The 144,179-nt window shown below is 36.0% G+C and overlaps 4 protein-coding genes and 2 pseudogenes across 5 annotated transcripts; 4 read left to right on the top strand and 2 right to left on the bottom strand.

The window, feature by feature from the left end:
* Nucleotides 1-34,002: 34,002 nt before the first annotated feature.
* On the top strand, nt 34,003-36,374 carry LOC124846828 (cytochrome b561 and DOMON domain-containing protein At4g12980-like). The gene is made up of 3 exons (XM_047324191.2): nt 34,003-34,817; nt 35,561-35,815; nt 35,888-36,374. The coding sequence occupies exons 1-3, from the start codon at nt 34,182-34,184 to the stop codon at nt 36,143-36,145; spliced, it is 1,149 nt and encodes a 382-aa protein (XP_047180147.1). The 5' UTR covers nt 34,003-34,181; the 3' UTR covers nt 36,146-36,374.
* Nucleotides 36,375-52,304: 15,930 nt separating this feature from the next.
* LOC124846827 (ras-related protein RABA5b-like) lies at nt 52,305-55,507 on the bottom strand. The gene is made up of 2 exons (XM_047324190.2): nt 55,043-55,507; nt 52,305-52,793 (listed from the first exon to the last, which is right to left on the bottom strand). The coding sequence occupies exons 1-2, from the start codon at nt 55,374-55,376 to the stop codon at nt 52,486-52,488; spliced, it is 642 nt and encodes a 213-aa protein (XP_047180146.1). The 5' UTR covers nt 55,377-55,507; the 3' UTR covers nt 52,305-52,485.
* Nucleotides 55,508-60,208: 4,701 nt separating this feature from the next.
* On the bottom strand, nt 60,209-95,382 carry LOC124846829 (FAD/NAD(P)-binding oxidoreductase family protein). 2 transcript variants are annotated; one of them, XM_088115497.1, is made up of 10 exons: nt 95,172-95,382; nt 94,915-95,035; nt 92,027-92,126; nt 76,820-76,963; nt 69,722-69,780; nt 62,761-62,828; nt 62,629-62,680; nt 61,837-62,010; nt 61,134-61,733; nt 60,209-60,647 (listed from the first exon to the last, which is right to left on the bottom strand). In XM_088115497.1, exons 2-10 carry the CDS (start codon nt 95,017-95,019, stop codon nt 60,432-60,434), a joined length of 1,518 nt encoding a protein of 505 aa, XP_087971623.1. In that variant the 5' UTR covers nt 95,020-95,035; nt 95,172-95,382; the 3' UTR covers nt 60,209-60,431. The 2 variants fall into 2 exon arrangements, with proteins under 2 accessions (XP_087971623.1, XP_087971622.1); XM_088115496.1 differs by having other exon boundaries at nt 94,915-95,023; nt 95,172-95,381.
* A 19,171-nt stretch (nt 95,383-114,553) lies between these two features.
* Nucleotides 114,554-116,333, top strand: LOC148197542 (sugar transport protein 10 pseudogene; annotated as a pseudogene).
* Nucleotides 116,334-120,872: 4,539 nt separating this feature from the next.
* On the top strand, nt 120,873-122,652 carry LOC148197541 (sugar transport protein 10-like). Its single transcript, XM_088115560.1, has 3 exons — nt 120,873-121,331; nt 121,452-122,075; nt 122,197-122,652. The coding sequence occupies exons 1-3, from the start codon at nt 120,873-120,875 to the stop codon at nt 122,650-122,652; spliced, it is 1,539 nt and encodes a 512-aa protein (XP_087971686.1).
* Nucleotides 122,653-127,191: 4,539 nt separating this feature from the next.
* On the top strand, nt 127,192-128,971 carry LOC124825317 (sugar transport protein 10 pseudogene; annotated as a pseudogene).
* The last annotated feature ends 15,208 nt before the right edge of the window (nt 128,972-144,179 follow it).

The following is a 144,179-nucleotide window of genomic DNA, read 5'->3' as shown; positions in this document are numbered from 1 at the left end:
AAGTTTCCCCTTCTTGGCATAATAATCAAATTGATAAAGCACCTCACTCATAAATTACTATTACTCTAAAAATCCATAACATGTATATATAGCTTAGTACAACAAACAATATGATAATAATTATCCTTGTATAGCTTTAGATAAATTTTTCCAACGCCAATTTCATTGCTAATGTATTAGCCACATGTTTTTTCTTTTAAGAATGTAGTCTCTCCATTACCATGACATGAAATATGTGACTAAGTGATTTAGATACACCAGACACTAGAATACTGATATTGAATGAGATGTTCCGGCAAATGAAAGGAAGATAACAGTTCAGAAATCATACTAACATATGTATATATCCTTTAAAAAATTGAAAAAACAGTAGCAGAAATTCACTCACAAGTGGAAAAATAGTTTTTCTGTAGGAATTTTGTGGGACCGAGACACTAACCTTTCTGACGTGACTTTACCGCTCGCTCTCCTGCAATATAGACCGTACGCTCGTCCTTCGATGGGTCGCTCGTGCTCCTTCGATTCGCAACGATCACTCTCATTCATCAAAGGAGGAGGTACCTACAAAAGGCACTCCAACGCTCAAGTTAGGTGTGTGTTGAAAATGTTGTAATAATGTTAGATTATTGCAAAAGAAAACGTTGGATTCCAACGTTCAAAACTTTAATATTGCCAACAACGTTTAAATTCATTTTATTAAGTGCTCCAACGGTAAAATATTTAATGGCTTTTATTGTCTTTTATTGATTTTATTTTTTCCTAGCTCTATAAATAGAGTTTTTCCCCGCTCTATAAATATAGTTTTTCCCCCATTCCAAAAACACACCAAAAGTCAGTCTTTTCTGATTCTCCTTTCTTCTTTTCTTCTCCTAAAATTATTCTGGGTTTATTTTATACTCTTTTTAGAGATCCTTGTTAGTTCTGAGATCCTCAGAGATATTTTGGGAAGTTCCTGTTGTATCTTGGGGGACTTGCGCAATACACCGCGGATAAGTCCTTAAGGACAGTGAATCTATACGCCTCAGGAAATATTGTTCGTGATTATGTCAGCTTTTATACAACAATCTTAAGGACTTATGGCTGACATCAACAACTCAATCCCGGATGATCAAAACTATGTTTTCAGAACTCAGACGGTATTTGCGAAACCCATAACTTCCGAAGGCTGCCAAGGTGCCTGCAGCAGCAATGGCTTCTGATAGCATTTGTAAGGATCGCGGATGAAGACGAAGAAGATGAGGTACTTGAGTAAATTTTCGTATATTTTACCTACAAAGAGAAAAACACAACCAGGTATTTTCTCGTTTACCAATCTTAAATATTTTAAAATTTTGGGGGTGCAGGTAATTTTACTTAATTACTCGAAAAATAAATTTTGGCTTTTCACCTAATGATATTGATAGTATTCTAAATTTAAAAATGGTGATTGTGTCATTATATGTTTGTATGTGGATGACATTTTAAAGTTTGGTATACATAATGAGATTGTCTCTAAAACTAAATTGTTTATAGGATCAAAATTTGAAATGAAAGACATGGGTGAAGCCAATGTGATTTTAGGTATTATAATCATAAGGAAGGGAGATAATATATTACTATCCCAAGAACAATATATTGAGAAACTTCTTAAGAAGTTTAGGTTTTATAACCTCAAACCAGTGAGTATCCCTTATGATGTTAATTCTAAGTTAATGAAAAATAAAGGAGAATCATTATCTCAGCCTTAGTATGCCCAGATAATTGGGAGCTTAATACATTGATGAGTTTTTCTAGACCTGATATTGCTTATGCAGTAGGTAGATTGAGTAGGTACACTCAATATCCAAATCAAGAACATTGGCATGCACTTTCCAGGCTTATAAGATACATAAGAGGTTCAATGGATTACGTCATTGAATATAGTGGATTTCCCGTTGTACTAGAAGGGTACAATGATATTAACTAGATCTTTGATTCAGATGAGACAAAATCCACTAGTGGTTATGAATTCACACTTGGGGGTGGTGCGATTACATGGAGATTAGCCAGACAAACAATTAAGATCAACAATGAAATATGAGTTTGTCGCTCTTGAGATGGCTGATAGTGAGGCTGAGTGGTTGAAAAACTTCTTAGCAAACATTCCACTAGGAATGAAACCAATCCCATTGGTGTCAATACACTGTGATTGCTAATCGGCAATAGCTATAGTTAAAAACAAGAATTACAATGGAAAGAATAGAGACACAATTTGGTGAAGCAGCTGCTAAAGAGTGAAACTATTTCCATTGATTATGTGAAGTCAGAACAAAATCTAGCAGATCCTCTGAAAAAACTCATAGGAAGACAAATAATATTAGAAACATCGAGGATAATGAGACTTAAGTCACTTGCAAACAAACAAGTGATGGTAACCCAACCTTTGTGATTGGAGATCCCGTGAATAAGGTTCATATGGGTAAAAACAAGTCACTTGTTAGTTCTGATAACACTAAATTGATTTTAATCAATTATGTTCATTCCTATGGTGTGTGTGTGTGAAAGTGCTAGAGACTGCATTATTGAGAGGCTAAACTTTGTTATTAAAATTCTATGGTGAAAGAATTTTAGTTTAAACAAAGTTTTTAATGATTTTCATATCCCTTATGGATGGTGTACGATTTGTAGCATATACTTGATGAAATCACCTATATGAGTGTCGAATGGGGCCGCTTGCATGAGATCTTGGCATGATCTCTAGAGCACTCATGAATACCGGGCACGCGCATGACCTAGTAAGCGCAACACATCGATAACAACAAGGATTGTGAGGGTGTATTGTGATTGATAAACCTCTAACACACGTCAAGTGTCTTTTGGTTCATATAGCTTGCTATACCAACTACACTATGTGTTAAGTATTTCAATCTAAGACTGGTTCATATAGCTTGTTATACCAGGTCTGATGCATTACATCCTATGAGACCCAGAATAAAAATTTCTTATCTGTCTTTTAGTATTTGAACTATTTGAGTCAAAGACCTTTTATTTTAACTTTCTTTTGCAATAAGTGGGGGATTGTTGTAATAATGTTAGATTATTGCAAAAGAAAAACGTTGGATTGCAACGTTCAAAACTTTAATTGCCAACAACTTTTAAATTCATTTTATTAAGTGCTCCAACCGTAAAATATTTAATGGCTTTTATTGTCTTTTATTGATTTTATTTTTTTCCTAGCTCTATAAATAAAGAGTTTTTCCCCATTCCAAAAACACACCAAAAGTCAGTCTTTTCTGATTCTCCTTTCATCTTTTCTTCTCCTAAAATTATTATGGGTTTATTTTATACTTTTTTTAGAGATCCTTGCTAGTTCTGAGATCCTTAGAGATATTCTGGGAAGTTCCTGTTGTATCCTAGGGGACTTGGGCAATACACCACGGATAAGTCCTTAAGGACACTGAATCTACACGCCTCAGAAAATATTGTTTGTGATTATGTCAGCTTTTATACAACAGAAAGAGCTTATACTCATAATAGAATATTCAGTAAGTTGTTATCACTATTGAGTATTTGGATCTTGTAGAGCGTGAGTAGAATGTGAATGGAACATATCTTTTAGCTTTGGCCCTGTATTTATAGGTTATCACAAGCCTAATAAAATATAAATAGACTTATCTTAAAATCTAGTCGGTTGCTCATAAACAACTTTATGAATATCTTTAATCAGATATCTTTGATTATTTTATCCTCTACTGGATTATTAGCCCAATAACTTAAATGTTGGCCCAATTATAACCCAACATCATTTAACATGGTCTGACTTGGTTGACCAGTGTTGTCCTGGTTGACGAGCATTTGTCCTGGTTTGACCTTGTTGACGAGCGTTGTTGTTGACGAGTGCTGCTACAGTAGATAGACCGATCGTTCTTGGATGCTAACCGTTCGACCTATATCATACTATACAAATTGCAAAACCTCCACATAACTCGCCGAAATCACATCAACAAATCGTCGGAATCTCACGAGCTTGGGTCGGAACCACACTCGGCCATGCCGAAAATAAACGGTGTGTCCAACGGAGAGAATGCGAAGGGCACAACAATGATGAGAATGAAGCCCTATTCTCTCACAAAATCCCCTAAACCCAACGTGCCGGAAACAAACACACTCTCTGCCAAAGGAAACTCGCAGGCCACAACGCTAATGAGGACCTAAACCTTCTCTCTCACATGACCCCTAATGAAACGAAGAATGGGAAATTGTTACATTCCTTTGACTCGGTGCAGGGTACATTTTTTAAAATAATGATAAAGGGTAATTTTAAAAGTAAAACTATTTTTGAAATTAATTAGTTTATATGTTTTTGTCAAAATCTTCAATCTCTCGTCTCTCTTGTCTTTTCTAGTGTTCTCTCGTCTTCATACACCTCTAGTCGCAAAATTATTAGAAGAAAGAATCATCTTAAGGGCATGTACACTTAATAGAGTCATTATGTGACCAAGCAAGAGGTCCATTTGGAAGAGGCTGAGGCTGAGGGTGATACTAATACAAACCTGCATAAAAAAGGGGTTAGGTTGTAGGTATTTTTCTTCTTTTTCTTTTATAAGAACCATAAATGTAGAGTAGAGAGAACCTTTTATTGTGTATTATTTTTACCATCATCTTTAATCATGAGCAGAGTGGTTCTGCTTTTGGATCTAAGTTCTCGAAATAGAGATTGTTTTTACAAGAGGTTTTCTTAAGTAGAGTTAAAGGTGAATTTAGTAAATGGAACAAGACTTTAATTTTGAAAGTGCAGTCTGAGTTGTTTCTTTTATTAGTTTGAATTTGAAATTCTTTCACGAATGTATATTTTGTTTTACTTATTAACTATGTAATTTTTTTGTACTTTAAATGGTGTATCAGTATTAAATTTGTTGATTTGAACCTTGATATGAACTTCTAGTTTTGCATATACTAGTTTTGGATAGGAGAAAAGTGAAAATTTTGGAAATAAAAGAGTGAAAAGTGAATATATATATATATATATATATATATATATGATGTAGAAACAGTACATGTTAATCTCGGTTTAAAGTTTGGAAAATAATTGTGTGTATTATATAAAGAATTTCAACAAACTAAATAAAGAAGAAGAAAATTGTTGCCTAAAGTCAAAAATTTTATGTATTATAATAATTTTTTGACAACAGATTATGTGTCACTATTTCATTGGTCCATATATTTAAAATTAACTAACCAAAACTACTAGATAAATTATTGTAAAAGAAGTTGTTAAAATGACATTTCCCTTTTCAAATTATAGTCGTTAAACCCACTTATGGAGATGGAGGGACGTTTAAAAAAGTTGAGGCCGGAAAAAATTCAAAATAGCTTGAGCCTATCATGCCACCCACTATCGAACCATCAATAAATATTTATTTTCATTGTTCTAAATGTCCAATTTTCAGTGTGAAGTGACATACTAAAGATATAACCAAATTATAATATATAAAGTGAATGCAAATTTCACCTTATAATGTAGTTTTGTGAGATTGAATTAGATCTAAAATTCACTTTCTAAGAGTTCCCCCCTTAAGGACTTTGAGAGTATGTTATCTAGATGCATCTTAGTCAAAGGAACCTTTTCTAAAATAAAATAGCAGTCCACTTAAATATTGTTCGGTCCATTTGACTATATTATACATTAAAATCTTTAATCTTCCTTTTAGATGTTAAAAAATGTGGAAAACTAATCACTCCAGCAACTTGATTTAGTGATTTTAAACTTGTTGAAACTTTGAATTGGCTCAAATCCAAACTGTTACTCAAAAACACCTTGCCACGTCCTAATTTTGACTCACAATTTAAGGTTTAGTATACTATTCTGCACTCAAACCATTATATCACTAATTGAACTCTGCTAGCAACTTTTAAACATTATTTTAGACTTGCTCAAACTGTCACACATCATAGAAACTTCTAGCATTCGAAATCTGACTTTGGTTATGGCCAAAAATGTGGAAAAATCACTCCATCACACCACAAAACCTGAGTTTAAAAGATTCAATGGACTAGGCAATGTTAAAAGTTACTATAGAATGTGTAACTACACAAGACCAAGCTAGAAAACAACAGCTAGGTGGAGTTAAACTTGAATTAAACTCACACACAACTCAAACAGCACAGTGCAAAGCTGAAATCTGAATTGCTTATTCAATGCTGGTGCAATATCAAGCTTCTATTTCAGTGTACATTTCTTGGTTCTACTGCTTAAGACAAGTTTGTTTGATGATTTTACGTATTTTTGAAGTGATAGCAACTCCTAATAATTACAAAATTGAAAATTGACTATTTGAGTTGCTTGAAATCTGATTTCAACCACTGTCACTGTTTTTCCATCAAGCTTTTTCATCGTGCTTGCTTTCTTTGACTATGTCTTAGGTACTTATAATCTTCTAGCTTGATTATCTTCAGTTAGTTGTAGTGCATTAGGCCTTCCTAGAGTCCTTGGTGCTGCTATCCCCTTTTTCATTCTTTCAAATCTGATTTATGCTGTTTTTGGTGCATTTTGTTGCATATTTGACTATAACAAGAGTGATTTGTTGAATCTTGCTGTCTTTATGCATTTCTAATGTTTGAGCAAGTTTAAATTGCCATTTCAAAGTTGTTTGCACTGTTCATTTGGTCATTTTCAGCCTAAATGCATAAAAATGATATGGACCGTTTGATCCTTTCATTCTAGCAACTAATGTCAGACAGGTTTATTATGTGTCATATCCACCATTCCACAAGAAGAAGAAGAAGAAGAAGAAGATCATGATGACGATGATTGAATGTTGGACATCTATTGTAGCAAATTGAACTATCATTTCAATAGAGTTATGTAAAATACCATCTTCTTCTTGTATACCGCCTTCTGAGACTGTCACACCATCTGTTTATCCATATTCAGCTGGTGATGGTGAAGGTGTTGACCTGCCCCTCCATGATCGACCATGGATTGAGCCGTATGGTAAAGGGTAAGATTTTAATCCCTTTTTTAACCATTTTGATGTTTAAAGATTGCCTTAATTCAAATGACTTTTATTATGCAGGTTTATTCCATCCAGGGTTGCTTCCCAGGCCATCACACGATCAATTAAGCAACAATTTTTAAGTCCATGGCCTACTTGGGAAGCAATACCTGATGACGACAAAAAGTCATTCTAGCAACGTTTTCAGGTGAATAATCCATTAAACTAATTGTCATTCTTATTTTAGTATGTTCATTAATCAATGTTTGTTTTGTTTAATGTTACAGATGAAGGTGTAGTGGAAACATGAACATGAAACACAGATACAAAGAAATTTCTACATGAAAGCATCTCATCGGCTGTCAAAGATGTTTAGGGATGCCCGCAATGCAGGAGAGCGCCCTTACTAGCTGGGCGAGCACATTTGGAACTCTTTACTGGCTCATTGGAATTCAGTAGAGTTTTGCAATAAGTGTTCCAAAGCCCAGAAGAACAGAGCTTCTGAAAAGGGTGACACCCTGCATACTGGTGGGTCGATCACGATTCATGAGCATGCCTCTCGTATGGTAAAGTTTCATTACTTTTCTGTTTCTTTCGTATATAACTTATGTATTTTCTATTTCATATGTACACTTCTAACTCTAAATTATGTTACAGGCACAAGCTCTGGGACGGGCAATCCATGTTGATGAGGTCTTTGCACAGACTCATGTTCGGAAGGGCACTAATGAATTCGTTAATGAAAGATCTCGGAAGACTCATGTAAGCAAATAACACTATTACTATTAGTAATTTTTCATTTATGTTATTCTATCATTCCTTAACATTGCTTTTAATGTTTGAACAGGAAGAATTTTCTACGAGACTTTCACAGGTTAGATCTGAACATGGGTCAGCTCCTATACCGGATGATATGAATAATGCAGAAGACGACATTCGTAGGACATAGTGCTGGGTCGACATCGTTGGTGGGAAGAAAAAGGGACAAGTGTATGCTGCAGGACAACTTGCTACAAACTATACAGCATCGAGAGGCCATTGTCCGCCTTATAATGCTGACGAGGCCGTTGTCCGTTGTCCGCCACTACTGCTGACCAACCTTCTTCTTCCACCACTACTGCTAATGAGGCCGTTGTCCGCCTCACGCAGGCACTAGAGCAACGTGACCAGGAAATCACTTATATGAGAGCAGAGTTTAGAAAATTTAAGGCCCTGATCATGAGAGTGTTGCCTGAAACTTCACAGGATCAGTTCATTATCCCTCCGACCTAACCACGACCCTCCCCGACACTCGCCGTCCCTCAACAGCCCACATCAGTCCAACCCACACCAGTCCAGCCATCTATAGAGGAGCAGGATGATGAAGATCATTCTGATGATAACTATGTAGATTATTAGTTTTATTTTGTTATTAGTAGTTATAGAAACATTTGGATATTAGAACATTTGGAGTTTAAATCATTTAGATGTTAGATCAATTGGATGATTTGGATGTTAGAACATTATGTTAGATTGTTTTATGTTTCATTTATAAACACATGTTCTATGGATGATTGGATGATTTAGATGTTATATTGTTTTTCTGATCAATGATTGCATGATTGAGATGCACATCATGCAAGTATGTATGTGGTTGGAAAATGTTATGCAGGTCTGTTTATGTTGTGAACAATTTATACAGATTTGTTTGGTTTGATAAGAAATACAATTGTGCCTGAGATTTGCCTGGAACTTACTGAAGGCTTATGCCTTCGGTAATTACCAAAGGCTTATTCCCTTCGGTAATTACCGAGGACCAAAGCCCGTCGGTAAATGTTAGCGGCAAGAAATTTACCGATGGTCTCTTGACCGTCGCTAAGCCATCGGTAAATAGTCATTATCGAAGGCTTCTGGCTGTTACCGAAGGATTGTAGCTGTCAACACTCAATTTTGTCCGGGTTGTAAAAATTCTATTGGTTATTTATTATTTTCCTTTTATTTTATTTTACCTTTTTGTTTTATTCTATTTTTATGCTTTTAATTCAATTTCTATTTTAGTTCTTATTTTCAATGTGTTTTAATAGAGTTAATTAATCAAAATAATTAAAAAAAATTATTAATTAAAAAAATTGAAAAATAATATTAAAAATAGTTGATTGAAAAATAAAATAAAATTGAGATAAAAAAATAATAATAAAAAAAAATAATAAAAAATAAAAAATAGAAAACGTGGAAAAGGGGATATGGGAGACGTGTCTGGAAAGAGGGGGACAAGGTGGAAGGGAATATTTTTCAAAGATTTCTGGAAGGAGGAGACCAGGTGGTTACGGGAATTTTGCTGAGATTTTTTAGAAAGAGAAAAGGGAGAGACCAGGTGGTGGGGGAAGATTTTTTTCGAAGAAGGCAGAAAGATTTTGGGGAAAAGGAGAGGAGAGAAATCGGAGACGAGGTGGTGAGGAGGGATTTTTCCAGATTTTTGGAGAGAAAAAAGAGAGGTTTTGACACAGCTCTGTTCTTCATCTTGGAGGATCCATCGCAGAGGAGTTTTTTTCACCATTTTCGCATCTGCAAAGAGAGACAGAAGTCAGCCGGAGAAGAGCACTCAGTGGAAGCACGATATTGATCAAAGCACGTAGATCTTCGAGAGGTAAGTAATGCTGTTTAGAGAGTTATTTGGCTGCCTTTACACAGATCTCTGTTGAATTTGCTATTTGCGTATTTCTCTGCATTACTGTATATGTTCACTGTTGCATCGCCTTACTCTTCATTCACCAAACACCTCACGACGAGCTTATCATCTTTATCCCCTCATGGTACTGACTCCCCTCTGCTTATCACCCCCATCCACATCCATCCTACACCTCATGACCACGGTCCATCATCTTCATCCCTCTCCTCTTCATTTCCATCTCCAACACCTTATACCACGGCCTGACCTCAAACTCCTTGACCCCCTCACCTTTAACCATCCCAACCTCACTGCCTAGCCTCCACTAGGCTCCCATCATCATCTCGCCAACCCATTTTTACGTATGATCTTCCTAGAGTTAGTAGATATCTCACACAGAGCGCTACGAAGAGTCATCCCAGGGAGTGCGTTTTCGTCATTCACGAGTGCGTTTTCGTCATTCACGAGAAGGGAAAGAGAGAGTTGAACGCCGCAACCGGCGGTAGCTCCGGTTGAGTGTGGTGTCGCTGGCGACGTCGAGACTAATAGAAGGTGGTGGCGCGGTGGCTGGTTCGAAGGCATAGTAGTGCATATGCGAAGGAGGTGGGGAAGCAGAGCTTGGCCGCTGTTAATGGCGCTACGATGTTGAGTTCCGGCGGCCTGGGCTGTGAGGGAGGTGGCCGAAGAGGTAGACGGAGATGCAGCGCGGGGAGGTAAACCCGTCCCTGGGTTGGCGTTTTCGAAGCGAGGAGTTCAGGTTGTCACCGGCGAGGCCAAGTCGTGGTCTTGGCAGAGGTGGCGGTGGCTGGTTCCAGCCGAGGTGGCGGCAGCGTGCCTCCCAGATTTAGGGCTTTCCTGGTCAGAGAGAAAGAAACTTGGGTCTCTGGAGAGTGTGTGAGATAAGAGAGGGAGCTTACGGGAGGGTGTTGGATCTGAGTGAGTGAGGAATGAGAGCGGGAAGGTAGAACCCCTAGGAAATTCTAGGTTAGAAACCATTCAATTGGGCCAGGCCCAAAATTGAGCGTACGTCCAGGAACCTTTGGCTTTTTTCGAGCGTTCGTCATCCAACCTCATTTTCCCAATGAACGCTCGTCCATAACGAGCGTTCGTCATCCAACCTCATTTTCCCAACGAACGCTCGTCCATAACGAGCGTTCGCCATCCAGCCACATCTTCCCAACGAACGCTCGTCCAAAACGAGCGCTCGTCATTCGGGCTCCTCTTCCCACATCTTCCCAACGAACGCTTGTCCATAACGAGCGTTCGTCATCCAGCCTCATCATCCCAACGAACGCTCGTCCATAACGAGCGTTCGTCATCCAGCCCATATCTTCCCAACGAACGCTCGACAATAACGAGCGTTCATCATCCAGCCTCATCTTCCCAACGAACGCTCGTCCCAAACGAGCGCTCGTCATTCGGTCTCCACTTCCCACATCTTCCCAACGAACGCTCGTCAGTAACGAGCGTTCGTCATCCAGTCAATATCTTCACAACGAATGCTCGTCAATAACGAGCGTTCGTCATCCAGCCTCATCTTCCCAACGAACGCTCGTCCAAAACGAGCGCTCATCATTCGGTCTCCACTTCTCACATCTTCCCAACGAACGCTCGTCCATAACGAGCGTTCGTCATCCCGCCTCATCATCCCAACGAACGCTCGTCCATAACGAGTGTGCGCCATCCAACCTCATTTTCCTAACGAACGCTCGTCCCAAACGAGCGCTCGTCATTTGGCCTCCACTCACCTCATCTACCCAACGAACGCTCGTCCCCAGCGAGCGCTCGTAGACTAGCCTCCTCTTCTCAGCGTCCGTTCGTCACATCATCCAATGAACGCTCGTCATCTACCTTCCTGTACTCAACGTACATTCGTCGTATCACCCAACGAACGCTCGTCATTCAGTCTATTTTTCTCAACATACGTTCGTCAACTCTCCCCAACGAGCGCTCGTGACTCTGAGTCTTTTCCCAACGTACGTTCGGCCTTTACCACGGACCGTTCGTTATCCAAGCTTTTCGGCTGACCGTTAGACATCATTTTATTTTTATTTTGGTACCCCCATTTTTATTATTATTTAATTATTCATTTGCCTTTTTATTTATCTTATTTCATTTCATTTTTATTTTATTACTTTATTTTATCCACTTATTTCAAAATATATATATAATAATTTTACTTATATACACATATAAAATAGAAAATTACAAGAAAAGTTTTAAAGGTTTAAAGCGCACGTGTGACCGCTCGCGTCGTCCTTGTGCTAAAAACATTTTCTTCTTCTCTTAAATAAAATTTCAAAAATACGTTTTAAAGGTTTAAGCACACGTGTGACCGCTCGCGTCGTCCTTGTGCTAAAAACCTCTTCTTCTTCCTTAAATAAATTTACAAAAATATGTTTTAAAGGTTTAAGCACACGTGTGACCGCTCGCGTCGTCCTTGTGCTAAAAACCTTTTTCTTCTTCCTTAAATAAATTTACATAAAAAATACGTTTTGAAGGTTAAGTACACGTGTGACCGTTCGCGTCGTCCTTGTGCTAAAAACCTTTTTCTTCTTTTCTTAAATAAAATTTCAAAAATACGTTTAAAGGTTGAACACTCGTGTGATCGTTCGCATCGTCCTAGTGTTCAATACTTTTCTCTCTTATTTACGTAATATTAAACGAGGGTATGAGTGCTCGTGCGATCGTCCGCATCAGCCTAGCACTCAATGCTCTCAAGTCATCCTAAATAAGTATATAACGGTATGAGTGCTCGTGTGATCGTTCGCATCGGCCTAGTGCTTAATATCGTTATCTCTCTTTTCAAAAATAATAAAAAATATATAAATATCATTTTAAGGGTATGAGTACTCGTGCGACCGTTCGCGTTGGCCTAGTACTCATTACCTTCTTTTTCTCAAAAATATTAAAAAACATAAAATCTCCAAAAATTAAAAACATCTGCTTTTCCAAACAACAAACAGTCTTTCAAGCTAGAACTACGTAACCCTGATTTCTCATTTTGAATGAGAATACGTAGGAGCAAGGTCAATCCTTGTCGGGCCCAAAAAACTAAAAAATATGTTTTGTTTATTTAGAATTTTATTTTAGGGGATAATTAAACATTTTAAAAAACCACATTATATTCGTGCATTTAGTTAAAGGCACTGTCTTAGGGCAGGCGTTGTGGGGTGCTAACACCTTCCCCACGCGTAACCGACTCCCGAACCCAATCTTTGGTTTTCGTGGACCGTGCTTTATCGTTTTGAGGTTTTTCCATAGCTTTCCATAATAAACTATGGTGGCGACTCCAAATCTCTTTTTAAAACCCGTTTCTTTTTGGATCATCGTCCCGTCGCGATTCCGGTTGCGACAGTAGCCTTCCGTAATGCCTTTTGTTTTGTAGTAAATTTGAGTTTCAAACCACCAATTTCAAGTTATTTTTTTATGCAGACTTAAGATGAAGCCACTGTTTTGATTAATTTTCATTCAAATTCCTTTTTGAATTGTAGAGAAAGTTGGTTCATTGTTTTGATTAATTTTCAACAACCAATGCCAAAGAGAGTCATCCCTTAATGCCAAAGGGAATATCTGTCCTTTTTCAACAACCAATGCCAAAGGGAGTCACCACTATCTTTTCAACAACCAATGCCAAAGAGAGTCATCCCCTTTTCAACAACCAATGCCAAAGGGAATATCCCTCCCTTTTAACAACCAATGCCAAAAGGAACCCACTGTCAAACAATTGGCCGGATCCAATGGTGAATGACTTCACAACGATGAAAACAGCAGTGTAGATTTTATGTTATGCGAGAATCGAAATTGAGAGGTCACTTTTTCAAACATTAGACATTGGATCCCCTTCCCCGAACGTCAATAAGCTACAAAAGTACCCCAAAAGTAGCGCCATAATGGATTCTTTTAAAAATTAGACGTCGATGGTGGAGGGGGGCCGATGTCAAATGTCATTGTCATGTCAAGTCTCGGACTTGCTTGATAATTACATTTTTCATAATCATTTTGATTATCATGTCAAGTCTCGAATTTGCTTGATAATTAAAAAAATTAAGTTAAAAAAAGTGTAGGTTTCTTGTAAGGAGGTGTGAATCTGTGTAATTATTTTTTCATCTTAATTTTTCTCAATCATATCAATCATGTCAAAATTCATAAAAAAAAATAAAAAACTCTTCAAAACCACAAAAATAATTTTATCTTCCATTTATTTCATATGTAGCTTATTGTCAGGTTCACGTCCCAAAAAATCCAAAATTTTCCATAATCATTTTCAAATGTATTTTCCAAACAAATTTCCAAGTCATTTTCAAATAGTTTTAAAAAGAATCACGTACCCCTGATTTCTCATATGAGAATACATAGGAGCAATGTCAATCCTTGTCGGGCTTCCTAAAAATAAAATAAAAATATTTTTCTTTTATTTGTATTGTCTTGCATTGTTATTTTTGGGGAAAATAACCATTTTGAAAACCACATCAACTTTGCACATTTGATTAAAGGTACTGTCTTAGGGAAGACGCTGTATGGTGTTAATACCTTTCTTACACGTAACCGACTCCCGAACTCAAAACTCTGATTTGGTAGACCATGTCTTACTTTTATGGTTTTTTCGTAGCTTTCTAGAATAAATTATGGTGGCGACTCTAAACTCATGATTTTCAAACTTCTTTAAGTTTTTCTTTCCCTTTTCTCATTGAGCATGTATATTATCGTTTTTTTAATATTTGAAATAATTCTATGTGTGTCTTTCTATTTTAAATAATTGCATGTGTGTATTTTTCTTATTGCATGAGTATATTTCTGTTTATAATTGTTGAATATTAAACCCTAGGGTAGAAGACATGTTATATATCTACCTTGGATTTTTCTGGTTAGAATTTGAATGTGAAATGTACTAGGCTTATGCAGAAAATGTTACACAACTAAACCCTTTTGGCATTACAAAATCAATGGTGCTGAGTTTCAACAGATCATATGATGCATGCAACATGTAATGTAATCGAAATGCATCTTTTAGAGCAACCATGTTGGGGTTCTTGGATTGAAAGGTGTATCTTTGAAGAATGCATGAATGGAAGCTTCAATCTTCTAAAACTCATACATTCGCAACTCAACCATTCCCTCTTTCCTTTTTGGAGAATACCAAGCAACAACCTTTCCAGACTCAAATGACTTCAAGGAGTAACTCAGGCTGCAAATGAAATCCTCTACCGCCAAACCATTTTCCACTGCAATTCGGGAATCTGCTCGGAAAACAACTGGCCCTGCAACCTACAAAGTGGACAGATAAACAATTTTATTTTATTTTCCTACATATATCTTTATCACAGTTATAAGGTTATCAGGTACAGTATGCTGCTGATCTGGAATATAATAGTTGCTGAACCTACTCAGTCCAAAATACTGAAATACTCAGATCCTGATATACTCGGAGCAAACGTAAGCATAGGAACTTAACGTCTTCGTTTTTAAAACCGGATACTAAACAGAAATTCACCTCTTAACATGAGGACAAAGTAAGCATTTATGCAAAAAATAAGCTATATCATGAGCTAAAATTAGGTGATGCACAAGTTAAAAGTAAAAATTTAAGCAAATTATATAAAAGAGCCTTTATAATTAGTTTATGTATACATTAATTTTAGATTATAAAAAAGTGAATTCAACTTTTTCTTCCTTTTATCTCTTTATGGAGAACTTTATTCAGACATTAAACAAACATACATTGCAGTTAAAACTTGTTCTTGATACAAAGACATCCAACCTAACAACATACACAGGAAGATAGTTTGCTTTTATCAGCAGAGAAAAAAATTCACCTGTTGTTGAAAGATTAAATTTAGCCTGGGCAAAGCTGGTAGTTGTTCACCAACATCAGCCCTGGAACCATTCAGAATCTTCTTTGCAGATGCTGAAGCTGAAGAAATATCCAGACGAGCATCTACTCTGGTCAAGTCCCCATATTTTTTTGTGAATTTTCCACGCTGAAAGGAGTAACCAACTGAGCCACTTGGATCTTTAGCAGATGGATTTGTCAACTCAATTGCTCCATGTGAATGAACATTCTTAACTATAAATGGACCAGACCACTTAGACTTCAGCTTCCCAGGAAAAAGCTTTAAGCGTGAGTTGAACAATAACACCCGCTGTCCTGGATGAAAAACCTTCTTTACCAGCTTCCTGTCATGATAAAGTTTTACCTTTTCTTTGTAATTCCTAGAGGAATCATAAGCATGCAACCGCATCTCTTCAAGCTCAAGAATTTGCCTTCTTCTCCTATCATGAGTGTCAAATGGATCAAAATTTAAGAACTTCAAAGGCCACAAAGCTCGATGTTCCATCTCCACTAGTAGATGACATGTTTTTCCATACACTAACTGAAAAGGAGATAGCCCTATAGTTGTCTTCATTGTCGTCCTGTATACCCAAAGAGCATCATCTAGCTTTTGAGACCAATCCTTCCTTGATGAAACAACTGTTTTCTCCATAATCCTCTTTATTTCCCTGTTAGATACCTCTGCTTGTCCATTTGTCTGTGGATGATAAGGTGCAGCCACCTTATGTTTCACGCCATAGTGCTTGAGTACCTTTGCAAGCTGAGAGTTGCAAAAATGAGATCCTCCATCACTAATGAGTATCCTGGGAGTTCCAAACCTGACAAAAATTTGTCTTTTAAAAATTTAATTACAATGGCCCACCTCCTCACAAAATACATCATTCTCTTTAGGCCATTGATTCTTCCATCTGCCCTTGCTTCCAACGCCTTCATTCTTCCTCCCAATACTAGACCGTTTGGTTCCGGCAGTTTTCTCACGTTCGGTTCCCGCCGTGCTCTACCGTTCGACTCGGGCAGTCCTCTCTCTTTAGGTCCCGTCCGTTCTCTCACGGTCGGATCTAGAAGTCTGCTATCGTCCGGTTCCTGTAGTCCTCTCATGTTTACTTCCGGTAGTCCTAGACCGTTTGGTTCCGGCAATTCTCTCACATTCAGTTCTGGTCGTAATTTTACGTTCAGCTCTGTCAGTCCTCTATCGTTCGGTTCCAGAAGTTCTTTCCCGTTCGGAGTTTGGACGTATTCTTCCACGGTCCCCGACTGCTTACTGGCCGCCACCCCTTCAACGGTTGTGCCCCTGTTCCGTTCTCCAAATCGCCACACCACTGCCCCCTTCAGACCTTCCCACGAACGATTCTTAGCTTTCTCCTTCCAAACTCTGAACCAATATCCAGCACTTCCCTCCATACTGATGTAGGCTAGGTGCACCTTCTCTTCCTCGGACACTCCCTGTATTTCAAAGAATTTCTCAACTCTGTTGATCCAATTCAATGGATCAATGCCTTCAAAAACTGGTAACTCTACCCTTTGTCTCCAATTGGGTTGCTCCTCCTGGCATCCACCCTCTCTCTCGTTGACAGACCCCTGGCTTCCATCCGAATTTCCACCTAGATGTTGGGCTCGCCCTCCCATCATCCTCTTCAGTTCTTGGATTGCCTCCTCCAATCCCCCCATGGATATCCCTATGGTCTCCAGTTTCACTTCGACTGTAGTCATTCTTTCCTCCATGATATCTTTTACTCCTCTCAATCACTATCCGGCTGGCCTCTCACTCCTCTTTGTCGATCCGACAGGTCGGACCAATTGTTACGTACCTGAGTACGAAACTTAACCAGAACAACCTCTCACACACTCAAAGTAAGCAAAATAATAATGAAAGAATGGAATTGAACTAAAGAATTTCTTTTATTGATGGTAATATCTGAATAAACAAAGATAAACAATAATTGGGAGCATAATGTCCTTCAATTACTTTGGGAGCATAACCTCCCTCACAAGATGGTAGCCGCCTGTCAAAAACTCAATAATCAAAAGCATACATTTAACCCTAGACCTCTCTCTTTATTTATACTAATTATTTCCTAAATAAAATATGTCCCTAGAATAAAATATTTCCCTATAATAAAATATTTCTCTAGAATAAAATCTTTCCTAGAATAAAATATAAATATTGTTCTAAATAAAATCTTTCCCTATAATAAAATATGAATATTGTTCTAAATAAAATATTTCCCTAAGATATATTCTTATTTACTATAATTATTTCTAAATATTTCTCGCCTATCCTAACTGTTGTCCCAGTTAGGATAGTCACTCTTCAACCGATCGGGTCTAGCTCCTGTTCGGCTTTGGTTCCCCTGCACCCTATCGTTCGACTCCAGCTCTTCAACACCTTCTAACGTTCGACTAGACCTCTGCACGCCTTCCACCGTTCGGCTATCGATCGGCCTTTACGGTCAATACCATTCGGGCTCACTTCCCTCCTACCTTTCTTCTCCTTCTCCTTCTCATATACTTTCCAAACCTTATTATTACCCATACCTTATACCGTAACATTACCGTTCGGCGTCACTTCCCTCCTACCTTCCTTCTCCTTCTCATATACTTTCCAAACCTTATTATTACCCGTACCTTATATCGTAACATTACCGTTCAGCATGCCTAACACCCCATAGAAGGCCTCAGTGCACTTGGACCCGAGGCAATACCTATCTTGCCATAACCATCTCCTCGCGCTCGCCCTCATATAACCCTCTCCTCTTCCAACAGCGTCGCCTGCTTCTCTTCCTCCCCAAACCCTAACGACTCCCACCTTTCGCCGTCGCGGCAATGGTGTCTCCTCCACCTTCGCTTCCTCCGCCTCCTCCATATCCCTCAAAACCCCCTCATCATTCGCCCACAACTACCGGATCGCCATCGCCCTAATTCCATCCGCCTTATTCCTCGACCTCGGTGGTACCCTCGTCGTCGCCATCTTTGACGCCCTCAGCCTCAAGCCCGCCGCCTTATTTGTCGTGTGGTTCTCTCTTATCTTCGCCCAGCTCGCCTTCTTCCTCTCCGCCCCCTCCTCCCTACTCGCCGCCTTCAACTCCTCCGTCGTCGTGGCTGGCATCGCCTCTTTCCTCTACGCCACACCACCTTTCTCCTCGGTGTTTGGTCCTCTCTCCAGTTCAAGTTGCTCCTACTCAAAATCCCTTCCATCGCCGTTGCCCTCGAGCGCCTGCTCTTCGCGTGCCTCCTCGTCTCCGCCGCGACGGAGGGCTTCGTTTGGGGATTTTTGCTCTATACCCATCCCCAATTTTCTGGCCCCTCCATGCTACCCCAGCTCTCGCTCCAAGACATTGCTTTATACAAATCGCTCCATGCTACCCCAGTTCGTCTAGAGAGAAGTATGAGATTTGTAGAGAGAAGGAGGAGAAATGAGCAACTCAGAATGTTGAAGAAGAAGGGTGCATGTAGAAAAAGTGACACGAAGTTTGAAATTTTGATTTTTATATCACCGTCAAAACCGGTCGTCCACTCTGCATCTCACACCTATCTTCCACTTTCTGAATTTCAGAAACCCTTGCACCTACACATGTCTTCCACTAACTTGGGGTTTTAAGAGTTCTGACAATATATAGTCAACTGTTAAGTTTACATAAAAAAGAAAGATAATGAGAAAAAACCTTAGGAGAAAAAAAAAATTCATTAAATTATATCAACTCAATTATTATTCAATCTATTATAAATCTAAATAATTTATCATGTTTTCTAGAACAAGATCTTGAATTTTTATAAATTCAAACAATTAGATTAAAATTTAATATAATAGTTTCTAAAAAAATAACTTGAATATGTATAAATTAGTTTGATATTGATTTTAAAACTTAAGTTTTGTTTTGTCAAAATTGTTGTAAATTTAAAATTAAATATAAAAAATATGTGGGTTAAATATGTTTTTAGTCCCTAAACTATTGGACGTTTATGGTTTTCGTCCCTCTTTCAAAGTAAGGTACAATTTGGTCCTCATTCTTTTCGAAACGTTCGTTTTAGTCCTCGGAACTTTGGTTTTAGTCCTCATTTTCCATTATTGATGACTTTACATGTAAATGAATTTTTTTTTTAAGTTTGTCAATATGTAAACATTCTTATGCAATGTTGTATAAAAGTTGACGAAAATCACAAAGAGTATCTTCTGAGACATGTAGTTTCACTATTTTTAAAAATTTATCCGCGGTGTATTATGCAAGTCTCTCAGTAATTTCTTTGAAAAATTTGATGTAAAATGTGCATTCTTAAATGGTGAAATCAAAGAAGAAGTGTATATAGAACAACCTTCAAGTTTTGAATGTTCAATCAATCCTAAACATGTCTTCAAACTTAGCAAAGCTTATATGGATTGAAACAAGCTCCTAGTTCTTGGTATGAATGTTTGAGCTCCTTCCTCATCCAAAACGATTTTACAAGAGGAAAGGTAAACACTATATTGTTTTAAAAATACTTCAACTATGATTTCATCATTGTACAAATATATGTTAAGGCATTATTTTCGGTGCTACTCACAGAGATCTTTGCTTAGATTTTTCTAAGATGATGCAGAATGAGTTTGAAATGAGCATGATGGGTCAACTAAAGTTTCATAGGAGGAAACCTCTTCTCCTAAACAAGTAAGAAGAAAGGAACAATTATTCTTTCAATAGCCAAAGTAGAATACATATCAGCACCCAGTTGTTGCTCACAATTGTTATGGATCAAGAAGACTACGGCGTCTATGAGAGTAAAATTCCTATCTTTGGTGATAATAAAGTTATTTATTTATCTAAAAATCCTATTCTACATTTGAGAGCTTAACTTAATAAACATCACTTCATTCATGATTATGTCCAGAAAAATATATTGATTTACAGTACATAAATACTGAAGATCAACTTGGTGATGTTTACACAAAACCTTTAGTCAAAGAAAGATTTAAATATTTGAAAAATCTTTTAGGCATGAAACTTGTTGAGTGAATGTTATATTTCAATGCATATAGTACTCACATATTGCATCTAGATCAAAACATCATAAGACATATCGTCTAGAGATGTCATAATCCATTGTATGGTCTATGACACATCGTTTGAAGACACCTCACACTGGATGCATAATTGTGTTTAGTACTGAGCTCAACTAAATGACCCTTTTGAGGATCGTCTAGATTAAAGAAGATTTCAAATCTTTGTCACCTCTACCTAATTGCACAAAGTCAATAATTGTGATTTGATTGCATTTATGACTCTTCGATCATCGTTTCCCCAAAACAATCATTACTCTCAACAAGTAACCGCCCTTTTCACTACATAAAACCAAAACAATTTCTTCAATCTCTCGAAATCCTTTCCAAAGATTTCTGATGGAAACTAATCCCAGCTGGAAACGTGCAGACAGAGGCTCCAGACCAGAAGAAACCAGTAGTGAATGATGGTGTAGCGGATTGATGAAATGATGCAGTGTTTGAGGTGTGTTAATGGAGGAAAGGTGTATGGGTGAAGCCTCACAGCTCAAAGGGTCTTCCTACAGAGGAAGGAAGCTTGAGGAAAGGAGAAGAAGTAGTAAATCAAAGGTGACTTAAGAGCACAAAAGCTGGAAAGCAAATTCTGCAGCATATCATTAAGCTCAAAAGTGTCTACAAAAGGGGGAAGAGGTCTCCTATTTATAGGAAGATAAGAGCCTCAAATCTGAAATGAAATTCAATCCAAAAGCAAATGAAATTAAAGAAAAAGGTGCCAATTTTCTTCAGCTTCAAATATGCCTCATTCCAACTCAGCAGCACACGTGAAACAACACCAATTCTGTAATGCTGGGCTGGCTAGGTTATTGGCTGAGCTTTTTGATAGCTTTGGCAGCAAGCTTCTCCCTCCAAGTCTCTCTTTTCACGTGATCAAAATGCTATGCTGGCAGCTGCTCCCTCCAATTTTATTAAGCCTACAAAGCAAAGAAAAATGTGCTTTTAATTATGGGAAGAAGGATTAATGTAAATTACCTTCCATAGAAGCAAAATGGTAGGTGATCCTTCTTCCTCTTGAATCCTCTTTGCCATGGCTCTAGTAAGAGGTCCAATCTGTGTCTTAGATGGTCTTCCATCAGACCCTCCCTCTTGAAAATGATCTGTCCTCAGATCTGCTTCAACCTGTTGATCATTCCCTGTGAAAGGAATTAAGTCACAGATGTTAAAAGTATGACTGACACCATAACTCTCAGGGAGATCTAAGATGTATGCATTATCATTTATCCTTTTGACCACCTTGAATGGACCATCTCCTCTTGGACTAAGTTTGGACTTCCTTTGAGAGGGAAATCTTTCCTTTCTCAAATGAAGCCAAACTAGGTCTCCGTTTTCAAAAACTATTTTCTTTCTTCCTTTGTTGTTGTATTCTGCATATTTTTGAGTTTGTTTTTCAATTTGGATTTTTACTTTCTCATGTAACTTCTTGATGAACTCCGCTTTAGAAGCACCTTCTTTATGAAGAAAAGAAGATGATTCTGGAAGAGGTAGTAAATCAAGAGGTGTGATAGGGTTAAAACCATAAACAACCTCAAAAGGAGAAAGATTAGTAGTCTTGTCGACTACTCTATTATAAGCAAATTCAATATGAGGTAGATGTTCATCCCAAGATTTGTTATTACCTCTTAATATTACCCTTAATAATGTAGATAAAGATCTATTTACTACTTCAGTTTGCCCATCAGTTTGTGGGTGACATGTAGTAGAAAATAGAAGTGTAGTTCCAAGCTTTTCCCATAAAGTTTTCCAAAAATGGCTTAGGAACTTCACATCTCTATCAGACACTATAGTTTTAGGTAAGTGATGACAAATTTAAGAACACCGAAAAACGGCACAAACTTGTTTAACAATCGGCAAGTGTGACCGAATCGTTTCAAGTAATAAACTCGGTAAGACCAAGTATCGTTCTCCCAAAGGACTCACGGCCTAGTTTAGTTATGTGATTCGTTGATTATTTAAGACTTAAGAACGAAATAAGTGAAGTTTAATATGCAAAACAGAAAATAAACATGTATGCATGAATGTGATCAATGGCTAAAACAAAATACAAACACTTCAATGGAATATATGGATGAGTATGTTGTTGGGGTTATCAATTTCATCTTATCCACTCTCATATCCTTTAGGAATTCAACATTCTTTTCATCATTGTTAATGCCACTCTCTAAATTACCTTGCAAAAAGGCCTATCCCCAATTACGAGTTCATACGATTTCTAGCATTCCTAATAATTAGTTCTTTTAGTGCAGGAGCTTAACGGCAACCCATATACTATTGGGAGAAATTCCCCGGATATAGACTTCCCCGTACGTTCCCGTATCGACAAAATCAATAATCATGCATTGAATGAGTTAAACAAAGCAAGCATTGAGCAAAGAGGAAAAACCCTAACTAATGATGAAAGAAAGCATGTATCTCAAATAAGATGTTTAAACACAAATTCCATATATGAGAGTTTCACAAGACTACATTGATTCCCCAACAACAATACAAGGTTTAGTTCACCATATTCATGGTGAAACTAGATGAATAATAATGAAAGAATGAAAGAGATAAAAAACCCGAGAAAGAGAAGAGGAGAGCTGTCACCATCTCCCAATCTACCCCCAAGGGGTGAAAGAGAGAGTGTTTGCTTCGTTTCTGCCAAAGATACACCTAGGACGTCCTAAAGCTTATATACTATTCTAAAATTACAGAAAATTTAGGCCCAAGCCCATAAGTGTGCCGCTCAGCGGTAAAGTACCGCTCAACGGTAAGTGCGTGAGTTGGTTTCTTCCCCTCAGCGGCCATTTTGCCCCTCAGCGGATCCCCCGTGAGCTTCTGAGTGCCGCTGAGCGGTAAACTGCCGCTGAGCGGCAGTTGCGGCTTCTCCTTTTGCACTTTTTGATGTCTTTTCTGATTTCATCTCTCTCCTTCTTCACTTCTTTCACCAAATTCACCTTAAAACCTGCACAAAAACACTAAAATCAAGCATAAACCTGTCCAGCTCTCTTATTTCTGAAAATATGAATAAAAGCATGATTTCAAGCTAGTTTCTAAGTGTTAAAGGTTGCTTTTAGTATCAATTTCAAGCATGAAAATAACAGTTTTTCAACTGTTATCAGTAAGCCATGCAATCTCACTATTTCTTTAAAGAAGAGTCTAGAGATATAGCTAGGATCATCTACTTTGTGGCAGGGTATAAAATGAGCCATTTTACTAAAACGATCTACTACAACAAATATAGAATCATACCCCCTTTGAGTTCTTGGCAATCCTAAGACAAAGTCCATGCTTATGTCCTCCCAAGGGGTATTAGCTATAGGAAGAGGTGTATAGAGTCCATGAGGCATAATTTTGGACTTAGCTTGTAAACAAGCTATACATTTAGAACAATGCCTTTGAACATCTATTCTCATGTGTGGCCAATAAAATTTACTTTTCAAAATGTTTAGAGTTTTATCAACTCCATGATGGCCCATGAGTCCTCCTCCATGACTCTCTTTGATAAGAAGTTTTCTAATGGATCCTTGGGGTATACAAAGTTTTCCTTTATTAAAAAGATACCCCTCAGAAAGATAGAATCCATCAAAAGGCTTCTTAAGACATGATGAATAAGTGGATGCAAATGTTTCATCATTTTCATATAACTCTTTTATGTCATCAAATCCTAATATTTGGGATCCTAGGGTTACTAATAATGCATGTCTTCTAGATAAAGCATCCACAACAACATTAGTACTCCCCTTTTTGTGTTTGATGACATAGGGAAATTGCTCAAGGTATTCCACCCACTTTGCATGTCTTTTGTTTAGCTTTGCTTGCCCTTTAATGTTTCTTCAACTACTCTTGGAAGAGAAGGATTCCTCTTCCAAGAGTAGTTGGAATACCAGGGGCTAGCTCAGTTGGTGGAAATATCAGGCGATTGGTACCTTGACCTGGTAAAAGTCTTCTACGCTAACCTATATGTCTCAAATGGTATAATCAGCTCTAGGGTGAAAGGAGTCAATATAAGACTGAATGAAGATGCATAAACATCCATTGCCGGATTCCGACTAGGGGGATATAAGTCTCACTTAGGGATGCGTAGTGAAAACAAACTTGCAATATAGAAGGCTTGTCTAAGGGACCCTAAAATGCCTAGAGACTTTAGATAGACTATGTGCCTTTGTCATAGCATGGATTCTTTTGTCAAGGGGAGTAATCATGCTCTCAAAGGAAGGTTGCAAATAGATTAAACTGTAGCCATTTCTGATCACATGGTAAAGATTACAAAGTAAAACATGGAAAGTCTTCCCTATGCAGTGTTTTAGCTATGTTATGCGCCACTACAATGTTGACCTTACTGTTGAGGTAACAATGGGCTACAATAAAATGTATATGATCTCTAATATTTCCTTTCATCATATGGGCTTAAGAAAAAGTGAAATTGGATGGGCTTTCAAAGATGAACGTCTACCCATGGAAATAGAAGATATTGCACCACTAAATGTGGATGCTTCTAATGCTTCTGATGCTAAACTGACACTTCAACCCAAGATGGATTTTGAGAAGTTTATGGTCAAGCAAATGAAATTTCAATGTTCTAGACTAAGTAAACTTGAAAGTTTTGTAGTTTTCATTCAGAGGAAACTCGAGAAACAAGATTGGGATGATGAGTTTGATGATGAAGATATTTTTGGAGAACATGAACAGGTCTCGGAAGATGAAAGCTATATAAATATTTCTGATTAGATTAGGCTTTAAGCCATTAGGAGCTTCAAAATATCATCAGCAAGAGGCATCCAACATCAATTTAGTTTGTGAGCCAAGACCTCCAAGGAAAAGAATGACTACCGTTGCTTCATCAAAACCATGAGTAGGGGTCTTTCTTAGCAAGCTCTTGTATCTATCCCATGCTTGCCCTAATGTCTCCTCCATGCCTTGCCTGAAAGAAGAGATTTATGGCTTCCCTTTGTTGATTTGGGAAGTATTTGTTCAAGAATTTTGCAACCGCATCTTCCTACTCAGTCAAGCTATTTTCAGCAAAAGAGTTCAACCACAATTTAGCATTGCCTCCCAGTGAGAAAGGAAACAAGTTCAGTCTAATAGCATCGTTTGGCACTCCATTCAGCTTCACAGTATTGTAGATCTCACTAAAAGTGGTCAAATGCTCATATGAACTTTCATGTGACAGTGCATTGAATTGGTTGCTCTTCACTGGATGGATCAACGCATGCTTCATCTCCATACTTGTGGCATTGACCCTCGGGTTTGCAATGCTATTAAAATGGTGAGGGGCAACAATTGTTGCATAATCTGCCAAAGTATGCCTACCACCATTGTTGTCCATGCTTTCCTGATCAGATTGTGAGGCTTGTGAAATTTTCTCTAGAGAAGGTTCTATAGTTAATTTATTTCTTATTGGCCTTCTACTAGTCTCAAGTCCTTCAAGAAGAGGTTAAGAACTTTTGTTGCTCCTAGTCCTGACTGTATCCTACATAAACTAGACACAAAACCCTAGAAAACACTATTAGCACAAAAACAAAAACAAACGACACAAAACACAAATTAAAAATAAGATACAAAATAAAAATAAAAATAAAGTCAAAGTTAATCAAGAATCACACAAATAGAATAGTTTAAACCATGAGTCCCTGGCAACGGCGCCAAAAACTTGTTGATGGATCGACAAGTGTACCAAATCGCATAAGTAATATAAAATGATAAGACCAAGTATCGTGTCCCAAGAGACTCTCGGCACTAGACAATCGTGTGATAACTCGTTTAATTAAGACTTAAAGAAAACGAGATCATTGGTTTCAGATGCAAAGACACAAAATTAAATATGAATGCAGTGTGATCAATAACAGAATAACACAATGATGAATGAATGTTGTTTTTAATATGAGATGAGTATGTTTTTGGGGTTAGATTTCACCAGTTCACTCTCATGTATATAAGAATTCTTCTTCATGCATTAATGTTAACGTCACTCACTAAATCACTTAAACCCGATCCCTCGGCGAAATAAGCTTGTCCTTAATCACTAGTTCATGCAATTCCTAGCATTCCTAGTAATTAAATGTGAAGATCAAAACCTTAAACATGACCAAGACTCATACTCTCATCCGTGAGAAGTATTACTCTTGGGAGTAATTCAACAAGAACCTGAATTGTAAGGAACCTCTCCGCACTCATGCAATTCATAAATCATGCTATAGAATGAATTAAGCAAAGCAAGTGTTGTAACAGATGAATTACTCTAACAATTACTGAAAGAGCATATATTATTAAGAATCAATTCAAATACATGAGAGTTCACAAGGTTACATCATCCCCCAACAACAAATAGAGTTTAGTTCACCATACACATGATGAAACTAGATGAACAATGGAGAAGAATGAGATAGAAAACCCTAAAATTAGAAGATGGAAGCTCCTAAATCCAAATCTGCCTTAAAAGGGTGAAAGGGTGTGTTGTTGTGCTCCTCCTGCCAAAGATACCAAACCTAGGACGTTTGGGTCCTTTAAATAGAGAAAAAACAGAATAGAAACAAGGCCCAAGCCCGTGTTGTTGGTGCTCAAGCGCCCAACTTAGGGCGCTCGGGCGGTGAGCGGTGGTTCCTGGCCCTTAAGCCTCACAAAGGGATGCCCAAGCTTCGTGCCTCTAACGCTCAAGCCCCCAAAAGGGGATTCTAGCAGTAGAGATCCAAGTACTTCGTTTAGTGAAGAAATCACATGAAACACATTACCAATGCAGTTGCATAATCCAAATTATTCTTATATCTCAACAAAGTCAAGACAAGAAAGAAACAAGAAATTAAAAAAAAAATGTTTCTCTAATTCATAAAGATCGAGAAAAAAGATTGCAAACATTAGTTTCAAAGTGTCTTTTTAGCATAACATGAATTAAGAAACAATAAATCAAAAAGAAGTAAAATAGTTTTTTTCTCAAACTCTCCAAATGCAAAAGGATTAAGGAACAGGAAAACATTATCGTAGAAAATTATCATGACGGAAAGTAATTAACAGCAAAGAACTCAGGTAAAGAAAAGCAACTAAGTAAAACATAAAGCATACCGTGCTGCATATTCTGAGAAATGTTTCCCAGGTTGCCGCTGCCTTAAAGTGTGCAGATCACCGCCTGGACAATATTCCATCACCAAACACGAGAATCTGTCAGTCTCAAAATGAGTATACAAAGTTGGTAGAAATGGATGGTCCAGCAACTGCAATATCTCCCTCTCTGTCTGTGCTCTAGTCAGCTTCTTTCTGCTTGCAAGGGATGCCTTATCCATAACTTTCATTGCAAAATAACACCGAGTTCCACTCAGTTCTGAAAGATATACACTTCCAATGTCACCACATCCTAGACGTTTGAGTAATCTAAAATGACTCATGCCCAGAATTCCATCCCGCAATCGGGTCGGCACTCAGCATCAGAAGAAACGGTGAAGTTTCACTGACAAATACCTTTGTCCGTGATGTTTTCCATCATGACTTTGGTAATTTAATGTTGTGATTTATTCTTTAGACTTAATTACTATTTTGAAAACAATGATAGTTTTCACTTTTAAAAAAACGGTTAATTTCGTCTTTTATATATATATATATATATATCATGACATACTTCCTAGACATGGTCAAACACAATCACTAGTAAAAAATGACGTTTTAAACTCGAACATTATGACTCGGTTTTTATGGAACCGAAGTATATCAAAACGCGGTGGCAGTCTCGTAATTTTAAAAGCATTATATGCCTCGGTTGTTAAGCAACCGGTGTCTAAAGAAGATACTGATTCGGTTGCCAGAGTGAACCGAGGCCTAATCCTCACATACCAAAGATACGGCCTCGGTTGGAAGATAGAACCGAGGCATATTGGGCTTCGACTGTGCGGGCCTTAAATCGAGAGCCAGAAAAACTTTTCCCCAATATTCTCCTCCTCTTCCCCTCTTCTCTTCTCTTCCTCTTCTCTTCTCTTCTCCTGCGACCACCTCTTCTTCTCCTCCTCTTCTCCTGCAACGTGCGACGACGGTGGACGCGAGGACGCGACGGCGGCGAGGACGCGGCTGCGGCGCGCACCAAAATTACAAAATTTTCCTTCATTGGTGTGGGACCCACAAGGAATTTTATAAGCGCTAGGTTGTTTGGAAAAAGAAATTAAAAGATCGCATTTAACGAAATTAAGGTTAAAGGTTTTTGGGTTAAATGTTTTTTCTTATTTCTTAAATAAAAATTAGAATTATTTCTTTTTAAAATTTTGATCTAATATAGTATTCTTATCATTAAAACAGTGTGAATTAAATTATTTTAATCAAATTTTATAAAATTTATTTGAATCTTTTTAATTAATATTAAAAAATACCAAAAAGTTAAATATTAATTAAATATAACAAAATTTAATTAAAATAACTAAACTCACATATTTCTAATATTAGGAAACTGAATTTAGTCAAAATTTTAGAGAGAAATTAATTTTAATTTTTACATAAAATTAATAGACTAAAAACATAGTTAATTTAAAAAGTTTACTTGAAAATATATATATATATATATATATATATATATATATATATATATATAACTTTAATATATAAAAGTTAAATCATGTTATAATTTTGTATAAAAAGAAAGTCGTATATATCATCGTCTTTTTACCAAATAGTTGCCATTAAATATGAATATAAAATTACTTAAATTTACTAAATTCAAACAATTTGAGCTAATGAGAAGAATAAAAGTGCGAGGCTAAATAAACGGGGTAATATTTTGTGTAGGTCAAATAAAATTACTTATTTCCACACCTAATGGACCTTGAAAAAAGAAGAATGTCCATAAAAACACAAGTCATTATATAGTGATACTTAAATTATTAAATTTTAAGAATATTTATGCCAATCTTGTTTAATGGTAAAATATGACTACTTTCTTTATTTTTCATTCATTGATAAAAAAATCCTATTAATTAATTTGTTTCCAATTTTTAATAAACTTATACTTTAATTTCATGTCTTAATTATAGAGAAATATTTAATAACGTATTTGCAGAAATTTAAAAAAGAAGTAAGGATATTATATGAAAATTGCCCCCTCATTTAGAATTTGCAAAAATCGTTTTGCTATAAAAATTTAAAAAATGATAAACTTTTTTTAGCCAACAAAATCTTAAAATTAACAATTAAGAAAATAATAAAAGTTAGGTTTAAATACTTCTAATGTTTTTGTGTATATTTGTTTTCTTTGAACTTTTTAATCAATTTTTAAGATGACAGGTTAGCTAATTATAAAGAGTCTTAAATATATTGTAAAATAATTTTTCAACTTTTTTTTTAAAGTCTAAGTTGTTTTCTATATAAGTGTTAAAATAAAGGTACTTAAATTAAAATTTAGATTTCAATGTATATTTTATCATGTTTGTCTCTCGTAATAAATATCATTAACTAACTGTGAGACCCTAGATAATTAACACTGCAACTTAAGTCAAATCAAATTTAAAAGCATTAAAACCTACATGCAGTGCAGTCCACGTCACTACTCAGACAATTAAAACCCACTTACATACTCTCTGCATGCACTGAAAAACGCACACACACACTGACACACTCCTGCCAAGTGTCGTTTTAGAACCTTCGGAAATCTGTAGTGGGAAACAGGTGGCAGTATGAGAGTGCATGACCGTTTGACGTGGGGGAGAAAATGATTTCTCTGAAAACACTTCCTCTCACTCTCTGCATTCACCTTCTTCCTCACGAAACCCAACCCTTCATTTCCTCTGCCTTCTCTCTAGAACCAGACCACCTTCTCTCTATTGTAAATCTCACGTTTCTTCTCCGATCAACTTGCAGCACCATAGGAACGTTCTCCCAGCTGTGAGATTCATTTTGGACCGAACCAATCCCGATTCTGAAAACGGTAAGTCTCCCAACTTAGACGTTCGTTTCTGGATATTCCTGCGAACCCAGATTTAGTTGCATGCAAAGGTAGAAGTTGATATCTTCTACATTTCTTGGTTAGATTTAGTTGAAGAAACTTAAGTGACCGTGGAGTATAGAAGAGCCGTAGTTGAACGAGTTAAAGTTATACTCTTAGGACGTACACTGCTATCCAGGTAAGGGAAGCTTATATGTTTAATTTATACCTGCATGTTGTATGATCTGATTTGGATGTATGAACAGTGTGCTGTTTGAGCTGTTATGAACGATCACTGATATTGTATATGTTTTCTATTGGTTGAAATGCATGTTGATTTGGATACGTATGAAAGTTGTATGATTATAGTATAGTTAGATTTATTAATATAATGAAATCTGTATAGTATGAGAATTTATCTTGGATATGAATTTACTAAGTAAGAATCACATGAGAAAGGTTGAGTTAAATTAATTGAAAAATCTGGATATGATAATTTCCCTATGATAAATTACGTTCGTCATCGTACGGTCTTAGACCGATCGGTTTCCCTGAAAAAGACTTAGAGTAGAATTCTTTCATTTGGGAAGAATTCGGTTTGAGAACGAGCGTCCTCATTTGAAATTCTATGTTTGAGCGTTCGGTTCCGCATAGAGTTGTCGTACGCCTTAAATTAAAGAATACTAAATTAAGTAACGTTCGGTCTTATACCAAACGTTCGTCCTGAATAGCGCTCGGTCTTATACCAAGCGTTCATTCTAAATAGCGCTCGGTCTTATATCAAGCGTTCATTCTAAATAGCGCTCGGCCTTGTACTAAGCGTTCGTCATGATTGATTCTCGGTCATCTACCTAGCGTTCGTCCAAATACTTAATAAATGTATAATGTCGCGTTCGGTCATTGACTGGCAGTCGACCCCTTTTAAACAAAAGGTTCACAATGTAGTTAAGTATTCTTCTTGATGTATCTTTGTCCAAGTGGAGTCAACCCGTCCTCTTAGTACTTAAAATATTCTGAAAATGATCGTATTATTCTGGAGTCTTTCTGATTGTTAATGGGTTCTTCTAAATCTGGTTTTTTTTTTTACGTTCGTCCTCTTCCTTCAGAAAGTTGAACGTTCGTCCTTTTAAGAGAGTGGAACATAGAATGAAAATGTTATAAATATGAAATATTAAGAGGTGTGAACACTATATTAAATGATTATACGATTATGGAAATTGAACGAGCGTTCCAGGGAGGAACGTCTCAGATATGTTAAACATTAAATTTGGTAAAGTATGACTGTGGATAAGTTAGGACTCGCTGTCCATCCTGATGTTCCGTGATACTCATCTTCATGTAGAGGAGGGTAGTCATGTGTGGGAACGGCAGGAGGTCCTTAGTTCATAAGTTAACATGGGCGACGTAAGAACGGACTAACCTCGAGTGGCAGCTGTTTGGTGTATCCCAGTTACTACATCACTCGAGTGCAAGGACGCTTGTAACTACACAGATTCATACAGTCCGGACGGTCGGTCTAACATATATATATATATATATATATATATATATATATATATATATATATATATATATATATATATATATATATATATATATATATATATATATATATATATACATGTCTATATCATGTTATGATTAAGTTACATGATGTATGTGTGAATTGTAACGTTTGATGTATATGTTGATTGCATGAATTAAATTATATATATAAGCTTACCCTTTCGTTTTTCCTTGTGTTGTCAAATTGTCTATGTACGTTCGTCCTGTCTTGCAATGATCATCCGTGTGGATGTGAGCAGAAGGCGAGGCCACTCTAGAGGACGTCATTGAAGAAGAAAATCTTGTCGAGGTGGAAGTCAAGGCCGAGCCTTAGAGAGCATCGTTTAGATTAGGGTTGTAAATTGTTAGATTTAGTTTAGACGTTCGGTTAAATATTTTTGTAAAACCGTTCGTTACCGTTTATCCCTGTTTCTGTTTGCGCTCGTTATTTTTGTATCCAAGCCGTTCAGCTTTTGAACCTTGATCCTTTATTGTAAAGACTGCACGGTTTTACTGTATTAATGTAATTAATTCTGATTATGGTAATTATTTTATTTTGGTAACAATGTTAGCTTATTGAATATGTTAAATTTAAAAGATTTAATTTTATAGTTTTATAATGAAAAACTTTACCTAATTCTTAAATATAAAATTAGTGATGAAAATAATATGAATGCACTTAAGAAAAAGAACTTTTTATCATTTTTATCAATAATCAGCAAAATCGAAATGAGTAATAGAGAAGGAGAGGAGATATCTACACAATATTATATTAATTTATTCTATAAATAGAATCACATGTAGTTATCCAAACCATAGTGAAGTCACACATTGGAACTTTGAAATTCTCTCATTACAATATCCTCCTTCAACACTCCTCCATGGAAAGTGTTTTGAATCATCATGATGAATCTTCTCAAGAGTCTATCACTCCACCATCTTTTTACACTTAGGTCGCAAACATTGATACTCAGTTATCTGATTATCAAGACCAAGACAAAGATGATTAAGTTCTCCCACCTTAAAGAAGAGAAATTTCAAAATACGAGAAAACTACCTCAATACCAAACTCTTGAAGCCTTTGTACAATTCTCTAGTACATCCACTTTGGCATTGTGAAAGTGTTTTATAATAATTTAAAGTTTCAATGACTTGTGCTCAACTCCAAACACTACACATATTTGAAGAAACTCATGGGACTAACATATCAAGGTATAAAGGTTAGTAAAGCAATACTAGTGCTCTTGAAAATTTTAAAATAGTTGTCTAAACAAGGTACCTACATCATAAAAGATAGGTTAAATATCTTTTAACTTAATTTATTTATAAATTTATTATAACATTAAATTTAAAATAAATAAATTGTTGCTTATTTATTTTGACATTAAAAACAAACAAAAGAAGTGTTATTTTTTCATTCTTTTTACTTATTATATTTTAAGTTTTTTTTTCATGTAAAAACCAAGAAACATAAGAAATATTATCTAATTTTATTGTGTAACAACGACACACACGTATGTGTGTGCATATATATATATATATATATATATATATATATATATATATATATATATATATATATATAATCAATTAACATTTGAAATACTAAAAGAATAATATAATTAAAAAATAATTTACACAATAAACGATTTCTAACCTCTAAGTAAACAATTTACGCGGTAATCCAACAATATTATTTATCACAAAGGCGAAATTAGGATTGGTAAAAAAAGGTTTGATTCATAACTAAATATAATAAAAAAACTAAATTATTCAAAAAGTTATTGTACTGATTTAAATTTTAAAAATAAAATCTCTCTCTAGTAAAACCAATCAAACTAAATTCGAATATAATATATGGAATTAAAAGGTATGATATTTCCTAATAATTATTTAAATAATTGAATTTAGATGTCAAATCATGATAAATATAATTCAAGATAATTTAATTTAATTGTCAGAAACATTTTAAAATATAGTTTATTTCTATTAAAACTCGTAAAAAAATGTAAAATATACATGATAAGGATGGAAATATTGGTTGGGGGTGATATACATGACAATGATGGACCTTGATTTGTTGGCGGTTTATCATTCTTCTTCATATTAATGCATTGTTTTGAACATAAAACATAACAGTTTCTTCATTCCCGTGTTCTTCGTTTCTCCTTAATTTCCGACCTTACATTCTTAACATCACCAACTCATCTCCCTCACCAAACATACCAAAACCTACTTGTCTTTACTATCTTTTTCCCTCAAAAACCCACTCTCCCGTCTTTCTCCTCTCACCACCACCAACTCCAATGACTTCTCCGCCTTCTCCTACGCTTCCTCAAATCCTCCTCCTCCTCTTCGTCCTCGCCGTCAGCGCCGCCACGCCCTCCGCCCTCACCTGCACCACGCAGAGGCTCACCGACTCCGCCAACAAGCTTTTCGCCAACTGCCTGGACCTCCCCGTGCTGAACTCCTTCCTCCACTGGACCCATGACGCCGCCAACGCCTCCCTCTCGGTGGCCTTCCAGGCGGCGCCGCCTAACCCAGGCGGGTGGGTCTCCTGGGGGATCAACCCCAACGGGGTTGGCATGGTGGGGGCTCAGGTGCTGGCTGCGTTCAAGGGCGGCAACCGCGGCGCGGTGACCGTGAACACGCTTGACTTGAAGTCATACAGCGGCATTGTTCCGGGGAAACTGTCGTTCGACGTGTGGGATATGAGGGGCGAAGAGGTTGGAGGAGTGATTAGGATCTTCGCGAAGGTTAAGGTTCCGGAGAAGGTGGAGAGTGTCAACCACGTGTGGCAGGTGGGGCCCTCCGTTACCGCGGGTAGAATCGATAGGCATGACTTCCAACCCGCCAATTTGAATTCCAAGGGTATTCTTAGCTTCAGTGGGGAACAGAGCAATGTTGCCCCCGCTGTCGACCCCGTCACCAAGAAGAAAAATGTGAGTTTTTTTGCTTCTTTTTTTCCTGAAAAGAAAATCTTTTTGGGAAAGGAAAAAAGGTGGATGTAATCTGTTTTTGTGTTCTGCTGCTGGTGTTTTGGCATCTTTAATTTTTACTGAGGGGTAGGTTATCATCCCTGACAATGTTTCTTGTGGACAAATGGGTTTTTTCTTTGGTTTAAGAATGTGGGGTTTTTGTTTTAATTACGAGTTTCTGGGATGTCGGAAAACGTTTTTGTTTTTGGAGGGGAGGGGTTGATTTTCTGGATTTGTTGAAGAACAGGTGTCATTTTGGTTTTTGAAATTTCACAAAAAAAGGGGGGGTTTTCTGGTTTTTTTATTGGTTATTGAGATTTCAAGGAAAGAAGGGATTTTTTTTTTCTAATTTCGGAATGGGGGTGTTTTTCTTTTGTTAATTCTTGTTTGGCTAAGAGTGAGTTTTGGGCTATTTTTTTTTGTGATTTTCGGGAAAATAAAGGTATTGTTTTGGTTCTGTTGTGTTTTGACTTGTTTGCATTTTTAATTCAAAAGGGTGTTTGTATGTTGACTTTTTTGGGTGTTGAAGAAAATGTTTTGTTGACGTCTGATTGAAGTTATTGGATGGCTTGATATCTGAAATTTGAAGTGAAATAGTACGTGAAAGCTGAAAAGAAAAGACTTTCACTTGTGTTGGATAGAAATGAAGTAATTTGGTTGAGTTGGATTAAACTTTTGAATGTACATGTGATTTTGTTGAATGACAGATTCATGGAATTCTGAATGCTGTGAGTTGGGGAGTGCTGTTTCCCCTTGGAGTGATCATAGCTAGGTACATGAGAACTTTTCCATCTGCAGATCCAGCTTGGTTCTATCTCCATGTTGGTTGTCAAGTCTCTGCTTATGCCATTGGTGTTGCTGGATGGGGAACTGGTATGAAACTGGGAAGCGAATCAGAAGGGGTTCAGTACAGTGTGCATCGCAATCTTGGAATTGCCCTCTTTTGCTTTGCCACTCTACAGGTAAATCTACTCTTCTACTTCTTAATATATTAATCCAACAAAGATGAAGTTTAACAATGTGAAATTTTGCAGATTTTCGCATTGTTTTTGAGGCCAGTGAAGACTCACAAGTACAGGTATATATGGAACGCATATCACCATAGCATTGGGTACACTGTGGTTATCTTGGGAATCATCAACATATTCAGAGGCTTCAAGATCTTGCATCCTGATGAGAAATGGAAAACTACTTACACTGGAGTGCTTATTGCGCTGGGCGTAGTTGCCTTATTCTTGGAAGTCATCACATGGATTATTGTGTTGAGGAGAAAGTCTAACAAGTCTCCCTAAACTTATCATGGATACAACACTGCACAGACATAGCCCAAGTCAACAAATTTGGACCATATTCTTCGTTATGTGATTCTTCCCTTCACTGCACTTGCACTTGCACTTGCACTTGCTCTTCTTCCTTTTCTTTTCTTATATTTATCACATATCTTTGTATATGCTTTGGTTACAAAGTATAGATTTTTCATTTGGTCTTGAATTACTTTTAATAAAGCTTTTACCGTGTCAATACGCAAAGTATTCTTTGATAGACACCAGACGATAAAAATCAACTGAGTGTGGGGAATTTCATTATCCACCTACACTGCAAACCAAACTTGGCCACAACTATGCTGGTCATGGCTTATAATCCAAATGAAAGATTCCTAAAATGGATATATCTCAGCGTGTGGTTGATGCAACCATTGAAAATGATGTAAACATTAAACGAAAAAACAACTATTTAAAATCTAAATAATTATGTATTTAATGTGGAGCGGTTTTCAATCTTGAGTTACTGTGAGTTGTTTTGTTTTTGTATTTGTAAATCTTAGTTTTCAATTTTGAGTTACTATTGGTAAAGCCAGTACTTATATGATAGTGATTGGTGATTCCCATCATGCATGCATCAGAAAACTCATGTAGCTAATTACACTATTCAAGAGAGTGCTTGCAATAATTTCACATAATTTATTATGAGCGAAAAAGCCACAATTCTACTTCAAATTCTCAACTAGTTCTTGACAACTTTCTTTACGTTGTCCGAAAATATGAAGGTGGAAAGACGTCATTGGCTTAGGCAAGATTCTTTAGGGAACCTTTGATTTGTTAATTGACCGAAAAAAATCACTTTTGTTTAACGCTAAACTTTTGCTTAACGTTATCTACCAAACCATACTTTATCTTAATTTGATTGTATGGTTTCCCTAAAGTTATGGTCCCTCTGGGACAGCAATGTTCACTGCACCCTTATCTCCACAATCGCTACAATCCCAAATCATTCTTTCGCATTCTTTATTCATGCTTTTGTTGCTTTCCCTTTAATCATAACTTTGTTTTATGAGATTCTCATGCCATGCCATGAGATACACAATGCATCATGCATGCATGAGATATATAATGTATGTATGATGCATGTATAAGGATAAATTATCACAGATTTGACGACAATTATGAATAAATTAATTAAAAATTAAAAATAAGAAATTTATAAATTTACAATATATAATTATCTATAAACATTTTCTTATAAATCAGATTGAGATATTAACATGAAAATAAGTCATGAAGACTAAATAAGCATGGAGATTAACCATGCATCGTGATTACTTTTCTATAAGTACTTGATAAAAAAAAAGTTCTTTCTTTTAGATCTTCGCATATTTTAATATCATCTACAAATCTCTTTCGACCCTCTTTTCAAAAACATGACCAGCTACTCTAGAAAATCTAAATTTCAATACAAATCATGGAAATGTTAAAATGATTGTGCATAACTAAAGCTTTACACGTTTCATTATTGTTGTTTAACTTGCTTTTTCTTTTCTTTTCTTTTATTATTTAATTTGGATAACTGGAATAAAATATATTCAAATAAAGATTATGGAGCTTATAAAAAATTTAATTAATTGATAAAGTGAAAGAGATAGGAAAATCCATCTTTGGATTGAATGTCTTTCTTCCTTTGAAGACTTTTTCTGTTTAATTTTTGTCATGAAAATTCATAAAATCTATTACTGTCAAAATTTTCATCTTCTACCTTTTGCTCACGTTCTAAGTGGTTAGAATGTTATTGGACATTTTATTATTCTATTCCACTCGCTATTGGGTTGTAATCGGACCACCCAATTTCTACTATCACGCACGAAATCTTTATACCTCGACTTGAAAGGGGTAGGTTGGAAATCCCACATCGACTAGAGATAAAGCCAAAATATAATATATAAGTGAGGTGCAAACCTTATTTTAGAAGCCGGTTTTGTGGGGTTGAGTTAGGCTTAAATCCACTTTCTAATACACAACATTGAAAATGATTGAATATATATTATTAATTTTATAATTTTTTATTTTCAACTAATTAAATATCATTATATAATCTTCAAATAGTTATTATTATGTCAAAAAATTTATCTCTCTCTTTCATATATAAATATATATTGTGTGTCAATATAATAATATCAATCCTTATCATATGTTCTGATAGAACATATTTAGAAGCCAAGAAAAAGTATGAAGTATAAAGTATGGGTTAAGTGAGGAGGGAGTTTAAAAACATAGCATTGAAAGGGATAGTGGTGGTCGCAGTGATAATGACCTTTGCTTAAGGTACATTATGACCATACATTAACCTTTGTTTTTATTTTAATGGAAAGCCTATGTTTTGGACATTTTTTATGTAACTAAAACTAAAAAAATTTGAATAAAAATATTTTTTCATAACATGTAAGATGTATGATTAATTATCATTTTTTAACATAATAACACAAAAATTATCTAAGAATGAAATAATCATACTTTTATTTAGATTTTAATTATATTAAATAATTTGAGGTTTAATTAAGCTTCAAATCACTTACAAATTTGAATATTTTTCGTTAAGTTTTTATTAATTTTTCTTTTGCTGGATATTCTAAATTTTTATATTTTTGAATTGAATCTATATTAATTAAATTTTGTTTGTCAATTGAGTAACATGTTATATCTGTGCTTACGTGTTAAAATAACGTAGGATTTTGTTATTAATTAAATAATAAGTGATTTTAATTGGTTTAATAGTGTCTATATTAATTATAAGATTTTATATTTAGACAATGACAAACTGATATAATAATCACGTTATTTAATTAACGAAAAAATTAAAATAAAAAATATACAATTTTTTAGTTTCCAATCGATAAAAGAAATGAATAGATACCCAATTAAAAAAACACAAATTTATAGTTTTTTTTTTTAAAAAAACATTGCTATTAACATGAGCCGAATCTCTATTCTTATTGTCCTGGCTTCTCAAATATGTGGATCCATTATAATTTAATCTATAGTCAAACATGTTGTAAATATTATATGTAGCAATTTTTTTACTTTTTTTTAATAGGAGCTGCTTTATTGAATATATATTTAAAATTGTAAATTTATGTTAATAAAATAAGGAAATAATTGTTAAAAGGTGAAAGTATTATTAAATTGGGTAGTGACATCATTACTTCGTCACTGTTTGGTCACCTTTGTTTATGTTTAATATCTAATTGTTGTAACATCAGTATGATTGAGATAGCATGTTTAGACATGACAGTAACTAATTGACCTTCAAATATTCATAATTATAAGAAATAAAAAAAATGGAGATAGTACAAAATGAAACGGTAAAATAAAATAGAAAATATGAATGGAAATGATAAATGATGAAATTATACAACTAATATAACTATATAAGAATTTTGTTAAATATAATGAGTCGAGTCAGGGAAATGTCCTTGAGTTTAAATAATTTTGTACTGTTACCTATGTGGAAGTCTATTGAATTATGTTTTTTTTACGACTGGATCGTAGTTTAATTTATTTTGCTAAACTGGTATTCGTGTAAAATTTGAAAAAGAAAACTGAGTTTAGTTTGACACGGGTTCAGCTTTGGATTCATGAGATTATGTGGTGCTTGAGTCAGAGTCTCTGGAACCAATAAATTTCAAAATAATTTCACTAAATTCTAGACAATTTAGGGTGCAGATTTGGAGTAAAATAAAATTTTCTTGGACCAAGTTCTTTTAGATATAAGTATTAAAGTATAATTTTATTGATATATTATGTTAAATGAAAGTTGAAAGGTATGGTATATTTATTTATATATTTAGAAGACAAACTTTTAGTATTGTTAATATTTATTTAATTAGAAAAAATAGTTCAATTTCCTTTTTTATTGAGATTGGAATGATGCAATTATATTAAAACTAAAAATAATAAAATTAAATGTGAGATCTCATTAAAACGCACCCAAAACCCCATCTGAGTGGACGCTAGGTGTAAGCAAACGGAACGTCTGAAATTCAGAAAGTGGAAGACAGGTATGTGATGCAGATTGGACGAACGTTTTGACGGTAGGAGTAAAACTGAAATTTTCAAAGTTTCGTGTCACTTCTCTACATGCACCATCCATCTTTAACCTTCTGAAATCTCCTCCTTCTCTCTAGAATTATTCATCTTCTCTCTAAGAAACACTCACTTCTCTTCTCCGGTCACCACTCAGGCACCGCTGAAGCACTCCCGGCGTCAAGAGCTTCCAGTTAAACCGTTCGGTTCGTGAAGCTGAGCTGGTAAGTTCTTCTCTTCACTCAGTCGTACGTCTTCCTGGACATGCAAACCAAGTTCTGGTTTCATGTGTGGTTCACTCTTCTCAAATGAGTGGCTCTGATAGTGTTGGTTTTCACTTGGTTTAGTTTGGAGATTGTTGAGCGTTGAGGGTAGAAGGACTTATAGAGGTGAACCATATCTGGAAGAGTTCGATCACATTAGAGGTAAGGGAAACTTATATAATTTGATTGTATGCTAGTTTCTACATTCGTTTTTTTTATGGATGCATGTTTGTTGAGTTGCTGAATGAATATGAAGTATGATTGTTGATATGTTTTGACTGTATGATGTATGAATATTTACTATGATATGGATGTCTGATTTTATGAAAATAAATGTTGAGAAATGAATTGATATAAAGAATTCTAAGTATGAAATTCCCTATGAAAGTGTACGTTTGTCACTGAATGGTCCTTGATCGTTCGTTTTTTTTTTCTAGTGGACTCGGTTGGAATTAGATTCTTTCATTTGGGAAGAATCCTAGTTGAGGACGAGCGTCTTCGTTTTGTAAAACTTATACATGAGCGTTCGGCCAAGGGTAGCCGTTCTTTGGTATTTGGTTATAAAGTCAAGTATATCTATATGTATTTGTATATTTCGGTTGCTCTTAAACACTACTTAAAATGGTATCTATTACATTTATCAATCCTTTTCTCTATAAGTTTAGTAGTGCTTGGTCTTATACCAAGTGCTCGTACTAAGCAAGTGCTTGGTCTTACACCAGGCACTCGTTCTAGTTTCCGTAAGCTATCTTTATAATAAGAGCGTTCGTCCAAACCCAATAGGGTTCGCTTGCTATGGTGTTCAGTCTTTGACTAGCATTTTGATTTTCTTGATGTTCAACTCCTTCAAAAGCTAAGTATATATTGATGTTCGGTCTCTTCACCGGATCCAATTAAGTACCATTATTTGATGTTCCACATTGTCGGTCTCAATTGGTTTCAGCCTAGAGTTTTAGTATTCGGCCTAGGCTGGTTTAGGTTCGGTTTAACTCTCGTGAGTCAGTTCATTCAATTGGCTCACCTAGTAAATAACGTTTAGTTCTATGCGTACTCGAGAAATATTATGGTAATCAGTTTTTCTATAACTCGATATTCACTCCCTCGGGTTTGATACGTTTTTGGAACTGGAGACCTTTGGTCTCACTCCAAGTGTTCGATCTTGTTCAAGGTTAAAGTTCAGCGTTCGACATTTTGATATCTTAAGAGATATTTATTCAAATTGATCTCATTGAGGTCTTATTAATGAAAGATGATGAAATATGATATGAATGAAATGAATTGGATTATGAACGAGTAATCTAGGGAGGAATAGCTCATGAATGTATATTGGAAATTGGTAAAGTATGAATGTGGGCATGCTAAGCTGGCGGTTCATCTTGATATTCGTGATTACTCGTTTCTCACGTAGAGAAAGGTAAGTCATGTGTGAGAATGGCAAGAGGTCCTCGTCCTTATGGTTAATTTGGACGGACGGACTAACCTCGGGTGGCAGCTGTTGAGGGTATCCCAGTTACTACATCACCCGGGTGCACGAACGTCGTAGCTACACAGAATTCATACAGTCCGGACAGTCAGAGTCTAGTATTAGGCTTTGCATGTAAAAGTGAATGAGTTATCATGTTTGTATGAATTGTGTGAAATCTATGTTGATGATTGAATTAAATTACATAAGTTTACCCTATTTCCTGTCTTGTCTTTTTGTATGTTCGGTGGTTGTCCTTTTGTTGCAATGATCATCTGTGTGGATGTGAGGAGAAGGAGAAGCTTTGCTGGAAGAGGCGCTGGAAGAAGAAAGTTTGGTCGAGGTTGAAGTTAAGGCCGAACCTTGAGAGCGTTCGGTCTTGAGTTAGCTTTACTTTTGTAAGGCCGTTCGGTACAATTTAATTTGTAACACCGTTCGGTCTAGTAATAGTTAGAGTAGTGTGCAATTTAATTTTCCCGTTATTTTGTAAGGTCTTTCGGCCATAACCGTACGTTCTATCTTTCGTAAGACTGATCTGTAATATTATTAATTTGTGATAATTCTATTATATGGTTTTGATACTGTATTTTTGAGATGTTACACTAAAACTAAGGGACAATATTATTAAGGTTATATTAGTGATAAATTAAGTGTAAAGTATATATAAAATCAGACATAAAATCAGACGTGATTTACGAAATAACTTGTATAAAATGCATCACAGTTATGTTTTATAATATTTTAAAGGTTTAATAGGTTCGGAAGTCCCTATATTTGCGGGTTAGTTTCAATTGGGTCCTCCAATTTTGGAAGTGATCAATTGACTCCCTGTTTTGATAGAATTGAATCAATAATGTCCTTGCCGTTAATCTTAGTAAACGACGTTAGTTTTCTAGCGAGGTGGCATGCTGAGGTGGCTTTTAATTAGTACGTGGCACGATGTGTGGAAACCTTCTCCCCTTCCCCTTTCCCGAAACCTTCTCCCGTTTCCTTTCCCCTTCCCCTTCCCCTTCCCCACCAACTCCAACCTCACCTTCTCCTATCTTTGGGAAACTTTCTTCTTGTCCTCCCACACCCACGCCATCTCCCTGTCGCCGCTGCGCCCCTCCTCCGCCCCCTCTACCTCGACGACATGAAAACTGAAAACCAGTTAAAAAAATTGTAATTAGCTCTATGGGACATTTTCTTTAAGCTGATTTATCCTACTGTTGAATGATTGAGAATACTTGACAGTGGATTGAATTGAAGAATAGAAATGAATGTAATTGATTTAGGTCATGTGATTTAATGATGGAAATGATTGAATTTGGTTTGCATTTGATAGAATAGAAAAAGAAGAAATTTAAAAGTGAAAAAAATGTAATATATGTTTAAATAAAAGGGGAGAGGAGAAGAATGTCTCTCTTTCTCTAAAAATAACAACTCAAAATTCCAATCTCTTGAATTTTCTATTCTAGTTGAGTAAATCATCTTTCCCCTTCACTTCACTCCACTTTACTTCCATCTTCCACTGTTTGCAAACTCTCTGTCAAACACTGCCTTTCCTTTTCTCGCTCCCTCTTTCTCTTTCAGTATACTTTTCCCGATTCTCTATTTTTCCCTCCTTCGACTCTGTTTCAACAACCTCACACCCTCTCTGTCTTCACCATATTCACCTATTTGTTGTGGATGCCCCAAGTGGCTTTTCTCAAAGAGGGGACTCAAATTCCAAGCTTTCAAACTCAAATTCCCTCATTGATTTGAAACTCGGTCGATTTGCTGACCATGGAGATGCCATTGATGCGAGGTTTTCCAAAGTTTTGTCTTCTTCTGAGTCATCAACGCCTCCAAAGAGAGAGGGAGGAGAAGGTTTCCACACATCGTGCCACGTGATAATTAAAAGCCACCTCAGCATGTCACCTCGCTAAAAAATTAACGCCGTTTACTAAGATTAACGGCAAGGACATTATTGATTCAATTTTATCAAAACAGGGAGTGAATTGATCACTTCCAAAATTGGAGGACTCAATTGAAACTAACCTGCAAATATAGGGACTTCCGAACCTATTAAACCTATTTTAAAATAAGAATAACTTGATATTGGGTATAATTACAATATTATATATATATATATATATATATATATATATATATATATATATATATATATATATATATATATATATATATATATATATATATATATATATATATATTTCTTCTTTTTTTTTGAAGTTTTGAATATAACTGAATATTATATTATTTTAAATAGGAAGTTAGGAAAAATTATGATAATAATAAGAAGTTAGGGAGAATCTAATTAGAAATTGAGTGGACTATAAAAATATAAAATAAATAAAAAAATAATTTTAACGTTAGAGAATTTATTTATTGTTAAACAAATGGTGGTTTTGATTTTGTAATGGTATTGTATATGTAACTAAATTAATTTTATAGTGATAATTGGATGTATTATTCTATGAGAAATTGAGGAGTTTTGTAGTATAATTAGGATAACATGACAATATGTGTTTGTTTGAAATGGTTGAGACGGTTGTTGTTTGAGTGTGATTTTGAATTGTTGTTATATTGTTTGGGTATGTTTCAGATGGTTGCTTTGTTGTTTGGGTGTGTCTGAATGGTTGATATGTAGTTTAAGTATGTTGTATTTTTTTTGGATGTGCTCATACTGTTTGATTATGTTAACGAGCTTTTTCAATGTTTTTTGAGTTGTTTGCATGATTGTCGTGTTTATGATGTTTCTGAGTTGTTGATGCTAGCCTTGGTATATTGAGACATGCTTGATGTATTGGATGATTGGTTCTGCTTTTGTGGTGGAGTGATGTTGTCTATTCAGTGTGAAGCCAAAAGATATGTTGGTTGTTATGTCTTCTTGTCGTATTTTGTTAATCTAGGGTTGTACCTTTTCTCCTACGAGAGAGTATAAAGGTGAATCTCTTCGTCTGTAAGAGTCAGTAGAAGAGACAAGTCTCTTCGTTTATGATGGGCGGTAGGGAGGACTGAGATTCAAGTGCTTCCCTTTCCTCTTTCTAGGAGGTAGAAAAAGATGAATGTCTCGCTCATAGGGTTTTGACTCGTGTTGAGTATAATAGTGTTCGATGTGAGTAGCATCAAAGTTTTTACTCATAAGTCCTCGAGGAGCAAAGAAGATAGGTTCAAAGCTGCAGCGGAAGATGACTCAAGTCGTCCTGTTCGGTAAACAGGTTTGGTGTGGTGGAGTACAGGAGATGGTTATGGAGATTGTTGGGATTGACATGGTTTGATATAAGAGGACATATGATTGTGGAAATTATTAGAGTTGACATGGTTTGATATAAGATGACATATGTTTGTAGAGATTGTTTGATGTCACTAGTGCAAAAACAATGTATAATGTCACACATTCAACGTCCAACCACTTAATAACCAACGTTAAAATGATCGGTGACATTTTTGTAAATAAATGCAATTATTAGACATAGTTTAGAATTGTAATTCGACGTCAATTTGTTATATTGGGTAAATTTTGTGAAAATGCTTGGGACGAAGGTGAAAATGTATTTACTTTACGTATGATGTCGAATTCCCTAGAATTAGACATCAAAAGGATATAAAACGTCGAATGCCCTAGTGTTAGACGTGATACCCTCTTTTCTGCTCAAACCTTTTTGGAACGAAGTTTGACGATCATCACATGTAATCTTTCTTTCATTTGTTACAAATGCATGTAAATTAACTATTTTATGTATGATTTTCGTTTGTTTTGACCGATTATTATCGTGTTCTTGTCATTCATAGGCACATTCTGTTTTCTCTCTCATAGGTGTAAACACTTTATTTCAAGGAACCCACCTTTTGAGTGTTAGTTTTCGCTTTGAAGAATTTATTTGTTGAACTTGTTTGTTGTTTTTTTTGTTGAACTTGTTTGTTGTTGTTGTTTGGTTGAACCTGTTTGTTGTTGTTGTTTGATTGAACTTGTTTGTTGTCTGTTATTGTTGTTTGTTATTGTTAATGCTATACTACACATTCATACAAAAACTGAAATTTGTTGTTTTTCTGTTTTTTAGGTCTTGTAGAGTTGAAAAAAGATCGCAATTAATTAAAAAAATAAAAATAATTTATTAACGTCAAATATTGACAAAATTCGATGTTAATTTGCTTTACTATGAATGTCGAATTGTTCTATGTTCAACAATGTCTCCGATATGACGTCGATCTTGAATTCGACGTGAAAGACCAACAAACATCGATGTTATATAGTGTTTTTATACTAGTGTGTTAGCATGGTTTATTTATGAGATGAAAGATGTTTTAGAAAATTAATTGACTAGTATAATTTGTCTTTGAGTTGTCTTTGGTTACCATGATAGGATCATAGTATTGACTTGATGTTTGAGAGATATATGTTATATTAATATTTTGATAATTCTTCCTTGTTTATTTGTGTTTATACAATGATCATATAACTCACATTATTGTACACTAATTGTAACGTAGCAGTTGATGAGTAAAAGGATGAAAATGAAATAATTTTATTTTTTTTCTTTAAACAGGTTTTAAACTTTTAGCTTCTGCCGTTTAGAAGAATTTATAACTTATACCAGTTATGAATATTTTAGCATATTAAAAATATCTTTTATTCAATTAAAAAGTAGTCTATCACCAGGACAAACTTTAATTCATTTAAAAAAAATTCTAAATACAATTTTGAGCTCTAATTACTAAGAATGCAACATGTTAAAATAAGCAGGGTTTTATTTCACTAGATGAGAAAACTTTTTTTCAATCTGAGTGACATTTTTAAGTGAGGAATAATGATAAAACAATAATGGTGGGTATTATGGACTTCTCCATGAATATTCTTTTTAAGTGATACCCAACACCTCATTATTGTATAATAAATTGTTCGTTTTTAAGGTAATATTTTCCTATTATGATAGTTAGAATGTAATTAGCTAAGTTTTGGGTATAATAAGGCCATCCTTCTGTATCCTATAAATAGATGTTCCTTCACAGCCAACAAGGATAAACGTGAATTTCATGCAAAAATCATAAGCAACAGAAACATTTTGTGTTGGGTAGTCTTTTTTTACTGTGAAAACGAGCAACATCCAATCTCGAGATCTTACAATGGCCCCTCTCATTATAAATTTTCACAACATTGCCAATGAATGTCACATCATCAAATACAATTTACTTTATATTGTTTTACCTTAAAATATGTTATTATTCATAATCTGTGGTTAAACTTTCCTTCTATTGATTGAACTAAAAATTATCCTTCGAATGCAATGATCATCATCAACACATTATGAAAAAAGAAAAAAATTTCTTTAACAACTCTACCATAACAATATTTTGACATCAGATAACAGTTTTCATTGGTGCATTTAAAATATTTTGTTTAAAAATATATAAAATAGGCGAATCCATTTTCACATGGGACGCGTTTATAAAATTTTATTTATATTATAAGATTATTTTAAAAATAAAATAATCGATTTCATTATTTTAATACACATAATACTCTAATACTCTATTTTCTTAGGTCCTTACAATTTGTTTTTATAAAGTAATTAAAAAAATTAAAAATTTATAAAATTTATAAAATTTTGAAAAATATTTTAAATAAATATATATAAGAAATTTGAATCTTTTTATTCCATTCAAGATGGTTGAATAAAATTGATTTAATCAAAAAAACATAATCAAGTTGGTTTAAGTTCAATGTTCAGCCGAGTTGGTCAAGATAAAAAGGTCAAGATAGGTTATCACAAATTAAAGATTAAGATGGATTGGTCCGGACCGAAGGTTAAAATTAGTTGGCTCAAGTATAGAAGACGAGTCAAGAAGGTTGAAATGAGTTGGTCCAAATCAAAGGTTGAGATTAGTTGATTGAATCAAAGGTTGAGATAAGTCAACCCAAACTGAAGATGCAGATCAAACCCATTTAATTTAGGCCAAAGGTCAAGTTCATTTAGCCTAGGCCAAAGATTGAACTCATTTGACTTGAATCGGAGGTCAAACCCATTCGACCCATGATTGAAAATCGAAATTAGTTGGTCCAAATTGAAGATTGGAATAAGTCGATTGGATTGAAAGTTGAGGTAAAACGACTAAGGTCAAATATCGAGATAAATTATGTTAGACCAAAGGTCAAATTAAGTCAATTTAAGCTAAAAGATAATCAAATTTTCCAAATATTTTTAATATAAAATTTTATCTTAAAAGAGAAATTAATTTATTTTATCTAAACAAAAAAGTTAAAATATAAAATATTTTAATTATTTCATTTAAACAAATTATTTAAAAAATAAATATAATTTAATTATAAGTAATTCAAATACAATCTATTTCAATTAATTGAAATTGTTAAATTTTTTTATCCAAACACAAATAAAGAGCGGGTGGGCAGCACGAGGCTTCACTCAAAAACTCATGTTTCCGAAATTAGATTGTTGGGATGGTGTGGTCTTTAAAGATTTCAGATTCCTTATCTTTTGTTGGAGAAGGAGTTGAAGTTGAATTTGAAGTGATGAGCTTTTAAGTAAACCCTGTTGTTCTGTATTGTTCGAAGTGTGAAAGGCAATATGCATGCATCTGTTAAAACGGAAGCCCATTTCTCACTGTGTTGTGCTGATCATGGACAAATGCTTCAAAAGCTGCAAGGAAACAAGCTCGGGGAAATCTGCTGAAGATGGCACCAAACCATAAACCATGTACTCCAATTATCGGCACAACATCACTCTATAAAGGGTGTAAGTTTTAAGACCACCTCTTTCACTCCGGTATCATTGTTTCATACAAAACTAAAGATCAAACTGCTTAACCAAGGTCAACGAGCTACAACAACCATGGGTGCTAAAAATGTTACCTGGTCAAAAGAGTGAGAATTGGCATTGTTTTGGGTATGAAGTCGAAGTTAATGGGTTAACGAGTCGTTCAAGGTTTGAAAGCTATTTGATGAGTGCATATTTATGTCCACATTTATGTTTTAAAATTCAAATTTTTGATGAGATAATTGTGCTTAAATGATTGATTTTAAGTGAATTTGTGATGATTGGAATTGTTGGGTTTGGGAATAAAAATGGACTTAAAAGATGATTTTTAGTTGCATAAATTATTCTTGGAAATTCTTACGTTTATTTGTGCAGCTGAGAATATAAGTTATATTGGTCCAAATGGCAATTCAAGACCCAAAATCAAATTTTATTTAAAAAATAATATACAAATGGGCCAAACAAACAGACTTTACCCTTACACTTCCTAAATTTTCCAACATACACTCTTATTTCTGAAACAGGCCAACAACCAAGCCCAAACACTAAGCCTTTTCTCCTACACCTCCCTATGTTTCCTATACACACCCCTCCTGAACTAGACTCCACCAGATCATGCCATGTGGCAATCTAAAACCTTAAGTGCTATCCAACCACATGCTGCCACATCACCCCCTCTGCGACATCATCATCTTCTCCTCAGAAACCCTAATTCCCAATCCAAACCCGCTGTTCCGCTTTCGCCAGGCCATGCGCCATCGCCGCCATCCTCATCGACAACTACTGTCACGTGAGGCAACCTCACTGGACCACCATCAGGCTGGTGCCGCCACCTTGAAATTGCACCGCCAGTGGCCACGATCAACCACCTCGCCGCAACATCCACCTTCATCGCGTCACTCCCTCTTCTTGCTCGCGAAATCGCGTCGTCGCACAACAACCGCAAGCCACTGCCGCAGAAACCCTGGCGTCATCATCGTCGCAGATCTGACCAACCAGTCTCACCGCCAACAGAAAAACCTCCATGTCGCCGTGAAGCCGCCACCATCGCGAGACCAGACGAGAGTTCTTCACGCCGTCGCGTCATTGCTCACCCCCACTGTCGCGAGAATCGTGCCCCGCTGGTAACCTTCTTCCACGACCAATCACCATCTTCCTCGCGAGATCCGGCGCACCATCTACCTCTTCCGCTCTGAAGTACGATTGCCACTAGCCACTATCTTCTTCGTTCATCACCTTCTTCCACCGCCGCTGCCGTGCAACCTCCACGGCCACCATCATCTTCTTCGCACCACCTCCAGCACCGCATCAAAACCAGCATCAAAATCAGACCTGCAAAGAAACACAGATCCAGGATCGTGACGCACCCCCATCCTCGTGAGTTCATCCTCATCACGCACCGAAAAAGGAGAAGAGCTTCTTCTCCAACAGCAGCGCGGCGCAGGGGCAAGCCTTTCCCCAATCTGAACCCTAATTTGGAAGAAAGAGAGAATTCCACGTGGTAGGCCCCCATTGGCTGCGAAAAATTGGTCAAACAGATTGGTTCTAGTCAATTAAGGAGTTCTGGTGCAATTTTGGGAAATTCAGAAGGGGCTAAAGTGTAGATAAGGGAAATTTCAGGATATTTGTGCAATTTTAGAAAGTCAGAAAAGCTAAAAGATAAAATTCAATTGTTGAATTAATTTAATTTGAGAATATCAACAGAAAATATCTTCCAAATAATGTTATAATTATCTAAATCTTTTAGTTATTTGGAAGATATAAGATAAAAGATTATGTTAACTGAATATTCAGAGTCCAAGCCCAATCAAGTCCTATATAAAGAGACCCAGGGGAGGCAAAAGAGGGACTTCACTTCATTCATTCATTCACCACTTCTCTCTCTTATTTCATCTTGTATTCAACTCCATTCATGGAGAGCTAAGCATTTAGGGCTATTCTGCTGTAATTCCATTATGGATTCTGAGGTTAGATTGAGTCAATGCAATTGTTTATTTTGATTATTGATTTAAGTTGTTCTCTCTCTATGTCTTTCATCTCTCTATCAAATTAAAAACAAAGATTCTTGCATCATAATGTGTTTGAATCTACATGCATATTGATTATATGAGTTCTAGGGTTTCTAGGTTTAATTGAGAATCTACTTTGATTTAATTTAGGAACTTTCATATGATTAAATGATTTTTACTATTAATTGAGAATGTACTTTGATTGGTAGTAATAATTTCAACTATAATCAATTGAGAATTTACTTTGATTGATTAGTTTTTAATTTGGTTAGGCGACTTAAGAATAGACATGATTAAACACAATAGGATTTGATTGAGAATGTACTTTGGTTGAATTCATTGTGAATAATCTAGAAAGGTTTTGCATTTGAATGAGAATTTACTTCGGTTAAGTGCATGATCGCCCTCAAATTAATTAAGAATGTACTTTAATTAATTTGAAACTTAAATAATAATCAATTGAACAATTATCTGCGAATAACCGATGAATCTATCTTGGAAAAGGAGTGAAATTAGCCTATTTCATTATAATCGTTTTTAAGTTTCTTATTTGTTCTTTAAATCTTCTCCAAACATCATTTTTATTCTTGAACATTGCATTGCATTCATAAGATTCAAATATTAAAAGGCAATTCCGTATTCATTGGGGGACGACTCAGGGTTACTTTAACCATATCTACTTTCTTGAATACTACTTGGCAATACTGAAGTTGCCTTGAAAAGTAGTATTAATTTGATAGCTTCAACGAAAACATATCACTGTTCTAAAATCCAAGTACAGGGTTAAACCAATCATCCAAATCATTCAAGCACAAATGTCAAAATCAACTCAACATTGACAGTTAAGAATTAATGGCGCAATAAATGTAAAATCACCTACCTCCTTATCTAAAACCTGTATTTATAGGTTTTGAAATGAATTTTTAATTAATATTAATATAATCATGACCCAATTGTGGAGTGGACTTTTAATTAATATTAAACTAATCATGACTCAATTATGGATAATCACACTTTATCTCTAAATTGATAAGCATTAAGATTAATGTGGGTTGACTCATGATTGACTGATTTTCTTTGTGGTTAGTCGAGTTCACTAATAACTCATTAGACAATTCGTGTTATAGTTGACCGTCTAGATTGTGACTGTGAAACGATAATATAATACTAAGTCTCAACCAACACAACAAACTCATACAAAAAGTACAAGAACAATGGTAGTTTTAAGGCTAGTGAATATCTAAATGTGGTTGGATGGGTGTTTAAAAAGACCTAAACTCAAAAATTCATAATTTTAGTGTAATATTTAATGTTATTAACATTTATTTCAGTTAATTTAGCATCTTAAATAATTCATCTATTTATTCAATAGGACTCTAGTTAAATATGATAAATCTAAAAAAAATACCTTTAAAAGGAAACAAAGAAGTAATCATGATGGATGGTTGGATTTTCCATACAAACCAAGTTGGAATTCCAAATTTCCATAGTAATGCTGGGAACCTTTTTTTTTTAAAAAAAAAAAGTATAGGTGATCTTGACAAACTCAGTTGGCATATCCTATGGTTCTTAACAAATACAAAATATATTTAAAAATCATTCATGTAAGAGTAAATCTCCTTATCTTTTTCTTGTGAGACAGGTACCAAGCACTGCAAATTTGCAGGTTGAAAGAAAAAGGAAAACAAAAATATGGCAGCCATCGTAACATAGGAAAAAAAGTAAAGAACAAGAATCTACTCTCGCAAGATCCAAAGAAGCACCGAATCCGAGTTAAGATAAAAGCTCATCGAGCACAACAAGAAAGACCTTGCTTTGATCCTGCCCCATTAACCAAGCTTACTCGATTCACAGACAACTCAGCCTTGTAAGAATCAGAGTTCAATGTTTTACGACTGATATTGTTGTATATTTCACGGATAACAATCTCGAAAGCTGTTTGGACATTCGTAGAATCGAGTGCAGATGTCTCCATAAAGAACAGGCCCTCTTCTTCTGCAAGATTTTTGCCCTCTTCTGTGCTCACCTCTCTAATATTCTCCAAGTCGCATTTGTTTCCCACCAACATTCTTGCTACGGTGCTGTCGTTTTGAGCTGCAGGATAATTTAAGCATGAATCAAATCCTCCGTTACAAAACTTCACCAAAATAAAACCTCTAGTAAGAATTCAAGTGCTATAAGGCATGTAGCTGATGGAAAACAGTATATAGCAAAGATCACAATGCATGTTCTAAAGTACATATTTTCCATATGGTTTTGAGTGAGTCCAAAAGGACCAGCAGACCTTATACTCTCGTCTTCCAAAAATACGAGCGCCTTCATTTTGGCACTCAAGAATTTTTTCTTCAGTTTAAGGCGTTACTAATAAATGTCATCAATTATCCAAAATATCATCAAATTCTAAATAAGGGTTTCATTATATTCCTTTTCTCTTAGACAGAGGGCCAAATTTCTGACACTTTTTGTTTGCGTAATTGGGGGGACACACTTAATGACTACATTTTTGAGAATTAAGCTGATGACACCCTGATATTTAGAGGGTGAACTCTCATCGGCAGTAAAGTTAAACAGTTATAAAACAAAATAATATACTAATTTGATGCTCTGATTTCATATTTCTCTATAATATATCTATCATAAGATAGGCTTGATCTTACAATTTCACAAAGTGCAAAATATCGCCGAAAACTGTCAGAAATAAACATTAGATCACGGACATAGCTGTTTATTTCAGTAATTTATACAGTAGAGTAAATAATATGCAAGGGTAGCATTCCATCTTCACGGAATACGAACCTCTGCAGTTGTGATATAAATGTAGGGTTATGCAGTTCCAATTTTCCGTTTGAAATTTATAAACTAGCCTTTTAGCTTTATAGTTTGATGAGTAAAGTATATTTTGGAAGATGAAGATTTGTGTAATTGAAAATTCAACTGCACAGAATCAGATTTATCATCTTTAAAATAAAGACAACTCTGACAACAGACATGATGCCTAGCAGCTTTTAATCATCACATGCATAATCAAATACTACAATAAAACCAAAAAAGACACGCTAAAATATTTTTTACCACGTTCTTTTGGAAACACTTTGTATAATTATAAATTTATTACAATAAATAAATGTGTGACGCTCAGAAACTCAGTCCTTATTTACTATGTCAAACTCGTAATGTTATCATTCTTAATAAATTTTAATGTATTAGATAATATATTCCAATACTTCTTTACATGGCATTGATCATATCAGTCCCCATTGCACAAAAATTATAATAGTCGTTCTCAAATATTGAAATTAACCGTGAAATCAGTCCCCAAATATGCATTTTTTGGTCAAATTAGGACATTACAGAATCTTCACACTTTGAGGGACGTTGAAAGTAATTTCCATATACAGAAACTACCTAGACCCATCCTGTATATTTTTTGAAATCAATTACAGTTAACTAAAAATTAAAAAAACTAACAAACCACCAATATGATCTCTCAAATACTACTTTATCCTAAATAGTTCTAAAGTTATGAAACTATATGAGTATCGCTGAGGCTGTTTAAATTAGTGAGAAAAAATTCAAATACATTGAAGTATAACGGAATGAAATGAATGGGACAAAGTTTGGGAATTTTACAATGAAAAGAATCAAAATGTCAACCATTTGGAAAAACAATGAAACAACATAATTTAGCATTTTTTATTCTTACACAATACTCATTTTAAGTATATCTAAAAGAAAATATTCAGTGCTCCATCCATCTCACTTAATTTTTAGTAAACCAACAAATTTTCCCTGCAATTAAAAATTTTATCAACAAATCACTTAATCCAAATAAATGTCTTCAACACTTCATATTATGTCATGTTTAATACAAACACTAAAGGCTGTGTTTGAATTATCATTCTAACAATGCTTCAAACTCCTGAAGATGACAGAAGAAAGTCAACAGATTGAGATGAATGGGACTTCTAAGAAAAATAAAACATTTACTAAGTAATTCATAAGAAACAGTTGCTTCTTATATACGCAACTCTCTCAAATATCAAGTAACCAAAAATCACATGTAATTTTGTTAAACAACTCAGTATAAATGCTTTAAGATGCTGAAAATAGGAATTATGCAATGGAATGAATAATGTCCATATATTTTAGTGAGATTTAAAAACGAAATTGAACGATTTTTCAATATTTGGAGGATCATGCAGCATAATTTCTATTAATTGAACGACACTAGTATAATCAAGCTGTTTAGAGAATCATTTAGGAGAAGAAAAAAAAAATCAAGAAAGACCACAACCAGCATTTCCAATTTCAAATTCCAAAGGAAGCAAATAAAAAGCACTCACTAGTGAGCTCTTCGAGCCAACGCTTGATGCCGTCGAAGGTGCCTCTCCTGCTGATATCGTAGACGACTAGCGCTCCAACGGCGCCTCTGTAGTAAGCAGAAGTGACGGCTCGGAAGCGCTCCTGGCCGGCAGTGTCCCAGATCTGCGCCTTGACCTCCTTGCCGTCGATCTCCACCACCTGCGTCTGGAACTCCACCCCAATGGTGGCCTTGGAGTTGCTGTCGAACTCATTCCGCGCGAAGCGCGACAGGAGGTTGGACTTGCCGACCGCAGAGTCCCCGATGAGGACGACCTTGAAGAGGTACTCCTCGGCGGCGTCGCCGTTCTCTGCCATGAGCGAGGGTTGAGCGAGAAAGGGAATGGTTGAAGGTTGTTATGTGATGACAGGAGGAGTGAGTGGGTGTCACGTAGTTGGCGTGTGTGAAGGGAAGATAAAAGGAGAAGAACGTGAAGTGAGTAATGTAGTGAAATGGGTTTTGTTTTTCGGATTTTATTTTGGAATTTTGGCGTGATTGGTGGCGGGGTTTCAGGGATAGTGCTGGAATTTCACTTCACACTTTTGGGCTTGACCTCTTTACACTGCTTTATTGACTCCAGATAAATAAACATTTAATTAAAGGAAATTTTTAAAAATATTTTTCAAAATGTCAAAATTTAAAGTTATCTTTAGGAATATTTTTGGTCGACAACTATTAGTATATATAATATGGGAATGAAAGTCAAAAAATATATAGTGTAATTTGAGTTCTCATGGGTCAAATATAAGAGAAATTCTACTAGTTGCTTCATGTTTTTGCTTCAAAGTGGGTTGTTTGACAATGTTGTAACTAAGTTCATCCACTTATGACACTCCTTTAACACCGAATTTCTTACATTGTATGTAAATAAGACTTGTACTCACTTCCCAATCTGAAAAGTGGACGTCACAAATCCTCCTCTTTTTATGTTTTATTTCTTTATATATATATATATATATATATGATTTTATAGTTTCCTCTTTTCATGTACACGTTTTTCTTATCTTCTTTCTTTGTTTCTTAAGTTATTTCATATCCTTCCTATTATATGGTAAGTTGAATATGAATTTATACTTTATTTTTAATTTAAAGTAAGTTTTGTTTATACTTAATATTTTACTTTATTTATGAATATTCAAGGTTTAATTAATCTTCTTAATAGATGTTGTTTTACAACTAGTTAATCTTCTTATGAATGTTTTTGTTTGTTCTGGTGATGTTTATAGACTGTGCTGTTTTTCAACTCCTCGTTTGCTATTGAGGAGCAAACAATTGCCACGTAATAGAATTTTGTTTTTTCTTGGAATTGATTGAGTTTTGGAATGTTGTTAATACATTGTTGACATTTTGAGGTGTTTGAATTGAATTGGTTGGGTTTCTATCATATTAATAATCTCATATTACTTAGTACATTACCTAGTAGTTGATGTTTAAAAACAGTTTAAATACTATTTCTTTCTTTCATTATTTGAAATGTCATTTAAAAATAAAATTGTAACGAAATTTTGCGTTTCAAAGCAAACAATACTTTAAACATGATTGATTATTTGTGCCATGAACTTGCACTCACTTAAGAAGTTGAGATCTTTAGTAAACCAAAAGTACTTAAAATAGATCACATGTTAGTTTTTTAGTGTTACATAATTAATATAATTATATGGTGAGTAATGATGAAGTTTTGTACATTTTGAGGGGAGTATTGGCATCCAATTTTCTTTTTGTCTATTTCTACATGAATATATCAATAAAAATAATTTAGTTTAATTTTAATGCATGGTTAAACCTCTTTAGTTGTTCCTATTTATGTAGGTTTTTTTCACTTAGATCCTCGTTTTTTTTAAATTATCAATTGAGTTTTAAATTGCTAATTTGAATCAATTAGACCTCTGTCGTTAAACTGCCTTAACGTGATTAAGTTTTTGCTGAGGTAGAAGGTTGACATGTCAATTTTTTTAAACGTGGCATTGTTTATGCTGTATACATGGAATATATAATTAAAAGAAAATTCTAAAAATTGAAACCCAAATTAGGGTTCATCATCTTCAACCTTACCCTTGATCATCTTCAACCTTAGGCGTTAACAACATCTCCCGAAAACAGTTCACCTCCTGTTTTGTCGTTTTCTCCTTCTTCACCACCGGCTTCACTTCCTCTACCTCCTCCTCCTAGAGCCGCCGCTTCCTTTCGCCTTTGGCCTCGACGGTGGCGTCCACTACACCTGCTTCGAGCGGGAAGTTGAGGATGGCCTTTGAGCCGTAAGCCTGAAGGCAGCACGGTCGTCGGCCTTGGCAGCCTCGATGGCGGTGTCGAAGGTTCCAAGCCACACTCTCGACCCGCACTTATTCGAGTCGCGGATCTCGACGACGAACTTTCCCCAAGGCCGCTGACGGACTCCTCTGTAGTGCTTCTTCTCCAACTAGTTCTCCGGTTTCCCAAATTGGATTCATTCGGCCTTCTTGGGGAGCGAGATTTGTAGAGAAGGTTTCCGATTTAATTGAGGTTTCTTGTGAAGCGATGTGGGGGCTCTAGGAGCATACCCAGAAAAATGGTTGCCAGAAATCCACTGTTTGACAAAACAAACACTCTAACTTCAGGAAATCCATTGTTACTGCTGCGAGGGTATTCACAGGAATGGACTGTGGAGAATTTCTTACATTAGTGGCTTCTGTTGAGGTGACTTTCAATTTCTGGATGATGGTTATTACTATGACCGTTGATTGTTTTTCTATATGTTTCTGCTAAGTTAACTTCCATGGACGATATTTGGAGGGTTCAAGTTTTATTATTAACAGGACATTATTGTTGTGTAATGTGCAGGAATTACAAATGTTGGAAAGGAAGCTATTGCTGAATTTAGGGTCTGGGTGATGGACAGGGAAAAGGAATTCTGGGTGGTGCTTGATTGTAATGGAAAATGACTTTTTTTTTAAAATTTTTTAATCAAAATATTAAAATATTTTTAAATTCCACGTACAGCTATGTGAATGCCAGTTTAAAAAAATTGACAGTCAATCTCCCACCTCAGCAAAAACTTAACCCCTGTTAAGCCAATTTAATGGCAGAGGCCCAATTAATTCAAATTAGCACTATTTAAGACTCAATTGAAAGTTTAAAAAAAAAAAGGAATCCAACTGAGAAAACCCTCCATAAATAGGGATAACTAAAGGAGTTTAACCTTTTAAACATTTGATATTGAAATTTTTTCATATATTAATCTTGACTATTACAAAATATTTCTTGAAGATTTACAGTCGATAATGACACATATGTGATATATAATTTCTTAAATATTGACGGTTGGTAATGACACATATGTGATATATAATTTCTTAAAAAGTTATCCCTTTTGCATTTTGTATGATTGATATATTAGGAAATGAGATTGCATATTCACGAACTTAGTTACCCAACCACAATTTTAAAAGTCAATAAAATAAAATTTTATATAAGATAAGATGTATGTTAATATGGTAATCGTTATGTAGTTATATATTAATTTGATTACATATTTTCTGTACATGAAAATTTAAATTTCTTGATTTTTTTACACAATAGGGTAAATTTGGTAAAAAATATCACATAAATCAACAAACTTTTAATTGATTAAGCATTTAACAAGTCTACTTATTTTAAAACATAACATATTTTTTCCCTTAAAAAACTTAAGTTGTGTTTTTGGACATTATTTGTTTGTCTTAATGTATGAAACAAATAAGTGTATTTAGATTTACTTCAGAATTTATTTTATAAATAATGAATATATTGCACATTATAAGTCTTTTTCTTAATAAACATGTGCAATTTAAAGGTATGGATCGGATATAATAAGAAAGGTACACAGTCATATTCGTATATACGATTTCTTTAATATTTATAAAAATCAATAATTGTAAAATTGGAAAAAGTACAACTTTTTTATTTGAAGAAATTAAAACCAAAATGATATTCCGAAGCACCTTTTATTGTATGAAGTGGTGTTTTAAAAATAATAACTAATCGTAGATTGTGCAGCGAATAATGGATGGATAGTGTGAAATGGACAACAAAAGTAGGACAGTGGCCGAAATACGTGTTTTCTTTCACAACTAAAAAAAGTCTCCAAATCATGGTGGTTAGAATTTTATTCTATTACAAGAATCAATTTACTTTATTTTTATCAATATTTAATCTGTAAGATATATGATATGATGTATTATTTATTTTTCTCTATCATTTAATCTCTTCTCTTACTTCATGAAACCAATTGTTAATGAAAATAATATCGTTAAATAAGTTTTTGACATTTTAAAATATTATTTATTCTATTCTCTAACTTAAACTTCAGTTTCAGATTTTTTAATATGTTTAGCTTATGGCTAAAGTTTTACAATTTCAAATGACATTTATTGGAATATATTTTTAATAACTTTTGAAAGTAATAAGTTGTTTAATTTTTTTTTACCTTGTAAAAATGTAATGAAAAATAATATGGAATTTTTTTATTAAATTATTTTAATTGTCATTATTATTATTATCTATTATAAATTATTTAAATTATCTTTATGACAATTTGATATGAGTTAGAATGGCTTTTGATATTTTTAAAAGTAAAAGTTATAAAAACATAAATGTTAGTAATTTCATGTACTTTTGATATTTGCATACATGTTATTTTTATAAATACTCTTATTGAAAGAGACAATTATAAATACGTATAATTTTGTTACATAACTTATAGCTTAAGAAAGACCTTTAAAACTCAGAAAATAAACAATCAAACTTACACTTTATTTTTAAACTTTTATAATTGAACTTTCAAATAGATTTAAGTAAAAAAATGAAAGGGTTATATAGAACCTAAATTTTAGTGTAATAGTTTACTGTTATACATTTGTCAACCTAAAACTATATAACAGTAGACTTTTTAATTAAGTTTTCAAATAAGATTTACTCCTTTAGAAAAAAATTGTATGCAAATATACCAAGTTCAAGCCTTGAATTTAGGAAATGATTGAAACCGATTTCCACCCTTAACTTCGGTTCATGAAAGCCCCACCAATTTCTTAATGGCTAATGCCATCTCACCTAAAATGTTGACCACAAAAAATAAGAGGGTGTGGTGTAAACTTCCGTTTAAAATACTCATTGCAGCCGAAGAAGAATCCAGGAATCATCAATAACAGTATATATTTACTACAGCATTAAAAGTAGAGTAAGAAGAAAGATTGATCTTTCACCCATTGTTGCACAGGACAACTTTAGAAGTGTAACTTTTCAAGCTTAACCCAAACAAAAAAGAATTTAAGAAAGCAGAAAAGAAAACTTTAGGGGTGTTGAACCATTGGCTAAACCTTAGTTTGCTAAGTAGGCCAAAATTATTGACATTTACGTATTCACAAGAAAATGGGCAACTTATGCTCTCCTGAAGCATAGGAAATGATACTTTTTTTGAGTGGTGATATATAGTTTGCCCCATGGAAAGCAGCAGCTCGCAGAATATTAAAAGGTCCAAAGTCAACAGAATAGGCCTTTTGGAAGCCATCAAGGATCGCCATCATCATAATATTGGCTGATCTCCTCTCTGCTTCATACTTCTTTAATAAATTGACCTGCAGCAGCGTAAACAAAGAAATAACCATATCAAATTTGTATGTACAAAATGATTAGTAGTTCCAAAGTTACTCAGATTTTGGTAAACTTACACATTTAATAACTTTTTACAAATATTACATTTTACTGATATAATTGTTGAATAGTGTATTATGATCTTAATAATCTTGTATACAAAATTTTAGATAGTTTAGACATTCATAGACTTAAAAAGGGGTGACAGTAGAAATTACTAATACTTTAAATTTGACAGAAGAAATCACTAATACTTTAACACTTCAAAATAAAGGGGTGTGCAAAAGTCTCAATTTAGTTTTAAAATTGTAAAAAAAGAAATTTAAGTTGATAAAATTTAATGTGTACATATAAAAATGTATTTTGCAAAAGCTATATATGAATGGGATAATCTAGGAAGCCTACTGGATTCCAACCAGCAATGACCATACCACCCAGGAACACACCAATGCACACATATGACAACATACCTCTCCAATATCAGTGCCCAAAGCAATCCCCTCTGCAATAATTCTTGAAAGAGAAAATGCATCTCCAAAACCCAAATTAACTCCTTGACCAGCAAGAGGATGGACAGTGTGGGCTGCATCTCCAATAAGAACCACGCGTTTTGATGCATAGGAATTGGCATGCCGTAAAGACAAAGGGAATACCATCCTTTCAGATGCCAACTTGATCACTTTTGGAGGAATTTCAAAGAATTCATTAGTTGATACTGTTGCATCCATTTTAAACCAAGAGAACATGTCTCGAGTTCCTAATAAGCCTGATGTAGGACGAGGTCCATAACCATAATCTAGAGCATAATTGACATCCTTTAAAAATTCTTCCTCAGTAGTTGATTTGCGACTGTTTGACTCTGCTGGACTCATGGTCCAAACAATATTGCTAAACTTATCACCGATGGGTAAAAGAGCGATTGGACCGGTGGGTAGAAAACGTTGCCATGCACATACATTTTCAGAGGTATGCTCTACTGTGCAGATTATTGCATTCTGAGAGTAATTCCATCCCGTCGTTTTGATTCCTGCTAATTCCCTAACATGTGATTTTCCACCATCAGCGCCAACCTGCAAAACAAGCATCTTTATTAATATATATTAACTTATAACAATAAGGGGGTTGCTAATTGTCCTCCAGAACGCAGTTAAGCAAAATTTTGTTACTGTTTACCACCAACTTTGCATATAAGCTACTTCCATCACTAAGTTGCAGCTTTGCGCCATGCCCTTGAGCAGATGGTGGTTCTACGGATTTTGTATTCTCCTTCACTACAGACATAGAGCTTGTATTCAAAGTCATTGAACTTAATCTCAAAGGATAGATTGTTGTCTTGAAATCAGAATCCTGTCAAGAATAGTGACAAATTTTACTCGTACATAACGAAATATGCAATGTTCTTAATGGGGAAAAAATGTAAGCAGCCAAAACATAGCTAGATTCACTGACTTGATTGTCCTAACATTACAACATATATCTGAACCAGCAAAACATCCAAGGATATGACAGTATTTCATCCCATTAGAAAAACAACCAAAACACTATAATTAGTAATATTCAGAGATTATTCTAGCACTCTGAATTGAAATACAAGTGAAAGCAAAATAAGAAAAGTTCAGACGCTCTAGTTGATGAAGTTCCTCAGTTTCTACTTCAACCCCGAATGCTAGATCAATAGAACCAAGTCTTGTTAGGAGTATTTTGGTAATGTTCCTAGCCAGTCTAGGACATCTTAACATCATTTAGACAAAAAAAAATGTCATTTTTGTGCAATAGAATAACTTGTCAGGAGAGAAGAGAATTGAAGAACAGGAGCATGATTGAGAAATCCAATCGGCTTTAATTATAAATAATGAACAGACATCCAATTTGAAAAATCGTCCAAGTGGCTAAATGCTTGTCATAAAATTATTAACCGAGTAAATTCCGTAATGCACATCACAGACACAAAAGGAAAATTCATACCTTTACACATGACAGTAAGGCATTGTGGAGCACTTTATTCTCTGCCACACACCTAAGTGATCAAGTTTTCCAATTAGAAATGGAATAGCTGCTTTTGCAAAAGGGGTTTACTTAATGACATGTCACACTTACCCTAGATAGTCTTTATTTACATCTCTTGCATGATATCTAGCATATCCCAAACCAGTATAATCCCAGACCTGTGATGAGATACAAAACAATTCATTAAATGTTGAATAGTAGAGTAAAAGTGCAGAAAGAAAAATGCACCCACAAGACAACGAGAATCACCAGTCTCGAGGCAAGCACAAAAAATATGGTGTAAAGGACGTTAGGGGCTTAGATAAGGAAAGTAAATAAAATGTTATATTCAATAATCACCACCACCAAATCCTTATTGTAAGGATGCTGCAGGAAATAGAAAAGGGTGATGGCAGAGGAAAGAGAATATTCAGAGATGAAGAGAGAAAATTTCAGAGGGAATTTTTCTGTTATATCATTGTCCCCTCTCTATTACAATACTGTATTATATATGCGCTTGGCTCTGCCTTGCAGTACTGATCATGTGCATATAACAAATAAAGGAAAAAAATACAAAATAATTCCAATCATTTCTTGCTAACCGAATTCCCCTTCTTACTGGTTGCTGGACACGTGACCACATAATCCTTTAGGTAACGTGGCTGTTTTGTGGTTCTTTTGGCTCTCTCCTCTAACGGTTTCTCAACAGCTGGAGCTGGAGTAACAGCTGTGTTTGGGCTTCTGGAAGGGGTGAGGGGAATGGGCCCTTCAGCCCTTACATCTCCTCCTGGTTCGAGAAACACCTTGTCCTCAAGGTCGAATTGTTGTTGAATCTGTAGCCAAGGTTCCCAGCTTGCTTCCTCAAGAGGTAGGCCTTGCCACTGAATCAAGACTTGAATTTCTGGAGGAGAATTAGAATTATCCCATTTCCAATCCAGAATGGCAGCTGGTTCTAACACAGGCTGATTATCCTCAATGTCAGGTGGGAGTGACAAGGGGGAAGAAGGTAGTGGCCCTTTGTGAGGACGAAGGATGTTAACATGGAAGACGTTGTGGATCTTGGCAGTAGGGGGAAGGTCTACTTCATACGCAACCTCGCCAATTTTCCTCGTGATTTTGAAAGGGCCAAAAAACCGTTTTGTAAGTTTCCCATGGGTAGTGCCTGTCACAGAGGATTGACGACGAGGGCGAAGACGAATATAAACCCAATCATCTACCTCAAACTGTAAGTCTCGTCGGTGTCGGTCCGCCCATTTCTTCATTGTCGCTTGAGCCTTTTGCAAATTAGAGGCAAGCTTTTGAAGAATCTCAGCACGGGTGGAGATTTTGTGTTGCACCGCTGCATTAGAAGTTTCTTCTGGAAGGAAAGGAGGCATGAGTGGGGGCTTGCTACCAAACATTACCTCAAAAGGTGTGAATCCAGTTGACGCATTGGCTGAAGTGTTGAAACTCCATTCTGCCCAAGAAAGAAACTTGCCCCAAAGGGACGACTTGTGGTGGACAAAGCAGCGAAGGTACTGCTGCAATACCTTGTTGGTGACCTCTGTTTGACCATCCGTTTGGGGGTGGTAGGCAGTTGACATACGCAACTTAGTGCCACTTAGGCGAAACAGTTCCTGCCAAAAATGACTCAGGAAAATGGGATCACGATCAGAAATGAGATTGTGTGGTAAACCGTGATGTTTGCAAACTATGTCAACAAATAATTGTGCCACATTGGATGCGGTGAAAGATCTTGGGAGCATTCCAAAATGAGCGCCCTTAGAGAACCTGTCCACGACAACCAGGATAGTGGTGAATCCCTTGTAAGGAGGAAGGCCAATGATAAAGTCAAGTGAGAGATCTGCCCAACAGCGAGAAGGGGGGGCAATTGGTTGAAGTAAACCAGATTGGCCGTGTGTAGGGAGTTTAGTTTGCTGACATGTGATGCATTGTTCAACAAATGCCTTAACATCTCTGCGAATGGTGTGCCAATGGAAATTAGTCATTAGCTTACTCAAGGTCCGTGAAATCCCCGTGTGACCAGCCATTGGAGTGGAATGAAACTCGTATAGTAAGAGTGGAATGAAAGAGCACATATGAGGTAGCCATATTTTGTCTTTGAAGAGAATGAGATCCTCCTTTAATGAAAAAAGAGGGAAATCTTGTGGGGCAGCCGTGATCTTGTCTCTTAGAGTGATAAACTCGTGATTACTTTGTAAGGATGATTTGAGATCGGACAAGAATTTTGAATGTGGGATAGACAACACCATAAGCGAATTTGTGGCTGGATGAGTAGAAGCATCAAGTCGAGAGAGAGCATCAGCTGCTGCATTGCTTTTTCCAGGTCGATATTGAATTTCAAAGTCAAAGCCCAACAATTTGAAAAGATACTTTTGTTGCTCCGGTGTGAGAAGTGTCTGAGATAACAATTCCTTAATGGATCGTTGATCTGTTTGGATGACAAAATGGCGACCTAGGAGGTATTGGCGCCATTTCTGAACGGCAGTAGTTATGGCACACAATTCGCGTATATATGTGGAGGAATTGCAGAGTTTAGGACAAAATTGCTTACTAAAATAAGCAATTGGATGACCCTTTTGTGAGAGAACTGCCCCCATGCCTATTCCTGAAGCATCTGTTTGAACAGTGAACAGAGAGTCGAATTTTGGAATAGCCAAAACAGGTGCAGTTAGTAATGCGTTCTTCAGATGTAAAAAAGCCTCAGAAGCTATATCATGCCACAAAAATTTATCCTTCTTAAGGAGCTCAGTGAGGGGATGGGCAATGGATGCATAGCCTGAAACAAATTTGCGGTAGAACCCTGTAAGGCCAAGAAAGCCACGTAAGGATTTGACTGTAGTAGGGGTAGGCCAATTCCTTACTGCGACGAGCTTTTCCGGGTCTGGTTTAACACCCTCATGGGAAACCATATGCCCAAGGTACTGGATGGATTGGTGCCCTATAAAACATTTGTTTCCCTTGAGTCTGAAACAGTTTGAAAACAATAACTGGAAAGTGGTCTCCAAGTGGCTGACATGCTCAGAGAGAGTCGCGCTATACACAAGGATGTCATCGAAGAAGACTATGATGAAGCGGCGTAAATGAGGACGAAATAAATTGTTCATAGTAGCTTGAAAAGTGGAGGGTGCGTTACATAAGCCAAACGGCATTACTCGAAACTCGAAGTGTCCATTGTGAGTTCGGAATGCAGTTTTCTCAGAATCAGCAGGTACCATGAGTATTTGATGAAAACCCAAGAAAAGATCCAACTTAGAAAACCAGGATGCATGTCCCAATTCATCGAGTAATTCGTCGACAGTGGGTATTGGGAATTTGTCCTTAACGGTAGCCGCATTGAGGGCCCTGTAATCCACGCAAAAACGCCACGTGTCGTCTTTCTTTTTGACGAGAAGGACTGGAGAGGAGAATGGACTGTTGCTTGGTTTGATGAAACCGGAATCCAGCATTCTCTGAACTTGGGTTTCAATTTCTTGCTTCTGGAAATAAGGATAGCGGTATGGTCTCACTGATATAGGAGCTGTGTTTGGGTTTAATGTAATTGAGTGGTCAGTGGCGCGTGGTGGAGGAAGGGCAGTGGGAATGGAGAATAATGTGTGGTATTGGGAGATTAGGGATTGTAGTGTAGGTTCAGGTGAGGAAGGAATGGGTGCACTTGAAGGGGATGAAGTTGTGATGATTGGAGGAAATGGAAGAGGGTGGGAGTCCATGGTGAGTTGAAAAAGGGCTTCAACCCTATTAGTGGATTGTAAACGTCGGAGCTGGTTGGCTGAAATGGGTGAGGGATTTGGACCCGGATCCCCTTGTAACTCCACAAGTTTGTTTTTCCAATTGAACCGCATAAATGGGCCGTTATAGTCCATCACAAACGGGCTTATCAATGAAAGCCAATGAACCCCAAGAACCACATCAGTGCCAGACAATTCAAGTGGGTACAAATCAATAGGAAATTCCTGTTTGTCCAAAGTGAGTAGAACACTGGGACAGAAAGTAGAACATGGCAAAAACTCACCATTACCTACCATTACACGTAATGGGCTTGGTGTGGGTTGTGATGGTAAACAGAGGAATTGGGCTACTTTGTGTTGGATGAAGTTATGTGTTGCCCCACTATCGACCAAAATCTGGACAGCATAACCTTGTATGGATCCTGTGACCCGAAATGTTCTAGGAGTCCATTGACCCGAAAAGGCATGAAGACTGATGAGCCCCGCTTCTTGTGAGGTGTCCTCAACAGCTATCGAGTTCTCAGAAGAGAGACAGTCCTCTTGGTTGTCACTGTCGAATGCGGTGAGGAGTAGAAATTGTGGTTTGCATTTATGGCCCCGTGTGTAGCGCTCATCGCAATTAAAACAAAGGTTTTTCTCTCTGCGGGCCTGCATCTCTGCCTCAGAGAGGCGTTTAATGGGAAGTTTGGTGGGTGGTGTGGGTAGTAGAGGAGGGAGAGGTTTAGGTTGTGTATGAGGGTTTGTGGTCAAGGGCGGAGGAGGTATGGTTGTGCGGCCGAAACGGTTGGGTGGTGGAAGGGAGGAACGAAATTTGTCTTCATGTAGTTTAGCTAAAGCAATAGCATGGGGTAGATCAGGGGGTTGGAAAGCGGTGACCTCGCGGCGGAGATAAGGTTTCAAGCCAGAGAGGAAACAACTTAGGTAAAAGCTGGGTGGATAATCAGAGATGCGATTGGCCAAAATTTCAAACTCGGATAGATAATCTTGTAGGCTTTGAGTCTGGGTAAGCTTGCACAGATCTGCAATGGGGTCATCGAACTTAGAGGGAGCGAAACGCAACTCGAGAGCTCGTAAGAATGATTCCCAAGATGAAAGCAGTTCATTGTTAAACATCCATTGAAACCAAGCTAAGGCTTGACCCTCCAGGTAAAAGGATGTGATCTTGATGCGTTGGTCTGTTGGTGTTTGGTGATAGTCGAAGAATTGGTTGACCTTGAAGATCCAACCAAGGGCATCGGAGCCATTGAAAATAGGGAGGTCGAATTTTAAGGGCCGGGTAAGAGAGGGGGAGTGGGTTTGGTGAGGTTGAGTTTCCAGTATTGTGGTGCGGTTGGCCATATCGTGGAGGGTGTTGGAAAGGTTAGCATGGGAGAGTAAAAGTTGTTCAAGCTTTATATTTAATTTGGTGAGCTCATCATGGGGGAGGGAAGATTCTGCCATGGAGTAAGGGTCAATGAAAGCACCAATTAAGGATGCTGCAGGAAATAGAAAAGGGTGATGGCAGAGGAAAGAGAATATTCAGAGATGAAGAGAGAAAATTTCAGAGGGAATTTTTCTGTTATATCGTCGTCCCCTCTCTATTACAATACTGTATTATATATGCGCTTGGCTCTGCCTTGCAGTACTGATCATGTGCATATAACAAATAAAGGAAAAAAATACAAAATAATTCCAATCATTTCTTGCTAACCGAATTCCCCTTCTTACTGGTTGCTGGACACGTGACCACATAATCCTTTAGGTAACGTGGCTGTTTTGTGGTTCTTTTGGCTCTCTCCTCTAACGGTTTCTCAACAGCTGGAGCTGGAGTAACAGCTGTGTTTGGGCTTCTGGAAGGAGTGAGGGGAATGGGCCCTTCAGCCCTTACACTTATCCTACTATGTGGACTTAGTTACTTCTGTCAACTGATACTTGAATTTAGAGAATAAAACTGAGGCTGACATTGTGTCCGTAACAGTCTACTCCTGGTCGGTATATATTGGTGTTGGAATTAATTGCAAGGATTCAATCTCACAATAATCTTAAATTCCTAGATGATTACACTATATATACTTGAAATTTTACTACAAATACCAAACACATTCTAACATTTCCCCTTAAGTTGGTGTGTATGATATACACACCAAGCTTGTCAGAAGTATGGACTCCATGACATGACCTTTCTGATCCTTTGTGAAAATGTATACAAGTTGATAATTAGAGTTTAGGCCTATTTAGAAGAACTTTTTCATAAGGACTTTCAGGAAAGAAAAATTGGAAGAAAATTTGACATTAACTTCTGCATAAGTTACCTTGTAGATGATCTCTCATATAACTTCTCTATTTTTTTTATTTTATTTTTAACTTGTGAATAGACTAATTTTAGCTTATGGGAAAACCCATTAGTTTTTTCTTCTTATTTTTTTGTTAGAAGTCCTTATGGAGAAGCTTGTCCAAACATACCCTTTATGAATTTTGTTGCTATCTTTGTAGACAACATTCTCCCAAACAAAATAACAATCAACCTCAATGATTTTAGTCCTTTCATGAATAATAGGATTTGAAGATATTTGCAGTGCCGCCTGGCTGTCACATGAGTTCATTGACTGTTATTCACATATCTTGAATCTGTGAGCAATTACATCAACCAAGTCTGCTTCTTGCTTTTCCACAATTTGAACATTTATCCCCAAAAGAACAGAGTATCATAAAGTAGAGTGTCTATCCAGTAGAGTGCTTGCAATATCAGCATTTGTTTAACCACCAATCTCCATATGCTCCTTATCTTCGAATGGTAAGCCTTCATCTCCCAAGTGCTCTCTAAAGATTGGAGTAAATTGATAGTAGCATCCTAGTGACATTTACATTGAGTTGAGGAATTGGCTTTTTCTGCTCAGAGCAAGGTAGATATCTGGTCTTGTTACAACATGGTAATTTAACTTTCCAACTAACTTCTGATAAGTAATGAATATCATCTAAGTAACCATTTATTGCTTTATCAAATATCATCTAAAGAAAATTGTCAAATTTATTGCACCACAGATTTGAGAGTTTGTGTTGGCATTGCTGTGGAGGCTATAAATAGGATTCACCGTGTTTTGGTAGTAATTTAGCAATTAAAATTGATATTGCTAAAGCATTTGATACTTTGGATTGGACATGTACCATACAGGTGTCATGAGTGTTGGCACTCGACATGCTACAGCAGAGCTGTTCGTGCTTTATAGGTATTTGCACAACATTTGTGTCAATTTCCTAAATATGCTCCTAATAACTATGCACTTAGAGAATCCATTTCCACTATTGAGCTATTCACAAGAGAAAATAATAACAGGGTGAATAGGAGAGAGAGAAAAAAAATTTACCTGCATTACATTAAAATAAGCATGTCTGTTTTGCTCAACATATTTCCAAGCACCAGCATCTAAAAATAGACAAAAAGTATTTGTTAAGTAAAAAGAACAGAGTAATAATTATACTAAAAACCATGTGTCTTACTACCCAATAGAGGATGGTTTACATACTCTTATTTCATCAATTACAAATAATTAGAGGATATTAAGTCAATTGTTGCCTATAAATCACAATAAAGGATATTTTATCTTAATTGTCAAGATCCCCTCCAAGCTAGAGCATATTAATAAATATGCACAAAGCTGGTATAGGGCCATAGGTTTAATTCCTGTCACATTGATGCGAAGTGCAGAACCCCATGCATCCTAAGGAGCACCGTAGTAAACTTTCGCTCTTTTAGAAAGAGAAAAAAATACACCACCCTTGATCTGGGCGGGATCTAAAGCAGCATTTCTTCCAAATGTTTCGGGGGCAAGCCTTAGGTTCAATTCTTTCTTGCCTATAGTCAGTAATCTTTCTTACCTGATTCCTAGGAGTTCAACTGCATTTCAGTAGTATCTAATTCACGTAAGAAAAGAGAATCAGTCTGCATGTACACACACACATATATATACAGCTAATTCTTAGACTTCTCCAGGATTTGATGAAGACATTGACCAGTTGATCACTAGAGTCAACAAGGTGACAATCTTAGTTGAAGTCGGAGATTAAGATAGTGGTGGTGGTGCTAATGAACCTATGGATGATTCAGAGGTTCCTACAATTTTTTATAATGATGCCAGTGGTGGAGATGACATTAATGAAATTGAAGATCACGTGGAAGAGGCTCACCGTCTTGTAATAGAGATCAGAGTTTAGGAATAAATGGAACAATCGAAAATATGAAATGTGAAAAGTAGAATGGTCAAAATTCACTGTTATTATAAAACAGAAAACTCAGAAGGTTCCAGACCCTCTGCCCAGAGCCTCGCTCCTGAGAAGAATGGTAATAATTCTTCTCCTCTCACTCCACCGAAAACCAAACGTGTCCCCCCTCACAGCCTACACCTCATAATATATAACAAACCATTTTCTCTCTCTTCTAACTAACACAATTCCCTCACAAAGCCACGTCACCCTTTTCTCTCCTCTTATAAACTCTGCCCCACCTATTTTTATTATCTCTTGGGTACGTATCAATGCCTTCTTCATGAATTAAAGCCTTGTCCTCAAGGCTAAACTCTGGAAACTGACTTCGAATATTTATTTCATCTTCCCAAGTGGCTTCATCTGCATTCTGCTCTCTCCATTGAACCAGTACCTGCTTCTTAGTTTCTCCTCTTTTGGTGTAGTTCCTAGTGGCTAAGATGGCCGTGGGAACTAATATTTCAGCTCTGTCATCATCTAACCCGGTAGGGAGAGCATCCTCAACCTTATACTTGCCCACCGCTTTTTTCAGCAAAGATACATGAAAAACAGGATGAATCTTTGAAGTAGGTGGTAATTTCAGACGATATGCCACCTCTCCTACTTTCTCCTCTACTTCAAATGGTCCATAGTATTTAGCACTTAATTTATGGTTAATTCTGCTCATGACCGACTGCTGTCTATTCTGTTTCAACTTCAAAAACACAAGATCTCCCACCGAAAAATGTCTTTCCCTTCTATGCTTATTAGCTTGAATCATCATTCTGTCTTGGGCACGTAATAAATGAGACTTCAACTGTCTCAGTGCTTCATCCCTCTCTAGAAGATCCTTTTGAACAGCTGCTACCCTCACCTCTCCTTGAACCACCTGGACAATCTTAGGAGGAATTCTTCCGTACACCGCTTCAAAAGGAGTAATTTTTGTGGAACTATGATAAGTGGTATTAAACCACAACTCTGCCCACGGTATCCAAATCACCCACGTCTTTGGTTGATCAGTAATAAAACATCTGAGGTAAGTCTCCAGACATCTATTAGTTACCTCAGTTTGTCCATCCGATTGCGGATGATACGCCGTGCTCATTTTCAGCTTTGTTCCTTGCATCTTAAAGAGCTCTCTCCAAAACAAGCTCATGAATATCGGATCCCTATCACTCACCACCGAATTCGGTATTCCATGCAGCCTTACTATTTCTTTTACAAAAATCTCAGCCAATGACTTTGCCGTATAAGGATGTTTAAGGGGAACAAAATGGCAATATTTTGTTAAACGATCCACCACTACCAAAACTGCTTCAAAGCCTTTAGACCGGGGCAATCCAGTAATGAAATCCATACTGATATCCTCCCAAACTCTTTCTGGAATCTGTAAAGGCTGTAATAAACCATTAGGGGCTGCTGTTATATATTTCTGCCTCTGACATGTATCACAGGCTTGGACAAATTGTTGGACATCTTTCTTCATTCCTTTCCAGTACACATTGGCTGCAATCCTTCTGTAGGTTCGATAAAACCCTGAGTGACCCCCTTGCAGAGTAGAGTGAGCTTCTTCCAATAACCTATTGACCCACACAGATTTATCCGGTATCACTAAGCGATCTTGATAATATAAAACGCCTTGTTTATATTCATATCCCACATAAACCTGTCCAGCCTTTATTTCTTCTATTATCTTCCTCAATTTATCATCAACATGTACCGCTGCATTAAGCTCTTGCCAATCTAACCAAACTGGAAAAGATACCATGCTCTTCATTTCTCCTTCATCTCTACTTCGGGATAGAGCATCTGCCCCCTGATTTTCTTTGCCTGGCTTATAAACAATCTCAAAATTATAGCCTAATAGTCTAGCCAACCAATTTTGTTGTCCACCTGTCGTTATCCTTTGCTGCATTAGTTGCTTAAGACTCTTCTGGTCTGAAAAAACAGTAAATTTGCGACCCAAAAGATAAGGCCTCCAGTGTTGGATAGCCAATGCCACTGCCATCAACTCTCTTTCGTAGGCTGACTTCGTCAAATTGCGTGAACTCAAGGCCTTGCTATAGTACGCCACCGGCCTTTTTCCTTGCATTAGGATTGCTCCAATCCCTGTCCCAGATGCATCACATTCCAGGACGAACTCTTCTTCAAAATTTGGGAGCCTTAACACTGGTGCTGATGTGACCCTTTGTTTGAGCTCATCAAATGCTTCTTGAGCTCGTTCATTCCACCCAAATCCATCCTTTCTAGTAAGCTCTGTTAGTGGTTTAGCTATCTTACCATAATCTTTTATAAACTTACGATAATAGCCTGTAAGACCCAAAAATCCACGAACTCCCTTTACGTTCTTGGGAATTGGCCACTCTAACACACTATTAACCTTTGCTGGGTCCACCGCAACTCCATGTATGGAAATAATATGTCCCAAATACTCCACCTTCTCATGGCCAAACAAACATTTTTCCTTGTTCGCAAATAATTGGTGATCCCTCAACACTTCTAACACCTTTTCAAGCAACTGCATATGCTCTTCCCAACTGTTGCTATACACGAGTATATCATCAAAAAACACTAATACCCCTCGTCTTAACAGCGTTCGAAAAACTTCATTCATGAGAGCTTGGAATGTCGATGGAGCGTTCATAAGTCCAAAGGGCATCACGAGGTACTCATAGTGACCCTCATGGGTTCGGAATGCTGTCTTTGGAATGTCTTCCTCCCTCATTCTGACTTGATGATATCCTGAACGAAGGTCCAATTTAGAGAAATATTTAGCTCCATGCAACTCATCCAATAACTCCTCAATAACTGGTATTGGAAATTTATCTGGAATAGTGACCTTGTTCAAAGCTCTATAATCAACACACATGCGCCATTTGTTATTTTTCTTCTTCACCAAAATGACTGGGCTCGAGTAAGCACTCTGGCTATGCCTGATATGACCCACTTCCATCAACTCTTGCACTTGTCTCTCAATTTCATTCTTCTGATGATACGCATATCTGTAAGGCCTCACGTTAATAGGTTCTTGTCCTGGTTTGAGATGAATTTTGTGTTCCTTTACACGTCTAGGGGGTAGCCCCTTAGGTTCTTCAAACACATCTTTGAAATACTGCAGCAAGTGATTTAAGACGCTTCGTTGCTCTGGACCCAACTCTGCAACTTCCATCTTCTCTTTTTCCTCCCATATCCCACACACTGAAATTAACAAAGAATCCCCATGAGGGGCCCCTCTTAGCAGTTTCTCTCCTTGCTGAGTCTGGATCTTCATTTGCTGTTTTTTCCAATCCACAGTGGTCTCTCCCAACGTCGTTAACCACGACATCCCCAATATCATGTCCATGTCCTCCAAATCGAAGAGAAAAGCATCAATTTCAAACTCACCATCATCAATCCTTACTTTGAGACCTCGACAAATCCCCTGAGTCTCGGATTTGTGCCCATCTCCCATCAGAATCTTCATTTGCTTGGTTCTTTCCCACTGCCAACCCAAAGCTTCCACAAGTTTTCGTGAAATAAAGTTGTGCGTGGCTCCGCTGTCGACCAAGAACAACATCGGAATCTCCCCAATCAGACCCCGTAACTTCATAGTCCTCGGTTGATCATTTCGGTCTCGCGTGAGAGAATAGAGATTTAACGTTGTACATTCTGCCACCACCTCATCTTCGTCATCCCTCTCCTCATTTTCCTCTTCATCTCCTTCGCATTCAACTTGGATTTCCTCATTCACCATGACCACCCTTAGCTGCTTAATAGGACATTGATGAAGGGGACCGTACACCCCACCGCATTTGAAACACAAGCCCTTTTGTTTTCGGTCGAGAAGTTCTTGATAAGAAAGATGATTTGCTCCTCTATCACGTGACCCCCCTTTATTCTTTGCACCCCAATCCTTCTGAACACTTGGGCCAGGCCCATTTCCTCCCCAACTTCCCCCATTTTGTTTTGGCCCAGTTTTTCCCACCACAGTTGAAATGGGTCGATGCCCTACTTGATACCTATCCCCTCGAGACTCTCCCCTTCCCTGCCATATTTTATTTCTCCCTGATATCTCCACATCGATGGCGCGAGCTACATTCATCATGCGACCCCTGGACATAGGATGTGCCACGTGCAAGCTTCGTATTCTCGCACGTATTTCGTACTTCAGCCCTTGTGTAAAATAAGAAAAGTATTGTTCATCGGGCATTCGTGGCACCTGAGCAATGAGACACTCAAAACTTATAATATAGTCTTCGATACTTCCTATTTGTTTTAGGGCAGCCAATTGATCATAACTACTCCCTTCTCCCCGGCCTCCATATCGCTCCAGCATCTCTCGTTTCAAATCTTCCCAAGTTAACTCATCATATTCATTTAATAACGCATGGAAAAAGTGAATCGTGCTTCCTTCCATACACAGTTGTGCGAGATTCACCCGGACTGCCTCTCGTGTCTCTTGTACGTTAAAATAAACTTCAGCTCTTGCTATCCACCCCGCTGGGTCTTCTCCATAGAATGGTGGTAATTCTATCTTCTTCATCGATTGCCGAAATTCAGCTAAATCGTCCCCCTCGAGTTGTCTCATACTTTTCGTTCTCTGCGTATTCACCGATCCTGACCCCAACTCTTCGTTTTCCCCCTCATTCATATTAGTGAACTTCGAAATTAAGTGAAGGAGCTTTGATTGATTCTCAGCGGCTTCTCGGCGTAAGGTGACGATCTGTTCTGCTGAATCCTTACGCAGCTTCTCCAAGTTGGTTTGACTTTGCAACGATTGCGCCACAAGCTCCTCGACTACTGCTTTGAGTTTAGCGACCTCCCCCACAACAAGATCTGCCTCATTCTCCTCACCCGCTGGCTCTCCTTGGACATTGTTCCTTCTTGGTGGCATGATCTCCGATCGGGAAATATTGATCCGGCAGGTCGGACCAATTAATAGAGATCAGAGTTTAGGAATAAATGGAACAATCGAAAATATGAAATGTGAAAAGTAGAATGGTCAAAATTCACTGTTATTATAAAACAGAAAACTCAGAAGGTTCCAGACCCTCTGCCCAGAGCCTCGCTCCTGAGAAGAATGGTAATAATTCTTCTCCTCTCACTCCACCGAAAACCAAACGTGTCCCCCCTCACAGCCTACACCTCATAATATATAACAAACCATTTTCTCTCTCTTCTAACTAACACAATTCCCTCACAAAGCCACGTCACCCTTTTCTCTCCTCTTATAAACTCTGCCCCACCTATTTTTATTATCTCTTGGGTACGTATCATCTTGCTTTTAATATGAATGATTTCCTTGAATAGTTTGCTTGAATTAAACATTTATGAATTTATAAGTTGTTTTATTTATGCATAATTTTATGAACTGAGAACCAATTTTTAGTTATGATATACATTGGATCTTACTACTTAAGACTTGAGAGTTATTTTTATCATCTATATTATTTTGAATGTATGCATAGTTCTACAAATATAATTTCCTATACTCGTAACTCTTACGAGTTGAGTTACAATTTTGTATTCCCTTTTCGATCCTCTTACACAATTTTGCATAGCTAATTTAATGACTGGTAATTATTTACTAATTACTAAGCATGAGCTATGTCTGTAGATGTGAGTCTGATTTTTAATATATATTAGTTGTTCCTTTGGTTTTTAGTTGCCTTAATGAAATGTACAAAAAGACCACTTCCTTTGAATTGTGTCTTATTTATTATGAAATATTCTCTATAGCAGAACGAACTTTGCTTCAAGTGCACTATTCAGTATTCGTTATTCATTATTTAACATGTTCCTCTTTGTTCCCTCATGCTTTTGAAATGGATTTTCATGGTTCACTAGATAGGATTTTACAACAAAGAGGATTTTTTTTTTCTGTATTTGGTGAATGCGTTCATATTTGATAGTGTCCTTATTCCATAAACTTTATATGGGAGAGGATAATGATAATGGCTTCTCTTTGAGTTCTGTTTATTGCTGTCCATTTTGGTATAGGATTTAGTGGGCATGTTATATTATTGGTTCATATGTGTGTAAGTGTGTCTATGTATGTATGCGTACACACATAAATGTAAGCTTTTAAATATGTAAAATATCTCATCTTTCACATTTATTTTTGTCCTTTTTCTCTGATACAAGTTTTTCCATTTCTAACAAAGAAACAAGATAAAAAGAGAGAATTAGATTTCGAAACGACAACGACAGTGATTATTCACTAACAAACCTTAAAGACATAATACCTCCGAGAACAGATATAGAAGCAGGAGTTACTGTACTGACTCTTGGATCAGGGGGGTCTTCCTTCTTGATGTGCAAGCCACTACTCAGAGCCGGATTACTATCAACAATTGCAACGTTCAACTGCTTTGTCATAGGCATACTTGCTGGAAGAACAAAATAATTGATCAGATTTGAAGTTATAACACATTACTCTCCAGCATCATCATCATCATCATCGATAACATAGCTCACGCTGGAGAATATTAATTAGTATTTGGATAAAAGCTTATTTTAAGGAAATAGTAGCTTTTCTAGAAAGCCTCTAGAGAGAGCTTTTAAAAGGAAAAAAGAAAACTCTAATAGTGTTCCTGACATCACCTTATATTTTACTATTTCCACCTCTCACTCCCCCCTATCTCGCACTCATTATTTAATACTTCTCTTCACCATTATCATTCTTAGCCCACTTCATGACAAATTAAAGAATACAAATTAGAGACAAATAGTTGAAAACAAGGATAGTAGGATACAATATTGAAGTGTGAGAACGAAAACACAATTTGTTACAAATATATGCAAACTGTAAATGCAACCTTCAAATGTAATAGGCAGCCTTTTGAATGACAAGTGAACAACGAAGAGCTCTATTCTCTGTAAATGATCACAAATAAATGGACTATTGATAGATTTCTTTAAGCAAGAAATCAACCACACGTAAAAACACACTCACACGCACCCAGAATACTGAAAAGAATCTGTTTATTATTCTTGAGAACAAAGAATACAGAGTACACTGTCCAAACACTATCAAGGGAACACTCTTCCTTCATACAGGATGCAATGGTCCTGTCTATACAACAAAGCAAAAACATGTCTGTCACCAGACACCCTTGTCCCCTCATAAAGCTACCCCTTCCTGCTAACCAACCACTAACCACCCAACAGACCATGTCTGAACAACTCTTTCCAAATCAGACTTAGGAAGGTAGGATCTCTGTTAGGATATTTATCCTATTTTATCATCATTATATTGTGTCAAGGGTTACCCTATTTATCATGATTATATTGTGTCAAGGGTTACCCTATTTATTATGATTATATTGTGCTAGGATTACCCTATTTATCATGATTATATTGTATCTAGGATTACCCTATTTATCATGTACTTTTGTACCAATTTATTCTTATAAATAGAAGATTATGAGAGGGATCAATCAAGCCCTCTAGATTTATTTTACAGTTTAATTCTCAAGTTGGTATCAGAGCAGGTCGATCCCACTCTAGTTTCTGTCTCGTGATATCTGTCCGGCGCCACAGTCCGTCATCGCCCGCCTCTGTTCGTTGCTGCTCGCCGCCGGCCACCGTCCGCCGCTGCCCGTCGCCGACCACCGTCATCCATCACTGTCACAGTTCCGTTCGTCTAAAACCTTAGGGTTTTCTTGTTCCTCGCTGGTACTATTCGTCTTCCTCAGAAATGACGTCTGGCAGTACTCTTTCCTTCTCCGGAAGTCCATCAATTACCTCCTAGAAGCTAAATGGAAAAGATTATCTATCATGGTCTGCTGCCGTTGAAATGTGGTTCCTTGGCCAAGGGCATTATGACCACCTTGAGCGAGATGGAAGCCATGTGCCTACTGAAAAAGCTGATTAGTGGAAACAAGCAGATTTCCAGTTGTGTGTCCTGTTATGGCAATTAGTGGAACCCAAACTTCTTGTATCTTTGAGGGATTTCAAAACTTGTCACTCCTTTTGGAAGAAACCCCAAAGCATTTATGCCAACGATATTCAACGTCTCTATGACACTACGAACAAGCTTGCATCTCTTAAAATGGCAGACCATGATATGGTGTCCTTCATGGCTGAAGCCTAATTTGCTGTCGAAGAACTCAGGATGTTTTTGGAAGTAGACCTAGAGAATATCAAAAAGAAACTAGACAAATTTTACATGGTGTTGATCCTTCGTGCCCTACATCCCGATTTTGATCATCTCAGAGATCAACTTCTAACTAGTCATGAGGTTCCCTCCATGGAAACATTGACCACTCGCCTTCTGCGTGTCCTGGTACCTCAAACTCAAGAAGCGCATGAACTAGTGGAACCATCTGTCATGGTTGCCACACGAGGAAGAGGAGGACGTGGTACTAGAGGAGGACGACGAGGAGGTCGAGGACGTCCTCAATGCACATATTGTAAAAGGATGGGTCATACTCAAGAGAATTGCTATTTCTTACATGGTTTCCCTTCCAAAACCGCCAATATTTCGAAGACTGAAACTTCAACTTCGAAGACTGAAACTTCCACTTCTATGTTTTCTGAGGATGAATATCAAGAATATTTAAGGTTAAAGTCTAACAACTTGGCACAACCATGTCAATCTCCCAGTACATCAACAGCCTGCGTTTCTCAATCTATGGAAGGTCAAAATTCATGGGTAATTGACTCAGGTGCTTCTGATCACATTTCTAGTAATACCTCTTTGTTCTCATCTATTTCCTTTCGAGAAAAATCTCATTTCATAACCCTTGCAAATGGATCTAAAACTTCCTCCAAAGGAGTCGATCATGTTTCTTTGTCTCCCTCTCTCAATCTCAACTCAATCCTTTTTGTCCCTAATTGTCCTTTTAATTTAATTTCCCTAAGCCAGTTGACCAAAATGTTAAATTGTTCAATAACCTTTGATCATAAATCTTTTGTTATACATGAGCGTGGTTCGAGGAGACAGATTGGAGAAGGATATGAAGCTGGCGGATAATACCATTTTGGATCTCGTCCAAGGGTGTCCTGTGTTGCTACTCCTAATCCTAAAGTGCTACATGATCGACTTGGCCATCCTTATTTGTCCAAATTAAAAAAGATGTGTCCTGAACTTAGTGGTCTCCAAACCTTAGAATGTGAGTCATGTCAATTAGGAAAACATGTTAGATCTTCCTTCCTTAAAAGGTCTCAATTAATATGTAATTCTTGTTTTTCCATCATCCATTCTGATATATGGGGACCTAGTCGTATCTCCTCCTTTGGTTTTAGATATTTTGTTACCTTTATGGATGAATATTCAAGATGTACTTGGGTTTATCTTATGAAAAATCGTTCTGAATTGCTAGCTATCTTTACATCTTTTTTAATGAAATCAAGAATCAATTTGGTCAAGTAATCAAAATATTAAGAAGTGATAATGCAATAGAGTATTTCTCATCCTCCTTTTCTGCCATCTTGAGTTCCCATGGTATCTTACATCAGTCTACTTGTCCTTATACACTACAGCAAAATGGTATAGCAGAATGAAAAAATAGACACTTGGTTGAAACTGCTCGTACCCTTTTACTTGGTGCCCATATTCCTGTCCATCACTGGGGGATGCCATCTTAACTGCCTGTTATCTTATTAATAGGATGCCCTCATCCTTTCTTGATAATAAAGTCTCTTTCTCCATTTTGTTTCCTAATGATCCTCTCTTTCATACATCTCCCTGAGTGTTTGGCTGTGTATGTTTTGTTCATGACATGTCTCCAGGTCTAGACAAACTCTCCGCTCGCGCTCTCAAATGTGTCTTCTTAGGCTATTCTCGACTTCAAAAAGGATATCGGTGTTACTCTTCTGAAACTAAGAAGTATTACATGTCTGCCAATGTCACATTCTTTGAATAGACTCCTTACTTCTCTCCATCTGTTCAGGATGTTTCTATCCTCCAACAGGTCCTTCCTATTCCAATGGCTGAGTCAAATAGCTCCATTGTCTCTGTCATTCCAAGTCTTGATCACAATCCTTCTACACCCGTTTCTCCACATACTGAGATCATCCCACACAGGGCCCCAATGGATAATCCACCTCCCCAAGACAATGGTGAATCTCCTACTTCAGATTCTTCTCTCTCGTCACCTCCTCCCACGCCTCCTGGTGAAAATGATTCAGCATGGCCTATTGCCCTCAGAAAAGGTACTCGTTCCACTCGAAACCCTCATCCCATTTATAATTTTCTAAGCTATCATTGATTGTCGCCCTCCTATTTTTCTCTTTTATCCTCAGTGTCCTCTGTTGTTATACCAAAAAATGTGAAAGAAGCACTTGATCATCTTGGATGGGGACAAGCTATGATTGCAGAAATGCAGGCTCTTGACCACAGTAATATTTGGGAGCTGGTGCCCCTTCCCCAAGCAAAAAGGCGGTTGGTTGTCGATGAGTGTATGCAGTTAAAGTCGACCCTGATGGTGAAATTGATCGGCTCAAAGCTCGACTTGTTGCAAAAGGTTACACTCAGGTTTATGGTCTTGATTATTGTGACACTTTCTCTCCTGTAGCCAAGATGACTACTATTCGCCTCTTCTTTGTCATGGCAGCCATTCGTCACTGGCCACTTCATCAATTGGATATCAAGAATGCCTTCCTACATGGTGATCTTGGGGAAGAAGTTTATATGGAGCAACCTCCTGGGTTTGTTGCTTAGGGGGAGTCTGGTATGATATACAAATTGCATTGATCTCTATATGGCCTCAAGCAATCCCCACGTGCTTGGTTTGGAAAGTTTAGCTCCATTGTTCAAAAATTTGGGCTAAAACGCAGTGAAGCAGACCATTCGGTTTTTTACTATCATTCTTCTATCGGGAAATGTGTTTACTTAATAGTATATATTGATGATATTGTCATTACAGGAAATGATGTTGTTGGAATATCTCAACTTAAAGACTACTTGTGTAGACATTTTCAAACCAAGGATCTTGGAAGTCTCAAATACTTCTTAGGCATTGAAGTAGCGCAATCAAAAGATGGAGTTGTAATCTCCCAAAGGAAGTATGGTCTTGATATATTACAAGAAACAGGCATGATTGATTGTAAACTGGTAGACAGTCCCGTGGACCCAAACCAGAAATTAAGGACAGAAGAAGGTGAATTATTCTCCGATCCAGAGAAGTATAGAAGGCTGGTTGGAAAACTGATTTATCTCACTATTACAAGGCCAAATCTATCCTTTGCAGTTGGAGTGGTTAGTCATTTCATGCAGGCTCCATGTGTTGACCATTGGAATGCTCTCATTCGCATTCTAAGGTATGTAAAGAAGGCTCCCGGGCAAGGATTGTTATATGAAGATAAAGGAAACATTCAGGTCTCTGGGTATTGTGATGCAGATTGGACAGGTTCACCTATTGATAGATGATCTACTACAGGATATTGTGTTTTTCTGAGATGAAACATTATTTCATGGAAAAGTAAGAAACAGAATGTAGTAGCTCAATCAACCGCTGAAACCGAGTATAGGGTAATGACATCACTAACATGTGAACTTATATGGGTGAAACAATTCCTTCAAGAGGTTAAATTCTGTGACATCCATACTATGAAGATGTATTGCGACAATCAAGTTGCTCTCCACATTTCATCAAATTCAGTGTTTCACAAGAGGACTAAACATATAGAAATTGATTGTCATTTTGTTCGTGAAAAGTTGTTGACTAAAGAAATATGTACTGAGTTTATTGGGTCAAACGATCAACTCGCAGATGTATTGACCAAGTCATTAAGGGGTCCTCGGATTGAGTTTATTTATTTCAAGCTTGGTACATACAATTTGTATGCTCCAGCTTGAGGAGGAGTGTTAGGATATTTATCCTATTTTATCATCATTATACTGTGTCAAGGGTTACCCTATTTATCATGATTATATTGTGTCAAGGGTTACCCCATTTATTATGATTATATTGTGTCTAGGATTACCCTATTTATCATGATTATATTGTGTCTAGGGTTACCCTATTTATCATGTACTTTTGTTTCAATTTATTCTTATAAATAGAAGATTATGAGAGGGATCAATCAAGCCCTCTAGATTTATTTTATAGTTTAATTCTCAAGTATCTTGATCACTGACTATTGACGTTGGTATCTCATGCAGTTTGACTATATCCCTCACAAATACCTCTGCTATAGACTTGGTTGTGTAAAGGTGCTTGATGGGTATGAAGTGACCATATTTGCTTAGCCGGTCTACCACAACAAACACTACATCGTACCCATTGGATTTGGGTCACTGGACAATGAAGTCCATGTTGATTTCCTCCCACACTGGTTGAGGAATGGGCAAGGGATGTATCAATCCTTGAGGTGATGAGGCTAAGTATTTATGTTGCTGGCAAATCAGGCATGGCGCCACAAAATCAGTCACAATTTTCTTCATCCCGATCCAATACAGCGATTGGGCTACCTTCTGATATGTCTTGTAGACCCCCAAATGCCCTTTTGTCGGTGTGGCATGGAACTCAGCTAATAACGTTGGAATCCATGCGGACTGGGCTGACAAAACCAATCTTCCCATGTAGTGGAGGCGATCGTGTTTTAGGGTGTAAGCTGGATGTGAGTTTGGGTCTGCCCTCAATTCTTCTCTGATTTTTTGTAAGATCTTGTCACCCTCTACTTCTTCCAACACTGCCTGAAACTCCTCCCAGAATGGTATGGAAATCACCCTCAACTCCATATCCTCTTCCTCCTTCTCCTCCCCTTTCCTGGACAAAGCATCCACCACCCTATTAGAAGCCCCTATTCTATACACAATCTTAAATTCATAGCCCAACAATTTAGCCAACCAGTATTGTTGGTTCTGAGTTGTAATTCTCTGTTCCAGCAAGTACCTTTGGCTCCTTTGGTCCGTATGGACCAAAAATTCCTGGCCAAGAAGGTAGGGTCTCCAATGCTGGATAGCAAGCATTAGGGCCATCAGTTCCTTTTCGTAAATCGACTTGGAGAGGGATAACTCTGATAATGCCTTGATAAAATACGCGATGGGTGTCTTATTTTGTGACAAAACAACACCCACTCCTCTACCAGAGGCATCACATTCAACATGGAATGCCTGTATGAAGTCAGGCAGAGCCAAGATAGGGGCAGTGGTTATAGCCTCTTTTAAGGCTTGCATAGCTTATGAGCTCTGTGGAGACCAACTGAATTGCCCCTTCTTCAGTAAATCAGTTAAGGGCCGAGCTATCTTCCCATAGTTTCGAATAAATCTTCTGTAATAGTCTGTGAGGCATAAAATCCCTCTCAAAGCTTTGATATTTTTCGGTACGGGCCAATCTAGCACGGCTGCTACCTTATCACTGTCCATTTCCACCCCATTCCAGAGATCATGTGGCCCAAATACCTTATTTGTTTCCTCCCAAATTCGCACTTCTTTATGTTAGCAAAAAATTGTTGCTGCCACAATGTCCCCAACATTTGTTTGAGATGATTCTTATGATCTTCCCATGTCTTATGTATATCAATATGTCGTCAAAGAAGACTAAGACACACTGTCTCAGATAAGGCCTTAAAACCGTGTTCATCATACATTGGAAAGTCGATGCGGAATAGGATAACCCAAATGGCATGACCAGAAATTCATAGTGGCCTTGGTGAGTTCGAAAGGTTGTTTTTTGGATGTCCTCCTCCTTCATGTGTATATGGTGATATCCAACTCTCAAATCCACCTTAGAAAAATATGTCGCCCCTTGCAACTCATCCAACAGCTCTTCTATTATCGATATTGGAAACTTATCAGGGATGGTAGCCCTATTTAGAGCCTGATAGTCAATACAGAACCTCTAGCTGCCATCCCTCATCTTCACTAAGATAACAGGACTGGAGTAGGGGCTGTTACTGGGTCTGATAATTCCTATTCCCAGCATTTTTGTCACTTGTTTTTCTATTTTCGCCTTTAACAAGTGTGGGTACCGGTATGATCTTACATTGATCGGATCCACCCGTTCCTTGATGGATATCTTGTGATCTAGGTGCCTTTTAGGAGGAAGACCGCTAGGTTCCCTAAAAATCTCATCAAATTCAACTAAAATCTCCTCCAACCGTGAGTTAAATGTGCCACTCCCTTACTTCATTCTTCGAATTTTGTTTGTCCCAAACTCCACACCAGTGTGACAGCTTCTATTTCTGTCTCCTTCAGTAGAACCTCTGCAGACACCACTTTTCTTGTTAGTGTAGATCAGAACCTCCTTATTTTTGTGGCCAAATTTCATGGTCAGGTCTCCCCAGTTGATCTTGACTTCGCCCTATGAAGCTAACCAAGCCACCCCTAATATGAGATCCACTCCTCCTAATTCGAACAGGTAAAATCTCTCCTTGATTTCTACCCCTTCCAACCACAATGATATGTCACTACAACACCCCTGGGTTGTCTTCCTTTGGCAATCTCCTAGACACTTTATAGGAAGGCGTTTCTTCCACTGTTAGACCCAATTGCTCCACCAACTTGGTTGAAATGAAATTGTGACTGGCTCCCCTATCTATTAGGACCTTCTTCCCCTTCACCCATCCCTACAATTTCATCGTATTAGTTTGGGTGACACCTCCGGTTGAAAAGAATGAGAGCTCCATATGTTTCTGTTCCATTTCTCCTTCTCCCTCTTCTTCCCCAGTATCATCATCTTCAGCCATTATCAAGACCCTTATACATCCTCTAGGTCCTCCTTCCCTAACCTATCTCCATTCACTAACCCTTGACTCCCCTCAGAACCCCGGTCTTGGTTCCTAGTTCTTCTTCCTAGGATTTTGGTTAACTCTTTGAGTTCTTGGTGAACCTCCCTGGTTTCTTCCTTCAGTTCTTCCATTGATCTTTCAACCGAGCTTACTCTTCCCTCCAAAGTATTGACTCTTCCTTCCATCATGTTCTCCTCTCAAAGGGATCCGGGAGGTCGGACCACTTGATAGATTTCTTTAAGCATCAACCACATACGCAACAACACACTCACACACACCCAGAATACTGAAAAGAATTTGTCTATTATTCTTGAGAACAAAGAATACAAAGTACATTGTCCAAAAACTATCAAGGGAACACTCTCCCATCACTCAGAATGCAATGGTTCTGTCTATACAAAGAAAAAACATGTTTGTCACCAGACACCCCTGTCCCCTTACCCCTTCCTGCTAACCAACCACTAACCACCCAACAGACCTCCTAAGCCTCCTAACCGCCTAACAGCCTACAACCTAATTAATTTCTTTTCCTCCTTTCATATACTTTTAAAGCACTATCAACTATTTGGATAAATACATGCTATATAATGCTCTCTTTGGTAAAACTGGAGTTACCAAATACTACCTTTACGGTGATTAAGATGCACTGAATTACTATCCTAAAAGCCTAACCATTCATTTTTAATTTCTCCTCGAACCTTAGAAGAAAAAAAAATCTAATTATGATTAAAAGTGATGTACAAAAAACATAAAATACTTTTAACAATCTCATAATGAATACAGGTGACAACTTAGTACAATTTTATTGATACAGTAGTGATAAGTAATCCATTGACGTGGTTTGGAACAACCAAACCGGGCTACAACAAGGGACCAAGGATATATCCAAGTAGGCAGAAGTCAAATTAAAGCATATATTAATAATGTAACAGATTGTCAAATATTTTATGCATCCGAACTAGAATCAGTTCAATAGTCACCACAAATTTAGATAGAAAAACTATGCGGAAATATTTGACAATTGACCTGATTCTAGAGTCAGTTAATTGAGTTGAGATAAGGGGTTAAATAGGTGCAAATTGACAAAAAAATTAAACTCAATAAAGACATTATTAGTTGACGACTTTTGTTAAAGCTTGTCTATCTACAAATATAGAAACTATTAGAAATACACAGCAAAATGTTTCGTTATCGGACAATAATCAAGAGGGGGTGAATTGGTTTTACATTAAACACAACTTCTTTTTAGAAAATCTTCCCTTTTTAAAGAAAAATTAACTTCAAATTAAAGCAGGTAAATAAAAGAGTATGATGAAAGAGAAGTTTGCACACGTGATTTTTATACTGGTTCAGATAAAACAGATCCTATATCTAGTTGTTAATCTCTCTAAAAAAGAGATAGAATAGATAAGAGGTTTAGAGATCACCTCTCTTGACAAACAAGAGATGACAAACACTTCCTTTTAACACACAAAAGGATGTGCAGCTTGACTTTTTAGAGCAGATATGTTTTTCACTTAGACAAACAGTCACTTCTATTAACACAAGATTCACAAGCTCACACTTAAAGCACAGAGAGTTCAAGTAAGCAATTAGTTCTCAAACAGTTTAAGTAACTTTAAAAGAGCTCAAAAATGAGATATATATAGGCTCAGCTCTAAAATAGGTCAAAAGACCAAGAGTCTTCTCACAACTGTCGTAGATAATCAAAAGCCATTTCAAGAATGGTTCTTCTGGGATAATCGATTATCAATCAATTATTCCAAAGAACATTGTCATTTCTAACTTTAACTGGGATAATCGATTATCCCAAGTGATAATCGATTATTCTAGTGCGTTTATGAAATAATGCCTTATTCTTTGAGTTATCTTTAACTTGTGACCTTGACAAACTTAAGTCTAAAAATACAATTACAAATAACTTATTACAAAAGTTTTAATTGAATAACAATTTCTCTAATCTTCAAACCCAAGGTTAGCTTCATCATCAAAACTCTTTTAACTTCAATTCAACCTTGTTGATAACAATCTGCCCCTTTTTTATGATGATGAAAAATACTTGTTTAAAACTTTTGTGATTACCTCCATATGCACATCTTAGAAAAGAAAATGATATTAGAGGTTAAGTGTTAAAGCAATATCTATACCTCTAATTTCATTTTCTTTTCTAAGATGTGCATATGCAAGTAATTACAAAAGCTTTAAACAAGTATTTTTTATCATCATCAAAAAAGAAAGAGATTGTTAGCAACAAGGTTGAATTGAAGTCAAAAGAGTTTTGATAATGAAGCTAACCTTGGGTGTGAAGATTAGAGAAATTGTTATTCAATTAAAGCTTTTGTAATAAGTTATTTGTAATTGTTTTTTAGACTTAACTTTGTCAAGGTTACAACAAAGAGCTCAAAGAATAAGGCATTATTTCACAAACACATTGGAATAATCAATTATTACTTGGGATAATTGATTATTCCACTTAAAGTCAGAAATGACAATGTTCTATGAAATAATCGATTATCACTTGGAATAATCGATTATCCCAAAAGAACAACTCTTGAAATGACTCGCAAATAATCGATTATCACTTAGGATAATTGATTATTTCAGTAAAATTATCTTTTGAAAAGGTTTGTAGATAATCGATTATCAATTGGGATAATTGATTATCCACAACAGTTGCAAGAAGACTCTTGATCTTCTGAACTAATTTTGAATTGAGCCTATATATACCTCATTTATGAGCTGTTTTAAAGTTACTTAAATGGTTTCAAAACTAAGTGCTTACTTGAACTTTGTGCTTTAAGTGTGAGCCAGTGAATCTTGTGGTAGTAGAAGTTAGTGTTTGTCTTAGTATGTCTAAGAGAAAAACATATACGCACTATGTTAGAGATTCAGGTAGGAATTCTAACTCACTCGCACTCGTACCCTCACTGAGACAAATACTACAGAGTTTGAGATGAATAATGGGTGTGTATTCACAAGAAAGAAACTAGTATACAAGATAGTCCAGGAGCTTAACCTCCTTCACCAGGTGCTAAGACCGGTCACAATTCAACAAATGTCTAACTAACTAACTGATACAATAAGGAGGTCCTTATATAGGCCTCTTTCCCAAACCCACTTAACTGACTAGCAATTAAGTTCTCTGTTTCTCCTTTCTTCTCTCATATACCCTCCATTCTCTAACATTACTCCCCCCTGAAAACTGACCTTGTCCCCAAGGTCGAACTCGGGGAATTGTTCCTGCATCAACCTCCGATCCTCCTACGTTGCACTGTCTGCCCCTGCATCTTGCCACTCTATCAAAACTTGTTCACGTTGTTCCCCATCTTGCTGCTGGACTCTTCTATTCAACACCTTAGTTGGCTAGCACGTGTGTCCCCCAACTTGCAAATCTGCTGGCAGCTCAGCTTCCACCTGCTTCGTCCCAATCGCCAATTTTAACTGAGACACGTGGAAAACTGGGTGAATCCTGGCGGTCGCGGGCAATTCTAATCTGAACGTCACTTCCCCTATCTTCTTGAGCACCTTGAACGGCCCGTAGTATCTAGCCGTTAACTTTGGATGCAATTTCACCGACATAGAGGTTTGTCGGTGGGGCCTTATCTTTAAAAACACCCAATCATCTACCTTAATGGTCACCGGCCTCCTCTTACGATTGGCTTGTTTCACCATTGCGTCTTGTGCCTTCGACAAATGATATCGCAGCTGCTGCAACGCTTCATCTCTTGTTTGTAATTCTTGGGCCACGGCTTCCACCATCGTTTCACCCGGAATAAACCTTGACAACGAAGGCGGGGCTCTCCCATATACAGCTTCAAACGGCGTGCATTTGGCAGCTCCCTGGTAGTTGGTGTTGTACCAGTACTCTGCCCATGGAAGGACCACGTTCCAAGTCTTGGGCTGCTCGGAACAGAAACATCGTAAGTATCCCTCCAACACTCGGTTCAGCACTTCTGTTTGGCCGTCCGTCTCTGGATGGTAGGCTGTGCTCATCCGGAGGTGGGTCCCCTGCATCTTAAACATCTCTCTCCAAAAAGCGCTGAGAAATAAGGGGTCACGATCGCTCACTATGGTCTTTGGAATCCCATGAAGCTTTACTACCTCTCTCACAAAAACATCCGCGACTGTTCGAGCGGTGTAAGGATGTCTGAGTGGTATGAAGTGCCCGTATTTACTCAGTCGATCGACAACCACCAATATAGCGTCATGGCCTCTGGATTTTGGGAGCCGCACAATAAAGTCCATGTTGACGTCCTCCCATATAGCTTGTGGAATGGGCAGTGGTTGCAACAGGCCCTACGGTGACGCCGTCATGTATTTGTGCTGTTGGCACACCAAACAGCGGTTGACATACTCGGTCACTGATTTCTTCATCCCGTCCCAGTGCAGCGACGGTGCCAATCTCCGATAAGATCTATAGATCCCCGAGTGACCCCCCGTCGGTGTTGTATGAAATTCGGCCAACAATTTTTGTACCCACTCAGACTTTGCCGGAATAACCAGCCTCCCCTTGTGGTGCAGCCGTCCGTTTCCGATGGTGTAAGCCGGGTATTTGTTGGGATCCTGGGTGACGCCTTCTCTAATTTTATTCAAGTCATCATCTTCCTCCACTTCTCGCATCACGTCTTGGAAATCTTGCCAATACGGCCTCATTATCCCCATCAATTCAACACCCCCGTCGTCCCCTTCGGTCTCAGCCTCGCCAACCAACTCCTCACTGCTTTTTCGTGACAGCACGGCAGCCACCCGGTTGCTGGCTCCCGTTTTATACACTATGTCGAAATCGTAGCCGAGCAATTTGGCTATCCAGTGTTGCTGCGCTTAAGTCGTCACCCTCTGTTCCAACAGAAACTTTAGACTTCTCTGATCCGTATACACCACAAACTTTTGGCCCAACAAATATGGTCTCCAGTGTTGCACCGCCAGGGCCACCGCCATCAACTCTTTCTCGTAGATCGACTTGCCCAAGGTCACTTCCGATAACGCTTTGCTGAAGTAAGCTATCGGCCTCCTTTTATGGGTGAGCACCGCCCCTATCCCCGTGCCCGACGTGCCGCATTCCACCTGGAAGGGTTGCGAGAAGTCTGGCAATGCCAACACCGGTGCGGTGGTCACCGCTCTTTTCAATCTTCCCATCGCTTCCCTGGCAGACTCAGTCCACGCAAAATTCCCTTTTTCCAACATCTCTGTAAGGGGCTTGGCTATCTTCCCATAGTCTCGGATGAATCGCCGGTAATATTCGGTGAGGCCCAAGAATCCCCTCAACGCCTTCAGCGTTTTTGGTTCTTCCCACGCGACTACCCCCTCTATTTTCTCCTGATCCATCTGGACCCCTCCCCTGATATCCCAAAAGCTGGTGATCAGAGAATTCCTTTGTCTGTCCCGCTAACGCTTCGAATTCCCTGACGTATTCTTCCACAGTGGCCGTCTGTCGTGTCGCCGCCATCCTCTCAAAAATTCCCCCGCGGTGTCGGCTCTCGAAGCGTATCAACAACGCTTCCTTCAGCCCCTCCCATGATTGATCCCTCGCCTTATCTTGCCAGAATTTAAACCAATACCCGGCACTCCCCTCCATACTAATGTGCGCCAACTCTACCTTCTCCTCTTCCGCCACTCTTTGGATCGCGAAAAACTTCTCTGCCCTACTAATCTAGTTCAAAGGGTCAGGTCCTTCAAAGGTGGGTAATTCCACCCTTCTTCTCCAATTGGGTAGCGTTTCAGGACGCTCCCCGCCTCCTCCTCCTCCACCATCATTGTGACGGCCACCCCCTTGATCGTTGACGGACCCTTGGCTTCCGTCAGAATGGTTGTCAGTTGTTTTGGCACGAGCCCCCATCATCCGCATTAGTTCTTGAATGTCTTTACGTATGGCCATAGATTCTTTCCGATTCGCCGCTGATTCCGCTTTCATCCCATCCACCGCCATCTCGATGTGCTCCAATCGCCCCTCAACAACATTCATCCTTCCCTCCATAACACCTTCTCTCCTCTGCACAGATCCAGCAGGTCGGACCACTTTGTTAGAGATTCAGGTAGGAATTCTAACTCACTCGCACTCGTACCCTCACTGAGACAAATACTACAGAGTTTGAGATGAATAATGGGTGTGTATTCACAAGAAAGAATAGTATACAAGATAGTCCAGGAGCTTAACCTCCTTCACCAGGTGCTAAGACCGGTCACAATTCAACAAATGTCTAACTAACTAACTGATACAACAAAGAGGTCCTTATATAGGCCTCTTTCCCAAACCCACTTAACTGACTAGCAGTTAAGTTCTCTGTTTCTCCTTTCTTCTCTCATATACCCTCCATTCTCTAACACACTAGCAAGTCAAGTTGTGCATCCTTTTGTGTGTCAAAAGGAAGTGTTTGTCATCTCTTGTTTGTCAAGTGAGGTTATCCCTAAACCTCTTTCTTTACTCTATTTTGTAAGTTGTTGGTTATTATTAGTTATTGGTTAATCCTTCTTTTTAAAGAGATTAACAAGTAGACGTATGATCTTTTGATCTAAACCAGTATAAGAATCACTTGTACAAGCTTCTCTTTCATCATACTCTTTTATTTACTTGCTTTAATATGAAGTGATTTTTTGTAGCGTGAAGTTAATTTTTCTTTCAAAAAGGGAAGATTTTCTAAAAAGTTATGGTTAATGTAAAACCAATTCACCTGCTCCTAGTTATTGTCCGATAACAAAACACTCGACTGCATATTTCTAACAGAATCTACAAAAAACATGACTTAGACACACCCATCTCCATGCAGATTACCCACCTAAGAAACAAGCAAGAGCCATGCCAACCATCCCTCCTCCAACAATAGCAATATCATACTGTGGAATAATTTTGCTAACAGTGTGCTTCTTCTCATGCTCCTGCAAAATTTCAAGAATATGAATAGGGCATTTTCATTTGATATTCCATAGTGTAAATGATTATCTTTCAATATAAACTAATATAGTAATGTGAAAATGCATAAAGGTATGAGTCCGGGATATGTGATGATAATTGACAAAGATTACAAAGAAATTGAGGACTGAGTAATCACAGTCATTACTTTAATCAATGTAACAAGAATAAACTACTAGAAGTAAAACTTAAGGTAAAAGATCTAAATTAAAGATATAATGCTACTCATCTACAATCCTCCTCAACTTAATAAAAGAAAAGAATCATGTCACAATTTCTCCTTTGATGCGATTGATTTAGCCAAAGAGCTTGTTGTTCAAGGAAGAAAGGACAAGTTGCCCAACAAAAAACTGATTCCAGTCTGAGTTAATTCATAGAGTTTATGGATCACATGAATAAGGATAGTTGCCCAACTTAATAATGATACAGATTGGTGTTAAAGCAGAGAGCTCCTCGCATGGGGAGCGATGGTAAGTTGCTCAACTTTGGTGTTTCCTTCTGGTTTGTAGTTGATGTGGCTTCAAATGAGTTGAGCAAACACGATGGTTGAGCAAGATACTTGATTAACATCATAGATTGTAACCAAGTAGTCATGAATATAGCAAGATTCGACCTAGTGAATACCTATGTGGAAAAATCCAAATGGCTGTTTCCTCAGAAAATGGGGCAGCCTAGATTCTGAAGAACATTGGGAATTCTCCAAATCTATTCTACAGTGAGCAGAATTTCTTGGATAAGCAAATTCTTTTAGCTTTTATGTTGACAAGTATTTATTCTAGGCGTGGGACCCACAGAACATATATAATAATATTATCTATGTCAATATATAAATGGTGATAACACTTCAGCGTTAACATACTTCTAAACTATCATTCCCAAATGCGAATCAATTTGTTTAGCCTAATCAATTCTCTCAAAATCAGTGCTACCAATACCTAAATAAACATTCCCTGAGTGGGTAAGGGGTCATTGCCAAGAAATTTGGTTGAGAGATCTTGCTTTTAGTTGTGATTTGAAGATTTAGAGTACTAATAGAGGATCTTTGGATGGGTTTCTGGGTATTACAGTGATGTGAACTGGAGACCAGCTTGGGAGCTGCGGCAACCAATGATGAGAAAGGCTAAAGACATTTGAATCTTCTCAGTGCTTGAAATGTTCATGGTCAGCATTGAAAGGTTTTCTTAGTCAAGTGGAGTACTAGTTGCCAGAGATGCTTGTAGAAGGAGATGGGAAGAGCTTTCTTATCTTGGTGTTTTTCCTTTCTGTTTGTAAATTTGCTACTTGAAACAAGAGCTTGCAGCATAAGTGAGAGGATTGAAAGGAACGTTGTATGCTGCCTTTCTATTTTATTACCCAAACCAAAGGGTATTGCGTCTTTATGGTATTAATAATTAACAATACAGCAGCAGACAACAGTAGGATAGAGGATAGTGAAATGACCTCTATATTAAACATTTTAATAAAAACTAAAATTTAGACTACACATATAAGTCACAGTTTACCAAGACGATCACTTTCCATCTAGGAACATGTAATTTAGTCAAAAGAATGAAATATGACAAACGAAAAGGAACACCACAAATTAAATTAATATGAGAAGAATGTGAACTGGGAAGTTTAGAGAAATAAGATAGATCAGAACAATGGAAAAAAAATGTTATATACAGTGTAAATGAGCAGAGGTAATTTTCGTGGAATGGCCAAGGAAGAGGCTTTCAAATCCGATGTTTGTTTCTGAAGCAAAACACCAGAAAATAGGGGAGAAATCACAATTCACCCCAGAACCCTTAAACAAATATTACTATAGTGGTAAAAATGGGGTTTTAAGAACCATCAAGGTGACGCTACTATAGCCTAAAAAGACCATTATTTTAGCCACTATGAGCACTACTGAAAACGGCTCCACACCATTATTTGAATCACATAGAAGTCTAGGGCTGCTCCACTGCACTACTCCTCCACAGTGCTACTGCAACTATAGCACAATCTTGACTACTTAGTAAATAAATATTCTGGTCAAAGATAGTCTTCTATAGTACATTTTTGGACGTTGATTATTGATAAAAACAAAAAAATATTTGCAGCCCTACCTTCTCTTTTGTCCCAGACATGATCCTTGAGATCCCAATTGTTTCTCAGCAGTTTTAATGTAATTCAAATCTGAATTTCCATTAAGATCAAAATTGGTTCTCCTGGAAATACTCAATTTTCTGTTATAATAAAAGACAAATACCAAATATATTGCTCGAAACTTTTCAAAATATTATTCAAAACAATTATGACAAACTCAAATCCCAACCAGATTGTGTTAAACAGTGACTATAAAATCACAATCCGAAACTGATAATCACCTGAAAGTTCATCAAAATGCCATCAAAGTATCCCATCACTACCGAAGGTCTTAAGTAAGCCTAGCCCACAATATGTGATTGTTCCCTAGAAGTATTAAAGGAACTAGGTTGCACCTTTCAATGAATATTAAAGGAATCTTCCAAAGAAGAAACATGAAGCTGTATCAACAAGACAGGGTTACAATCTTCAAGCATGTCCACACCAAATGGACAATTTAGAAACACAAGAATCAAGTCCGTTTGATCAAATTATATAGCTAAAATTTGTATTTTCCAAAATCTATTTCAAAAATAACTATCCCCGTATTGCTCTAACACTATGTAAATGAATTCAATTTCGTACACACACACAATAAACAACTAGAAAAATATAATTATTGACAATGCTATGCTGTATGCTTACATTGGACGCCTCTCCAATAGCGGAACCAGCAACTTTCACACCCTCAGTACAAAAATACTTTCTTGGAATTTTGAGGGCGCAGACGCTTGAAATAGTCTTCTTCATCACCCTATTACATCAGCTACAGAGTCAAAGCCCAAAACGGAAGCTCAAATAGGAAGATAGAAAACCACAATTAACACTATAAACCACATTCCCATGCTAGCAAACGAAGAAACAAGAGTGATTGAAAATATTCGAAAAAAAAACATTCATACCTGTTCATTGTGTGAAAAGAGAAATGGTGGAATACAAGAAGAAGGAAGAACACAGGGTTTGATATTTTCGGAACTGGATTTCAAACCATGGGAGGGGCTATGCGAACTGCTTTCGAATTGAACCCACGTCGATACACTGTAAAATCGCGTTAAAGTACGCGTTGCTGCAAATGAAACGTGATTTTGCTTTTCTTTTTTCTTTGTTAAGAACTTGGAGTTAAATTCACGCTTCATCTCTCACTAATCTTCTTTCGACGAATTTTGTTACCTTTTTCTTTTTACAATTTATTATAAATTTTAACATCATGTTATCTATCTGTTAAATTTCTATCTAACAATGATTTTGTCGAAAAAAGAATGAAAAAAACAGCATTATTTTATTACCAATTTTTTGTAAAATAATATTGTATTAATCTTATTTTATTCTTATTTATTTTCTTACCACTTCATTAGAAATTTAATAATGGGTTAAATATGTTTTTCGTCCCTTAAGTATCACACGATTTTGGTTTTAGTCCCTACTCGAAACTTTAATGGTTTTTAGTCCTCGTAGTTTTGAAACTATTACTATTAGTCCTTAAAAATGGACGGCGTTAAGTTTTAGTAGATGTGACAAATGGCGATGCCAGGTTTGATGCCAGCTGCGCTCTACACTCTCTGCCACGTTGCTGGCCAATAAGAATCTCACACTCACGTGGCCATTCTCAGACTGCCGACGACGACGACGGCAAAGATCTAGGTTTTCGCTACACTGCTCCCCCGCCTCTATCTCTCTGCAGGAACTCTACTAAGTCCACTGCAACTCTCAGATCGCCATCTCCTGCCGCGGTCTGATTCTTCCCATTCCACTCCACATTTATCCCATCCATCATTAACTGACTTCGCCGTTGTTTGCAGTGGTGTTTGTAGTTTTTTTTTTTTTGGTATAGGTTGTTTGTAGAGTTTATTGGAGGATTCCACAGCCCCACTCTTATATTCCTTATGGAGCTCTAGCACAAGACTCTACAACGGGTTATTCTTCTTCCTACTTCCATCTCGCTTTTTATATCACTTTCTGCTGCTTCATTCACTTTTTCTCTACTTCAGCTGACAACTCCGAGAAGTTTCTCGAAGCTTCGAAGAAGGGGAACGTTATTCCTCTATACCGTTGCATATTCTCATATCACCTCACTTCAGTGCTAGCTTACCGGTGTCTCGTTAAGGAGGACGAGAGAAATGCTCCTAGTTTTCTATTTGAATCGGTGGAGCTCGGCCAATTTTCTATCATTGTGAGAACGCATTTTTTTTTTAATTTTATTTCAGCTTTTTTAGTAAATTACACTGATAGTTCTGAAGTTTTGTGAGGTTTTGCAACATCGAAACATTTTTGTTGTGTTTTTAAAGGTTTTAATTAACATCCGATGAAAGGTATATTGTGTGATGCTTTTCAAATGAGATTGAAGAAGTTGAGAGTTTTGTGTAATTTACTCTTAAATTTGTCTCTGAATTTGTTGAACTGTGTGCTTAGTCTGTGTTGCTATTGATTAGGGGCGATACAGTGTGGTGGGAGCACAGCCGTGTATGGAGATTGTGGTGAAAGAGAATGTGGTTACTATTATGGACCACATGGAAGGGCGCAAGAGTGAGGAAATTGCAGAGGATCCACTGGTAATTCCTCGAAGGATCATGGAGAAGTGGAGGTCACGTGAGTGTTAGTTTCTTATTGGCCAGCAACGTGGGAGAGAGTGCAGAACGCATCTGGCATCAAACTTGGCATCGTCGTTTGCCACATCTACTAAAACTTAACGCCGTCCATTTTTAAGGACTAATAGTAATAGTTTCAAAACTACGAGGACTAAAAACCATCAAAGTTTTGAGTAGGGACTAAAACTAAAATCATGTGATACTTGAGGACGAAAAACATATTTAACCCTTTAATAAATTAGTTAAATACATAAATAAAAAGGCTATATGGTAAAATACACGAAAAATTGTGTTATAAAAAATTATGAAAGAATGGTAGCCTAGTAAAACAAACTATGTAACTATAAGTGTGATTAGTAAAATAAAATGAAAAACTTGTTGGAAATTAAAAAGTTGAAAAATTGGTAGCCAGTAAAATTGAGATAAAGCATACCAAGTTGATGATTTAAACTAGTGCAAAATTGACCTTTAACGTCACCCCATAGACGTCCGTCCACCAAAACCCCAACGTAAATAATTGACCGGTGGCATAAATGTAAATAATTGAGTATGGAGACGTCCGTCCTAGAGGGGGCTGGACGTCTATAATATAGTAGACGTCCGGCCCCTCTAACAGACGTTCAAAAGGCTGACGGGAGAGTTGAAGATTCAGCCTTTTGAACGTCCATTCTAGAGGGAACCGGACGTCTACTATATTATAGACGTCCAGCCCCTTCAGGACGGACGTTCAAAAGGCTGAAGCAATCAACTCTTCAACTCCACCCATCAGCCTTTTGAACGTCCATCCTGGAGGGGCCGAACGTCTACTATATTATAGACGTCCGACCCCCTCTAGGACGGACGTTGAAAAGGCTGACGGGTGGAGTTGAAGAGTTGATTGTAATAAGAGAGTAAACTAATTTTTTAGATCATGTGAACTAACAAATCAAATTATAACTGAATTTGAAAATATGTGCAAAAAAAGTAAAGCAAAGAACAAAGAAAAATTGAGAATAAGATTTTAAAATAGTGCAAAACTTTATCATAGTAGCCAACGTAGTTAAGCATTCATGTATACTTTGCATAGCAAACTCTGACACTCAATTCAAATCACAAAAAACGGCAACAAAAAAAAATTAAAACTAATTTGTATGGATTATTGTAGAAGAACAAAATATCCTCATTATAAAAAAAAATATGAATTTTAATGGTTAAAAATTGTTACAAATATTTTTTTATGTATTAAATAACTGTTAGAATTATAAAAATGGTGTGTGAGAAAAATACTTTAAATGCTAGTATTTTAGCTAAAAGAAATTTTAAAAGTTTAAAGTTACTACAAAATTTATTTTTATTTTACGATCTTTAATCACATTCTGATTATTAAAAAGCATCACAAAATATATAATTTTTTATCGTTTAAAATTTATTAAATGTTTGAATCCATAAAAAAATACTTAAAATATTTTTAGAGATTTTCAAATTTTCAAAAGCATTATTAATTTTTTTCTGTAATTTTATAACTAGTAATTTATTTTAGAAAATAATGATAATAATATTAATAATTTTATCATATTAGAAAAAGTTGATAGTCTAATGGTATATCAATTAATATTTTAAAATTATCACTATATAAGTATATTGTAAAAATGGATGAATTATTGAAAGTTATTAAAAACAATAACTCATTGACAAATCCAATTTCATATGTCTAACATTCCAAAAATATAGTATAAAACCATATACAAAAATAATCAATATTAATAATACTACATATCAGTTCTACACATAACGAGATACTATTATGGCTGAACGGTCTTACATAATGTCAGAGAATTAAAATCGCACACTAACTACAACTAGACCGAACGATTTACAAAATAAACTTATACCAAACGGTCCTACAAAAGAAGAGGCCAACAACTAACCGAAAGTTCCTAAAGTTCGACCTTCACTTCCACCTCTTCCAGTGCTTCTTCCAGCAACTCTTCTCCTTCTGCTCACATCCACACGGATGATCATTGCAACAGGACATACAACCGAACATACAACACAGACAAGATGATAAATAGGGTAAGCTTATGTAATTTAATTGTTTCAATAAAAGCATACAATATTCGTGATTAAATCAAACAACAACCAAATCATAATTCATACGTCATGGCATACAAAGACTGACCACTTGACTCTGACTGTTTGGACTGTATGAATCGTGTGTAGCTATGATGTTTGTGCACCCGGGTGATGTAGTAACTGGGATACCCTCAACAGCTGCCACCCGAGGTTAACCCGTTCCGTCCAAGTTAACCTTATGGACTAGGACCTCCTTCCATTCTTACACATGGCTTACTCCTCTCTACGTGAGAATGAGTAATCACAGAATATCAGGATAAACGCCTGCTAAGCTTTGCCCACATTCATACTTTACCAATCAATAACCACTTTTTGAGATATTCCTCCCTGGAATACTCTTTCATAACCAAACTATTTCATTCGCATCACATTTCAAATTCTCTTATACTTTATCATCAATACATTCAACTGAAATAAGATCACACTTTCTCATCCTAGCACAAGTCCGAATGGAATAACACTTCTTAGAAACTAACGTGACCGAGCGCTATTTACGAATTTATCTATTTCAATAAACAGACCCTTAAGAGTTCAAACCGGACGCCGCGAAGCCTAGGCCGAGTACTAAGAGTCTAGGCCGAACACCTTTTAAAGACCAAAACTGTTTGACACCAAATACTAATAACTGGTGAGATACTATGAAGAAACGAACGCTATTGAGTTTGGCTGACGACTCTTATTTTAACAACAGTAATAGTAGATTACTGAAATGAGACCGAATGCTTGGTTTAAGACCGAGCCTTGCAGAAACCGTACACTATTGAACGAGCGCTACTGAGACCGAACGCTTGGTCCAAGACCTAGCACTCCTAAACTTATAAAATGAATGAATATATATATATATACACACACACACACACACACACACACTTGCACCACACTTATTTTTAATGAAAAATAACGATAACATCGACTTTAAGTAGTATAGTATACATTAACAAAACTGTTTAGGAAACCTAAAGGAGAACTACACTTAGGCTGAACGCTCATTTAAATATATCTAATAATATAAAACGATCTTCATGAACGAAATTCTCTCCAGAAGAAGAATTTAGTTTAGACGGACGCTCAAAGGAAAACTGAACGGTCAACACTGACTCTCGAACGATCACTAATGACACTCGACTATACTACAACATTTACTCAGAATATTGTAGCTTGAAGATCAAACCCTATCTCAACTTAGTTCACACCATTTATCAATCATCAATCCACACGTCCAAACATGCAGTAACACGCATATTTCATACTCATCAAATAATCAAACAAAGTATCATACAAACAAACCAACGTTCAAAACAAGAATCTTAATCAAATTATATAAGCTTCCCTTACCTCTAAACGTAACCGAACGGTCGCAGATGCAGAATATAGCTCACTACTACTAGAGACCTTAGCGTTCGACAGTCACGCTTTAAGAAACTAAACCATACAGAAGACCAGAAATACTCAGAATAAGATGGTCCACTCATGAAACCTTATCCAGGTTTGCATGTAAAATGAAACGAACGTGCTAAGGAGAAAGTAACTCATCGGCTTAGAACCACAACTCGATCAGTTTAAATGAAAGCCCTTGACGCCGGGAGAGTTCAAACGGTGCCTAAGGGGTGATCGGAAGAAGAAAATATGAAATTTTCTTAGAGAGAAGGTGGAGATGGTAGAGAGAAGGAGGAGATTCAGAAGGTTGAAGATGAATGGTGCATGCAGAGAAGTGGCACGAAAATTTAAAAGTTTAAGTTTTACTCCTACCGTCAAAACCATTCGTCCAATCTGCATCACACACCTGTCTTCCACTTTCTGAATTTCAAACACCCTTTCGCTTACACATGTACTCCAGTAAGTTGGGGTTTTAAGGGTTCTGACAACATGTACCTAAGTGATCTATTATAAATGACTATACATTATTTACTAACAAAATGTTCATATCCAATTTACATATTGGGACATATATCAAATCAATTACCCTTTCGCTTACACATGTACTCCAGTAAGTTGGGGTTTTAAGGGTTCTGACAACATGTACCTAAGTGATCTATTATAAATGACTATACATTATTTACTAACAGAATGTTCGTATCCAATTTACATATTGGAGTCGTTGGAGAAATTTTAGAGTTCTTCGAACGGTCAAAGCGTCAACCAGATAAGGGAAACTAGTTTATTTAGTTTGGATTGTATATGCATGTGATATGTGATGTTTGTATGATGATGTGATGATGGATTTGTGAACTTTAATTGAATCATGAAATTTGGTATGTTGGGTGCTTGAAAAAGGTGGTGTGTTGAATTCAAAACTTATGCATGATGGTGTGTAGTTTGGTTTACTAATGTGAAAAGTTATTTATTGATGAATTTATGAATGTAGGTTTAGTGAATCTAAGTTGATGTATTTTACACAACTTTGATTTGGAATAAATTAAATAAAGGGTGAGTTTTAGGCATAAAATGAGGATTTTAACAGGTAAAATTCTAAAATCATGGTTTTGGGGAAAGTTTGTAGTTTTGGAAATTGTCTTGGGGCCATTTAAGACTTAATTGACATCTTTTCGTAATAAAAATTCGATGATAAGCGTCTAGTAAGGAATCGTCTGGTAAGGAGTCGTTTGATAAGGAGTTGTTTGGTAAGTCGTCTGGTAAGGAGTTGTCTGGTAAGGAGTTGTCTGGTAAGGAGTTGTCTGGTGGTAAGCGTCTAGTAAAGCGTTTGATAAGGAATTGTCTGGTGGTAAGTGTTTGGTAGATCGTTTGGTAAGAAGTCGTCTAACAATAACGAAATTGTCGGAATCTCGAATTCGGGGTTCTAAACGTCAATTTTGGACATTCTTTAAGTTATATTGGGGGTTTTGGACCTTTGACGAGCCATTGTTGAGGGTCTCCAAATCGTTTTCCATCCCTAATGTGTGTGCTGAGTTAGTGAGAAGAAAATTATGTTATTGTGTGATTTGATTTACGATGCATATGTTTTGATAATTGTTGATGCTTTTGAAATGGTATGAGAATGTTGTAAGAATGAAATATGGGTGTTGTGAGAAGAATCTCAAGGAGAGATTCTGTGTTCCAGAAAGTTGTGGTGAATGCTTGATAGTTAGACTTCGGAGAGAAGGTATCTTGATATTCTACCAACCATTCAACTCATGTCGAGTGAATGAAGTGGCAAAGAGAATGACAAGATGTCTTTATCTTAGCCCTTTGGGTCGTGTAAAGGGAGATTAACCTTGTGGGGAAGTAGGTCGAGTTACCCTCTTGTTTATGAATCTGTAGAGTATAAATATTACCATGGTTGAAGCCTTCAACGAAGTCTATGTCAACATTGGATCTGAATCATTGAGTGGAGAGATTAAATTGTGATATGATCAAGTGTTTGATTGGTTCTTATGAATGTTGATATATGAATTCTTATATTAAATTATAATATGTTAATTTCTTTGTATACTAGTTTACCCTTGCTTTTGTGTTGTTTATTTGTATGTGTTATAATCTTTTTGGAAATGATCACCATTTGGTGTCAACAAAAGATGATATAGGTGATAACCCTTCTTTGATGGAGTCAGAAGATACTGTCAAGTGATACGCAAAGTGTAGTATTATGTGTGTGGATATACTTAGACGTTTTGTATAACAGTTTGCCTCTTTTGATATATTTCGTGTATAGGAAGTGTATAAATATATTATTATTGATATAATTATTACTTTGGATAATTGTAATGGTAAACTACATGCTTATCTTACCTATTATGTTCTATCAAATAAATACTACAAATAGGAAGTCTAATATTTGCATACAAACAAATTACTACAATTAGCCTTTTCTATTTCATTTGGAAAATGTTTTGCTGACAATCTATATTTGCCAACTTTTTGACAACGATACGTGGTGCATTTTCATTGGGTTGTTTGTTTAAATTTTCAAAAAAGTGGAACTTTCTCCTCGAGGGCGTTTTTGGAAGGGAAATTTCATTTGGCGGTTTCATTTCATTTGGCGGTTTCATTTCATTTGGCGGTTTCATTTCATTTTCATTTCCCATACCCATCTTCTTCATCGCGAGCTCTCACTCTCTTCCCACCATTTGGCGGTTTCATTTAATCTCATCGTTTGTCTCTCCTTCTCGATGTTTCGCTCCCCATCGCCGTTGAAGTTGGTTCGATAATCACATTTCCCCCTTTCTAACTCTCTTTATCTGTTCTCGTTGGCACTCGCTCTCTGTTTTTATTGGCGCTATTGTCACGTTCACTCCTTATTGCATTGCACCTCTCTACCACTGTCTCGTTGTCCCGTTCTCCATTAAGGAGTAAAAAGGTTTGTCCTTTGTCGAAGGTTTTGGGTTTTTGCAGTGTCGAGGTTGGTATACTTTGACCATCAAAGTTGTCTAATTGAACCACAATACACTTCATTGTTAACAATGAATGGTGCAAATACTAAATACTATTAATAAACTTAGTCATCCATATAAGAAAATGGACTAAATAACATTAATCACCCCTTAAAGAACGCTTTAGGATAGCAAACTGACCTTGAGGAGTCACATTGTCATAGTTGAGGAGTGCAGTCAAGTTTTTGTACAAAACACATTTTGGCCTTATCGCTTACAACTACCCTGTAAGCGATTACCAGCCCATTTTTGCCTACAAGTTCTAAAGAAATTCACCTCCCCTACTGGAAACACCCCCATGGGCTCCTTGATGCAAAATGGACTGCCAAAAACACAGTTTTCATGCAGTTGGGACCATCAACCATCAACAACACGAGTCACCCATAAAAAAAGATGGAAAAAGCCACCCTTGAGGACAACAAACTCAACCTACGGAGTCACGTTGTCATTTTATTAGTTAAGAAATATGTCGTCTAATGTTATTACAATACATAAATTTTAAAAGGAATTTTCAATAAATAATAGATCTTTGAACAAGAGGAAAAAATATACGTACAAGATAACGTGCTGTCAACTTTGATCTTTATTGACTATTTTAATTATAACTTTTATCACCGACCTCCAAATTATGCGATTCTTTTTTTATTAGAAAATAGACTCGAAAAGCTTAACAATGACTACTAATTTTTAATTTTTGGACATCTAAGTAGGTATAGTTAATTCCTTAAAGTTAGCGTTTTATATATATTCCTGTCAACTCTAACCTTTGCTCATTGTTTTGCTCTTAACTTTTTTCACCGAACCCCAAATGAGTTGATTATTGTTTTCTTGGAATTTAGACTCAAAGAGATTTCAAATGAGTCCTAATAATAATTTTTAGCCCATTGTACCAGGTGCAGTTATTTTCCAAAAACAACGTTTTTCTAAGCTTCATAAATGAGTTTACTTTCAAGTTCTTCTTTCATGTTTCTTATTTTAGATGGGTAAGTGAGTTTAACGGTCATGGATGGAAAAACAATGTTTTTCTAAGCTTCCTAAATGAGTTTACTTTCAAGTTATTGTTTCATGTTTCTTATTTGGGTGAGTGAGTTTAACGGTCATGTGTGCAAAAACAATGTTTTTTTAAGCTTCCTAAATAAATTTACTTTTAAGTTATTGTTTCACGTTTCTTATTTTGGATGAGTGAGTGAATTTAATGGTCATGAGTGGTGTTTAGGGCACCAATGACCATGTTAGATCATTGAATTGTTTAGAAAAAAATGTGATTTAGGTGCTTTCAAGTAAGTTAGATGAGCTCCATAAGCATTTCTGGCCATTTTCTGCCCTGATAATTGATTACAGGGGTCTTGTAATCGATTACCAAAGTCTTTGGAGCCATTTGTATAGAAACTTCAACTATACTCCCCAGTTGGATGAACAACACTCCCCAACTCTAATTTTCTGACCTTTGCTAGTTGTTTTGTCCTTAACTTTCTCCACCGAACTCCAAATGAGGTTATTCTTGTTTTGTTGGAATCTAGACTCAAAGAGCTTTCAAATTACTACTAACTCGTAATTTTTGGCTCACTTACTAGGTGCAGTTAATTTCCCCAAGACAAAATTTTTCTAAGCTTTCTAAATGAGTTTACTTTCAAGTTATTGTTTCATGTTTCTTATTTTAGATGGGTGAGTGAGTATAACGGTCATGGGCTGGGCACACTACGATTTACAACCACATTCGATCTTTCCTCCATAATGGAGTAGGCAAACTACTATTTACAAGCACTTCCCACCATTAACCATTACCAAGACGTGTTATCCATTGCAAAGTATTCAAAAAACCCCCTTTAATGTGAAAAATCTACCTTGGGGAATGAGACTCTCACATCTGGAGAGTACGCACCTACTTTCTGTAAAATAAGCCATTTAAACCCTGGTAATCGATTATAGGAATGATGTAATCGATTACCAAGACATGTCTTGTCTAAAAATGGACTTTCATCCACAATAGACTTGACAAATTTCGGTTATGAAGGACATTGAAATGGAATAAAAATTGTTCATAAAATCAAAATTAATGAATGATCAACAACGATGACCAACAATAATTCAAATGAAAATGACAATCACAAAGGAAATAACCTGCAACTTTATTAACATTCAAAATATTTATTACAATACATTTACATCTAAATTTACATCTATCTACATTGATCTCCTACTGCCAATAATCACTAAATACAAAATTCACTCATGTTTCGGACGATAGCCAATGTACGTGTTTTTACAAGCTCTACTCTTGTAACACTTTCATCGTCCTTCCTTCATAAGGTTGTTTTTAACGTGTTGGTTTCTTTTGTTCCTTCAAATATTCTCCAATTGTATTAGCTAATGCTTTCACAGAGGAGTAACAAATTTCTTTGCTTGATGTACCGACATCATCAATGAACTGAAATTTAACAAAAATTACAATTGCATAAAACCATAAAAGGAAATTCTAACAATAAAGGAAAGGGCAAAAACCGAAACAATATTGGGGAAAACCAAAGGTCATACGAAATATACCTTGCTCTCACCGGACAATTCCATTTCGCGCAATACAATCAACGAAATCAAACAAAAAAGGTGAGACCTTGAACAAACAAAAGAGAGCTTTCATTTACAAAAACAAAAAACGAGAGACCTTAAAGAAAGAAAGGACATACCTTCAACAGAAAAACGAGGCACCTTCAATAAAGAAAGGTCAAACCTTCAACAGAAAAGAAAAAGAACACACCTTGAACTGAGAGTGTAAAGAGAATGGAGGACTACATAGAGAACGAAGAATGAAGAGAGAACAGAAAATTTGAATTGTAAAGAGAGAATTAATCATTTTTTCTGAATGAAAAAGACAATGATATTTTTGGATTCATAAGTGTAGTCTGATTACACTTTCCTATATTACTTTTTTTCAACTAAAAAAATCATTTTAACCTTTGACATATAACAGTTGTGAAAAGGTTGTCATTGTTAACACGGTCCATTTTTAAAAGAGTTTGACGTGGGCAGCCAACGTCAAATGACCTTAAATATGTCACTAGGAGGGGAAATAGACATCCAAAGACGTCAGAAGGAGAGGAAATAAACATCCAAAGATGTCGAAGTTAGGATCGCCCACATTAAATTGGCTTTGGCGTTAGATAAATAAAAAACCAACATCAAGTTCTCGTTATAATTACAAAAATACTATTCATCATTTTTAATGTTGACCTTTAAAAAAACAAAAATATACTCACCTGTCCCTTAAATATATTGTGCATACATTTTTTTATCAATCATTCAAAATCTGAACCCCATTATAATGCTAACCCTGTAATTAATTAAATATATAATATAGTGTTAGAAATTACTCTAATATAAAATTAAAATAAATGCACTTTACTTTACAAAATTAAAATATTGTTAATTGTTTTTTATAAATACTTCTCAATACAATATTATTATATGAACATATATTTCCTTTTATAAATACTTATCAATACAAAGTTACTTCTTAATTTATATTCTTAACTTAATTATAAATAAATTATTATCATTAATTAATTGATGATCAACCTTCTTTTGTAAAACAATTATGTATTTTTTTTGAATTTGAAAAATAAAAATAAAATATTAAACAACTTTTTTATGGTTGAAAATTTTTAATAGGTATTAAATGATATAGAATATGATATATTTTTTATGACAAATTATAATCGTCAAAATATGATAAATATTATATAATAAAAGTAATTTTTATGGCTATTTTTAATCAATAGTAATTTTTTTTCTAACAACTATACTAGATTTAAATTTGGCTTAATACCCTATTTTGTCCCCAGTTTCGCTTGACAATGTCAAATTAGTCCATCCTTTAAAACGTGGGTCAATTACGTCCCTACTTAATAAAATTTATATCAATGAAATCCCTTCCGTTAAATCCGTACAAACGACGTTAATAGAAGAGAGAGAAAAATAATTAACGCCGTTTGTACGGATTTAACGGAAGGGATTTTATTGATATAAATTTTATTAAGTAGGGACGTAATTGACGCACGTTTTAAAGGATGGACTAATTTCACATTGTCGAGCGAAACTGGAGACAAAATAGGGTATTAAGCCTTTAAATTTTTATTGTTACGGCCAACTTTTGACATAAGTAATTTTTTAGGAATATTTTAATTGGTAGGAATTTTATTTGTGATGGTTATTAACCGGTAAACTATTAAACTTTAACCTTTAAAAATATAATATTTTTTTAGGTTTAAACCCTCAGATGGTCCTCATGTACGGGAATCTCAAGTGAGTCTTCATATTTGAAACTGTCTCAATTGAGTCATAATATTTATAAAATTGAGCCAATTTTGTCCTAACCGTTAAGTTGTCACATACAGCGTTAAGTGATGATGACGTGGTGTACAAATAATATGTTGATGTGTATTATTTGATTATGTGGACTTTGTTATTTAAATAAGCAGTGTTTGACATAACACAAGTCTAATTGTTTATTTTAGGAAATTAGGGATTTCATTTGATCTCTTCGTCTTGTCTAAGCACCTGATACTCTTCGTCTTGTCTAAGAAATCTGTGTTGGTGCAGTAAGAAGCTCTTTCTTTAGGGATTTCTTCCAAGAACGAGAAAAAAAAGGTTGTCCCATTCTTCTTCCTAGCTAGCCGCAATAGAGGGTTTCTCTTCTTCAAAAAGAAAAGGGTTCTCCTTTTGACCAGTGTTGTTGCTCACCACCGTGGCCGCCCGAAATAACTGTCGTCACCATTGCTGGAAGAGTCGTTGCCACCTACAACGTTTCTCCCTTCACGCGCTCCACTCCTGGATTGTGCCCACCTCCATGACCAAGGCTCGCCACCAAATCGCCACACTATGCCACTACCAACGCTCATCGTCACGTCGCCACCGGTAATCCTAGTCGTCGCCGAAGGCATTACCGGTGAGGGAAAAAACGCACTCCATTATGCGAATCCTGAGCCATCGTGATCGATTCGCCTCTACTCGGAATCCACACTCGACGTCGGCAATGTCGCCGACGATTATCTTCTTATTTGTACTATGTTTTATTGGGTATGGCTTTGGGGTTTCGGGTGGTTGGAGGTTGAACATGGTTGTGGCAAGGATGTTGAATCTGTTTTTTAGTGTTCTCTGTTATTGGGGGCAATGAATAGGTATTGATCAATGGGTTTCAGGTCCTTGTCTCTTTTTCAGGTGACGATCAGTGTTTAAATTGGGTGATGAAGTCATTACAGATCCCAAATAGTATCTTTGAAAAATAGATTCGTATACACAATAAGTACAGGCATTAAAATATGGGTTAAATATGTTTTTACTCCTTAAACTATCAAGCAAATTTGTTTTTAGTCCCTCTTTCAAAGTAAGCTACATTTTGATCCTTCCCTTTAAGGAAGCCATAATTTTTCGTCCTCTAAAACCAACGGCGTTAAAAAAAAAGCTGAGCTGACTAACGGTGGAGTGCCAGGTCAATTTATTTTTCTGTCACTCCTGCCATGTCAGCATCTGCTTCAACCCTTCTCCACAGAACCCTAATTTCCCTTAGCCGCAAGCCGTTGTCAATGCCGCACTGCCAACACAATGCCGCGCCAGCTAGCCATCATGTCACCGTGAAGCCACCACCGTAGAAACCCTAGTTGTCGCCATCCTCCATCACGAACCTCCACCATAACCACCCAGACGCGAGCAACCTCATCGCGCCACCACCCAACGCGAGCAGTAACATTAGGAGTTCAATATTTCCGCCACCGCTCTCCCTTCATCATCGCGAGGCCGCCATCAAAACCTCGTCATCCTCCAAGCTCGCATCGGACCACCACTATGAGCAACCATTCGTCGTCGTCGCAAGCCTCCAACGTCATAGCCATCAGAATCGCAACGCTGCAAGCAACACAGTCGAACATCCAAACAGCGAAGCTCCTTTCGACTTTCTCCTCCTGACCTCCAAGACAAAACCCAAAAAGTGCAACAACCCAAAAAACCCCTAATCAAACCCAGAACACAAACCCTAATGCATGCCTTGAGCTCGCGCAACCCCCACAGCGCCTCACCACCTCCATCCGCGACGCCATCAAACCTGCAAGCAGACCCTAAATTAGAACCTCCAATGTGCTGATAACGATTTAAAATATCGTTATCTGTGATGTAATTTTGATACTAAATACACCTTTTTTGACTTAGAAACATGCTTGGACTCATGTTTTTTCATTAAGTTGTGTGAATAAGAGAGTTGAGGTTGAATTTGATGATTTTATGACTAATTCCCTTTGTTTTGATAGAAAATGAGTTAATACATGAAGCAAAGATGAAGTGCTAAGGATATAGAGCTCAGAAAGGCCTAGAAAAGCACAAGAAGAAGGAACCGCACGAAGCTTGGGCGACTTGCAGGAAGCTTGAGCATGGAAAAATCGACGCTCGCCGCCCGGGCGGCGGACCCCTGAAGCCTGGGTGAAATTGGAGGCTCAAGCCTTCCGGAAATCGACGTCCACCGCCCGAGCGGCCAAATTGGCCGCTCGAGCATCGCGCGTTGCTGATCCGACCCAGTTTTTGCTCTGTTTCGATTCTTTTGGACCGAGCCCTGTTTCTAATCTTTTCCAACTTTATTTAAAGGACCCAAGCGGTCTAGGTTTTCTATCTTTGGCTGGAGCAACACAACAACACACTCTTTTACTCTCTGAAGGCAGATATGGAGGTAGAAGCTTCCTCTTTTACTCTTAGGGTTTGACTATCTCATTCTTTTCTATTGTACATCTAGTTTCTCCATGTCTATGGGGAGTTAAACTCTATTTGTTATTGGGGAATTATGTAACCTTGTGAACTCTCATGTATTTGAATTGATTCTTAATCATATATGCTTTATTCATTAATTGTTAGGGAATTCATCTGTTTTAATGCTTGCTCTATTTAACTCATTTAATTGTATGATTTATGAATTGCATGAGTGCCGGGAGGTTCCTTATAATTCAGGTTCTTGTTCAATTCTCCCAAGGGTAATATTTCTCAAAGATGAGGGTATGAGTACTTGGTCGTCTTAAGCTCTTGATCTTCAGACTTAATTTTCTAGGAACGCTAGGAATTGCACGAACTAGGAATTAAGGCAGGCTTATTGCACCAAGGGATTGAGTTCTAAGTACTTTAGTGAGTGACGTTAACATTAATGCATAAAGAGGAATTCTTATATACATGAGAGGGAACTTGGTGAAATCTAAACCCAACAACATATTCATCTCATATTAAAGAACATTCGTTCATCTCTGTGTTACTCTACTATTGATCAATTTGCATTCATATTTTATTTTATGTTTTTGCATCTCAAACCAATGCTCTCGCTTATTTTAAGTCTTAATTAATAAATTTATCACACGACTGTTTAGTGCCGAGAGTCCTCTGGGATACGATACTTGGTCTTACCATTTTATATTAATTGTGCGATTTGGTACACTTACCAATCCATCGACACATGCTACTATAAGGAAGAAATTCCAGCGCGTTTCTCCTTTGCGACAACAGCCCTCGTGGGTGCCAAGGCCTTTGCCGCCGGGGTGATTCTGGCCACGGGATTCGTCCACATGTTCTCTTATGCCACTGAAGCGCTCCTCTATATGTAGTCCCTCTAGGTTGGCATTGTGTTGGTAGTGCGGCATTGACGACGGCTTGCGACTGAGGGAAATTAGGGTTCTGTGGAGAAGGGTTGAAGGAGATGCTGACATGGCAGGAGTGACAGAAAAAAAATTTGACATGGCACTCCACCGTTAGCCAACTCAGCTTCTTTTTAACGCTGTTGGTTTTGGAGGATGAAAAATTATGGTTTCCTTAAGGAGAAGGATCAAAATGTAGCTTACTTTGAAAGAGGAACTAAAAACAAATTCGCTTGATAGTTTAAGGACTAAAAACATATTTAACCCTTAAAATATTGAGTTGGGGTTGTTTGGAAAACCGAAATAGATATGGGAAAGAAGATAAGTGCTAGCGTGAAGGAAGAACCTTTCCCAGAGTTGGGGTTGTACGCGAGACCAAAAGAGATATGGGGAAAAAGATAGGTGCTCCCCTAGAAGTCCTCTTGCACGAGATCAAAGAGCCCTCAAGTTAGGTTTTATTTTTTGAGAATTGGGAGCAAAAGTCTGAACCTTTTGTTCAGAGTTCACAGGATAGATTGAGAAAAAAAAATCCTAACGTATTTAAAAGAGGAAGAGGGACTACCCAGATTGGGTTTTCGAATTAAAGAGAGGAAAGCAATATTTGGAGTTCAATTTAGGTTTTCTGGGTTCAATTATGATTAAATTGGTTTAATTACATTCCCTATTTCTTCCATGGGGTGGTTTGGTGGCCGACAACTTGCGACGAGGTCCATGGGGAGTGAGCCTCTATAAATTTCGATTAGAAACCAATTTCTTTATTAGATTAGGAATAAATTTTGCCACGTCAAAAACTCTTACTTTTAAAAAAATTCCACATAATCAGACACTTTTACATTAGCATGCACCATGTCAGCACCTGCTAACGCTGTTTGTGACAACTTAGCGGTTAGGGCAAAATTGGCTCATTTTTACAAATATTATGACTCAATTGAGACAATGGCAAACATGAGGACTCACTTGAGATTCTCATACAAATATGAGGACCATCCGAAAGTTTAAAGCTATTTTTTTATAGTGCGTGATGTGTTATAAAATCATCAATATTAAGAGATAAAATAAATGAAAATATAATTATTAAAAGAAGAAGAAGTTTAGTAGCATAAACAAAATGATAGTAGTATGAACTAAAACTAAAGACCCTCTCATAAAAGAATAAATTATTATTTAAGTTAAATACGTATAAATTTGTGTTGTTGGAACTTGTTTTCTTTTCTACTCCTCCAAACATCCTAATAAAATATCTCTTTTGAAGTAACATTCTAAATAGAATTTATAATCTCATGTATTCTACTTCGATTTCTTTAAATAATAAAAAAAATACTTGTATGTTTCTTTAATAAAGACTTAAATGTTCTTTTAATCCCTATTTTTGTCGACTTTGTTTAATGTATGATTTATTTTTTTCGAGTGTTTAATGTGATTTCAATTTTCCTAATTTATATTTAATTTTGTCTTTTTCATGATATCATCCAGCTCGTTAATAATAGACGGTACATGTAGACATTGTTTGAATGAGTTGTTGGATTGTTGCTTACATGCCCGTCTTGCACAATTGCTTATGTGGTCGTCCTGCACAGTTGCTTACATGGCTAGTAATGCTGATTCTTTCCTTCACCATTGTGAATACAAACCCTATCAGCGCCACCACCGGAGCAACTTCGTTCCTCCACTAATATAAATGCAACAACCAAAAATACAGATCCACCTTGCGAACATCCATCGAGACACCTTGCGAGCCACGCGTGAACCATCCATCACACTGCACCAGCATTGCAGAATGTAAGCTTAGTTTACCCATAGTCAAATCGCAAAGCTGGCAATAACACACTATCAAAGCCCTAAATTTCAATAATTGTCTCAGTACAAAGGATTTAGGAATTGATACTTGATAGCTGAGGATTATGACACTAATTCTTTGTTTGTTTTCCTTTAATAATTTACTAACTTGTTTTCCTTTAAACTGTTAATAGCACAAATAAAAGATAACTTGATCAAATCTTTGGATATGGACCTAAGGATTATTCAAGCCTTAAAAAAATTGTGCTATTAAACATCCAATAAAAATTCAATCCCGTTATAATGCCAATCTTATAATTAATCACAATATAGTTTTAGAAACCACTATAGTATACTGAAACAGACACACTTTACTAATATTAAAATAATGTTAATTATTTTTAAAAACACCTATCAATACAATATTGCTATGTGAACATATAAAATTTTCATAAATAGTGATCAACTAAATATTACTATACAGACATATAAATAGATTCTTAATTTATATTCTTAACTTAATTATAAATACTTTACTATCGTGAACTAATGGTTCTGCTGCAGTTGGTGATCTGTTATTGATCGTGATTCTTAGTGGTTTATTGCGGTGTTGAAAGAGGCAGATCTATGTTGGTGATGAAGGCATGAGATGTAGATATAGTTTGACGTGGTTTGTGCAATTTGGATCTACAGGTGTTTCGTTAAAGGCTGAAGTTGATGGCTCACACAGAAGTACGACGCAGTGGGTGAATGAGGCTTATGGTCTGGAATGATGGCACAATGTGATGGAGGTTTCACGTGTGGCTTGCGAGGTGTCTCGATGGATGTTCACATTTTGGATCTGCATTTTTGGGGGTTGTATTCACGGTGGTGGAGGAACAAAGTTGCTCTAGTGGTGGCTTCAATGGTGGTTGCATTCATGGTGGTGGAGGAATGAAGTAACGTGGAATGGTCACCTAAATAATTGTGCAGGAAAACCACGTAAGCAACAATCCAACAACTGATTCCAACATTACCAACTTGTATAGTCTGTAATTAATGATTTAGAGGACGTGACCAAATTGAACATAAAGTACCACAATAAACACTCGGAAAAATGATTCTCACAATGAACAAAATTGACGAAAATAGGGACCTAAAGAGTATTGAAGCCTTAAATAAATTGTTCAAAATTTTTATTACCATCCATTAAAAACTCAATCCCATTATAATGCCAATCTTATAATTAAACGTAATATAGTTTTAGAAACCACTATAGTATATTGAAACAGACACACTTTACTAGTATTAAAATATTGTTAATTACTTTTTCAAAGACCTATCAATACAATATTACTACGAGAACATATAAAATTTTCATAAATACTGATCAACAAAATATTACTATACAGACATATAAATTGATTCTTAATTTATATTCTTAACTTAATTATAAATAAATTACTATCGTGAACTAATGGTCAACCTTCTTTTTGTAAAGCAATGATTATGTGTATTTGGATTATCTAGTTCTTATTTGAAGTTCTTAAAATAATATATTAGTTCTAACTGAAAAGCCAATACACCTAAGTTAAGATATAAACAACACATAGATAATTAAATTGCTTAAAAATATAAAATATTGTTAAATAAGTTATTTTATTTTTGTTACACGATCTTGTGTGTTAGATCTTATTATTAGCATATTTTAGATTATAAAACAAGTTCATAATTAAAATCTCATATGTAGATAAAGAAAGAAAAGTTAAGACAAAGAAAAAGTTGTATTTATAATATAACATTTTTTAAGATGGCAGGTGGAGCTTTTGCTACTCGAGAAAATGGAACACAATATGAAAGCAAGACCACAATATTTGTATTGGTCACATGTTTTGTAGCAGCCATGGGTGGTCTACTCTTTGGTTATGATCTTGGAATCACGGGAGGAGTAACTTCCATGGAACCATTCTTAATAAAATTCTTTCCGAGTGTTTATAAAAAAATGAAAGATGAATCTATCCATGAAAGTCAATACTGCAAATTTGACAATGAACTCCTTACGTTGTTCACCTCTTCTTTATATCTTGCTGCATTAGTAGCTTCTTTCTTTGCTTCCACCACCACAAGAATGATGGGACGTAAGACCTCAATGTTTGCAGGTGGTTTATTCTTCCTTGTTGGTGCATTGTTGAATGGTTTTGCCATCAACATTGAAATGCTCATAATAGGTCGATTTTTACTTGGTTTTGGTGTTGGATATTGTAACCAGGTGAGGCTTTGCATCATTGTTAATGCTTTAAAATTTGGTTATACGAATATGGAGAGATTTTCATGATTAAATTATTTTTAACTTTTCCTTTGTCTTTTTTATTATTATTATTTCCAATAGTCTGTACCTGTGTATTTGTCTGAAATGGCTCCAACATCGATAAGGGGTGCACTTAACATTGGATTTCAAATGATGATCACAATTGGCATCTTGATTGCAAACCTCATTAATTATGGCACCGCTAAACTAGAATATGGTTGGAGAATTTCTTTAGGTGTTGGTGCAGTTCCTGCAATCATGTTATGTGTAGGATCTCTTTTCTTAGGTGACACCCCTAATTCCTTAATTGAAAGAGGTAAAGAAGAGGAAGCAAAGAAAATGTTGAAAAAGATTCGTGGCATGGATAATGTTGACGAGGAGTTCCAAGACCTTGTTAATTTGACTAAAGCAGCCAAAGGTGTGGAACATCCATGGAAGAACATTACAGAACAAAAATACAGACCCCAACTCACGTTTTGCTCTCTGATTCCATTTTTCCAACAATTCACTGGCATCAATGTCATCATGTTTTATGCACCCGTCCTCTTTAAAACCTTAGGCTTTGGTAATGATACTTCCCTTATGTCTTCAGTTATCACTGGAGGTGTTAATGTGGTTGCCACTTTTGTTTCCATTTTCTCCGTGGACAAGTTTGGGAGAAAGATATTGTTCCTCGAAGGGGGCATTCAAATGCTTATTTGTCAGGTAGAAACCTTAACTTAATCGATAAACGACTTTTGTTACTTTAGTATTTAAAAATAACACTTTTATCACATAAGTAATTTGCTAGCATGAAGAACTAATTTGAATTTCATAATACGTGTAGCTTGCTGTTGGAATCATGATTGCTCTAAAGTTTGGGGTGAGTGGTGAAGGCTATTTTACCAATGGAGAAGCCAGTCTTCTCTTATTCTTTATATGCGCATACGTTGCAGCATACGCATGGTCTTGGGGTCCCCTTGGGTGGTTGGTTCCTAGTGAAATATGTTCTCTAGAGGTTCGATCTGCGGGCCAAGGCATCAATGTTGCTGTAAACATGTTATTTACCTTTGTCATTGCTCAAGTTTTTCTAACCATGCTTTGTCACCTGAAGTTTGGTCTTTTCTTTTTCTTTGCTGGATTTGTGCTTATCATGACCATTTTTGTTGCCTTGCTCCTACCCGAGACAAGAAATGTTCGAATTGAAGAAATGAACAAAGTTTGGAAATCACATTGGTTTTGGAGGAAGTTTATTTCGGATGATGTAGTCAATGGTGGACATCCTCATATAGCTACAATTTGAAATTAGATTGTTTAAGAACTGCATTTACTTGTACCAACAAAAGTTCTATAATTTTCCAAATAATTCATTGTAGTTAATGTAATTCCTATGGTTTGTAACAAATACATTCATTCAAAATTTGAACCAAATCCAGAAAAAAAAATGTTTGTCCTATATTTATAATAATATTTTAGCATATTGCTTGGATTTTGTTAGATTTTTCATGAAGTGTAATTTTAATGTTAAATTTTTTATATTTATCTTTATCCATCGATAATTACACAAACCAAACCTCAAAATACTATTAGGAATTGCACTATAAACCTAACATAACCCCACAAAATCGGCTTGTAAGGTGAGATTTTATAACTACATGTGGCATCCTAATAGGGTGTTAAATTTTGGTATCAAATTCTGGTTGTCGAAAATAATTTGAGACTTTCGGGAGTCAGCTTGTTTAGTTGTTGTTGTGAATCTCTATAGCTTTTTGTATGTATGATGTGAATCTCTTTAGAGTCTCGTTTCAAAAGTCCCATGGTATTTATTGTTATGTTGGTATGCTAAATTATCATTGCAGTTTAAAAAAATACATCTAAGGATTTTTATAAACTCTGTAAGAGAATAGAATGAAAAAGGTGGTAAGATTATTTCAAACAGAAGCGATCATGAGGGAGAATTTGAAAACGAACTATTTCAATGATTTTGCGAAAACTTTGGCATGAAATATAAATTTTCAACTCCAAGGACATCGCAATGAAATGGAGTCCTAGACGATATGGGTAAGAAAAAGAATTTTAAAAACACCATTTAAACGTCTAAATGAATAACATCTTACAAGAAAACGTTTTATGAACAAAAGCTTCTATCTCAATCATAACACTGAAGCTTAAAATGTGTATCATTAAAAAGAAGTGTAAATTCAAGCAAGCATATTATGAAATGTACTGTCTAGCAAAAGAATGCTAAACGCTGCATTTCTCAAACAACTTTTGATAAAGCATATAAGGTTTTTCACAATCTGATGATCATATATGTTGAATGCTTTACCAAACGATGCCTTTATTAATGAATGGACAAATGATAAAATGATTTGAACACGCAATACGGCCTAACGCTTATCAACGTTCAAAATAATTAATGCATGTGCGATAAGGTGCTTCAATGATTGTATACCTTGTTCTTCATATTTATGAAGATCAAAATAGCAAAAATACTTAATCAAAATCTCTGCACCCAAAAAAAAAAGACGTTAAGAGGTTTGAAGAACATTATGATAATGTTTCATTTGAAGACTTCTACTCTGACATTTTGTATAAGCTTAATTTTTCTATGAAGCATTAGGTTGTGTAATTAAAAGAACACTTTGATTATCATAATGAAGAACTTAGGTAGTAGAATGAATGTTCAACCTAAAGAGCTTAGGAATGGCATGAGTAAGTTTTGTAAATGTGTGAACCAAACTTTTGTACTCAACTTTGGTGTTGGAGCAAGAAACAACTTTCTGCTTCCTTTACCACCAGAGATTAAATTTGAATGCTTGAATAGATAAAGGTCAAGCAAGGGAGACAGATTGAAGATGCAATCAATAAGAAAGTACTTTTGAGGTGCCTTGAAATACATTTATACATAACTCAATGAAAGTCTAGAGGTTAGGCCATAAACTAAGAGCCTTTATTGACTACAAAGCTAATTTCAAGTCTAGTGAGAGTGGTATATTGCAATGCCATCAACCACAGAACAACGAAGAGTAGCATGTTGAAAAATATCTAACTAGTACTTAGAAATTTGCATTTGGATCCTACAGAAGATGATTAAATATCAGAAGCATTGCCACCAAATGCCCAAAGGATTGGGGTATTGACACTTGATGCCAAGGTGTGAGGATCCTGACACTAATTCTTTACTTACGTTTGTTAACCCTCGGTAAGTGTAACCGAATCGTATCAAGTAATAATAAAATGGTTAGACCACGTATCGTTTCCCAAAGGACTCACGGCCTAAACAATTATGTGATTTGTTGATTAAATTAGACTTGTGAACAAATTCTTGTAGATTTAAATGCAAGTACTAAAAAAGTAAATATGAATGCATGTATTGATCAATTGCACAAAAGAAGCAAAACGTGATTGAAATATATGGAATGATAATGTTGTTGGGGGTTTTCAATTCATCCTATCCTCTCTCATGTATTCAAGAATTCATCTTCTTCATTAATGTTAATGCCACTTTCTAATTTACCTTAAACCCAATGTCTTGGTGAAGAAAGCCTACTCCTAATCACTAGTTTACAATGTCTTGGTCTCCCTAGAAATTATTCATGCATTACATTCGCACAAAAGCTTAAAGGCAACCAATCCTCCTATCCCTATGTCTAGGCAATATTACTATTGGGAGAATTTCTTCTTGTCTAGATTTATCTATGTGTCCATACAAATAAAATCAATGATCATGAAATTGAATGAGTTAAACAAAGCATGCATAGAGTATAGAAGAAAAACCCTAACAATTAATTAAAGAAAGCATATGAATTAAAGAACCAATTCAATACATGAGAGTTTTAAAGGATTACATTGATTCCCCAACAACAATGAAGGTTTAGTTCACCATAATCATGGTGAAACTAGATGAAAAATAATGAAAGAATGAAAGATAGAACCCTAGAATTTGAAGAGTGGAGCTTGAGCATCCAAAATTCTCCTCGAAAGGGTGAAGAAAGTGTGATTTTGCTTCGTTCTGCCAAAAGATACTAACCCTAGGTCGACTAAAATCTTATATAGACTCTTAAAGATTACAGAAAAGTGGCCCAAGGCCCATAAAAATGCCGCTCAGCAGTAAGTGTGATTCTTCTATTTGACGCTCAGCTGTAGTTTTGCTCCTCGGTAGTGACTGCGGGTTTTCAAAGTGCCGCTTAGCGGTAATTTCCGCTGAGCATTACTTGAGGCTCTTCTTTTATGCACTTTTTCTTCCTTTTCTGACTCCAACTTATGGCTACTTCACTTCTTCCATTCAATTCATCTTAAAACCTGCAAAAACAAGGGAAACCAAGCATAAAACCCATCCAACTCTCTTATTTCAAAAACATAAGCAAAAGGATGATTACAGGCTAGTTTCTAAGTCATAAAGGTTGTTTTTGATGTCCAATTTAAGTATAAAAATAATAGTTTTTCAACTTTTATCAACGTTCTTTTAATAATTTACTAACTTTTTTGCCTTTAGACCTTTAATAACACAAACATGAAGATAACCTTATAAAAAACTTTGTGTTGGGACACTTATTGAAATTTAGGGTTTATGATGGTGTGATACTACTAGTGTCATGGTTCTGCTGCAGTTACTTGGTGGTCTGTTAATGATCGTGATTCTTAGTGGTTCATCGCGGTGGTGAAAGAGGTAGATCTATGTTGGTGATGAAGGCATGAGATGTAGATAGAGTTTGACGTGGTTTGTGCAATTTGGATCTGCAGGTGTTTCGTTAAAGGCTGAAGTTGATGGCTCACACAGAAGTACGACGCAGTGGGTGAATGAGGCTTATGGTTTGGAATGATGGCACAATGTGATGGAGGTTTCACGTGTGGCTTGCGAGGTGTCTCGATGGATGTTCACATTTTGGATCTGCATTTTTGGGGGTTGTATTCACGGTGGTGGAGGAACAAAGTTGCTCTAGTGGTGGCTTCAATGGTGGTTGCATTCATGGTGGTGGAGGAATGAAGTAACGTGGAATGGTCACCTAAATAATTGTGCAGGAAAACCATGTAAGCAACAATCCAACAACTGATTCCAACATTACAACCTTGTATAGTCTGTAATTAATGATTTATAGGACGTGACCAAATTGAACATAAAGTACCACAATAAACACTCGGAAAAATGATTCTCACAATGAACAAAGTTGACGAAAATAGGGACCTAAAGAGTATTGGAGCCTTAAATAAATTGTTCAAAATTTTTATTACCATCCATTAAAAACTCAATCCCATTATAATGCCAATCTTATAATTAAACGTAATATAGTTTTAGAAACCACTATAGTATATTGAAACAGACACACTTTACTAGTATTAAAATATTGCTAATTACTTTTTCAAAGACCTATCAATACAATATTACTACGAGAACATATAAAATTTTCATAAATACTGATCAACAAAATATTACTATACAGACATATAAATTGATTCTTAATTTATATTCTTAACTTAATTATAAATAAATTACTATCGTGAACTAATGGTCAACCTTCTTTTTGTAAAGCAATGATTATGTGTATTTGGACTATCTAGTTCTTATTTGAAGTTCTTAAAATAATATATTAGTTCTAACTGAAAAGCCAATACACCTAAGTTAAGATATAAACAACACATAGATAATTAAATTGCTTAAAAATATAAAATATTGTTAAATAAGTTATTTTATTTTTGTTACACGATCTTGTGTGTTAGATCTTATTATTAGCATATTTTAGATTATAAAACAAGTTCATAATTAAAATCTCATATGTAGATAAAGAAAGAAAAGTTAAGACAAAGAAAAAGTTGTATTTATAATATAACATTTTTTAAGATGGCAGGTGGAGCTTTTGCTACTCGAGAAAATGGAACACAATATGAAAGCAAGACCACAATATTTGTATTGGTCACATGTTTTGTAGCAGCCATGGGTGGTCTACTCTTTGGTTATGATCTTGGAATCACGGGAGGAGTAACTTCCATGGAACCATTCTTAATAAAATTCTTTCCGAGTGTTTATAAAAAAATGAAAGATGAATCTATCCATGAAAGTCAATACTGCAAATTTGACAATGAACTCCTTACGTTGTTCACCTCTTCTTTATATCTTGCTGCATTAGTAGCTTCTTTCTTTGCTTCCACCACCACAAGAATGATGGGACGTAAGACCTCAATGTTTGCAGGTGGTTTATTCTTCCTTGTTGGTGCATTGTTGAATGGTTTTGCCATCAACATTGAAATGCTCATAATAGGTCGATTATTACTTGGTTTTGGTGTTGGATATTGTAACCAGGTGAGGCTTTGCATCATTGTTAATGCTTTAAAATTTGGTTATACGAATATGGAGAGATTTTCATGATTAAATTATTTTTAACTTTTCCTTTGTCTTTTTTATTATTATTATTTCCAATAGTCTGTACCTGTGTATTTGTCTGAAATGGCTCCAACATCGATAAGGGGTGCACTTAACATTGGATTTCAAATGATGATCACAATTGGCATCTTGATTGCAAACCTCATTAATTATGGCACCGCTAAACTAGAATATGGTTGGAGAATTTCTTTAGGTGTTGGTGCAGTTCCTGCAATCATGTTATGTGTAGGATCTCTTTTCTTAGGTGACACCCCTAATTCCTTAATTGAAAGAGGTAAAGAAGAGGAAGCAAAGAAAATGTTGAAAAAGATTCGTGGCATGGATAATGTTGACGAGGAGTTCCAAGACCTTGTTAATTTGACTAAAGCAGCCAAAGGTGTGGAACATCCATGGAAGAACATTACAGAACAAAAATACAGACCCCAACTCACGTTTTGCTCTCTGATTCCATTTTTCCAACAATTCACTGGCATCAATGTCATCATGTTTTATGCACCCGTCCTCTTTAAAACCTTAGGCTTTGGTAATGATACTTCCCTTATGTCTTCAGTTATCACTGGAGGTGTTAATGTGGTTGCCACTTTTGTTTCCATTTTCTCCGTGGACAAGTTTGGGAGAAAGATATTGTTCCTCGAAGGGGGCATTCAAATGCTTATTTGTCAGGTAGAAACCTTAACTTAATCGATAAACGACTTTTGTTACTTTAGTATTTAAAAATAACACTTTTATCACATAAGTAATTTGCTAGCATGAAGAACTAATTTGAATTTCATAATACGTGTAGCTTGCTGTTGGAATCATGATTGCTCTAAAGTTTGGGGTGAGTGGTGAAGGCTATTTTACCAATGGAGAAGCCAGTCTTCTCTTATTCTTTATATGCGCATACGTTGCAGCATACGCATGGTCTTGGGGTCCCCTTGGGTGGTTGGTTCCTAGTGAAATATGTTCTCTAGAGGTTCGATCTGCGGGCCAAGGCATCAATGTTGCTGTAAACATGTTATTTACCTTTGTCATTGCTCAAGTTTTTCTAACCATGCTTTGTCACCTGAAGTTTGGTCTTTTCTTTTTCTTTGCTGGATTTGTGCTTATCATGACCATTTTTGTTGCCTTGCTCCTACCCGAGACAAGAAATGTTCGAATTGAAGAAATGAACAAAGTTTGGAAATCACATTGGTTTTGGAGGAAGTTTATTTCGGATGATGTAGTCAATGGTGGACATCCTCATATAGCTACAATTTGAAATTATATTGTTTAAGAACTGCATTTACTTGTACCAACAAAAGTTCTATAATTTTCCAAATAATTCATTGTAGTTAATGTAATTCCTATGGTTTGTAACAAATACATTCATTCAAAATTTGAACCAAATCCAGAAAAAAAAATGTTTGTCCTATATTTATAATAATATTTTAGCATATTGCTTGGATTTTGTTAGATTTTTCATGAAGTGTAATTTTAATGTTAAATTTTTTATATTTATCTTTATCCATCGATAATTACACAAACCAAACCTCAAAATACTATTAGGAATTGCACTATAAACCTAACATAACCCCACAAAATCGGCTTGTAAGGTGAGATTTTATAACTACATGTGGCATCCTAATAGGGTGTTAAATTTTGGTATCAAATTCTGGTTGTCGAAAATAATTTGAGACTTTCGGGAGTCAGCTTGTTTAGTTGTTGTTGTGAATCTCTATAGCTTTTTGTATGTATGATGTGAATCTCTTTAGAGTCTCGTTTCAAAAGTCCCATGGTATTTATTGTTATGTTGGTATGCTAAATTATCATTGCAGTTTAAAAAAATACATCTAAGGATTTTTATAAACTCTGTAAGAGAATAGAATGAAAAAGGTGGTAAGATTATTTCAAACAGAAGCGATCATGAGGGAGAATTTGAAAACGAACTATTTCAATGATTTTGCGAAAACTTTGGCATGAAATATAAATTTTCAACTCCAAGGACATCGCAATGAAATGGAGTCCTAGACGATATGGGTAAGAAAAAGAATTTTAAAAACACCATTTAAACGTCTAAATGAATAACATCTTACAAGAAAACGTTTTATGAACAAAAGCTTCTATCTCAATCATAACACTGAAGCTTAAAATGTGTATCATTAAAAAGAAGTGTAAATTCAAGCAAGCATATTATGAAATGTACTGTCTAGCAAAAGAATGCTAAACGCTGCATTTCTCAAACAACTTTTGATAAAGCATATAAGGTTTTTCACAATCTGATGATCATATATGTTGAATGCTTTACCAAACGATGCCTTTATTAATGAATGGACAAATGATAAAATGATTTGAACACGCAATACGGCCTAACGCTTATCAACGTTCAAAATAATTAATGCATGTGCGATAAGGTGCTTCAATGATTGTATACCTTGTTCTTCATATTTATGAAGATCAAAATAGCAAAAATACTTAATCAAAATCTCTGCACCCAAAAAAAAAAGACGTTAAGAGGTTTGAAGAACATTATGATAATGTTTCATTTGAAGACTTCTACTCTGACATTTTGTATAAGCTTAATTTTTCTATGAAGCATTAGGTTGTGTAATTAAAAGAACACTTTGATTATCATAATGAAGAACTTAGGTAGTAGAATGAATGTTCAACCTAAAGAGCTTAGGAATGGCATGAGTAAGTTTTGTAAATGTGTGAACCAAACTTTTGTACTCAACTTTGGTGTTGGAGCAAGAAACAACTTTCTGCTTCCTTTACCACCAGAGATTAAATTTGAATGCTTGAATAGATAAAGGTCAAGCAAGGGAGACAGATTGAAGATGCAATCAATAAGAAAGTACTTTTGAGGTGCCTTGAAATACATTTATACATAACTCAATGAAAGTCTAGAGGTTAGGCCATAAACTAAGAGCCTTTATTGACTACAAAGCTAATTTCAAGTCTAGTGAGAGTGGTATATTGCAATGCCATCAACCACAGAACAACGAAGAGTAGCATGTTGAAAAATATCTAACTAGTACTTAGAAATTTGCATTTGGATCCTACAGAAGATGATTAAATATCAGAAGCATTGCCACCAAATGCCCAAAGGATTGGGGTATTGACACTTGATGCCAAGGTGTGAGGATCCTGACACTAATTCTTTACTTACGTTTGTTAACCCTCGGTAAGTGTAACCGAATCGTATCAAGTAATAATAAAATGGTTAGACCACGTATCGTTTCCCAAAGGACTCACGGCCTAAACAATTATGTGATTTGTTGATTAAATTAGACTTGTGAACAAATTCTTGTAGATTTAAATGCAAGTACTAAAAAAGTAAATATGAATGCATGTATTGATCAATTGCACAAAAGAAGCAAAACGTGATTGAAATATATGGAATGATAATGTTGTTGGGGGTTTTCAATTCATCCTATCCTCTCTCATGTATTCAAGAATTCATCTTCTTCATTAATGTTAATGCCACTTTCTAATTTACCTTAAACCCAATGTCTTGGTGAAGAAAGCCTACTCCTAATCACTAGTTTACAATGTCTTGGTCTCCCTAGAAATTATTCATGCATTACATTCGCACAAAAGCTTAAAGGCAACCAATCCTCCTATCCCTATGTCTAGGCAATATTACTATTGGGAGAATTTCTTCTTGTCTAGATTTATCTATGTGTCCATACAAATAAAATCAATGATCATGAAATTGAATGAGTTAAACAAAGCATGCATAGAGTATAGAAGAAAAACCCTAACAATTAATTAAAGAAAGCATATGAATTAAAGAACCAATTCAATACATGAGAGTTTTAAAGGATTACATTGATTCCCCAACAACAATGAAGGTTTAGTTCACCATAATCATGGTGAAACTAGATGAAAAATAATGAAAGAATGAAAGATAGAACCCTAGAATTTGAAGAGTGGAGCTTGAGCATCCAAAATTCTCCTCGAAAGGGTGAAGAAAGTGTGATTTTGCTTCGTTCTGCCAAAAGATACTAACCCTAGGTCGACTAAAATCTTATATAGACTCTTAAAGATTACAGAAAAGTGGCCCAAGGCCCATAAAAATGCCGCTCAGCAGTAAGTGTGATTCTTCTATTTGACGCTCAGCTGTAGTTTTGCTCCTCGGTAGTGACTGCGGGTTTTCAAAGTGCCGCTTAGCGGTAATTTCCGCTGAGCATTACTTGAGGCTCTTCTTTTATGCACTTTTTCTTCCTTTTCTGACTCCAACTTATGGCTACTTCACTTCTTCCATTCAATTCATCTTAAAACCTGCAAAAACAAGGGAAACCAAGCATAAAACCCATCCAACTCTCTTATTTCAAAAACATAAGCAAAAGGATGATTACAGGCTAGTTTCTAAGTCATAAAGGTTGTTTTTGATGTCCAATTTAAGTATAAAAATAATAGTTTTTCAACTTTTATCAACGTTCTTTTAATAATTTACTAACTTTTTTGCCTTTAGACCTTTAATAACACAAACATGAAGATAACCTTATAAAAAACTTTGTGTTGGGACACTTATTGAAATTTAGGGTTTATGATGGTGTGATACTACTAGTGTCATGGTTCTGCTGCAGTTACTTGGTGGTCTGTTAATGATCGTGATTCTTAGTGGTTCATCGCGGTGGTGAAAGAGGTAGATCTATGTTGGTGATGAAGGCATGAGATGTAGATAGAGTTTGACGTGGTTTGTGCAATTTGGATCTGCAGGTGTTTCGTTAAAGGCTGAAGTTGATGGCTCACACAGAAGTACGACGCAGTGGGTGAATGAGGCTTATGGTTTGGAATGATGGCACAATGTGATGGAGGTTTCACGTGTGGCTTGCGAGGTGTCTCGATGGATGTTCACATTTTGGATCTGCATTTTTGGGGGTTGTATTCACGGTGGTGGAGGAACAAAGTTGCTCTAGTGGTGGCTTCAATGGTGGTTGCATTCATGGTGGTGGAGGAATGAAGTAACGTGGAATGGTCACCTAAATAATTGTGCAGGAAAACCATGTAAGCAACAATCCAACAACTGATTCCAACATTACAACCTTGTATAGTCTGTAATTAATGATTTATAGGACGTGACCAAATTGAACATAAAGTACCACAATAAACACTCGGAAAAATGATTCTCACAATGAACAAAGTTGACGAAAATAGGGACCTAAAGAGTATTGGAGCCTTAAATAAATTGTTCAAAATTTTTATTACCATCCATTAAAAACTCAATCCCATTATAATGCCAATCTTATAATTAAACGTAATATAGTTTTAGAAACCACTATAGTATATTGAAACAGACACACTTTACTAGTATTAAAATATTGCTAATTACTTTTTCAAAGACCTATCAATACAATATTACTACGAGAACATATAAAATTTTCATAAATACTGATCAACAAAATATTACTATACAGACATATAAATTGATTCTTAATTTATATTCTTAACTTAATTATAAATAAATTACTATCGTGAACTAATGGTCAACCTTCTTTTTGTAAAGCAATGATTATGTGTATTTGGACTATCTAGTTCTTATTTGAAGTTCTTAAAATAATATATTAGTTCTAACTGAAAAGCCAATACACCTAAGTTAAGATATAAACAACACATAGATAATTAAATTGCTTAAAAATATAAAATATTGTTAAATAAGTTATTTTATTTTTGTTACACGATCTTGTGTGTTAGATCTTATTATTAGCATATTTTAGATTATAAAACAAGTTCATAATTAAAATCTCATATGTAGATAAAGAAAGAAAAGTTAAGACAAAGAAAAAGTTGTATTTATAATATAACATTTTTTAAGATGGCAGGTGGAGCTTTTGCTACTCGAGAAAATGGAACACAATATGAAAGCAAGACCACAATATTTGTATTGGTCACATGTTTTGTAGCAGCCATGGGTGGTCTACTCTTTGGTTATGATCTTGGAATCACGGGAGGAGTAACTTCCATGGAACCATTCTTAATAAAATTCTTTCCGAGTGTTTATAAAAAAATGAAAGATGAATCTATCCATGAAAGTCAATACTGCAAATTTGACAATGAACTCCTTACGTTGTTCACCTCTTCTTTATATCTTGCTGCATTAGTAGCTTCTTTCTTTGCTTCCACCACCACAAGAATGATGGGACGTAAGACCTCAATGTTTGCAGGTGGTTTATTCTTCCTTGTTGGTGCATTGTTGAATGGTTTTGCCATCAACATTGAAATGCTCATAATAGGTCGATTATTACTTGGTTTTGGTGTTGGATATTGTAACCAGGTGAGGCTTTGCATCATTGTTAATGCTTTAAAATTTGGTTATACGAATATGGAGAGATTTTCATGATTAAATTATTTTTAACTTTTCCTTTGTCTTTTTTATTATTATTATTTCCAATAGTCTGTACCTGTGTATTTGTCTGAAATGGCTCCAACATCGATAAGGGGTGCACTTAACATTGGATTTCAAATGATGATCACAATTGGCATCTTGATTGCAAACCTCATTAATTATGGCACCGCTAAACTAGAATATGGTTGGAGAATTTCTTTAGGTGTTGGTGCAGTTCCTGCAATCATGTTATGTGTAGGATCTCTTTTCTTAGGTGACACCCCTAATTCCTTAATTGAAAGAGGTAAAGAAGAGGAAGCAAAGAAAATGTTGAAAAAGATTCGTGGCATGGATAATGTTGACGAGGAGTTCCAAGACCTTGTTAATTTGACTAAAGCAGCCAAAGGTGTGGAACATCCATGGAAGAACATTACAGAACAAAAATACAGACCCCAACTCACGTTTTGCTCTCTGATTCCATTTTTCCAACAATTCACTGGCATCAATGTCATCATGTTTTATGCACCCGTCCTCTTTAAAACCTTAGGCTTTGGTAATGATACTTCCCTTATGTCTTCAGTTATCACTGGAGGTGTTAATGTGGTTGCCACTTTTGTTTCCATTTTCTCCGTGGACAAGTTTGGGAGAAAGATATTGTTCCTCGAAGGGGGCATTCAAATGCTTATTTGTCAGGTAGAAACCTTAACTTAATCGATAAACGACTTTTGTTACTTTAGTATTTAAAAATAACACTTTTATCACATAAGTAATTTGCTAGCATGAAGAACTAATTTGAATTTCATAATACGTGTAGCTTGCTGTTGGAATCATGATTGCTCTAAAGTTTGGGGTGAGTGGTGAAGGCTATTTTACCAATGGAGAAGCCAGTCTTCTCTTATTCTTTATATGCGCATACGTTGCAGCATACGCATGGTCTTGGGGTCCCCTTGGGTGGTTGGTTCCTAGTGAAATATGTTCTCTAGAGGTTCGATCTGCGGGCCAAGGCATCAATGTTGCTGTAAACATGTTATTTACCTTTGATATTGCTCAAGTTTTTCTAACCATGTTTTGTCACCTGAAGTTTGGTCTTTTCTTTTTCTTTGCTGGATTTGTGCTTATCATGACCATTTTTGTTGCCTTGCTCCTACCCGAGACAAGAAATGTTCGAATTGAAGAAATGAACAAAGTTTGGAAATCACATTGGTTTTGGAGGAAGTTTATTTCGGATGATGTAGTCAATGGTGGACATCCTCATATAGCTACAATTTGAAATTAGATTGTTTAAGAACTGCATTTACTTGTACCAACAAAAGTTCTATAATTTTCCAAATAATTCATTGTAGTTAATGTAATTCCTATGGTTTGTAACAAATATATTCATTCAAAATTTGAACCAAATCCAGAAAAAAAATGTTTGTCCTATATTTATAATAATATTTTAGCATATTGCTTGGATTTTGTTAGATTTTTCATGAAGTGTAATTTTAATGTTAAATTTTTTATATTTATCTTTATCCATCGATAATTACACAAACCAAACCTCAAAATACTATTAGGAATTGCACTCTAAACCTAACATAACCCCACAAAATCGGCTTGTAAGGTGAGATTTTATAACTACATGTGGCATCCTAATAGGGTGTTAAATTTTGGTATCAAATTCTGGTTGTCGAAAATAATTTGAGACTTTCGGGAGTCAGCTTGTCTAGTTGTTGTTGTGAATCTCTATAGCTTTTTGTATGTATGATGTGAATCTCTATAGAGTCTCGTTTCAAAAGTCCCATGGTATTTATTGTTATGTTGGTATGCTAAATTATCATTGCAGTTTAAAAAAATACATCTAAGGATTTTTATAAACTCTGTAAGAGAATAGAATGAAAAAGGTGGTAAGATTATTTCAAACAGAAGTGATCATGAGGGAGAATTTGAAAATGAACTATTTCAATGATTTTTCGAAAACTTTGGCATGAAATATAAATTTTCAACTCCAAGGACATCGCAATGAAATGGAGTCATAGACGATGTGGGTAAGAAAAAGAATTTTAAAAACACCATTTAAACGTCTAAATGAATAACATCTTACAAGAAAGCTTTTGTTGTGTGTATGATGTGAATCTCTGTAGAGTCACGTTTCAAAAGTCCCATGGTATTTATTTTTATGTTGGTAATTCTTGATAGGGGAAGCAATATGGGTATTGAACCCATGCTCTGTGAATTACATTAATTGTGCTTTCAATTAGAACCGTGTTAATTGTAATTCTGTTACATCCGCTACTAATGTAACCCATTACATTACTAACATAATCGATTGATTTGCGTCTGATATGAGATAACTAAAAATTGAGACACCGTACACATCTCTTAAGACTTTTGATCATTTCTAAACTTTCATATCTAATATTGTGAATTGATAAAAGAGATACAGGTGTGCTAAGACGGTCCAAGAAACAAGAATCAAAGAAGTTGATGATCTTGAAGGTCTCTTGAAGAACATATTTGGATTTTCATTGTTGATCAACTACTGCACTACTGAGGTGTACTCTTGACAGATCAAACTTCTTTTTTTCAATCTTCGATTGTTGTATTCCGTGTGCATGCGGCCAGCAAAAAGAGTGAGGAGCTCCTGGTACTTTGAGAGGGGTCCTCAAAGGGTTATGCAGTGAAGACGTTTGGTTCTTTATGCAGGTGTTATATTTCTAATTTGATTGTTGAGTGGGAGAGGTGTTTACATTTTGAGAGAGTTCTCTCTAAAACCTTTGGTGTAAAACTCAAATCATTATAGTGAAAGAACCTTCAATCTAAGGTTGATTGGAAGGAATTTGGATATAGGCATTGTGGTCGAACCAATATAAATCCTATGTTTGTATTTCTTTCCTTATCTCTTTTCCTTTCATCACATGCGCTTAATTGCTTGAGTTTCAAGATAAGATTAAAGATCATTCTAGTTTGCAAAAAGATTTAAAAAGAAATTGTTTTTACTGATCACCAATTCACCCCCCCTCTTGGTAAGGGAAACAAGGCAATTCTTTTCTAACAATAGGCGAAATTATCATTTAAGTTTAACAAAATGCACCTAAGGCTTTTTATAAACTTTGTAAGAGAATATAGAATGAAAAAGGTGGTAAGGGAAACAAGGAAATTCTTTTCTAACAATGGGCACCTGAACTGGTTTTCTAAAGTTATTTGAAAAACAATCGATTACTCTTTCTGTAAAATCGATTAATTGATCCTAATGCCCTATATTTCCTAGACCATCGACTAAGGTGCTTCTACAAATAAACCTCCTCTATTTGCGGGAGAAAATTACCCTTTTTGGAAAATCAGAATGAGAATCTTTCTTGAATCTGTAGATAACAGTGTATGTGATGTTGTGATTAATGGTCCTTTTGAGCCTACAAAATTAGTTGATGGAAAACCTATTTTGATAATTTTTTCTGAGTGGAATTAAGAGGAAAATAAAAGGGCTCAGTATGATATAAAAACGAGAAATGTTATTTCTTCTGCACTTTCCATTGATGAGTTTTTTAGGGTTTCCACTTGTAAAAGTGCAAAGGAAATGTGGGAAGTCCTAGAAGTGACTCATGAAGGGACTAATGAAGTGAGAAGAGCCAGAAAGAATTCTTTGATCCAGAAATATGAGATGTTCAAAATGAAGGCTGGGGAAAATATCTTTGATGTGCAGAAAAGGTTCACCAACATAGTAAACCATCTGGTTGCACTTGGCAAAGTATTTGAGAAAGAAGAAATCAACATAAAGATCTTGAAAAGTCTTAACAGAAGCTGGCAATCAAAGGTAACAACAATTTCAGAATCAAGAGATCTTACCACAATGAACATGGCCACACTATTTGGTAAGCTTAGGGAACACGAGTTGGAGCTAGGAAGGTTGAGAGAGGAAGAGGAGACTGAATAGAAGGAGTCAATAGCTCTTAAAGTAACCAGCAAGAAAGCCTCCAGGAGGACTGAATCTGATGTTGACTCTGATATAGACATGTCACAAAGGGAAGTAATGAACATGATGGTAAAGAAATTTACAAAGTTCATGAAAAATTGAAATGTTGTATTTAATTTTGTAGGCAATTCTAGAGAAGGCAGGAGAAAAGGAAAAGTTGAAACTCCTACGTGCTATGAATGTGGAAAGGAAGGACACATCAAACCTGAATGTCCAAAGTTGAAAATGAAGCAAAAATCTTATGGAAAGCATAATCATGATAGAAGAAAGAATAAGAAGAGAAAGACATAATTTCTTAGGAAAACAATGACTTTGAAGATTCATCCATTGATGAGGACAACTGCAGTCTAGAAGAGGAGACAAACCTGTGTCTCATGGTTGGATCAATGTATTTTAAAAGCAGCTGCAACAACTTTGAAGATGAACCTATAGAAGTCAGATATGATCAGCTGTTGGATGCATTCCAGGAACTTCAAGCAAAAGCCATGAAACTTCAATACAAGGTTAATCGATTAATCTCTGAAAGAAAAGATTTTGAATATTGAATAAATCACCTTGTTGAAGAAAATGATAAGTTGAAAATTGAACTTGATATAGCTTTACAATCTGCTATTAATGTAAAATCTAAAGCTAGAGATTGCAAAAAGGATTGTAAGGATTGTCATGCTTACTTGGAGAAAATCAATTATCTAATTAAGACACTGGCTAAATTCACTCTTGGTAGATCAAATCTAGATGTTGTAGTAAGATTACAAGGGAGAGTAATTAATAGATAGGGAATATGATACAAAGCTAAAAGGGAAAGAGTTAACTCGAAAAAATTTATTGATTTAGTAAACCTTTAACTACTACATGTTTCTAATGTAACTCTATTGGCCATACTATTAGAAATTGTTACTATAGAAAGGTTGGAGTTCCTAAGGGAAAATTTAAGTGGATTCCCAAAGAACCAATCCTTGTAACTAACATGAAAGGCCCAAGTTCATTTGGGTACGTGCATCCAAACCTTTTGAAAGTTTTGCAGGAGAGTGAACTAGACTTGCAACAGACAAAACTCAAGGAGGAATTTCAATGGATTCACCAAAAAGCACTTGAGTATCATCTTTGGTAACATTTATTATTAAATCTGAATCTCATGCATCATATTTTTTATCTGTGAATGTGTATTGATATGTGTGTCTATGATGTTTGCTTGTCTGCTTTGCAAAATTGACTGAATAATTGTTTTCACAACTTTTAACTGATTGCATTAGTAATGAAATTGAATATTTGTTCTCTGTATTTCTGTGGTTTTAGAAAAAATGAGATTGTGTTAGAAGTTAACCGATTTCATAACTAATCAAATCGATTAAAATGTTATACTAGACTTCTAAATTTTTCAAAAATTTAAAATATTTCTACTGAAACCAATTAGATTATCACCTATATAAATGAGATTTGCCATGTAACATCCCTAATGAAATGCCACTTGTAAATAATAAAACCCGAAATTTATGCAATTTTTTTTTCTTAAATACCATCGCTTATAAAAGTTTGTATAAAACTGCAGAAACAAATAAAACATTAAACGTCTGAACGTATTACAACTAAAATTCAAACCTTACAAATATTCAAATCCATTATTCGAAAACATAAAATGTCTTTAAAACATAAATAAATCTCATCAGTAAAATTTCCCGTTCTCTCGTAGCGCTACTCCTGCCTTGCTTTATCTGCACCGCCATCTACTCCCATAAAAGTACGATCATCATAACCACAACCACAAAAGGAAAGGGTGAGTAACTAAGAACATAACATAACATACAATTCACTCACTAATCATATCCTCAAAACACATACTATACTAGGCATTACATCACATTATATCTCAATACTCAACTCATAACTCCAACATTACATTACGTCTAAATGCTCAATTCATAACACAAACTAAAATAGTCATTACATTACAATACATCCCATTATTCAACTCATAACTCAAAGCATACATACAAGCTGATGTTATTTCCTTAAATTTTGTCGTACCAAACCTGTTTACCAAAACAGAGCGATTCAAACCTGTTTACAAAAATACGGCGATTCAAACCTGTTTACCAAAACAGGGCAATGCAAACCTGTTTACCAAAATAGGGCGATTTGAGCCATCTTCCATTGAAACTTCAGACCTATCTCCCCGACTCCTCAAGGAATTACGAGTAAAAACTTCGGTTAGGCGCACCACCAAGCACTATACTCACACGAGCCGAAGTCATTGGGCGAGACATCCAACCCTCTAAAGTCCTCACGAACGAGGAAGGGTTGACACTCGAATTTATGTCTTCGTAGAGACTTAACACTCTATCGTATCGCAATATGAACATCAATCGCTCGACAAAATTCAAGGAAATAACAATCGCTTGCTCTCACAACCTTACCATACAACTATACACATTTCATCATACCATGTACAAAGTTAACCAAATTCATTGACCAGCAATTAATTAAAATTTATAAATAATTAAATAACTTAATTTTCACAATTAATTAATTTAATTATTTTTCCTACGTACGCATCCCTAAATTAATAATTTCACAATCCCGTCAACTAGAACACTATTTCTAGTGCACCCCCAACTTTACTAAAACACAACACTAAAGATAACACCCATATTTTCCATACACCTCCTTTTTACTCTAAACACACTCTCTTTTACATTTACCAACACAAGTGGACCCCAAGGCCACTAAATTCCATCTTTCTCTCATCAACTCTCTCTCATTTTATGAAATAAACACTCTCCTTCCTCATTTCTCTCACAACCCGTGGACCCCATCTAATTTCACTCTATGGTAAAAGTTACAATTTCTCTCCTTGCACAAATCATTTACGTAGCACAACTCCTTCACCCAACCACACTACACTTTTCTCTTCTCTCTCCTTCCATAAAGCTCACGGCCCCACCTCCTTCACTTCTTATTTCATTTTTTTTCCAACTCAAAGCTCTACACAAATTATGTACTCCCATGCACTCACACCTTCATCCCTTCTTTCATTTTCCTATTTGACTTTTCAACTCACACCACCCCTAATTTTCTATTTCATCCAAGATCCCTACCTCTTCATGGCAATTACCCACACACAACCCTCGTCTCCTTTTTTTTCACTTTTTCTTTCTCAACCAAAACCCAAAAACACATTTCTTCTTCCCCATTTCACGTCAACACCAAACACACCCTCACTACAAAAGAAGGACAACATGCAACATGTTAACGTTAATCTCAACATAAAAGGAAAAAGCATGCAACAATATTATCATGTTACCTTCTACCCATCATACACCATGTTATATCCCAAGTTAAACCCCTTACCTCTATTCCAAGCTAGCTTCCAAAGGCTCTTAGGTTTCTATTAAGACTTCGACAAGTGTACCGAATCGTATCAAGTAATATAAAATGGTAACACCAAGTATCGTATCTCAAAGGACTCACGACCTAAACAGTTATGTGATTTCTTGATTAAATAGGACTTGAAAACAAACTCTTTTAGGTTTAGAATGCAAATAATAAAAAGTAAATATGCATGCAATTTGATCAATTGGACAAAAGTGTAAAGATGAACGAGTTTGACATTATGGAATGAATATATTGTTGGGGTTATATTTCACCTTGTTTACTCTCATGTATATGTGAATTCTACTTCTTCATTAATGTCAATGTCACTCTCTAAAACACTTAAAACCCGATTCCTCGACGAAGAAAGTCTATCCTTAACTATTAGTTCATAAATTCCTAGCATTCCTAATAATTAATTATGAAGAACAGGAGCTTAAGACAACCAAAACTCATACCCCCATTCTTGAGCAATACTACTTCTGGGAATAATTCTCCATATCATGAATTGTAATCTACCTTCCGGTACTCATGCAAATCATACATCATGCTAAAGAATGAGTTAAACGAAGCAGCATTACGCAAAGCAGAATTATCCTAACAATTAATGAAAAGAAGCATATAATATCAAGAATCAATTCAATACATGAGAGTTCACAAAGGTTACATCATCCCCAACAACAAATAGAGTTTAGTTCACCATTGTCATGGTGAAACTAGATGAACAATGGAAAAAGAATGAAAGATAGAACCCTAGAAATTGAAGATAGAATCTTCTACATCCAAATCCGCCTTCAAGGGGGTGAAAAGTGTGTCTCTAAGCCTATTCTGTCCAAAGATGTAAACCCTAGGACGTCCAAGTCCTTAAATAGAACATAAAAATAACAGAAAACGGGTCCAAGCCCATGAGACTGGCGCTCAGCGCCCTAGTTAGGGCGTCTAGCGGTGTGCAGGTCAAAATTGGCGCTAAGAGTTAGCTTAGAGGGCAAGCAGACGTGGTACGAGATCAAATTGGTGCTCAACGCCCTTTTTCTATGCTCAGCGCCCTTTTTCTGCACTCTGTTTGACTTTTATGCATTCTGGTTGACTTTTCTGCACTCTGATTCACTTTTCTGCACTCTGGTTGACTTTTCGGCATTTTGGTTGACTTTTCTATACTCTGGTTGACTTTTCTGCATTCTAACTATTTGGTACTTTAACTCTTCTTTCAAATCATTCCAATAGCCTACAAAATTAAGAGAATTTAGTGATAAAATCATCAAGTATAACCTCAACTCTCTTATTCACAAAACTAAAGCACAAACATGAGTTAAAGCAAGTTTCTAATTCAAAAAGAGTGTTTTTAGTATCAAAATTAAGTATCAAATAACGGTAAATTCAACCGTTTTCAGTTTCTTTCCTTACTAGATAACAAGCTTTCACTCCTTTTGGTCTCCTACAAGTGACGTCCAAAACCTCCAAGACTAGGGTAACTCTTTCTTTCTCTCACTAACTTGTGTACTCTCCAATTGTGCCTCTCCAAAAATAACTCACGGTTCTCTCTCGTTTCCACCCTCACTTTTTACTAAATTTCCAACACCAATAAAACCTCTCTTTAATGTGTGTAAATGATAGGTTTAAAATGTGTTTAAGTGCCTCTATAATACTCATTTACGTAGCCTACCATTTTTAATGCAATGGTAACCTTCCCAAGGAACCAAAAGTCTCTTACAAGCTTCCTAAGACTAAAAATGTGTGCCCAACCCATGTAAAAATGAAAAATGCCCACAACCATGCAAAGGTAACGTAAGGTATGAAAGAACAAAAAAATGAGAACCCAAATGCTTCCCATGGAACGTTCATGGCCTAACAAAAGCCACCAACCTTTCTTTAATGCAAACGAAGCTTAAAAAGAACATAAAAGTAACCAATGAATTGCATACATGCTTCAGCACACATCAAGTACGTGAAAAAGGCTCTTTTCAACTTTCTTTCACCAAATTACAAGCACACAAAGTATTAAAATAATACTACTCTACTACACATTTCTCTTTCCTCATTTAATGTATGAAAGCACAGAAAGAAGGAGACAAAAGCTCATTCACGGCCTAGCACACAATTGACACCCTCAAATGCACATGACAAGGCACTTTAATTCTCTCTCTTACCTCATGGTGGGTCCCCACCTCCAAGGTGGAAAATTAGGCCCTGTTCTCTTGAGTGGATTTGAGGGAATGGATTTGAGGGGATTTGAGAGGGTTTGAAGATAATTTTTTTTATCGTTTTTTTGAGCAAATTTGGAGGTAAATGAGAGTGAATTTAAAAATAATTTTTTTTAATATGTCATGTCAATACAATTCTATACTAATTCTCACAAATTTTATTTTCAAATTCACTCTCCTTTACCTCCAAATTCGCTCAAAAAAACGATAAAAAAAATTATTTTCAAATTCTCTCAAATCCTCTCAAATCCATTCCCTCAAATCCACTCAAGAGAACAGGGCTAGAAGTCTTTTTTGTCACAGGAAGTTTGAATATGAGATCACACATCCCTTCCTTGCAATCAATCATATTGCAATCATATAACAACCTCTAGACCAAGCTACATTACTAATATTATAACATTAACATTTATATTTAACTACTCTTTCAAGCTTTTTATAAATTATCATAAAAATAATTATTAATTTAATTTTATTCACCTCTTTAAATATTTCTCCACACTATTTTACAAAATAATTTATTATTTAATATCTCAAAATAAAATAATTAAATTAAAATGTCATTTTATTTACATGGGTCTTAATTCAAATCTAGTACTGTTATCATTGTGTTTAAAATTGAAGCATTAAAACCCTATACACTCCAAAATCCTACTAAAAAATGGCTTCATCTTCATCATCCAAACGCGAGAAGACAGTTGCCCAGACTACAAGGAATGCTAGTCCAACTGGTGAATAAGCGATGACGCGGTTAAAGACAAGTTCTTAAGCTGGAGAAAAATCAAAACGGTGGTTCCTCATAAATTTTGGGACCTTCAGTTATTCAGAAAAGAAGGGTTTCTATTTCAAGAGTGGATTACTTATCAGGGGCTTGAAGAATATGTTCAAATGAAAGGTGAATGCTACCCTGATTTGGTAGAAGTGTTCTACAATAATCTAACAGTTATTGATGGTGTTATATACTCTTGGGTAAAGGGTGTTAACGTCACCATTGATGATGATGTTTGGCTATTTGTCGCTGATCTCAAGGCTGAAGGATTGCTGTCTCATATTTAGGATTTTGATTCCAACATTTGGCTAACCAAGAAAGCCATATATAAAGATTGCCTTAGGTGTCCAAAAAGATATAAGGGAAGTAATTCGTATCTGCACAATGGGCTAAATAAAGAAGAAAATATGTGTGTGCTTACATCCTTGCTTGGCAATAGATTCCTACGTGATAGATTGTCCAAGGAAGACTTACTTCTGCTGAATGCCATAAAAATGGGAATACCTACAAACTAGGTTGCAGCCTTAAAAGACCATATGATTGAAGCTTGAGTCAATCACTGGCACAACTTACCTTATGGGATGTTCCTCAGTAAAGTCCTGTTGCTTCAAGGAATGGATGTCTCTAAGGAAGACAAAATTCTTATGCAACAGATCAAATGAAATAGGAAAAACAATATTAACCTATGTTTGATTAAAGAAGATCGCTGATGGCTAGTTCTTCAGAGATGAGCCAACCTTCGTTACTGGCTTGGCTGGTGCATCTATTCCTGATGAAGATCATTGTACTTTCATTCCATAAACAAAATTTGAAAAATATATTGTGGATCAGTTTAAGAGAACTTCTGAAATAATTCTAAGGATGGAAAAGTCTATATTCAGAATTGAAAAGAAAGTAGATGTGCTTATCAAGATCCACTCTAGCAATGAATCCTCAACAAATGAATCTAATGATGAAGATGAGTCAACTGATGAGGATTCCATGGATATGTCTGAATCAAAATAGGGGTTTAATGTCTGAGTTCGTTCTATTTTAATGTTCTAATAGGTCTGAAAAATGTAATTTGTCTGTTAAGCCATTTATCTTTTGGTTTCTACTTGTAATCATTTCGGCAATATCAATGAATGAAATTAATTATGTTTGAATTATATCAGTATTGTGTGTTGGGTTGATTGTGATTGTTTATCTGTTGTATGATTGCAAACTGTGATATTCGTTGTCACATTTCTTTTTGCACAATCATACTTGATTGGATGATTCTGTTATTTCACATTTATACTTAAATTGTACTGACACTCAACAAAGATTGAGAAAATTGTGATATGCAGGTCTATAACTTTATAAAAGGTGTTTACAGGAATTAACAAATTATCTGATCTGGATATGAGCTATTCTGCGAAAAATAATCGACTACAAGAGTAGTAAAATCGATTAATCTGTGCAAATATGGTTTGAAACTTCTTACTGTTAATTCATTTACTCTAAACCACTTATTTTGATGAAATATGTGTTTATACATTCTGATACTTATCTGTTTATATTCGCTGTGAATGTTTATTCTTAAAATGTTGCATTTACATAAGTTCATTGACTTCAAGCATTATTTGTTTTACTTTGACTACTATCAGTTAGAATTGATGAGCTTTGTTTCTCAACACCAAGAGGAGGGGTGAATTGGTGTTTTATAAAAATGTGCACTTTTGAAATCTTTTTCGTAAATGATATTGTTCTTGAAAACTTTCTTGTGCCGTAAGCAATGTGCGTGCAATGTAGTAGTATGCGTAATCAATTAATAATCGATTATGTAAAGAGATAAGGAGAAGAAAACCAAACTCAGTTTTTATACTGGTTCGGCCTCAACGCCTACATCCAGTGTCCTTTCAATCAACCTGAGATTGAAAGCCAATTGCACTATAAAGATATGAGTTTTTACAGCAAGGCTTTATAGCGACCAATCTGTCAAAATGTAAACCACCTCTCTAACTCACTAATCTAATAGAGCCAATAACAAGACCTTGCAACAAGAACAATCCTCTCCTGCAGTCACCTCTTTTAGACACCTCTCAAAGTACAAAGAACTTCCTGCTCTTTCTTCCTAGCCACACACACAGGGAATCACAAATCAAAGATTGCGATTATTCTTCTCCTGATCACACAGAAAGCACCTCAGTTGTGCAGAACGATCAGTCTCTTCAATCCAGTTACGTTTGCTACTCAAGAATTCTTCAAGATTTGTAAACCACTTTCTTTCTTGATTCTTGGAGCTTTTTATCACTCTATAAAACTTCTCAAACAAATATCAATCAGATATGAAAGTGTAATTCTCAATTGTCTTCCAAAAAATCAATCAATGCATCAATATATAGTTTTTGTCAATTCTGGCGTTATGAAATCGATTAACCAACTTATGTAATCGGTTATATTAAACATGTGTAACAGAATTACAACCAATTTGGCTTCTTAATTGAATACGCAATTAATACAATCGATTTCCATTAAATGCTAGTCAAACATATTTAAAAATATGACAGGTACAACAATTATGACCATATGAAATCAGTTTTCAAATCTTAATAGACTTAATTGAATACATAATTCACGTAATCGATTAAGCTTTAACACTTGGAAGATTTTTGAAAACTTTTCTTTCAAAAACACATCACAACACATTTTGCAAAAGATATATGCAAACACACGAATTTTAATCGATTCACCAACTAATGTAATCGATTCAAAACTAGTTATTTTGCCACAATTCATATCGCCAAAACATGTATTATGCATACACATATATAATCCCTTCATAAACACAATAGTATGCATCAATCAATATAATATGTTCAACAAATGTGATAAACACAATATTATATATGCATCAATTAATATAATATGTTCAACAAATGTGACAAACACAATACGTGCATATTACACAGTAAGCATGTACACATTCAACTTATATATCACATAGTACTCACACATATGTTTTTATTAACAATGTATTATCATCATCAAAAACCAACATCATAGGGATTGGGTTTAGCTAACACTGTGTTCCCTCTATCAACACTATCATTTCATATGATACATGCTTGAAACTAGTTTTGTGATATATATGCTCTGATACATCTCTATCTTTTACTTTGATACTGATCTATGTATTTGAAATACTTTAGAGATATTGAATATTGATAGGGGGAGCTTAAATATTTGATTGATAGAATTCATTTCTATACCCCTTTTACATATTGATAAGGCAGAAATTGAAACTGTTTGTAGTGTTGATTATTGACAAGGGAGCATAATTTTTTATTATTGATAAATCTATTGATGTATCTTTGTTTAATTCACTGTCTCTGTGCTTTACACATACCTTGTGCACTTATACCTTTTTTCTAATGCCCAAAGGAGGAGAGATAGCTGAAATTGATGAGATAGTTGAAATTGTTTGATTGAATCAATAAGAAAGATAGTTGAAATTGTTAATACTGATTGTTTTAACAAGGAAGATTGTTGATATCTATGATTATGTATCTTTGTATATCTGATTAAAAAAAATTTTGGTTGTGCAGTGTACATCATGGTTGTTTTATACATCATGGTTGTGCATCATCAAAAACGGGGGAGATTGTAACAACACATACATGTTTTCATGACAAAACAGAAATGTATATTTGTGATTAATACATATGTTGATGTTTTTTTGTGATTAAAACATATGATGATATGTTGATTGGTATGCATACTATTATGATCATAATACTATTTATATCTTTTGTATGCATACTAAATGTTTTAATGTGATAAAACCACAAGCACAAAGCAATTTTGCATTAATTAATTGATTACAGTGAAGTTGTAATCAATTAAGTTCATCACACAACTTATGTTTTAAACTATGGCAAAACAACAAGTTTTAACCGATTACATTAAGTGTAAAATCAATTAAAACTAGTGTCTTTGCAGACATCATTTTGAAATGTGTTGTGATGAGTTTTTGAAGTGAAAATGTTTTCAGAATATGTTTAAGTGTGGAGCTTAATCGATTACACTATTTATGTAATAAATTAAGTCTGTTATTATTTGAAAACTATTTTCAGGCTAGTTCGTAACATTGATAACAGTCATATTTTTCAAATATGTTGACTAGCATTTATTGCGAATCAATTACATTAATTGTGCATTGAATTAGAGCTATGTTAATTGTAATTCTGTTACATCTGCTACTAATGTAACCAATTATATTGCTAATGTAATCGATTGATTTATGTCTGATATGAGATAACTATAAATTGACGCACTGACACATCTCTTATGACTTTTGATCATTTCTAAACTTTCATATATGATATTGTGATTTGAGAAAAGAGATACAGGTGTGCTGAGACGCTCTAAGAAACAAGAATCAAAGAAGTTGATGATCTTGAAGGTTTCTTGAAGAACAAATTTGGATTTTCATTGTTGATCAACTACTGCACTACTGAGGTGTACTCTTGATTGATCAAACTTTGTTTTTTGTAATCTTGGATTGTGGTATTCCCTGTGCATGCAGCCAGGAAGAAGAGTGAGGAGCTCTTGGTACTTTGAGAGGGATTCTCAAAGGGTTCTGCAATGAAGAAGTGTGTTCTTTATGCATGTGTTATCTTTCTATACTTGATTGTTGAGTGGGACAGGTGTTTACATTTTGAGAGAGTTCTCTGTAAGACCTTTGATGTAAAACTCAAATCATTATAGTGAAAGAACCTTCAATGTAAGGTTGATTGGAAGAAAACTGGATGTAGGCATTGAGGCCGAACCAGTATAAATCCTTTTGTTTGTATTTCTTTCCCTATCTCTTTTACTTTCATCACATGCGCTTGATTGCGTGAGTTTCAAGAAAAGATTAAAGATCATTCTAGTTTGCGAAAAAATATTAAAAGAAATTGTTTTTATTGATCACCAATTCACCCCCCTCTTGGTAAGGGAAACAAGGCAATTCTTTTCTAATAATATGCTAAATTATCATTTAAGTTTAACAAAATGCTTCTAAGGCTTTTTATAAACTCTGTAACAGAATATAGAATGAAAAAGGTGGTAAGATTATTTCAAACAAAAGTGATCATGAAGGAGAATTTGAAAATGAACTATTTCAATGATTTTGCAAAAACTTGGGCATTAAATATAAATTTTCAACTCCAATATTGTTGAAGATTGTAGTGAAAGCCTCTACGAAGGAGATTGAACGTAGCTTAGTTGGAGTGAACCAATATAAAAATATTTGTACAATTATTTCTTCTCTTGTCTAAACGCTTTTCTTATAAAACATGGAGCTGCATTTTTATTTCTTAATACAAGAACCTTTTGCACTAAATGATCATTCTTTAACAAGGAAGTTCTTATAAACTCTGTAGTGTACATTCTGAATAACAAGTTAAAAGCAATTATCTTTTATAATCACTTATTAGGTCATGGGTCTAAGCGTCTATTATAAAAATTCAAAACTCGACAACGTGCTATATTAGAAGGGTTGCGAAAAGAATTTTTATAAAAGCGCTATTCAACCCTCCTTCTAGGGATTTTTAGGTACTTAAGATGAGGGCTTTACCCACTAGAGGGGAACAACAGCTTGACCCACCCACCAAGTCAAGAGCTTTATCCACCAGAAGCAAAATGATAGCTTGACCCGCCCACCACGTCGAGAGCTTTACCCACCAGAAGCAAACGACAACTTGACCCGCCCATCACGTCGAGAGCTTTACCCACCAGAGGCAAACGACAACTTGACCCACCCAGCATGGTGAGAGCTTCAAACACTAATGGTAACTAGCAACTGCGAATGAGAGCTTGACCCACTCGCAAGACTAGAACATAAACCACCAATGGGAACCAACAACGGTTAACGATAGCTTGAGCCAACCACCACGGTGAGAGCGTCAACCACGAATGGCATTCAATAACAACGAATAACAGCTTGGGCCACCCACCATGGCGAAAGTTTCAACCACCAATGGCAACCTACGACCACGAAAGACAACTTGGGCCACCCATTACGGTGAGAGCTTCAACCACCAATGTCAACCAACAATGACAAAGAACGAAAGCAAGTCAGTGAATGAAAGTAAAGAATAAGGCACATGACAATGGGGTGAAACAAGAAAAAATGAATGAGAAGAAGCGCAAAGAACAAAGAAAGTGAAGCATGAAAGGAAGG

Source organism: Vigna umbellata, chromosome 5 (genome assembly GCF_029865625.1).
Source record: "Vigna umbellata cultivar VRB3 chromosome 5, Vumbellata_1.0, whole genome shotgun sequence".
NCBI lineage: Eukaryota > Viridiplantae > Streptophyta > Magnoliopsida > Fabales > Fabaceae > Vigna > Vigna umbellata.
This window is presented reverse-complemented; position numbering and strand designations above follow the sequence as displayed.

Excerpts from the sequence above, each read along its gene's own strand:
- LOC124846828 (XM_047324191.2), top strand. The coding sequence starts at position 34,182 with ATGACTTCTCCGCCTTCTCCTACGCTTCCTCAAATCCTCCTCCTCCTC. Across the intron at positions 34,818-35,560 it reads CCGTCACCAAGAAGAAAAAT|ATTCATGGAATTCTGAATGC; the intron begins GTGAGTTTTTTT and ends GTTGAATGACAG. Across the intron at positions 35,816-35,887 it reads TTTGCTTTGCCACTCTACAG|ATTTTCGCATTGTTTTTGAG; the intron begins GTAAATCTACTC and ends GAAATTTTGCAG.
- LOC124846827 (XM_047324190.2), bottom strand. The coding sequence starts at position 55,376 with ATGGCAGAGAACGGCGACGCCGCCGAGGAGTACCTCTTCAAGGTCGTC. Across the intron at positions 52,794-55,042 it reads TTGGCTCGAAGAGCTCACTA|CTCAAAACGACAGCACCGTA; the intron begins GTGAGTGCTTTT and ends ATTATCCTGCAG.
- LOC124846829 (XM_088115496.1), bottom strand. Across the intron at positions 92,127-94,914 it reads CTATTGGAGAGGCGTCCAAT|GAGCATGAGAAGAAGCACAC; the intron begins GTAAGCATACAG and ends GAAATTTTGCAG. Across the intron at positions 76,964-92,026 it reads GGCTCTTGCTTGTTTCTTAG|CAAGTATGCCTATGACAAAG; the intron begins GTGGGTAATCTG and ends TTGTTCTTCCAG.
- LOC148197541 (XM_088115560.1), top strand. The coding sequence starts at position 120,873 with ATGGCAGGTGGAGCTTTTGCTACTCGAGAAAATGGAACACAATATGAA. Across the intron at positions 121,332-121,451 it reads GTGTTGGATATTGTAACCAG|TCTGTACCTGTGTATTTGTC; the intron begins GTGAGGCTTTGC and ends TATTTCCAATAG. Across the intron at positions 122,076-122,196 it reads TTCAAATGCTTATTTGTCAG|CTTGCTGTTGGAATCATGAT; the intron begins GTAGAAACCTTA and ends TAATACGTGTAG.